We start from the raw sequence: 144179 nt of genomic DNA on the forward strand, positions 1-144179 counted from the left end.
TTTTTGGGTAGGCTAACACATTCTAACTTGGAAGTTCGGTCTATAGCGTATCCATTAGTTAGTGGATTCTAAAGAAACTTCCAGATAATTTCTACGCAAGAATGTAGGTACTGATATCTGCAAAAGATGGCAAGCTACTGATGATAATGGCTGTATAGTGACCTCTCTCCCTTCCTGTCCATGGCACCTGGTTAATGTGTTGCCCTCACTTTGACCTAATGGTCCTGCACCCAGCATACATCAGGCTTCAGCATGAATTGTATGTTAGGACAAAACTGAAGCAGAAGTTGAGTGAACAGTCAGAGTTATGCACTTATGAGTTGTTTCAATAGCCCAGATCCTGGAAAGAGAGAACTCGTAGAGTTCTTGGGTGTTTTGAATACAAGCCAGTGCAATGTAATGTCTAAGTAATGCAGAGAGCAAGAACATTCAGTCAGGAAAAAGAGACTAACCAATAAAAAGAGTTAGTCAAAAGAAGAGGACTATATTTCTATGGGGAAATCATCTTCAGTTTTAGTGAAAACAAAAATGGTGAAAATCTGTGATGAAAACTGAAAATATTTAAGTGGAAAACTTGTGTACAAAATCCAGGGTCATGTCACACTGAAAACCTGACTGAAATGTGAAGATATGATTTATCCTTTTTAGAAGTCATATTAAATCGTGCAGTTCGTTCCCATTGCACTTATTTCATTTCAGTACCAGAGGGAAGGAAAATTCTTCCTTATTTTCTGTTCACTCTTTTGTATTTTGGTAATATTTAGTATTTCTTATGCCTGATAAAATATCTTTATGTTTATCTGTATTATCATGGAGATAAAATTTAAAGTTAGCTGAAGTGTGATGACACCAAATATTGTTTTTGATTTTTCCCTACAAGAAGGACATTGAGCTTCTGGAACATGTCCAGTGATGGACAGTGAAGTTGGTGAGGGATCTGGAGCACAAGCCTTATGAGGAGCAGCTGAGGGAACTGGGATGGTTTAGCCTGGAGATGAGGAGGCTGAGGGTAGATCTTATCACTCGCTACAACTACCTCAAATGAGGTTGTAGCGAGGTGAGTGTTAGTCTCTTCTTCCAAGTAACTTGCTATATTAAGACCTGAAATGGACTTAAACTGCATCAGGGGAGGTTTAGATTGGATATTATGAAAAATTTCTTTTCCGAAAGAGTGGTGAAGCGTTAGAACAAGCTGCCCAGGGAAGTGGTGGAGTCACCAACCCTAGAAATGTTAAAAAAACCATGTAGAGTTGGCACTTCAGGATGTGTTTTAGTAGGCACGGTGGTGTTGAACTGGCAGTTGGACTTGATGATCTTTTCCAACCTTAATGATTTTATAATTCTGTTCCTGGCAATAGTAGAGTAGTAGGGAAGGATGGGAAAGTCCTGAAAGACCAGAACATTGCCAAGAATACTAGCTTAAAATGTCCTTGAGATCCATCATTTTGATGTGTGTATATCTAACATAAACCTTACTAATTCTGTATAAACTTAAATTTTGCTCATTCTGTTCAGTAACACTAAAGCCTGTCTTCCATGAGTCACCAATGTTACTGATTTTATCCATCCAGATGTACATTTTAATAAAGATAGCAAGTTATTCCGATGAGACTTAATTTATATGAAATTAGCTTTGAAGATCATCAGGCTGTTCAAGTATCTGTGTGTTAGCTTGAATGCTCTGCTTTCCAAGGTTCTCCTAAAAAGTAACTAGCCAAAGAGACCCAGCAGACTCTACATCATTAGTGAACTTCTATTTATGCTGTCATTATGCTCCCAGAAAGTGTTTGTGGGGCAGTTGGCGAAAAATGTCTGAAATTCTGTAATGGTTACACTATGCTAAATTCATAATTAATGTAAAAATGCCTATCTGGCAACCTTTGACTTTTCTGGTAGTTAGCAAGTGTGTATCCCAGAAGGTATAACATATCCTCCATTATTTTGCATGAAAAATATAGGTAGCTGGTTGTGAATTTTGTCACCTCATGTGAACTTTATTTTTGTTAATTGTCTTTTGAGTGGAGATTATAATACTCATAGAATGCTTTGAGTTTGAAAAGACCTTTATAGCTCATCTAGTCCAATTCACATAGCAGTGAGCAGCAACACCTTCAACTAGACCAGGTTGTTCAGATAGCTCAATTATCACCACATTTCTTGCTGAGTGCCTGAGGTAATATTCCTGTTTTTACTGCAGGAATAGACAAACAAAGTATTTATCTTCTAGTGGTCACTCAGTTACAGTACTATACTTCGCTATGTCTAGTAGAAAAAGTATTCTATCTCAAATCATTCCATTTTCTGTGCCTATGCACTGAAATGAAACAAAATTAAGGGGGAACTTCCAAAAATAGCCAAAGAGACTGTTGATTATTACAATGCTTTCTCCATTCAAATGAGAACGTAGAAGGAATTTTTTTCTTCTGTAGGCCATATAGGAGGGACTATATGTAGTATGTTAGCCGAAAATGCTTTGGAAGAGTCTAAAAGGATGCCAGATAACCACTTTAACCTCTTCAGAAACTTAGAAGTAGTATTCAAATACAGTATTCTGTAACTGAGATATCATAACTGACCCAGGAAATTCTGACCCAGGAAAGATGAAACAACAGCTGGTCAATGACTGCTCAGAACCACTGTGACAGAAGCTGCAGGCATCTGCTACAGTGGGCAATTCCAACATAAATTTTCTTCATAGACCGATTGTTTACCTTTTCAAGACAAATCCATTTTTGCCATCTCTCTATATTTGGAAGACTGCCTCAGAAAGCAATGTCTATGCTCTTTAGAATCTTTCTCTTAATTTTAGTACATACATATGCAACGACAATTTGTACCTGTTTGCATTTATATGGATAAAAAGTTGTTATTTTTCCTGCCATGGTCAGCAGCTGATCAAAATAATTATTTTTATGCTGTTAGTGGTAGCTCAGTGAGTGATCTTCCTATTAGAGAGAGTGAAGACTTGAAATTCTTCGTGGAATGACTTTGGGAGGTGGGAGAAAGGAAGGGGAAAGGGACAGAAAGTTTTCCCAAGTCAAATAGTGACACTTAAGTAAGAGGAACACAAAGTACTGTCCAAAGTACAGGCTAAGGTAATTTATTCTAGATTCATTACTGAATGTACGTGCTAAATCTTCTCTTCCAAAGACCTTCTTGAAAAATACAATCTAACATTTTTCATATGTGTCTCTTCTGGGTCTGTTCATGGGAGTAGCATGGGTCTGGAAGAAAAACTGGTCCTGCTGCTTTACAAAAGGTGGCTGTTTACAGTGGGTTTAAGAGATATAAAAGGACTCTTTTTTTTAATTCTACTGTTAGCTATTAACCTTAGCAAAAATCTATGTGAAATTTGATACCTCTGGTGTTTCTTCAGGTTTTCTTCTGGTTTCTAGAAAGTATCAAAGTGAATAGATGTTCTAATGATTACTCTAGTAATTAAAATAGATATCACTTGTATGTGAACTGAATATTTTCCTTCTACAGCCAACAAAAAATTCTTTTTTAATGACTCCTGTATGTGTTATCATAAAGCATGCATTATATTTAAAAATAGCATAAATAAAAAATGGCAACTGTCGTTACTGGGCAAGTCTAAGGACAACCTCATAAAACCCACTAAGAACTGTTGGTAATATCTTTGTCTTATGGATGTAATTTGCACTGCTCTGCTTATGCAGGGCTGGGCTGGGCTGCCCTTGGCCTGAAAAAGTATATACAGGGCACCAAGGTATACCAGGTGCCCTGTGGCCAAGTGTCTGTCGCCCGGCCTGTCTGAGTCCCAGCTCTGTGAGTGCCACCTAAAGGGCTGACAGCCCCAGGCAGCCCCTGCTGGACAAACTGCCCGGGGATACTGGAGTCTGTGGGGCAGATTTTACCCCTTCCCTAGAAGCAGGAGGGAGGGAGCAGGACGGCAAAGGAACATCCATCACCAACATTAATCTCCTGAGAAGAATTTGGGGTTCTGATGTCACCCTGCATTGTTCTGCTTTTGCAAAACTGTCAGCATTGACCCTAGCAGCCAGAGTAAAGGTGAGCATAAAAAATTAGAGATAAGTCTTCCTGTGCAACTGCTGGAAGGATATTATTGTCAATGATTTTTTTCTTTACTAGTTTGAGCTATGGCCATTTTGTAACTGGATTAACTACTGCTTCATTTTCATTAGACTTTTAAAATTTTATTAGGCAAACAATAAATTCTATGTACAAGGTGTCATCCATTCCACCTATAACAAGATTTTTAACAGTGTACACTGTCATTCATACTGAAGCTGTTCACAGAGCAATAAGCAAACAAATATTAACAAATCAACTTTCAAGTCACACCAAACTCTGAGGCAAAATCAAGGTGCAGCATAAGATATGTGGCCCTCCTCTGCACCTGTTCCAACAGTTCCGTATTCTTCTTATGTTGAGAATTCCAGAACTGGACACAATACTCCAGGTGTGTCCTCATGAGACAGAGTGAGAGAATCATCTCACTCGATCTGCTGGCCACGCTTCTTTTGATGCAGCCCAGGATACAATAGGTCTTCTAGGCTGCCATCACACATTGCTGGCTCATGTTGGGCTTTTCATCAACCAGTACACCCAAGTCCTTCTCTGCAGGGCTGCTCTCAATCACGTCACCCCCCATCCTGTATTGAAACCATGGATTGCCACAGCCCAGGTGTAGAAACTTGCACTTGGCCTTGCTGAACTTTGTGAAACTTGTTCACACAGGCCCACTTCTCCAGCCTGTCCAGGTCCCTTTGGGGGACATCCCGTCCTTCTGGCATGATAACTGTACCACTCAACTTGATGTTGTCTGCAAACTTGCTGAGGTTACACTCTAACTCACTGTCTATATCATCAATGAAATATTAAACAGCACTGATCCCAGTATGGACCCCTGAAGGACACCATTTGTTATGGATCTCCATCTAGATATCAAGACATCAGCCATTACACGCTGAATGCAATCAACCAACCAATTTCTTATCCATTGAACAGTCCACCCATTAAATCCATACCTCTGCAATTTAGAGAGGAGGATATCGTCTTTACAGAAGTCCAGGCAGATTACATCCATTGCTTTTCTACTGAAATAGTCACCCCATCATAGAAAGCCACTAGATTGGTCAGGCAGGACTTGCTCTTAATGGAGCCATACTCACTGTCTTGAATCACTTCCCTGTCCTCCATGTGCTTTAGCATAGCTTCTGGGGGGATCTGTTCCATGATCTTCTCAGGCACAGAGGCGAGGCTGAGGGGTCAGTCGTTCTGAGGGTCATCCTTTCTGCCCATTTTAAAAATGACCAAAAATGTTGCCCTTCTTCAAGTCACCAGGGACTTCTCCTGACTGCCATGACTTTTCAAATTTCATGGAGAGTGCATTGGCAACCCCATCGTCCAATTCCCTCAGGACTCTGGGATGCATCTCATCAGTTCTCATGGAGTTATATGTGTTTAGATTCCTCAGGGGGTCATGAACCTGATCTTCCCCTACAGTGGGAGGGGCTTTACTCTCTCACACCCCATCTTGTTGACCATTGATCCAGGATGGGTGATGAGAGCAGTTCTCACTGAGGACTGAGGCAAAAATGTTGTTGTACGTCAGCCTCTCCTTCTCTATTGATGCAAGGTCACCATTTTCATTGATCAGTGAAGGTACGTTTTCTTTAACATTTCTTTTCTGATTAACATACCTGCAGAAGCCCTTTTTGTTACTTTGCTTCTCTCGGCAAGTTGAGTTCCAGCTGCACCTTGGCCTTCCCTGACCCCATTCCTACACAACTGGGTGGTTTCCCTATATTCTTTGCAGGTTTTCTGTCCCTGCTTGCACTGCCTGTGCATTTCCCTCTTGCTCTTCAGTTTGACCAGCAGGTCTCGACTCAGCCACGCTGGTCTCTTGCCTTCCATGCCCAATTTTCTACATCCAGGGATAGAGCGCTCTTGCGTTTTATGGCAGGCGTTCTTAAATATTTGCCAGCTCTCTTCTGCTCCCTTGTTCCTGAGGACCATATCCACGATGGTCCTACTGACTAACTCCTTGAAGAGCTGGAAGCTTGCTTTCCTGAAATTTGGGGTCCTGACTATACTCCTTTCCTGTCCCATATTCCTCGTGACCTTGAAATCCTCCGGTGCGCTATCACTGCAGTCCACACTGTCTCTGATCTCGATGTCGCTGATAAGCTCACTTGTATTGGTGACTCTCAGGTCAAGTATTACATCTCCTCGGGTAGGGGTGCCCATTACCTGGGTGAAGAAGTCATCTTTGATGCACTCTAGAAGTCTCCTGGATTGCCTACATCTTGCCATACTACTTTTCCAGTAGATGTCAGGGTGGTTGACGTCCCCCAGTAGGATGAGAGCTTGCAAGCGTGAAACCTCTTGTAGCTCAAGGAAGAAGGCTTCATCAGTAGATCTCCTTGATCAGGTGGCCTGTTGTTGACATGACCAACAAGATTCCTTTTGTTGCCTTCATCTTTATTCTGATTCATAAGCTCTTGGCCTGTTTGTGGCTATTCTTCAGCGACAGCTTTTTACGCTCTATCCATTTCCTGATACAGAGGTCACACCTCCACCCTTCTTACCTGGTCTATCCCTTCAGAACAGCCTGTAGCCTTCAATAGCCTCATTCTAGTCATAGGATTCATCCCACCAACTTTCAGTGATGGCAACCAGATCATAGCTTTCTAGCAGCAAAGTAACTTCCAACTCCTCTTTGTTGTCCAAGCTGCTTGCATTTGTGTAGAGGTACGTCATCTGGGCTGTTGGCCTTATCACCTTCTTAGTGGAACACCCCTTTATTTCCCTTAAGTTGATCCATGGAAGTTTCCTTGTTGGCTCCTGCTCTGTCAGGAGCCTCCAGTTCATCTCTGCAAGATTCAACAGTGCTTCAGCATCCCCAGAATGCACTGGGGCAATGGGTAGAGGGCCTATATTAGCACCCAAATCATAGTATGTCCTTCCTCTGCTGATCATAGGCAAGCTTGATGTTGTCCCCCTTCTCCTTCATGTCTAGTTTGAAGCTCTGTTAATGAGCCCTGCAAGGTCCTGAGCAAAGGTCCTCCTTCCCCTTTGAGGAAGGTGTCTCTCATTTGATGCCTGTAAGCCTGGTGCCGTGTGGACCATCCCATTGTCAAAAAAATCTGTTGTTCCAGTAACAACAGACACGGAGCCGTGTATTATTAGACTGGTTCTGTCTGTTCCTTCCAATGTCACTACCCACAACTGGAAGGAGGGAGGAAAAACCATCACCTGGGCACCAGATTCCCTCACTAGCTGTCCCAAGTCCCTGAAATCTCTTTTAAGCACTCTTGGGCTACATACTGCAGCTTTGCCACCTCCCGTGTGGAAGAGTGATAACAGGTAGTAGTCTGAGGGCCATACCAGACTGGGGAGTTTCCTATTGGTATTCCTAACCTGGGCTCCTGGGAGGCAGCAGAGTTCGGTACGAGTAGGGTCTGCTTGACATCTTGGACCCTCTGTTCCTTTCAGCAGAGGAGTTTCCTTTTCTTATGTACTAGTTAATCTCTCTTCATGGCTTCTGATTGTGGTCCAACATTATGAAAACACATGAACTGAAAAAAAATTTTGGAAAAATAAGAGTGGAATTTGTTGTAAAGCTAAAAAATCAGTGAATTTAGAAAAGGCAGTGGTCTTATTAGAATTGAGAATGGGGATGTAGATGATATAGAAATATACTTTATTGTTAAAATATAGTTTATTGTCTATTTTTGTGTAGCTCAAACTGAGATCTATTATTTCTATCAAAGTTACATAGACTGAATATAGTTAAAATTAGGGCAAAACTGTAAATTGTAGGGGAATTCCCAAAAAGCATACATGGGTAAAGGATTGCTGCCTACCCATTGGTTGATTAACTACATCCAGAACATAACCTACTGTGGGAATGTTTCTGTGACATTTCCCTATTCCGAGCTGTGGGAACAATACTAGGGAACAATAGTAAAGGTGCTCTTTTCAGAGTTGCACCCTGAAATCAAGGTTTATTATGCTTGTCCTTTCTTCCCTTCCAAACACGAGAGATTGGTAAAGAGCAGCACTGCCCTCCGGTGGCCACATTAATCCTTCACAGAGGTGAGGCTTAGTTTTTCCTTCTACACTTGGAAAAAGTTTATTTGAAAAGCAGTGCCCAGAATTGTACTGGCAGCAAAACATACGTGCATGGGGTAGACATTTTCAAGTTAGGACTTGAAGATGAATAATGAAAACCTTTCTTGTTGTAATTGTTGGGGTTATTTTTACAGAGAGCTGCAAAGTACTTCTATGCAAGATTAGAAAGCACTGCAAAATGAAAGAGGAGTAAAATTTGTCTTTGGTAAGCTATAAACAGTCTAACAGTGCCCTTTTGCAGTTATGTAGCACTTGTATTTTAAGATTCCTTTAGAGAAGCATTTTGGGGGTTTTTTTTAAGTACTTTAAGAAAAATTTCCTCAGTTCCAGTTAGCTGAGAACATCTAGTCAAACCAAACTATTCTCTAAGATTTTTATTCCCCTTACGCTTCAGGCTGAAGTCTTGACCCACTCTTGTTAGTATTCACTCCTTTATCAACATAAGCAAGGCTGAAATTTCTAATAAAGGAGTGATATTTACTCCTTTGCTCTTTTTCTTAGCACTTCTTGCCTTACAAGTGTATTTTCCAAGATCTAAAGTAATTTTTAACCTTGTATAATCTCCCTGGCCCAACAGAAATTCCTCAGGGGCAGGATTTTTTACTCCCCTTATTCTTCACTCAAATACTGATTTGACTTTACCAGGGCTATGCCAGTAGGAAGATGGATGTCATGCCCACTTGCAACATGAACTTGTGTTTCTTCCTCATCTAAACGCCATCTGTTTTACACTAAGAAAAAACAAACACATAACATACGATACTCATTTTCAGATGATTGTCTGCCATTATCATATCACTGTCTCCTAACACCTTAGTTTTTTCTACAATTTCCATTTCCCCCTGCCTAACTTTTAAAAATACATAAACTCATACTTGAAATATTATGCTGCGGCATTCCTTTTCTTAGCATGTTCTCTATTTTAATTTACTCATTCATGTTGGCTGCACATTACAGACAGGACTAAGCAATGTATGATTGAATGTGCTTAGTTTTAAGTATATGCTTCCATGCTTTACTGAATCAAAGCTAGAATTATGAATCAAGCTTAATTTTCTCTTGATGATTTTTCGAATGATGTTGCAATGTTTCCCTCAACTATTAATTTTATTTTTCATGAGCATGCGAAATATTTTAAAACTATTCTCAAGCTGGTCACCAGCTCATCCCACCTAAATACTTTTTAGAACATGGGACTAAAATTCACTGTTTTTTTAAGTGGACTGATCAGTCAGAATAATATAGAGATTTTTAATAAGGTATAGCTTTTTGAATATTAGTGGGAATTCAAAGTAAGCTGATACTTTTATAAATACAGTAACTGAAAAATATGCATTACAGTTCGTAATTAGCAAATTAATTTTAGCTATATTTTCTTAATTAAATACATACATATAAGAAGTTGTATTTAGATATAGATTTAAAGTACCAGTGAAATGTGGGATAGTCACAGTGAATTTAGATTTTAATTAACCTCTATTAATAAGTAATGCCGCAAGATTCAAATGCAAGTATGATATTTATTTTTTTTTAAAAAAAAATACTACTACTATTCTGTGATCTCATAAGGTTTCCTTCACAACCAGCTGACATCATTGATAGCAGCAATGGTGATGTCAGTGAGTCTCCCCATCCGAGTGGGCTTTGGATTAGGCCTATTAACAACGGTTTCCCACTACGAACAACTGGATTTATGAGAGTTAGTTGACATAATTCTTAAAAAATCAGTGGGCCTCTCCTAAAGAAACAAATGCCATGCATCCTTAAGCATAGATTGATCTTTACTTTATAGTTCTAACTATAGAACAGTTAACCAAATTATATATATGTGTTGATTTTAGGTGATAAAAGGGACGTATCTCCTTGCTATCTAAATGCCAGTATACAAAAAAAAAAAAAAAAAAAAAAAAAAAATCTAATGAAGATGAACCCACATCTCCAGGACAGAACATTTTAGTTCTACTATTCTGCTAAATTGCAAGAGGATTGATACAGCCTGGGGGAGATTGTAAAATGAATTATCCTGAGCTGCACTTTCCCTTATGGCTTGATTCCAAAGCAGAGCACTTTCCTTTCATTCCTTATAAATATCTTTTCCTGTCATCCCCTGGTTTATTTTACCTTAGGGACACGATCAGCTTTTATCTGCTTTTAAAGATCCATTTCTGATAGCAGGTAACAGCATTTGGAACCTTTTGCTTTCACTATCACTTCAGACTTTTGTGTGTCATGAAATTGGTCCTTTTTTTGACTTCCAACTTTGCACGCGGTGAAAGGTGATGCATCAGCCTCCTTGATGTTTCCCACTGGGCATCAGGAAATGACCAGGCAAAAAGGCATCTCTGTATGTATGTGTATCAACACAGACATAAAGAAAAAAAATCATCAATGTTGTCCTTTCCTCAAATTTTCATTTAGATAGAATTTTATACTGACTCTAAAAAGCAGAAGAGATTGACTCTCCACAAAACCACTTCATTCAACAGCTGAAAGCTGAAGTCTTCTTTTACTATGGATGAAAGACACACTTTATAAATAGTTTAGTCACTTTGCATACTGTGATATCTAAGTTCAAGGGAGCAATGAATGATCTGGGGTGCTTGTAGGGCTGTCAGACTCTAGTTCCTTATACAGCCCACTGAATTGATCTTGAATATAGGTCCTGAATTTGTCTCCTTTATCCGTGCTACTTAACCTGTATGTCTGTTTGTCAGGACCAGAATCCCCTGGTTCATCTGCCTGGACACACTTCAATGTTGGTAGGCAGCATAAGGAGCCCATGAGTTATGTTCTGTGAGCAATTCAGAGGTATGGAGTGAAGGATTAATGCTCTCTGACCCCTCTTCAGTCGTATCTGGCTTAACTGAGCCAGTGCAAGGAGCACAGATTTAATCTGATACAGCCCAATGGTAAAAAAAAAAAATAAATACCTTCTTTAGAGAACCCACAAAGCACTGAGAAACCATAAAGCATTGTGTGACTCAGAGAAACATGTCTGGGGTGCAATTAGAATCATAGAATCATTAAAGCTGGAAAAGAGCTCTAGTATCATCAGGTTCAATCGTCAGCCTAACACCACCATGCCTACTAAACCATGTCCCAAAATGCCATCACTACACAATTTTTAACACCTCCAGGGATGATGACTCCACCACTTCCATGGGCAGCCTATTTCACTGCTTCACCTCTCTTTCAGTAAAGATTTTTCCTAATATCTAACCTAAACATCCCCTGGCACAATTTGAGGCCATTTCCTCTCATCCTATTACTTTTAACTTGGGAGAAGAAACCAGTGCTTACCTCACTACAACCTCCTTTGACGTACTTTTAATGAGCAATAAGGTCTCCCCTATCCTTCTCTTCTCCGGACTAAACAATCCCAATTCCCTCAGCTGCTTCTCGTAAGGCTTGTGCTCCAGACCCTTCATTGACCTTCTCTGGACACATTCCAGAAGCTCAATGTCCTTGTGCTGAGGGCCCAAAAACTGAACATAGTATTTGAGGTCTAGTCTCAACTGTGCTGAGCACAACCACTTCCTACTCCTGCTGGCCACATCATTTCTGATACAAGCCAGGATGCTATTGGTCATCTTAGGGTCACCTAAGCACGCTGGTGGCTCATGTTCAGCCAGCCATCAACCAGCACACACAGTTCCTTTTCCAGCAGGCAGCTTTCCAGACACTCTTCCCCGAGCCTGAAGCATTGCATGGGATTGTTGTGACTGAAGTGCAGGAACTGCCACTTGGCCTTGTAAATGTCATACAGTTTACACTAGTCCATCAATCCAGCCTGTCCAGACTGGTACACATGAGCTTTACTTAAATCTGCCCTTAACTTTTATGAGTACTAGAAAGATGTCCTGTATGGACTTAGTATGGCTGTTTCCCACTTACATTGGAAGACAGCCTACTATTCTATCACATATCATCTATGAGCACTGCTTATGTTATAGGATGAAAAATTATGCTAAGAACGTGGTAAAAGTGACAAGAAACGTTGGATTGAATCAATTAATAATTTCTTGGAGAATAAAATGAAATAAGGGACAATTTTTCCTTAACATTTAATTTTATGTTCATAGTTCTGTATTTATTAAAGATTTTTTAAAAGGGCATGTGTATTTAAACTATAATTGCCATTATATAGAGACTGTACTATGAAAAATATATGCATTGATTGAAAATTGATATTTTTTTTAAATTTCTAATTCTGAGTTGGTGTTAAAAACAAAAGCATAATGTTAGTGCAGTAACTGTGTGTGATTATTCATTAGATTGAAGTAACTGAAGAAATAATAGAAAATTATAAAATAAAATTTGCATACAGAAAATTTGAGAAATCATTTGAAGCTTTCTGTTGTGTATTTTTCTAGGAAAATTCTCTTCATTTTTAATATACATAATAATGAAAAGAAATTTTGAAAAGTTCTTGGACAAGCTCCTTTGACTTACCAGGAATCTAAAATCTGTATAGATTAACCAGTGCTTATAAAAATGAGCTTTTAGAAAAATATATCTTAAGTTGTCTGAAAGTAGAGTGCTGACAGGGAAGTCTCAAAATTGTCACAACTGAAATGGTGCTTACTAAGCTGCTACAGTCAAGTGTCTGATTACAATTTTAGTATCAGCTTCACTTCACAGTGAAACATCACTATGAAAGTTAAATGGAAGATATGGTTAGTGTAACTACTTTACTACAATGCAGAAATCCTAGTGATTCACACAGTGTTATTAAACCTCATCAGTGACAATCAAAAATCTTGATTTCTAATCATGGAAGAACAAGACTATGTTTTATTTTTCTGAGTTAAATAGAAATAATGTGAAAAGAACATGATTTATCATATTTGCTGCGATTGCAAAATAAAAGTGTTTTTAGTTAGCTAGAAGTATTGAATCCTCTTTTGGACCTGTGGTAATGAGCAGAAGGAAATATACAAGACGGAATGAGCAAATAGTTCTCTTTTCCAGAACAAGGGCGAAAAATAAAGGGTTTGGTGCAATTTCCTGAGAAATAAAATTTAACTCAGTCTTTTAACAAATTATGAGTAATATCTGACATATGTTAGCCTTAACACCTTGGATTTTAGTGCCTTAGCACATACCAGTTAAATTACATTTTTTTCTATGAAGTCGTGTGAAGGGCTATGCATAAAGCTGGAAGTTGTATCACAGTGAGTGCAGTGCAGCATATAGGTATTGTATATATATCTAACTCAGCCTATGGGGCAGAGAAAGGAAGCATGGGGTGAACACAGATGAAAAAGTTTTGGTTACAATCCTAAATATTCCATGTATTGCCGTATTCAATATGTACAAGTCCTGTATTCTCTGCTCTTACATCCTTTGCCAGTCATTGCAAAAATTGCCTTTTCCTAATTAGTTACTAAGAAATATGATTGAGAAAAAAATACTTTATCTTAATGAATGTTCCTGTAATATAGTCTCGTACATTTGAAATTAATACACACTGGTACTTTACTGTTTCTGCTGAATAAGTAACACATAATTTCCATTTATATATTACTTTTCATCATAAGAATTTGTCTCAGTTTATGCCACTCCCTGGCCAGGTCAATAGCTAAAACTGGGCAGCCCTCTATCTCTATTCCCTACACACAGGAAAGTGAAAAGGTAAACAAGAAGGACAGAAACTTCCGGGTTGGAAACTAACAGTAAAACAGCTTTAATGCAATAATAATAATAAAAGGAAGATACCAATAGTAATACGAAAATAATAAAATATGTACAAGCATACAAAAACCCAATTCAGACTCCCCTGTCAACCATACGCCACTGCTGATGCTGCAGGGCAGGCATGTTGAAGGCCCCAGCCTGGACTCAGCGGCAGGTCGGAACTTTCCAGTATTTAAAGAGGGCCTTCAGGAAAGAAGTGGAGAGGCTCTATATCAGGGACTGCAGTGATAAGACAAGGGGTACTAATTTTAAACTGAAATAAAATAAATGTAGATCAGGCTTTTATTTTAATCTAAATTCTAAATTTCCATATACAAATGTTATCTGCCTACGGGAAAAGTACATTTTCCTCCTGGTTTTCAAAGGCTGAAGAAATGTCTTCATTATTAAAGAAAATGGTGCTTGCATCATCATATTGGCTGTGGGACCATCCACTCTTTTCTGAGAACATTTGTAAGAATACCACCTGTGATGTTTATCAGAGGGGGAGCCTAGCTGCCTCTCCCAACATGCATTCAGAGATGAACCAATAACCTCTAACACATCAAATAGGATTGACTACACCCTCAGCCAGTTTGCTGATGAGACCAAGTTGTGTGGCACAGTTAACACGCCAGAGGGAAAAGATGTCATCTAGAGGGACCTGTACAGGCTTGAGAGGTGGGCCTGTGCAAAATTCATGAAATTCAACAAGGCCAAGTACAAGATCCCGCACCTGGGTCAGGGCAATTGCAATTGTAGAAAAAATAGGAGTTTTGTGGTTTGTACTAACAGTTTGAGCTATAGGATATTTACTTATATTAGAAATCTATAATAAACTAACGCATTATTATTTACAGGCTTTCAAAATGCTTAAGAGAAATACCTATTTTCCCACATAAGTTTAAGAAAAAATAAACAGTACAATTTTAACAGGGTGCAAAACTCACTCATCTCTGTATGCTGCTGCTGACTCATAAAATTGGCTTTCCAATATATTGTGCAGAACTACAATAGCCCATTATACAAGAAAGATGGCATATAACTTGCATTTTTTATTAGGTTTGCTCCATAGTAGTACAGTAAAATGCCTCAGTGCTCTTGTATTCATTAGCCAAGTTAAAACTAACTTTGCAAGTGCTTTACTTACTAAAATTTGGTGATAGGCTTTGTTCTTGTGCATTACTCATATCCTTTGCTTGAAACATTTTAAAAGAGACAATGTACAACATGAAGCCTATATGACCTTTTTGTTATATCTGTCTCTGTTTCTTACTATTGATTGACTTCTCTCCTTTGACTGATGATAGCAAAATCAGTCTTAAGTAAGTGGGGACATTTCACTCATGCAATAGTTCGTGTTTATTCTTCACCTTTGCCTCGCATTTTTCTTCTTCCTATAGACAATAATATCATTTTCAGCACAAGCTCTGAACTGTGCTGTAACATGTATGAAGATCTGAACCACCTTGATTTTTTTTCTCCTATTTTATCTGGGTTTAGTGGTAAATTTTGTAATTCTATTTTTCTGAGGGATCTATTTTTCCTTCCTCTTATTTCTCACTAAAGTTATTATCATTCATATTCAGAAGTGTTCATACTCCCCATGTGTTGCATAACCTGAAAAAAATACTCGAAAGAATAAACATTTGGTACTGAGATCAGTCACTATTTTGAAGGTGCAGAAGACTTCCACATTTGTTTTTTTGCTTAGAAAATTACATTCTGGAAGATGAAAGTTAGATTGTAGCTAAGCAATTGCTACCCATTGTCTGAAATCAGTGTTGTCTTCTTTTATTATGGTAATGTCTAGAGACCTTATGAGTGAGGTGCTATCTTGCAATGAGCTTTGTCTGTTGTGATGTCCAAGTTCGCAAAATTACTTCTATTCAGCTTTTTGTTTCAGTGTCGGTGAGGCTTAAGGACATATTTACAGATATGTGTGAGCTTATATGGTGTTCTAAATTAAGGTCTTGGACTTTCCTTCAGCAATCAGATCTATGTGGGTGTACTGTGTAACTGCCGTGGTCATGCAGCTCTCTGCTCATGGCAAATGGGATTAAATGCTGAAGTTTTTGCTGAAAAATTATACTGAAGGTAGAATTTGCACATCTTTAGACAGGTTACTGTTGTTCTTAATTCACTAGAAATTGAATGTATATGCTCAAAAAAGAGAGATATATCTCTGCAGCCATAATTAATAGTGAGTAACCTTTTGGTACATACTGGCTTGCTCAGTAAAAAAAAAATATATTTCGAGGGACTTTTAAAGGATACTTTTAACATACACTTTTTTCATTCTTTTTTGTATATACAATTTTATTTATTTATTTATTTGTATATGTTATGTGTATGTATATAAATATTCCCACACCATCTTAGTGAAGTGTTTTACTACTCAATTGTTGAACTGTTAAGAAGTTTCTCATTAACCAAAGTGAGCCCTTTCCTACAATGGATGGCACAGGAATTTTTCAGGAAAACTAAGGGAGCAGTAGCCTTCTCTGCTCTCTCATTCCTGTATACACTTAGAGTCAGAAAGCTCTAGTGGTTTTTCATTCTGTGTTCATTGAGTAATTTTTTCTTGGTTGTGGTTAGTCACCCAAAGGTAGCTGCAACTTTACATACTCTAAGTTTACATTATGACATTAAGTGCTTATATCAAGACAATCTCAGGTACTGAAGAGAAATTGAAAATTAATTTATCCGAGATTAATTTAAATCCACTTTAATAAATAGATGTTCTTCTCACAGCTGATTAAAGATGATTATTGCCTAGGGAAGGAAGCAAACAAATCCAGGTAACTAAAAAGAGAGTCAATGGGTTAAGCAAAGCAAAACCTAAGAAAAAGATTGCTGAAACTGTGGTCTTAGCATTATGTGTTTATTCTGCCCATAATGATAGACAGTGACTTAATCACATTACTGCCTGAAGTTAAATGCATAAAGGGATGTGGAAAAAAATTCAACTAATTTAAACTTTGTAAAAAAAGTCCACAATGAATAAAATTGCAAGAAAAAAACCTATGCTCGCTGCTCTATTAACTATGATGATCTCATTTTCTCCTGGAAGATTGCAGTAGAATAAAAAAATTCCTTTCTATGCCAAAAAAAGGAATCTAGTGAAAGAATATGCCACATGAGCAGGAGCTTTCAAATAGTACAGCAATTCTTGCAACTTTTAATTTTGGTTTAATAAGATATGGGATATGATTATTCCTTGAGTGCAGTAATGGGAATACAAGCCTAAATTCAGAGTTTGTAATAGTCGTGTTTTTTATTTTCAGATGGAACAAGAACTCCCAAGGTCCCTTGATGAAAGAAAGAGTACTGAAAGCCACAGATTTGGGAAGGAATTCTTAACGAGAAGCACCCATTTAAGGAAGCAGCAACGTGGTATCCTCTCAGCCCTCCCAGAGAAGCCAGGCTGAGTAGCTCATCATAGTTATTTTCCATAGTCTACTTTCTTCAGGCCTGATCCCGAATAAAGGTTGTTTCCAAAAGACCATCTAAATAGCACAACAAACAGAAGTTCCTAGTCTTAAGAACTGCAGCTGTAAAAATGCTATTAACTATTAGGCTCTACCTCCATTGTATTCAGATGCTCGCTGCTGCTACCACCATGTTAACAGAGAGCTATGAAATTGCTTTTTAGTCTTCACAAGCTGTGCTAATGTAAAAATACTTCTAGTTGCAAATACTTCTCTTGTCTACCTAAAGCTATCTTCACCTGTGTCACTCTCTCAGTAGTTCATACCGGCCTGTGTGAAAGATTTCTAACTAACGCCCCTCTGGTTTTTGTTTGAGCATTTTGCTGTAAGGTTGTGAGAGCTTGGTTGGTTGGCTTTAATTTGGACTTGACAGTGAAATCAATATTTTAGCCTCTGACTTCCCAGATAATAGATTTTTAGCTTGGTGACTACAATAACTTCAGGCATGTAGATTTTATATTAATAAAAGTGAACACGAAGTCCTACTGACACATGCAAACAAGAAGAAGAGGAAATATTTGGCTGCACTCTATTATGACATGTTTACAAGACTAGAGTTAATATATTTTTTAATCAGTTTTCTACACTCTGCTTTGCTGAGTACCTCCTGGATTATGTGACCTTCTATTTGAGTTTATTTTTCTTCAGAGACTGAAACTGGTTTTTGCGTTATATCATGTGAAGAGACAGCCTGTAAGCCCTTGCTTACGGCCTGTAAACCTCCTAACAGTCTGTCATAGCATAGAAAGTGAAGTTAAATGCAACCTGTTATAAACCAATTACTACCCAAAACTGTGAGCAAGACCTGAAAAACCTGCTTTACTCTGCTGAACAGTAGTTCAGCAGAATGTCTTTTACTCTCAGGGAAAATGCAGTGTCTGATCATTACATAACATCGTATGTTGAACATATAGTATGTTAATCTCCATTGTAGCAGTGTGTCGATTGATGCAGTTTCTTTATCCAGCTGAAACGGTACACATGTTGTGACCTGTACTAATAAAATTCCTTTCAGAATTTTTAAAAATACATGTCCACACACAGCCACAGAAATTTTCATTTATATCAAATTTCTGAATTCTTGTATAGGACAGGAAGTAAATAGATATATCTTTCATGCACAATATTAATATTCACAGATTTCAGACCTTTTCCTCTCACAGAAGGAAAGCAATTGGACTTAAGAAGAAATCCCTTGAAAATAAATGAATATTCTGCTGTTAAAGAAATCTAGGATCAGAGCAAGCGTGATTAATAACTGTTTTTTTTCTGAACACTGTGATTTATATTGTATTAATTTAAGCCCTAATATCTAAGTCAAAATTAATTTGTCTAAGTAAATATTTGAAGGGACTATACTCTTCTGTTTCACTCGGGAGATACAGACTTAAGACTACAGAAATGAGAGATCTCTTGGAGAATAAATTTGATCTATAGAGTTGTACACCTTTTTAATTTTTTTCTTGCTTTCTTTTTATATTTTAATGAAATATTTAACTTCTGTAGTCTTTGGCATATTCAAGTTTTAAAATCATACAACCCTCTACTGTCTTTATTAAGAGTATTTATTCTTAGATTATTTATTAACAAAAGCAGTGCTTCAAATACTAAGCAAAACAGTTAAAGTTAGACTATGAATACAAGAATATGCTGTTATTCTTTCTAAACAGTGAAAAAAATTAATAAATTTAAATTTAGGAAAGTATTATTTTGGTAATTCGATATTTCTCTTTCCAACATCCTGCCTACTGTCAGCTGTGGCAGAAGGCAAATAGGAAAAGAAGGACACAAGAAGAAAGCTTAGAGACAAAGAAAAAAGGAAAGCGTCTGTCCTGGTTTTGGGTGGGATACGGTTAGTTTTCTTCAGCTCCTCATACTGGCCTGCCAACAAGAAGGAAGGGAGTGCACAAGAAGCTGGGAAGGAACACAGCCAGGGCAGCTGATCCAAATAAGCTGAAGGAATATTCCGTTGCATATGACATCATGATCTCTATATAAATTGGAGGAGTTGGCTGGGAGGTGGTGGTTGCATTGCTCAGGAACGGGCTGGGCATCATTTATGTGTGGTAAGAAATTGCATTGTACATTACTCGCTTTGTACACTCTTTTATTATTATTATTATTTTCATTATCTTTCTCTTTCTTTGCTGTCCTATTAAACTGTCTTTATTCCAACCCATGACTTCTCCTTTTTTGTTTCCAATTCTCCTAATCCCATCCAGGGGAAGAAGTGAGTGAGCACCCACTTGGTACTTAGTTGCCAGATGAGGCTAAACCATGACAGTGGCGCTGGTAACATGCTTCAGAAACAAGTATTTTTCAATAGAGGGTGTTAAAAATACTTTTTAAAAAATCAGAGCTTTTTGAAGGTGAAATAAATTCAAGTATCATGAACATATATTTTCACAAAACTTCAAATCTCGCGGTGTCTACAAATCAAGAAGCAGATGTACTCATTAAATTGAAAACCTTTTTCAGATGTAGAATATCTGAAGCACTTCAACCATCTGTTTTTCAGAAGTTACTAATATTTAGTAATGTTTGGTTATTTTGTCTATGTTACCTTTTGTTGCACATCATAGAACTGATTTAGAACTTACACACAATAAGACATATGGAAACATTAATTGCACTGAAATCTTATTTCATTTTTCAGACAAAGTCATACCCAATACTCTGAAAATAAGAAAATACATGGGTTTATATTGACCCTGATATGGGTCTGGCCCATCACTTCTACCTGCAGGCCTAATAGACAAAAAAAAATGTAGAAAACTCTATGATGCAATCATTTTTATGCAGTGGATGACTATATTCTTCAAACCTTATCATTGTTATTCTACGCTCTTTGTTATCATACGCAAAATACTGTAAAACAGAAGAAATAAATAGATTAATAGTAGCTTAGCACATATAAGCACCACAACATTAAGTACACAACAGCTATTTTGTGCCAGCGCAACTTTAGCACAACTTCTTTGCCTCAGTCTTTCCCCTTCAGTAAGGGAAGTTGTTCCCCCTATGTACAACCCCAGGAGTTAGAGGAGCAGAATGTGGCTCCCATGATCCAAGAGGAGGTGGTTAGAGACTTGCTTACCCAGCTGACACCCACAAGTCTATGGGGCCGGATGGGATCCACCCAAGAGTATTGAAGGGGCTGGCGGATGTGCTTTCCAAAGCCCTTTCCATCATCTTCCAGCGGTCCTGGCTGACTGCGGAAGTTCCACTGGGCTGGAGGCTGGCTGATGTTGTGCCCATCTACAAGAAGGGTAGCAGGGAGGATCCAGGGAACCTCAGTGCTGGGGAAAGTCATGGAACAGGTGATCTTAAGTGCTATCATGAAGCACATGCAAGAGAACCGGGTGATCAGGCCCAGTCAACACAGGTTCACAAAAGGCAGGTCTTGCCAAACTAAGCTGATCGCCTTCTATGACAAAGTGACACTACTACTGGATGGGGGAAAGGCTGTGGATGTAGTCTTCTTGGACTTCAGTAGAGCCTTTGACACAGTTTCTCACAGCATTCTTCTGCAGAAACTGTCAGCCTCTGGCCTGGACAGGCGCACACTCTCCTGGGTTGAAAACTGGTTGGATGGCCGGGCCCAGAGAGTGATGGTCAGTGGAGTTAACTCCAGCTGGAGGCCAGTTACAAGTGGAGTCCCTCAGGGCTCAGTATTGGGTCCAGCCCTGTTCAATGTCTTTATCAATGACCTGGATGAAGGCATTGAGTGCACCCTCAGCAAGTTTGCAGATGACACTAAGCTGTATGGAAGTGTCGATCTGCTGGAGAGTAGGGAGGCTCTGCAAAGGGATCTGAACAGTCTGGACTGCTGGGCCAAGGCCAATGGCATGAGGTTTAACAAGGCCAAATGCCGGGTCCTGCACTTGGGACATAACAACTCTATGCAGTGCTACAGACTAGGAGAAGTCTGGCTAGAAAGCTGCCTAGAGGAGAAGGACCTGGGGGTGTTGGTTGACAACCGACTGAACATGAGCCAGCAGTGTGCCCAGGTGGCCAAGAAGGCTAATGGCATCTTGGCTTGTATCAGAAATGGCATGACCAGCAGTTCCAGAGAGGTTATTCTCACGCTGTACTCGGCACTGGTGAGACCGCATCTTGAGTACTGTGTTCAGTTCTGGGTCCCTCACCACAAGAAGGATGTTGAGGCTCTGGAGCGTGTCCAGAGAAGAGCAACGAAGCTGGTGAGGGGGCTGGAGAACAAGACTTATGAGGAGCGGCTGAGAGAGCTGGGATTGTTTAGCCTGGAGAAGAGGAGGCTGAGGGGAGACCTTATTGCTCTCTACAACTACCTGAAAGGAGGTTGTGGAGAGGAGGGAGCTGTCCTCTTCTCCCAAGTGTGGGGGGATAGGACGTGGGGGAATGGCCTCAAGCTCCACCAGGGAGGTTTAGGCTTGACATCAGGAAAAAATTTTTCACGGAAAGGGTCATTGGGCGCTGGAACAGGCTGCCCAGGGAGGTGGTTGAGTCACCTTCCCTGGAGGTGTTTAGGGGACAGGTGGACGAGGTGCTGAGGGGTATGGTTTAGGGATTGTTAGGAATGGTTGGACTCCATGACCCAGTGGGTCCCCTCCAACCTAGCAATTCTATGATTTTATGATTAGGTTATGCTAATTGGAAGCAAGATGACCAGGAAATAATACAGATACCAGAAAGAGGTGGATTGGAACTCTCCATGGGCAAAAAGATCAGAATAAATAGCCTAACAGCAAAGTCAATCATAATTTACAGCATATAAACTTATGTAGCTCTCTATATAGTCATAGGTAGTTTTATATTAGTGCTTAAGATGGTAAAAGAAGATCATGACCAGTGTTTGGTCTGATGGTCTGATTCATTAATGTATAGGTTCATATCTTCTGGAAACTTTCAGAACTGAGATATTAGTCAAGAGTTTCCTCCCTAGGAGGTTAAAATTCCCTGCTACCTAAGCAGAGTTAATTGTTAAAATAATCCCTTTTATCTTCTTTTTCCCTTGTCATTTAGTACCCACACTGTCACCGCCTGTCACCAATATGTCTAATTCATATCATTGTATTAGATGTCATGGTTATCATATCTACTACATTGTTATTTATTTACTCAGTACATTACAACATTAGATTAAGTAATATTCTTTTTATCTATTGTACTAGGTCCAGCTAGGTAGAGCTAATTTTCTTCATAACAGCCTGTGTGGATCTGTGTTTTACACTTGTGGTTAAAAAAAGTGTTTCTAACTTACTAATACTTTAGCTATTGCTGAACAGTGCTTGCAGTTTCCCATTCTGACCTTGCAGTGAGTAGGATGGGCAAAAAATTAATCATGAACAGAGCAGGTCATCTCATAGAAATTGACCAAAGAGATATTCCATACCATATAATACCATGCTTAGCAATAAAAAATACTATAAATATTTGTAATTTATCTTACTAGGAAGATATACTTGAATATTTGTAATTCTTTGCTACTGTTTGGAAATTAAGTTGTCAACAAAGAGTGATGGCAGGGCCATCACCATCATTGGATGTGAATGTGTTTGTTCGCACCCAATTGCACTGCTGAGACAGCATTCATTTCAAGGAAGTCACACTCAGGGAAGGAAATTTGGAGCACCTTTTCCTAAGCAGATCCCTCCTGAGCAAAGAAGGAACCAGATCAGTGGAATCAGGTTCAAGCATTGTGGGTAACTGTAGTGCTCTCTTATGCTTAGTAGTAGTATTAAACTTTCTGTTCAAAAGTTGAGAGGTGAACATTTTTCTCATTCTTCACTAAATCAGATTAATCCAAATTCTGTTGAAGGCTCAGTAAGCATGTAAACTTGTGATCATCACTGGTCTTGTATTTAAAGAATAAAGAAACACGATATATGTACGTAAAGTAGGCTTTTATAAAACACAAGGCATGAATAACTTTGTCAGTCCAATGGTCTGCCTTGCATTTACCTACATTGAAGGTCACGTTCCACCTTTTTTACTCATTAACTCAGGTATGAGAGATCCTCTAGAGTTCCTTGTCCTTAGTATACCTGACTTAACATCGGCAGCAAACTTGGAGATATCACTGATTCCTCCTTTCTTTAGCACAATGATGAAGCAGCTGGCTGAAAACCAACAGTACTTGCAGGACTCCATTATAGACTCTTCTCTACCCTGAGAAGTGAGAATTAAACTCTCTTTTTTGCTTTCTGTGTATAAACCATCTTTATAGATCCCTATTAAGGGACATATCCACCAGTTCTGTGGAAACAATTTATTTAATAATACTTTATATGCAATCTTCTTAAAATATTTTGAAAACTGAGATATTCCACCACATTCCCATATGTAAATTCCTATTAACACCCTCGGAGCACATATTTCCAAAATACTACCTTAAATATTTTACACAACTGTTTCAAAGTTACGCACACATCTTGTTCATCCAAGAATATAGACATTCTAAAGCATTGAGGGTAACCGTTTAAATACTCTCCCTCTTACATAGCAAGATCTAAATCAAAATTCATGTATTTTTATCCTTGAGCTTATCTACCACAATATGACCTTATGCTCACAGATTCTTTCAACACAGATTCTTTCAATACAGTTCCTTTCAACACAGCTTATTTTAAAAATTGTTTTTACCAAATATTTTTTTCATTCCTATATGCAAAACTTCACATTACCGTAGAGAAGAAGAATCAATAAAGTCCTTTAAGAAAGAAAAAATATAATAAAGAATGCCTAAAATACTTATGGTTTATAGAAAATAATTTTGCACATTGTGTCACTCCTTAGGTGTTGGTGTTTTTCAAGATTCATGAGGCTTCATTTTACCATTTTTTTTTTAAAAAAGCCCAACCTTTTCTAGTATTTCTGGCATTTTTTTACCTTAGTTTGTAGGTCTTTTACCTGGATTTTATTTTTCTTCTAGATTTCCAGAATGAATTTCCAACATGTTTCTTCTTAAATTTTCATCTTAATTAATCTAATTTTTTGACGGAATATGTCTGAATTTTCTGTACTTTTAGTTCTAACTGACGAATGACCTTATCAGAGGAAGTTAATTTTTAGAATTGAGGTGAAAATTCAGGTTTTGTACTTTGTATAACAAATGTGTTTTCTCCAACACCGTAACTTTTGAATGAGGAGATAAATTTTATTGACTTTGCTAAGGGCATTGTAAATGTTATTCACTATCTCATCTTCACTGTTTCAACAGTGTCACATTTTTTGTGCTTATTTATAAAACCTTTTAGACAAAAAATTCAAAAGATTCTGATTATTTTATTTTTTTCACATAATTGCTAGCTAAATAGAACTGATATTATATAATATCAATAAGCACTATTTCTAATTCCATCATCCCTTTATCTCTCAAATTTTTGTAGTTTGTGTAAATATTATTGATTCTATAGTTGTATTATTACACTATTTAACAGGCATTTTATTGGACTACTTTGCCCTGAAAAATTACCCTTTAAATTTGACTATTCATGTGAAGACTTGTAATTGCAGTGAAAATTGTTGTTCTAGGAGACTATGCTTTTTTCAGCCTCCATATGCTCATTTTTTCTGCAAAAACACATGTAATTACACAATTTGACTTTATGATTCATGACCTCCTTTTTCTCCATAATAAACTTGGTCTCAAAGATAAACAAACATGAACAAATATTACAAAGGTGGGGAAGAAAAATGCATAGTGGTACAAACAGGACATTAGTGCCTCAAATGAAACTGTAAGTTTATTGAAGAAAGTCAGATGCAGGAAAATATTTTGTTTACGAAATAAGAGAAAAAAATCAACTAATTTAATAAACCTGATTTGTTTTTCATGCCTATTCTTTTAGGAGTAATCATCTATCGTTATTATTCTCTGTTACTTCTGGACAAAAAAAGTAGAAACCGGGGCTTAATATCAGTTATAAAAGATGTGGAACTCTGCTAATTCAGCACTTCCAGATTCTTAATGCTACATCTGTATTCCTCTGCCACTCTAAATCTCTGAAAAATTGTTAGATCTATGGGTCCTTCTTCCTCCAGAATAGTGTCTTGGAGGCCAGTTTCTAGTACCCTATGCTAAAATCTTTTTGTCCCCAACACAGTAACTCTAACAGTTCCAAATATTGCAGATTACTTTTTTTTTCAGTAATACCTTAACTGTGCTGCCTTAGAATATACTTACAACTCAATCTAATTGCCAAAGTTTAAGGTTATTATTTTGTGACCGAAAATAGTTTAGTTTTCCATTTATAGTTTAAAAGAATTGACAGACGTATGACAGAGGGAATTACACTCATTTTTATAAACAGAATTACCAGTTATATTCTAATTGTTTAATCATCTCACTTCTATATGCAAAGGAAAAAAAAAAAAAGAAAAGAGATCTCAAATCCATTTGCAGGTTTAGTACATAATAAGACAAAATTTTAGAGATAAATTGATTCAAAATGGATTGCTTATGCAAAGTTGGGGAAAACCTAGAGTTTTTATAGGCAGTAGAGTGGTTTTAGAGTTTTGACATTTCTATTGAGATAATTGACAGATCTGTTAGCTGGAAATGCTGAAACTCTCACACGTTTCTATAGCAAAACTACAATAGATGAATACAAGCTAAAATGCTGATATATTTGCAAAATTTAAAATTCCTCCTCGTAGAATTATATTGAAGCATTCCTTTCCCATTCTCTGTCCCTTTCCTCTCATGAAGGAAGGAATGTTGTATAAAAACTGAAGTAATCTTTCTATCTATAGGGATTTTTTTAAGGTCTGATTCTTGGCATCATTGCCATTTAGTCAATTTTTAATTTATTTTTTTTTGTACTTTTACCATGTTTTACACTGACTTAAAAGAGTAACCATTTTTATCTAAGAAAATAAATCTGCCAGAGCTGATTTACATTTGTATGTAAATCCTTTCATGCAGAGTAGTCCCATGTCTCAGTTGTCCAGTTTTCATTGTTTTTTTTAGTGGTAATTCTGATTTTTAAATGAAGACAAACTGAGCCTGAAAGCTTGTAATAGAAAAAAGCTATATAATTTCAAATTTCATTCTTAGTTTCATCTGTTCTGTTATATTTCATATCAGGTATGACTTTCCTATTTTGGATAGATATTAAAATAAAGAAGTTGTCAATGAGTTTAATAACAGAAAGTCATAAAACTTTTTACCATTCAGCATCTTGGGTGGACTCAAGTTGCTTGCAGAGAGACAGACTTATTTTTGCAGCACTTACAATGGCTAAGGAGGAACAATATGAACACAATGACCATAATTTGAACTCCTGTTGAAATAGATGAGTCCAATTATATGAACCTTTGAGAAAGTAATTACATGCTTAGTTGACCTCGTTGTCAAAATCCAATAACATTTTCCTCATCGTTCCGTATTATCTGCCAGCTCCTGCCAAAATAATTACCGTGAAAAAAATAAAAATAAGAAACCCATTATACATTCTTTATTTTATTTCTCTATCAACTTGTCAAATGTCCAATATGAAAAGTTAATTTGGTGTAAGAAGCTAAATAGATTATCACAGAGGTCTAACCTACATGCTTTTCCATATGTATTTAAAAGAATATAAGTTGTCTTTAGTTCAATAGTCATTTTGTGGGTCAAGTACAGAGGACAAGAAAATAAAAGTGATCAAATCATTTAGTAATCTACTTTTTTATCTGTGTTATCTTTTTGGGGGGATCTTAAAAGACGGAGTACAATAGTTTACTTATCATCCCTTTCCTCCAAAACAAATAAATAATTGTTGTCCTACTGTTACATTAGGTGTAAAGTGGGATTTTTCAAAGGATACTGCACTGATATAATTCTTCTTCTACAAGTCAGGTTCAGATTCTGTTGAATGTTTTACCACAGATTTCAAAGGGAAAGAAGCAAGACTGAGACCAAATGGTTTTGGAAAGATATGCAGATTATTTTTAATATCAAAAAATGTCATGCTGTCAAAATGTTTTGTAATATGTCTATGTAGATAGAGCAAGCTTATTTTTACATTTGGCACATTGAGGTAAATATCTTATCAGTACTTTTTTTTGAGTTTATTTGGCCTCAGTTTTCTCCTCATTTTGTGTGCTATTTACACCAAAGATTTCAGATTTACCTCTTCTTATCTTCTCCTTTAAATTGACTATTCTGTGTCTGAAATGTGTATCTGATTTTCCTTTGCTCTGGCTGACGTGGTCAACCAGAAATAACCCCTATGAGGTGCTAACAAGATGTCATCACAACTATAATAATAATTATGGCTAGAGTTTTCCAGGACTGTAATTATAGAAATCAGTTCTAAATAGGAGTTTGATGACTTGGAGATTGGGATTTTTAATGCTCTTAAATTTCAGAGAAACAGGTGCTATTCCCATTTTTTATAGTCAAAACTTAATGACTTTGTAAATACCTTCAGCTAACTGCTCTGCAGAACAGGGAGTGGTAATGCTTATCAGCTTCCAAGATCTACAAGTCAACAGTACTCAGGGGTTGAAATAACACTCATGAAATACAGTTCTTAATGCCATAATTCGTATTTGAACATGAGATTTCCCATTTTTCTTATTTTTTGGAAACACAAATTTTTGAATATGTGTTAAGAATAATAGTTTGCTAACTAGCGTGGACAACCTTGAGAAATGTTGCTGGAGACTATGCAAAAAGACACAAATGCATTCTAATGAAATGGTTTACATAGGATGGAAAGAGTTTAAATGAGCTTATATCTGTGTCTTGGTTTCAGACTTTTTTCTTTTCTGTATTTTGTGGCCCCTTTAACATACAAACAGATATGAAGGTTTTACTCCAAATCATCTTTAGAAACAAATATATACTGACAAAAGAAACTGTATCTAGTATAGACAAAATAGTTTGCATTTATTCTATCATTCTGAATAAAAGCTAAGGAAAACAGAGGAGAAATATTCCCCTGCATTTTAATTTTCTTTTCAATGCTTCCATATCGTCCTATAAGGCATGAATCTATATGCTCAGATAAGTTACTGTAATTGCTTTCAATTACAGAAACCATTGCATAGTGGTAAAGTTATGTCTGTTTTCAGCTACTGCTCCACATTGGCTACTACATTAATTCAATCAGAGCAGCAATAATGTTGCTACATCCTCTTGACCTTTGTCTTTTACCTGCTTATTTTGCCATTCAGTGTTATCAGTTGAGTTAAGACTCTGATTCTTTCTCATTTGTGCCATATCTGTTCCTGCCTTATCCTGTTTACTTGCCACATAGAACTTTGCATTGGTATATTCATTACTGAGATGGTTCACGATATTTTCCATTTTCTTCTGTCATCAATTTCCACTACCTAGTATTCTATTGATTGATTGCTCTTATATTCACTTTGTTCTGATGATCCACACCTTTTTCTTCTAACAATATGGGAGACTATAAGGAACTGCGTGCATCTAGAGGTACAAATTATCTAACTATTTCAACATGACTAATCAACTTATTTTCAGAAATGGAAGACATCACGTTAGCTTACCTAATTTAAACTACCTGAAAAATTAGACATTCATGTTAAAATACTTATTTATTATATTTCTTTAGTCAATAAAGGACTGACTGCGTCCTGAAGAAAATTCTCCTCACTCTTAGATTTCTAACGTCAGGTGAAAATCTTCCTTTACTCTCAGTGCTAGCCACCAGCTTTGTGATCACTTCTGCTGAAGTAAATTCTATTCCTCACAGATTTCCTTTCTAGATAATCTTAGTCTGCCTCACTTTTTATTATAATCAAAGAGCAACACATTTCTCTGATTTTGACATAAAATAATGTTCTCTAATCTTATGTCAGGAACTGGTGTAAAAGTGAGTGAATGTAAAGTTGCATTTACCCAAAGTCAGACAACGTATGGATTGATCTGGAAAGGAACCTCAATGTAGTCCTCTGCAATCTTTCTTGATGTTCTTAAACAAGAGAAGTTATGAGTCTGTCTTTTTGTTGGGTTATGTTGTTGTTGTTTTTTAAATAAAAACGTTCTTCTCCAAATAGTGGGAAAGTTAATATATTGTACTTTTGTTTTCAGTGCAGTTTGGGTTTTTTTTCCACCAAGCCAGTCTTAAATATTAACACTGCTAATGACTGCAGTACATTTTTAATTTCTTTCCTGATATGGATCAATTAAAATGGAGATAAATGAGTTCCCAGCAATCCATTTGGGTCATTCATTGAAGAGTTAATTTAATCCATATTTCTCAACCCTTTTCAAGAGTTGTATAAAATCCCTGAGGATTTTATGTGTTTTTCCCTCCCTGTTTTTCTTACAGTCTTATTGGAAGTCAAAATGTAATTAAACTGTGAATGCACAAAACAGCACAGATATTAGCTCATGTGATAGGAATCTAAAACTTCCTAGAATCAGTTTCAGAATTAGTTTCAGTATGGTCTTCCATGTAAAATAAAACTATTAGTTATTTCATTGCATTCAGTAACCCATTGCTGTATTATCTGGTACATTTTACACACCACCTATTTAGTGAATACCCCTAGGAAACTTATTTCTTGTCAGGTGTGTATATGAAAATTCTTGGATAGTGTCTTAGAGCAAACACTCTTCTCAGATGACTCCACGAGCAGATCTTCCCACTATTAGTAAATCTTCCAATGCGATGAGACCTACCAGACATCAATTCGGAGATTTCAACAATTACTTCTTCAATATATATTTAGACCTGCAATTTGGGGAACGTTTAGGGACTGAAGGCAAATACCACTGTCCCGTTACATTCTCTATCTTCCCACCTTCAACATACTTTAGCCTAATGGAGACCAATATTACTTAGGCCTCTGAGCAGTTATACTTGTTGCCAGACCTTGAAACTAGACTGGTTATTTGGTTAGTTGTTAGGTTAGTTAGTCGGTAGGTTAGTTGTTGTTATTTTTAATCAGCTGAATTGGTATTAGCTAATTTCAGGGGGGAAATGGAGACATTGTTCCTTCATACCTTTCACTTGATTAAACTACAGATCTCTCCAAATAGGCTCAACATTTTTGTGCTCTATAGCATAGTTTTTTCATCATCTCCAGTCCAATTTAATGAAAAGAAAATTATTATTACATACATATTTACTACTGTATGCACTTTATGATGTTGTCTAAGAACCTCAGGATAAGAAATAACTTCCCAGAAAACTGAAGATTCCACAAGTTGTCCAAGTTGGATTATCCTGGAAAGAGGTGAAAATAGGGTATGTGCAAAGACTATGTAGTCCTCTGCTAAGTCATGACTCCTCTGCCAAGTCATGTCTCTCTGGGTCAAGTATGCATAACAAATATACATGAAAAGATGTTTGAAGAGAGAATAGCACATTAGTGATGTATTATTATGCAACTCAGTCAAGTAATTAAATAATGTATTACACAAGAATCATATATTTTTAACTGCTAAAAAATCTGAGAACTTATTTAGTAAATGAGGTCCAAGTTTTACAATTCATGTAGTTTGACTTCTGCCTGACCATGAGCACTTGTCTTTCTCACCCTTAACACATGCAGTTGGAAGAGTTAAATGTAAAAAATATGCAAGTTTTTGAGTTTTTAAATATGGCATTACTGAGAAGTTGTTCTTCCATATGAGCTCCCTTGTAAACTCTTCTTTATTATCAAATAGCAAAACCAAGCTTATAGTCTGTTTCTGCACTTTCACTGCAGATCCACTGATTTGGTTTTCTGCCTTCCATTATGGAAGTCTGCATAGCAAAGGGAATAAATCACTTGAACATCTGAAAACAGCTACCATAAGAAAGCTGATTTTCATTTCGTTTTGATAAGGGAGGGCAAGTTTCTGTGCATAGCCAAAGCATTTTCCCCCAGATAGCTAGCTATTAATGGAATGTCAGGCCTTAGGTATATTTGTGATAGACTAGGTATTAGAGCAATTTTCTGAAAAACAGCATCCCCTCCTTCCTATGTCAGCAGTCTTTTCACCCTGTGCCTGGGACTAATTGAACAAGAAAATAAAAGCAACCCTATAAGTCTATAAAACCAGTGGAGCTGCAGATATGGATGCAATATAAATGAACTACATTGTGAATCTGTTAGGCTTCTATTACAGCAATGACCTGTTTCTTTAAAAATTACCTAAATTCGTATTTCACTAGTATGACTACAGTAATAATTTAAAACCCCTATCAATTATCAATAATTAAATATGTTGCCATGCTTCTCTAGTTTTGAACACATTGATAGAGTATTTGCCTTTGTACTATTTACCCTATTTTTAAATCATGGTATAATTGTTTTATCATACAGTTCATGAGTGGCATCATAATATTAGAAAATAACATGCAACTGATTTCATTAGTTTCCTGTCTGTAAATTATTTGGCAATAGAATCGAATATTCTAGTTTATTATTTTCAGTTTTATGTTATTTTCTCCAGTGAAAGATTTCTCCAGCTGCAAGCTGATAGTAACCTGTGAATCCTCACAACTTGCAGTAGATGCAGATTCTCACTACTTTGGTAGTAAGATCAATTAATGCTCACTTTTTGTCCTGAATGAATCACAATTTCAATAGTTTAATCATGTAGCACATCAACCGAATACAACTTTCAAGAGTCCTATCATTCTATAGGATAACATAGAGAGAATGGAAGTGAAAAATAAACTCTAGAACTATAATCAAAAGACAAAATACGGAGTTAAGGCTGCAGAAGGAGAATGAACAGCAGAAAGACAAGTAACTAAATGAGGTATGAAAGAGTAGAATCAAGTGAAAGCAGTTGCTAGAGGGATGCTTGCAGTTACAGGATGTACTTGTCATTAACAGACATAGACATGGCCTGACAGAAACCTCATAAAGTTCCAGCAAGTTCCACAACGGCAAAGTCCTGAATCTTTGACAGAATAATCCATGGTACTGGTTGGGGGCTGACGAACTGGTAGGGCTGTCTAATTACTGTTTTTAGCTATGTAAGGGATGATTGCACAGAAGCTGGACGCAGGCACTTCTCAGAATTGCATGAAGAAAACCCAGGAGGCAATAAACAGAAATTGCAGAAAATGAAATTCCAGTGGGACATAAGGAAAAAAAAAATTACTATACAAGTAGTCCATGCCAGCACAGGTGGTTTTTCAAGCGAGATTTGGGTTTCTTCCACCTTGGAGGTATTCAGATCTTGCCCAGACTTGGCCCTGAACAGGCTGATCTAATTTCAGTTACCCTTAGCTGCGTAAGCTAACATTGGCTCAAAGTTGAAGTCTGCCCCATTCATGTCGTATTTTTACAATGAATATATGAAATCATGGGCACTTATATTTTTTTTTTAATAAGCTCATAGTAGTACAAATTATAATACGTTACCAACAAATTAATTAAAGACTTACTGTCAGCTCAGTGTCCACAGCTTGCCTAGTAATTACTGCTACCTTGAACTTCTTACCAGTTAGAATTATTTACCAAATTAGTTTATTTGTAGGAGACACAACTACAATTGGAGACTACTTGTGCCAAGTTATTTCCTTGGCCAGATTGTAATTGATGTATAAGAGCAGACATACAACTTGAATATCACATGCGAGGCGATAGCAAAAGAATTTAACTGTAAATGCCCACAGCTTTTACTTCTCCTCTGGTTAATCACCTCACCATCAGGGCATGAATTCAGAATTTAAAAAGCACTGACATCTTTGCGTAACGGTATTTAACTTTTTTTAGTGATATAAAATGTCGTTGAAAAAATGGTTCAATTATGCAAAATACGACAGAGGAATCCAAAGTCTATCTGCAGAGAACTCCTCAGATTTGTGATAGAAAATCTCTTACTAGGAGTAAGACAGGAATAAACTAGTACTCTTTCATGCAGGACGGACAATAGCAGTGAGTTAGCCTTGGCTGGCTGGCAGATGCTCACCCACCTGCTTCCTTACTCCCCGTCTTCAGCAGGATGGGAGGAGAAAATATGAAAGGAAAGCTCATGAGTCGTGATAAGACAGGGAGATCACTCAACAATTGCCTTTACAGGAAAAGCAGATTTAGCTTGGGAAAAAAGAATTTAATGTATTGCCATCACCAATTCACTCAGATGGATGGGAACTGGGGGGTTGTTAGGGTTAGGATTTAGGGTAAGGGTTAAGGTTTAGGGTTAGGGTCAGTGTTATGCATTAGGATTAGGGTTACATTTAGGGTTTAGTGTTTAGGTTTAGGGTTCATAATAGGGTTAGGGTGAAGATTAGGGTTAGGTTCCATAATAGGATTAGCTTTTAGGGCTAGGGTCCGCGATAGGGCTAGGGTTACGGTTTAGGGTTAGGGTTACGGTTTAGGGTTAGGGTTACGGTTTAGGGTTAGAGTTAGGGTTTAGGGTCAGGGTTAGGTTTAGTATTAGTGTTTAGGGTTAGGGTTAAGTTCCATAATAAGTTTAAGATAAGTTAGGGTTATGTTCAATAATAGGGTTAGGGTTAGGTTTTATGGTTAGTGTTAGGGTTAGGTTTTATGGTTAGTGTTAGGGTTAGGTTTTATGGTTAGGGTTAGGCTTAGACTTAGGGTCCATGGCAGGGTTAAGGTCCATAATAGGGTTAGTTTAAGGGTTAGGGTCCATAATAGGATTAGGGTTAGGGGTAGGGTTAGGGTCCATAATGAGTTTAGGTTTACGTTTATGGTTAGGGTTAGTGTTAGGGTAAAGATCAGGTTTAGGGCTTAGGGTTTAGGATAGGCTTAGGGTTATGGTTAGGTTTAGGGTTAGGTTTTAATTTTAAGTATAGGGTTAATTTTAGGGTTTACGTTTAGGATTCAGTTTAGGGTTCATGTCAGGGTCAGAGTCCATAATAGCTCCTCTCTGCCTCTCGTTCTTCCACACGTTCTTCCCCTGCTCCATCCTTGATCCTTCCCATAGGTGGTAGTTCTTCAGTATAAACTTGCTCCCCCTGGGCTCTCCACAGGCTGCAGTTCCTTTACAAAGCATCTACCTGCTCCAATTTGAGATTGTCCATGGCTGCATGGATACTTCTGCCACCACAGTCACTCCAGGGCCTGCAGGGGATTCCTGCTGGTGTTCCTGGAGCATCTCATCCCGTTCTCCTTTCCCCTCAGTGCTCACAGGGCTGTTTCTCACACTTTTCCCCTCATCCCTCATCGTCAGTCAGCGTTTTGTCCTTCCTTACACAGATTCTGCCCGAGATGCTGCTGTCGTGGCTACAGGGCTCAGACGTGTCCTGTGGTGGAGTCATTGGAGCCAGCTGGGACTGACTGTGTCAGGCATGGGAAGCCCCGGCTATTGTTAGTTATGGGAAATATTACTGTATTTCTTTCATTGTGTTACGATAACACACTAAATAAAGGATACTACTGTAAGGCCAATATTTTTATTGTGAGGTAAAGTACTTGAAATCTGATCAGTTGTGTAGCAGGTGATTTCAAATATCCCAGTTCTCAAAGACTGTGCAGAAAACTGTTAAGTCATCCAAGAGTCTTATTTCAAGCCTATCTAAATTTTTCCCCATTTTTGTCACCTGCATTTTTGTCCGTTAACAGGTAGCAAGATCCTCTCTCTTCCAGAGATTGACTAAAACAGGTTTCCTTTTCATTTTACGGGCAAGAATATAGCTGGTTTGCTCAGATTCTCCAGTTCTGTTAGGAGAGCTAAGGAATGTCATACCATAAACCAGAATTTAGGATCTCAGACCAAGAGTCAAAACCGGTAACTCACAGGACATGAAAAATAAAATCAACATGACTTTAGTCTTCTGGAGCTGATGTACTCAAAAGTTTTGATAGGTCAAATTTGTAACAAAAATTTTGGACTGGAAGATACAGTAGTGGTTTAATTTACTCTTGCTTTATTAAGGTTGCATTGCAGGCCATATATAGTGCTTTAACTTTATCAAAGACTTGCATCCCATGGTACGTTTATGCCTGGCAAGAAAGTATAAAACAAACATACATTTCATAATGTCTTCTTTGGTTAGTTCTCCACATATGTGGTCAAAGAACCACATCTGATGCAGGTTAAACTTGTACTATTCAATTACCATTAGCTGCTGAACTACAGCACAGTACTAAAAATTCCTTTTCCAGCATTTCCTATATATAAAATAATCACTTTTAAAGAAACTTTTAAAGCAGGATGAGGAAAAACATGGCTTTCACTGTTGTCCTCATAACTGCACTCATGAAATATTACCAAAAAATCCTGTATAAGCAGTAGATCTGACAGCAGTATTTTATATTATTTTTCACTTTAAAATATCAAATGACAAGTTTTTGGTTTTGCTTAGTCTTCATCTGAGACATGATATTAAAAAGCTTCCTTCCTGAAAAGATTTCTTTTCCTCGTATCTACATATCTTGTGTGTGAATATTACTGTTCAAAAAAGTTGTAAAAACCTATGTCAATCAAGTTTTATGGTGTAATTAATTTACAAGCATCTCCTATAAATATCTGTTCAAGGAGATTATTACTTGCCTTTTCAGGTCATGTCATTTGCCAGTCCTTAATTCATACAAGAATTCAAGACAGAAATGAAGCAGAAAAAATCATCTGATAAGAACTATGTCCCTCTTAGTTACTATGAAATTTCATTTGCTTCTCTGCTTGCAGTTTTTGTGTGTGTTTGTGTTGGTTTGATTGTGCTTTCATGGTTATCAATCCAGGAGTTAAAACAAGGTAAGTAGCCAGCTTCTTTTCAGGAGTTCTTCAGTAGATGTTCGGACTTTGAAGCCAATGGTCTTGTAATTGTAGTTATATTTCATATTTCATTCTATACTTTTAATGCTGGGGGATGGGTATGTTTTCCTGCTCTTTAACCCTGGAAGTTGATGTGAACAGAACAGGCAAAAACACAAGTACTTGAAGCATGTGCTTAAGCCACAGAAAAGAATATTCATGGCTTAGACTTTGGAAGAGGTCCTTGGGATGCAATCTAAGCTATAAAGTTTTGGTTATTCAATTGTGTTTATCAGCTAGAGAAGGTAACGTGGTAAATTGTGAAATTTTGGTTTTTCTCCATGTATGATGATTGACTTAGAAAGACACTAATAATCTACTGAAGTTTGTGGGAGAGTTAGATTTTCTGCATCTCTTGGATTTTTATTCTTTTCATTTTTGTTAAAAAAATATTTTAAAGTTATTTATGGGTGTGAGAAAGATTCTGCATTAGACAGTCAGCTCCTAGCCTTATGTAAAGTTAAGGTAAATTCATTCTTAATATTTACACAATGCTCAGAGTGTGAGAGAATCAAGATGCTGGTACTCAAACTAAATCAAAAAAATCCACATAGGATGATTTTCAAATGGTACTGAAATTTTAGCCTAATGGTCTTGTAGATATATGCTAATTGTGCTCTGGTGTTGATGCACCTGGAGTACTGTGTCCAGTTCTTGGCTCCTCAGTGCATGACATACATGGAGCAACTGGGAAAATTTCAGTGAAGGATTAATGAGATTATGGAGTCTCCTTCCTTGGAGATATTCAAAAGCTGTCTGGATGTGGGCCAGGCCAAACGGCTGCAGGTGACCCTGCCTGAGCAGTGGGATTGGAACAACTGACCTCCAGACCTCTCTTCCAAACTCAGCCCTTCTACGATCTAGATTTTTGATTGGAAGGAAGTGTATTTAAGCCTGTGGAGACCTCACAGCTAATGGAAAAAAGATGTTTTGAAATGGAGTGGAGGAAACAGGTTAAGCAAAAGAGTAAAGAAGTATATTTTTTCATACTAGTGGGTTTTGTAGCTGAAAAAAAATAATTCTGATACCTTGAAGTTTTTGGTGCCTTCATTAAACAAGGGTCCATACTATTTCATATGAAGCACATGAAGACTAAACTAGCTGTAAACCATATTTAAAAAAATAAATGTTTTGTCAGAATATTGATGTTTATCCCTTTAGTTGCTATTGTTTTTCATTCCAGATTTTAAAACTTGCTCTCCCTACTGACTTAATTCCCCTCTTGTGACATCACAGTAAAATAAAATAGGCTTAAAGGTAATGATGGTGTATTATTGTATGTAGTTAGAGACAGGCTTTAAATTAAATACTTTGGTTTAAGAAGATGAATAGGTGAGCATTTAATCATGTACAAATAATTATGAAATATTTTCTTAAATTATATTTGACATGAATAAAAAAGGGCAACTTTAGAAATATTAGTTTACAAGGATTTGCCATTATTTTAAGGATAAATAGTATAGTATAGTATAGTATAGTATAGGATAGGATAGGATAGGATAGGATAGGATAGGATAGGATAGGATAGGATACGATAGGATAGGATAGGATAGGATTGTTATCTGATTTTGTGTTAAAACACATTTTGAATGTTAGCGCTTTCAAACACGACTTAAAGAAACCACTGGTACTGCAACTGGTAAGTAAAAGGCATCTTCTATCAATCAGCTACATACATTCAGGTCTTATCTGAAAATTTCCAGTGTGTTACTCGGTGAGGAAATGTTTCTAATGTATAATCAACTGCTTTATACATACCTCATATGCTGTAATATATTGAGAATCAAGATTAAATTTACAGTAAGGACCAGTTATCTAGTTTCCTCATAAATCCTCCCAGCGATTAATGCATTAATTGATAAGAATGGTCAGGTCAAAAAAATAGTCTATCTAGTCTGACACTAGTGTTTCCAGTGTTGTCTTCAAAACCAGCATAAATTCATATAAAAAATGCACAGCATTTGATATAGAAAATGTGACGTAGTAATACTTAATATTTTTAATCCAGAACACACAAAACCATCATAGTTCACTATCATTCTTCCCATGTGTCTTTGTCCCTTGTGTTAATCTTAACTGGATATACCATTGTCCCCTGTATCTATTCACAGTGCTAATGGAAAACAGCATTTATAACAGAATTGAAGGTAATGAGAATCAAAGACAAATAGTATTCATAAAAGTAGGTTTACAGTTGTAACTATTGTAAACATTGAAAAATGTCTATCACTTTTTTAAAACAAGCTCTAGGCAAAACTTCTCTGATTACAAAGCAATATTGAAATCTAAAAGTTATTGTATTGACAATCTGTGTGGAATAAAACCTAATGTAACGTTTTTAATTTATTTCTATATAATTCAAAACATTGATTTTTATTTTTAATTATCTAGTTGAAGTAGATGTGAAGACTCATGGCTACATGGGAACATTTATAATACTCTCTGGGGTATCATTCACTCCGTCTTTACTAAACAGATCATCAGCTGATTTCAAAGTCCTTGCCTTTGATGTTGAACAACTGGTAAGAACCTATTGGTTTCTGATTAATTTAAGAGTATGTGCTAGAGGCATTAATTCCCTAACGTGATCTGCTGTTAATGGTTATCTTCTCTCTCCAAAATGAGATAATTCAGGTCCTAAGCCTTGTGAGAACTCAAGATATTCCTTATTTGTGAAAATAAGTGAAATAGCGAAGAAGAAGTGTGTTTCTGTAGTCTAGATTCATGAAGGGAAAATTTGTTATTGTTAAAATCATGAATGCAGTGTGCTACTGGGTGTACTTTTAATTACTGTATTTCTTCAAGATATCTCTTTCCCATACAGATACAAGAAGTCTTTCATGCAAGTGATCTAAAAACTGATTTTGAAAGATGTGAAATTTCCCGGTTCAAGTAGGTACAGTTCAGTTAAACTTTGTAAATAAACATCAAAGGTCCTCACTTAGCTGTTTCTCTCAGGAGTGCTTACTAATACGTTACTTTCAAAAGATCCTTGGGAACACCTTATATTATTTTTTTCACATCTCATGTCTTCCAAGTGCTGCTGTTGAAAGTTTGGCATCAATGTGTTTCCTTGAGCAAACTTCCTCCTCAAACTCCTATATGTCCATGCTGTGACCAAACCAGTAAGGCTGAGATGTAAGACCAACTCACAAAGCTTACGTATGTTAAAGAAGTTCTAACATTTTTCTTCTTACACTTTTTTCCCCAAGGTTTATTGGTTGTTCTGTGTTTGCAAGGTTGCTAGCCTTTACATGTAGAAGAAAGTTGAGGTTAAATACCGCTGATATAAACTGAGAAGAATAGAACACTCATATGTACCTATGGACATGGATCTACTTAACTCATATTCCTTAGAGTGTTAGCAAGTGAGGCTGTCATTTGATACTTGGTAAAGCTGCACTATATATGTCCTAAAGAGTACAGAAAATAAGCACAGTAAGACGTCTTTCATTTATTCTAGCTCGTTGACCTGACTTTTCAATATCCTATTATGTTGGTTGTATGACTGAAGGCAACCTGATAAAAAAATTCCAGTATCTGCAGTGAGATCTGTAGTGTTAATTCCATTTGCACTTTTCTTAATAAGGTTCTGATTCAGCAAATCACATACAAAACTCTCTCCCAGCTTCAGAACACAGTTCTATGCTTTCCATGACATTATTACTAAAGGTCAATCATATGCTTTTGAGTTGTACTTTGTTTTATTGTTTGGTTTTTTTCCTGCAGGAAATCTGAAAACAGCTATGAAAGATTCAAGAAGTCAGAGACCGGGTAATTGCATATCACAAAGTTTACTGAAATACAGGGGAGGGACAATGATACTATTAATTTAGAAAATTCTCCTGCAGACAGTGAATAGATGAAAAAATACAACTTCAGAAATTGGATAAGGTCCTCTGAAGACCATGTGAAACTTGAAGACTTACCTTTCCTCCAAAAATATCCTTTAAGACTGGAAGAAAAATAAAAAGCAATAATGCTTGGCACTGTCAATTTAGAAAGACGAATGAGAAAGATAAGCACAGTGAAATAAGTAGGAAACTAGCTAGAAAGGAAAAGACATCAGTTTGTGTTGAGCTTGCTTATGGAAAGCTGCTTAGACTTGGGGACAGATCTCACATTATCATTAGTAACAATGATTTAAAGAAAGGTCTGACGACAGGCTACGATAGGCAGGAATAAAGCAGAGGAAAAAATCATTAAGGCTGGAAAAACTAGAAGATCATGAGAAATTAATTATTTAACTGATTGTCTCCTAGGTGAGACGACTAAATTAAAAACGGCACATTATATGACAACAGATGATGTAATTCTGTGATACCAGCAGTTCTTGTGCTATGAATATTTTCTGTAAATACATATAGTGGATAAATGTCAGAGGAAAGATATAAGTTGAATGATCATACTTGCAAAAGAAAAATGGATATTAGACAGCTGTAAATACATGTATGTTGAAAATGGGAATCAGATTTGAATTAGAACAATCTTGTTCGTGATAGTAAGGGCTTAAGCCTCATTAGCTTGAAAGGTGGAGTATGATCATTTTATGAAGGATTTTGTAACATCAAGGGAATGGAGTACATAGGAATAGGAGAAGGTCATTGCAGTTTTTGTCTTTGTGAAGGCAAATCCAATCAGCACAATTTGGTTTCTGCACATAGAATGGGACTATTCTCACCAAATTAGGACATCAAAGATAGAGGTACCTTGAAGCTACTTGCTCAGAATTCTAATTGTAATTGATGGGGTTTTAGAGTTTTTTTCAACTGGTCTATATAGATGCCTTTTTAAGAGGAGATCAATTATGCCAAAGAACAGCTTATTTGTTCCCATCGACTACAACAGAAATCTAGACATCTGCAATGTAAACATATATATTTGATAAAACAAATTCCACCCTTGTATCTTGACACAAACACCGCAGAAATGGGAGAAAATATGATGTCAATGAATATTGGCTTTTACAACATTAGTAAGGATCTGTCTTCATTTCTGCTTTGAACCATTCTAAATAATACTTGAAATGTTACCTTTCTCAGAAATTACTTTCTAGTGGGCTCTTTTAATTTAAAAAGTGTTTACCCCTTTGGGCAATCTCCTTGTTATTTCACCCTTGAAACTCTGTTGAGTCACAAGGATGGCAATAAAAGCTTTTGTTTGCTCAGCATGGCCTAGAGGTTATCAGAAACATGTAAGAAATAAAGAGGAGAGTTTTTCCATATATTGCAAACCATAAACTATGCTCAGCAAAATGACAGGATTAATCACACTTATCAAAAAGCACTGCTGAGTCAGTTGCAACTGGGAAGCAAAATGCTTAAAGAATAAAAAAAAGTTTGCATCTAAATTTAAGTAAACGGAAAAAAAAACCCTTTATCTTTAGCAAGCATTGTACCTTGGCACTACCTAAATCTAGCTACAAAAGTGAAACTTAATATTATCATCTAAAAGTGTGAGAGAGAATACATACAACACACTAAGTAAAATTCAGACCCCTAGAAGTTAAGCTTAGTTTAACCACAAATTTCAAATTATTTGTGCTTCCAACAACTACTGTTTCCTTGTGAGAATCCAGTCCATCACAAAGAAGATCCTCACACATGCAGAATCCACAAATTATGTTTGCTTTATAGAAATGATCACTTTGTATTATATTTTTGTCACACAAATATGCTATGTAATTTTCTTAACACTTCGGAGTTCACCATCAATATTTTAGGGCTTAAACTAGAGGACCTGTTGAATAATAATAAACTACTTCCTTTAGTTTATTCAAATTCAGCTCCATTGCAGCAATTGATATGAATGTTTGGGTTTTTCCACAGTGAAAATAACAGTAGATTAAAAAAAAAAAAAATTGTTTCTCCAAGGTCCAAACCTACCTGATAATTAAGAGGTACCTTAATTAAGTGTCATCTTTGCCAGCCAATTAAGTGACAATTAAGTGTCATCTTTGCCAGCTAGCATTTAAAGATACTCTGATTTTGCAAATGAAGCCTGTGTTGGAATGAAATATTGTCTAGATGATAAGTCATATAGCAAATTTATTTCATTAGCTTGCATTACTAATCATCTTCTCTGTTTTGTGTTGCTAGTGTTATTGTGATCTTCAGTCTTTATTTCACCCATATGATAACAGCTGAGAAAGTAAAAGATGAGCTGGTTTGGGGTATCAAAGCAAATAAAAATAGTCTTACCCAGACTTTGAAAATCGATGTGGACAGCATACAAGTCACAGGTAATGCTAGTAAATTTTTTATATATATATATAGAATCCTTAACAATTACAGGTAACATGAATGAAATCTTTGGCTCCTTAACAGCAAATGGATTGTTACTTATGCTCCTGGGTGCCCTCTTTCCTCATTACAAAGCTTTCAGTAGCAGCTGAAAGAACCATTTACAACCTTGTCAATTAGAAAGTATGAGTCAGCATTGTGTATGTTCACTACGGAGGGAGTAAAGGACAAAGTAGTGATTTCCAAGTGAAAACCATTCAATTTAATATCTTTTCTGTAGTAAAACATTTGTAATTTCTTTATACCTCAAATTAAAGCAATTAAGCCCCACTGTGTTATTTCATAAGTAAATGCAATTATTGTTTTATTTTGCTAAAGAACAAACAAAAGGGCTCAGCCTCACAGTGAGTGAAGACTCATTTATTGAAAAGGTGTCAGTAAGAACAACAAACTGAAAACACAGAGTGGCTTCTGGAAAAGTACACCAGAGTAACTGATTTCATATTCCTCCAAAGCTTAGGTGAAGTGTAAATGGGGGGGGGGAAGAATATTGTTTTAAAGACTAGATAGTTTAAAATTCTGCAAATATACAAATAGAGTGATTTTATGTAGGTACTAGAAATTTTATCTTAGCCAAATTGGAAGCTAAACAAGATCAGTAGGAAATCTTGGGTTTACCTCAATAATGTTTAAAAAAGACCTTAACTGAGGATGAGGATAGAAAGTAGTTTGAATCCTTTGAAGTGGAGTTGATAAGCTGACATTTAAAGACCTGCTGGAGATATTACTGAGTAACAACTGATTGCTTTAAGAGGAGTGGGACATCTGGTGTGCAATGTCTTGAACTCTGTTCTAGAAGGTGTATGTTTTGCTAAGTACTTCAATTATTCAATGCTAAATTCAGTCTTGATATCTTTATCTCTCTTTACTAGTTGCACTGCATATAAGAAGCTGTTCTAAATAACTGCACATCACTGTGAAAGTGATTGCTTATTATACTTCAAAAACGCCACCAAAGAGAGTAATGAAGAGATATTGTACATCTATTAATGAACTATGACATAGTCAAAATTTTCTTGCTGTATATCATTAAAATTCCTCTTTTCACATGAGATATCATCTGTTCATTTCTTCAGGAGGGCTTCAATAAAATAACAACTGCAAGTAATTGGCAATCATAATAACTCATATGAGTTTTTCTAGTAGTTTTTCTTCTCAATGTATTCTGTAAAAGAAGTTTTATTCCTATTTCAGAGGGAGGGAACTACAACATAGGTGTGGCTTCCTTGGAATCACAGTTTTCACAGTGATGAAAAGTAACTTTCCTTTCTTGAAAATTATCACAGGTTAATTTAAACTCATTTATCTAATCTAAATACTGTTCTGTAAGGCATAGGTGCTCTGAAAATCTCCACAGTACAAAAAATGTTAAGACAGAGATCTCCCAGATGAAGACATTTTATATGAAAGACAAAGTGTAAGGACCGAGGACTGAAAGGGATTAATATAGACTTTTTATCCTTAGGAAGGTCATAGAGATTGTAAAATGACTGGAAACAGGGTGAAGATGGTCAAAAGGAGGAAAGCAGGACACTGCTAGTGACTCAAAGCAAAATAGTAATTGGTGATTTTTTTTAATGTTTCTTTCTTTGAGCTATGTAAAACTAGATACTGTGCTATAAAAGGAGCTGTAATGAACTTGCTTTCTTTCAGTAGCTGCTGAAAATCTGACTACAATGATGCCTTTAACTTCATCAGGTCAGTATCTTTCATAAAACAGAAACTTTTTTGTTGTTGTTGTTACCAATACAATATGCAGAAACACAAGACTTGCTGTTCAGCTGGTGTAACTTAGTAAAGCTGCTTCACCTGTAGCTAGAGACTGAGAGCTAGGGTCCATTCAGTGGTAGTTAGCCTCCCTTCATCGTTTTTGACCATTTGAGAAACCAGTGATCTGAAGTCTGTACAAAAGCTTTAAGAGCATTATTAGTGGACCAAAACAAAGGTTGAATCTCCATCAATCAGCTAAGCCAAGCGCTGAAATTTCACAGATCTAGGCAGGTAGATGAGGCTGGGGATTCCTGCTCTCATTCTGTGATTATCAATATACTGAGCAATGTATATTGATAGACTCTCCTTCCACTGTCACTATAAGTCTTATGAAAATAGACTATAAAGCAAACACAACTCCTTGGTCTCACAAATTTAGTGAGTACAAACCTGACAAAAATCAGTCAGGCAGCTGAATAATATGATAGGTGCTGCTTTGTAGCTTTAGATGTGGGTAGACTTGTTGTGTACAAACTGTGTACAAATTATTACGCACAAATTCTCCAGAGCAAGCAACTTCGAGCAATTTATGTAAACTAAAGAAATGCACTTATGACCATAGGAGACAAGAATTTACTGATAGCCTAATTACCGCCATTACAACGAAAGAGTTACTATTAGTCTAGTTACAGGCCTACTAATGTTTATAGTCCAAAGTGTACAACTACTACAGCTTATTCCCAATGATACAGTTAAAACTGCTAACATAGAAATTTCTCCTATCTGTCCTTTCCTCCAGTATGCTGTCTCAATCCCTCCCTGAGTTCTAAGTTCAATTTTGCTAGCCATCCTCAAGAAGAAATCAGAAGGTGTGGGAGAGGTGCCAGAGGAACAGAGCTGGAGTTGTGAGCACCTCAGGATGGAATAGGAATAAAGTTTCTGGTGTGGATTCCTTCCCCCTTGGTCTTATGTCTGCTTGGGGTCATTTTCATATGTTTGCTAACAGTATCTGCTTCCTTGTTCTTTCTGCTTCAGTCCAAATCCCATGATATATCCAAGTTTTACCACGTGTAGTATGTTTGCATCCACCCGATGCTTGGGTTTCGGCTTTGTTGACCCTAAAACCATCCTTATGCATCCACATATTACTTAGTGAGATCACACAATAACAGACCACTGTGATTTGTGCTTACACTTCTGATGCCTCTGTCATTGTCCTCTGCTTTTCCTTTCATGGCTTTTATTATCAACTTGTGCATACACTTTTGGGAGTACCTGAAACAATCTTAACTTTTTCAACAGTTTTCCAGATGAAGCTTCCTGATATTTGCTTTATTATATATACTTGTTCATGCATATATCCTTGTTTTCAGTCTTTGAATGTTACATTCCTCACAAAATAGTCATCCTTTAGAAAATATATAGACAGATATGTAGGTAGATACATATGTATATAACACTTCGGAAGCTACTGTGAAGCTATGAGTGAAACTTCCTTCTCTGAATGTAGCTGTATGTAGAACGGTCCATCTAGCTGCACCCTCCCTGCACCTTCTGCTGGGCTCTCCTCTTTGCCAGAAGAACTGTGTCCTTAAGTCTGCTGGCATAGAATGCTCTGTAATCCATTTAGTACAAAATGTCTCAGCTTAGTTTAACAGTGTGTGCTAAATCAAAATAGTTAGGAAGTATTCATGAAAATTTGTGTACTTGTAGGTGCATATATGTACACCTGTATGTAAATCTACAAATATTAGATAACTTTGAGGATCTTCTCCTCACACTGAGGTAACTGTTTCGTTGAGCAATGTCATTTATAACAAAATGCACTTAAACATTTTAGTGCTAATATTAAAGTTGTTTGTAACCTGTCTTGTTTCTACAGATACGATAAGTCTGACTACAAACTCTCTGACACCAACTTCAGGTCAGAACTTTTGCATACTAGGGGAGGGCACGAAAACATTGCTTTTATTTCAATGAGAAAAAAAAAAACCCAAACGAGAAAAATAAAAACCACAAACAGAAGTGTTTTGAAGTTATTGAAAAGCATGTGACTAGACCTAAAAGAATAAGATTTAAAATACACTTGGGTTCCATGTTATTTTTCTCATGTTTGTTATGACATTTTAGCTTCAGGATCAAATCACTCAAGCTGGTGTTACCATATCATTACCTAAGTTGGGGTTTGGGGAGTCCATAAATAAAGCTGATACAAAAACAGACCAGGTGCTGCTGAGCTCTTGTCAAGCAACTGCAGAGGTGTACCTAGAGAGCAAGAATTAGTATTCTAACCTTGTGTTGTGTTTGCCCAGGTCCAGGACAGCTCACCACAAGCAAGTCCTCAATAACTGCAGGTGGGTAATTACATATGGGGAAAAGCAGGGAGGTTATATGAAACAGTCTGAGATCTTCAAATTACATTGTTTGTATGCAGTCTCTTCTCGCATCATTTAGTCCTCACGTTACATTCCTAACAAATACACCATAAAAGGGTTTACCTTTGGTTTGTCTAAGGACACCTCTTCAAAGAGAAGGGACATCTTAGACTGTACATTCTACAGAAGTGATATGTGTTATGTATATTAATATATTAACACTCATACTGACAGCTCCTTTTTGCTTCCTACTATTTCTTGGGGATTTTTGAAAGAAAAAATATAACAAAAAAAAATCAAAAAAAATCAAACAACAAAACCCTAACCAAACCAAACAAGAAACAGCAACAACAAACTTGTTAGCAAAGTCTCACAAAGTCCTCCAAAGGACAGAAACCCAAAACTGTCTCAATCCTTGAAATCCTCCCCTAGACTTATTAAATGGTAAAATATATTTGACATTTATAAGCATTTTCAAATTGGTATAATGTATTTAGTACATTGCAATTTAGGGTAATTTGCTGTTAAAAAAAAAAAAAATAAAAAGACAAAATATTTTAGTAGAAAATGTTAATTTCTTTCTATCCAGTAGGTGGCAATGCTGGTTAGTTTTCTAAATTCGAGACTAAAACTAGACTTGATCATGTCATACGTAAACAACGTTTTCTTGCACCTTGGGCTTGTGCGTGTTCCTAGGCTATTGGCTGGGGTTATGTTCTGGGTCTAGAATGCAATCTCATCTCTGCTTATCTGTGGCAATTCATTCATTGGCACTGTATCGATTCCAACACTTGACTGAGGTATCATTCGTGCAAAACAGCAGCTCTTTTGCTTTATGCTGTCTGCTTTGCTAACATTAAAATGTTCTGCAAAGCACTTTGAGATGCTACAGTACATCCAGACCAATTTCAGTCTTTGTCACTTATGCTGATATCGTAGAATACAATATCATACAAACATTTAAACTTCAGCTGATTACAGAACTAAGTTTTATGAAAAAATAAATCAGGCAATAATGGTTAGAGGATGAGAGATGAGCTTTACAAATTAATATTTTCCCCTCTTGCATAAGAAATATTGACCTTTTCCAGTAAGCATTTACTGAAGTAAAGAAAAGAACTATGTGAACGGTGCTGGTTGAATAGTTTCCATAGAATTTAATGAAATTTTCAATAATTTTGAAATTAGTAGTTATCCAAAGCTTATTTTAGCTGTATGCTTTTGTACACTTTAATAAGGCCTACTTCAACTCTATGGATGTCTAAGACTAAAACCCTCTAAATACTAAAGCATGTTTGCAGTGGATGAAAAATTGTGCTCTAGGAAAATACTGAGATTCCACTCTTTTAAGGATGTTTCCATTTATACTTTTTGCAGAAGTTTGCTCTTCGTTTATAAATTTTATTTGAAAATCTGAAAAGAATAAGGTTTGTGATGTTCCTGGTATTTTGAAATCCAGAAATCCAGGATGGCTTTAATTTTCAAGTTTTCTTGTTAAAAAATGAGATCCTTTAGCAGGATGAAGTGAAGTCAATTTTCCTTTGTAGTGAATCTGTATTACAGCTGTGCTGTTATTGCTACTGTCCTTATTATTTCAGGCGAGTGTTTGCCACCTGCTGAACTTTGTGATGATGGTATAACCTGCATTAGAAAAGATTTATTTTGTGATGGATTCTTGGACTGTCCGGATGGTTCAGATGAATCTGAAAAAATATGTGGTAAGAATGTAAACCCCTGTAAATTAGTCTTTTAAAACACATTTGAACTTGTTGATAGTTTGTAAATAGTTTATAGGCATAAACTGCACAGTGAAGTCCAAATCAATCCTATTAAACATATCTTTATGCTGTAAATAGAAATTTTCTATAAAACTCTCATTCAATAAAGAATAAATAATGAAATATTGCAATCTATATTAATAGAAAATAATATAGGAATCATTTATCACTATATAAATACTAATAATATAAATGTATTGTAAACTATAAAATAAAATAGACGTAGAAGTTGTGTACCAGTAATATCAAGTAATATTTTTTACAAATAAATTAAAATTGTGACTCTGCACTGACATCAAGTGACATTACCAAATAACAGAAACCACTTAATGGTGTATTTGGAGTCAGAAGAGAGGTTTCTCTTTTGATTCCAGCAGTAAGAATATCATCATACAAAACAGCACAAAAAGCTTTTCCCAAGTTGGACCAGATGACCTCTAGAGGTCCCTTCTAACCTCAGCCCTTCTGTAATCCTGTGAAAATCCTACAAACCTGAAAACTGATAATTTTTTAACAGAAACCATTTATAACCTTCAGCACCAGTGAGTTTGTTTGCATTTATCTGATTGCTTAGTCTCCCTGAGCATCTTTTTGTTCAGAGCAGCCACTGCTCTGTGTAGCAGTGAACGCTGTGAAATTGTACCAAGGAGTCTGACTATGTTCACTGCTTGCCAAAGTTTTTCGGTGGTGAGGCATGCGTGTTGTCTGCATTGCTCTTCACAGTCTCAGCTCTTGGTTAAAGGTTTTCTTGCAAGGAGAACTTCGCAAAAGTTTTAGGAGAAGTTTGAGAAATCAACTCTCTGAGCGTTTTGTTTGTTTTAAATGTCGAATTTTGTTCTGGAAGTATGGAAAGCTTATTTCCCTCCAGCTGTAAGAGCAGCCTTCTGAGCTTTTCTGAGAAGAACTGTTGGGGCAGTCTTGTCTGAGCTTATAGAAACATGTAAAATGGTGGCCTTTGGCTTAAAAACAAAAAAGAAAGTAAAACATTATTTTTCTAAAAAAAAGAATCTGCAAGCCTGATTCTGAAGGCTGATGACATGATGACCCCCTGCTGCCAGGAGCGGAATTTTCTTTGGGGAAAAAAAGTGAATTGCAGACATGCCTCTTACATGTAATTTTCTAAGTGCAGCCAATTCAGAAGGGACACTTAGCTGAACTTCTTGGGAAAATATCCGTCAAAATACTTCAGCAGAATATCCACTGAAGCACATCCAAATTTCTGTTTAGCATAACAGATACATCCATCTAGATCATAACAATGACAGACTCTGAGGAGATCCCTTTGCTGTTAGAAATCAGGTCATAAAGTAGCCTCAGACAGACCTTTGTTCCACTGCAAGCACCAAGGTAGCACAACCTCAAAGAGTCGTTCAGTCATTTATTTCTACCATCATTATGCTGGTTTGAGCCATGGATATTCTTTGGAGTATTTACTTATTATTTTATTTTATTTTATTTTATTTTATCTCAGACATAGCTAAAATAGTTAAAAAAGTAGCATTATGCATCTTATCAAAATTAATGATTTTGAATTACTATAAGTGATTAGATCTGAGTTTACAAGTTTTGCTCACATTTTATTAAAGATATAGTCAGACCTGTTATATAGGACAGAATGTGTTCATATATCAGTAGATACTGACAAAAATAAGCCCACTTTCTTCTAGAGAAGAGGAGGCTGAGGGTAGACCTTATCACTCTCTATAACTACCTAAAAGGAGGTTGTAGCGCATTGGGTGTTTGTCTCTTTTCCCAAGTTATAGGTGATCAGACAAGAAAGAATGGCCTCAAGCTGCATCAGGAGAATTTTAGATTGGACATTAGGAAAAATTTCTTCACAGAAACGGTTATCAAGCACTGGAACAGGCTGCCCAAGGAGGTGGTTGAGTCACTATCCCTGACGCATAGCCTCTTACGCAAATGGCTTTTGTATTTGATTTGCGTCTCTCCCTGAATCTCTACCAAACAAGAGTTGTGAATGCCCTGCTCCTTTATAAATAAGGTTATTGTTTCAGTGTTTTAACAGTCACTAGCATATGCATATGAGCTGAAAATTTCAGAAATGTCCATAGAAGTGAAAATAGACAGAATGTCATGAAGAAACTAGCTATAGTTACAGTCTACTTCAAGGAGCTGGATGATTTGTCCCTGTTCATCTTCACTGGTGCCTGATTGTTCCAAGGATTTCACTCAGTTACTCTCAGTTTAGCAGTTTCCACTCATAACCTTACAGAAATACAATTCTGGCTGGAGGACAAATTGCTTCTCTGTGACTATTATGATCCATTTTCCACCCAAAAACTCAGAGCTTTTCTAAATTTATATATTTAGGTTTCTTATCAGACTTTGCAGAAGCAATGGAATGAATGGCAATAAGCTGTATCCACACTTCAGGTACCTGGCAAGTTTTCCACCTCTTTGATTTTACACATATGTCCCATCTCTAGAGTAACTTAATACAGTCATATAAAGATAAAATTGTCTAGGTTTTCAGAAGTGCTTCAGAGTTACATGAGATTTACAGCCAATTCATAATTCATGATACAAGTACTCTTGCACACAATGGTTTTGTTGTCCTTTAAACAACTTGGTTTGCTTTTTTCATCTTGATTATTATTCCCTCTAGTGCTTCTGATTTTAGAACATAATAGTGGTTTTAAAATATAAGATACAAGCATGAATTTTAATATTCTCTTCCTGCGTTAGACAGAATTCAGTAAAATCTCAGATTCTCAGATGAGATTCGGGCAACTGAACACCTTCAGGTTTTTTGGTTTTATTGATTAAAATTATCTTAAAAGGTTTCTTTCTAGCTCTGCAGTACAGTAACAAAAGGCATTGCAAAAGTGCAGTTAGCAATTTCAGTGAAAGAGTCTCTAGAGAAATGCGAAAGTCTGAATAGCATCTATTAATAATGGTCAGGATTGTTGAATAGCAGCCTTGTAGCACATAAGTGTAAGGAAATGGAGACTAGAGGCTGATTCTAGGAGGTATTTCTCTCTGAAGACTCTCTTTACAGTTATTACATGTCTAGGCTAATGTTTTGTGAGTACTTACCTCACAGCATCACTACAGTACTAAGAGAGATTTATTTTATGTAATCCAGGACATAATGTACCGTCCTTGGAAGGGAAAGGTCCTGTCAAGTGAAATATGTGGGCTTGATCCGACCAGTTTGGGGAGCTTCTCCCTGCAGTTCAACAATAACAGGATTAAGCCCCTCCCTAATGTGCCCTGTGTTCAACACGAGTAAATAAAAAGAGGCAGCATGATGCCTGCTGGAAAAGAAGTGAAAGTGATTTTTACGAAATATATCTCCTATATGATTAGGAGAACAACTGAGGCTTTTTTGAGGGCTCTGGGAGGAGGTAGAAATGTAATGACTTCTGTGAATCTTCACCGGAATCTTCACCGCCTTTGACCACAGCTGCCTCCTCCCTGCAAAAAGGAAACACTGGATGGTTCTTAAGGGAAATAACACCAGTCACAGCAATCTTCCTGCTCATTCCTGAGATAATAAGCATTGACTATTGCTAGTCTGTGGATGACAGGACATGACAAATGGATTGAAAAAGTACAGCTATACCAATACTCAACTCTAAGCTGTAGCCTATTCTGATAAAAAGATTATTGATTATTTATAGTAACTCTCACCTTCATGGACTTTTTTTGCTCTATTTATTTAAAATCTTATGTGTTCTGTTTTTCTCAAAGACCATGAAGATTCTGAAAGAGTATATGTTTCTATTCCAGCTCATTATCGTTAGTGTTCATTCTATAGACTCTTTATTAAAAGTGCATGTCTACACCTGAATGAAACAAATTTTTATACTGTTTGCTACAGTGGTAGACAGAAACAATTTTACACTTATAAAATGAACAGACAAGGAGACCTGATTTATCATTTTGTACATCATTTCCCAGAGGAGGACTATGGTCAATAAAATTTCCATCTAATTTTCAATGTCATTGATTATTCATAATTTGGATAGTCATTGTAGGTAGGATTTCATTTTTTATGTTAATGAAAAGCTCTATCTAATTACCAATTATCTACCTCAAATTGATGAACTTGTCCTTACCTCTCTAGATAATCATGTATGGTACAGACTTTTTCCTTATTTGAAAACTCTATGATGCTTTCTGAAAAACTGATGAAAAACCATCATCAGACAAATTCCTAACATAAAGTTCAAGAGATGCAGCTGAAGCTTCAGCAGTGCTTCAGTGTATGCTGAAATAAAATAACTATACGTGGATTAATATTTCCAATCTTTGAGTCATAAAAACACATCTAAAAAAAAATATTTTTTAAACTGAAGATCTTGTGTAGAATGAAATAGCAGCACCAAGGAAACAAAACTAATAAAAGCTTTTTGAAAAAATATATGATGATGTATGACATGTATCTCAGATGAATGAATTTGATATGTGGCAGGAAACTTGGGATGTCCGCTTATCTCTTTCAATGCTTAATAATATATCTAAGATGAGAGACCAGGAAGCTCATAAAAGTAGAGATAGTAACAGTCAACCATAAACCTTCTTGCTTTTATTCACATGATATCAAATTATTGCTGGTAGTGCAGGCACTTTCCTGATTTAAAGTAGCTGTAGATGAGAACTGTTAAGGCAAGATCCTGTTTCCTTACAAATGTATAAAATAAAATTAAAGAAAGAGAGTTGGATTAGTTGAATTCAACTGTTGGATTTGAATTATTTGGATTGGCTTGGACTAGTTTTGATTAGTTGGATTGTCTCTAGTTTAAAAGTGAATTATTTCTTCTGGTTTTCTTCCCGTATAGTACTTTAATATAAAGTAGTCATAGGAATTAGAAATGGGATTAAGTTGGCAATGTGTTTTACTTTGTCTTTCCACTGTTTCTTACAAAGCATTTCCAAGGTAATCTATGTATACCAATAGCTAAGGTTGCCCTCATTTTGGCTCTGATTCTGTTTTTCAAATGATACTTTGACATATGTTTTGACATCATGTCTTTACAGCTTCAGTTTGCGATGGAAAATTTATGTTGACAGATTCCTTTGGGTTCTTTCATTCTATGAATTATCCAAAACCATATAATGCGAACATAGTTTGCCAATGGATTATACTGTAAGTAATTTTCCAATAATTTTCTACTTAACATTTTTTTTTACTATGAGGTGATACTGTTTCCTACACATCAATCTGAAACTATTTGTTTGTACAGCAAAATACCCTAGCATGGAAAGAGTGTAATAGCATTTTCTCCTTTGTATTTATGTTGTTTTCCATTTAAAACTTGTATGACTAAAACCCATAACTAAATGAATAATTTTCCCACTTTTAAAAATTCTTAGGTATGATTTTGAGAAATCTTGTATATTATAGGCATGCACAGAAACATATTTGTAAGCTCAAAATAAAATAAATGCAAGATATTTGTTTCAATATATTACAATAAATACTGGTCTTTAAGTAATAGTTTTAAATTATATAACTGTCATTAATAGGTGGAATTTTCAAGAAATCCCATTTACAGGTACACATTTCATGTGGGAGTTAACGAGACTTATGCTTCTAAGTCATTAAGGAATATACTTTAAAGGGCAAAAAAATCATTTGACATATTAGCACCAAACACCTTCTAAGCCCTTAGGCGCAAGAAGTGAAATTTATTTAATTAAGGATATAATCCAACAGTGATTGACAACTATTTGACTTCGACACTTTAATAATTAATAGGCCAGGGAGAAAAAAATTTAGCCATAGTACGTGATAAATATAATCCTAAAGTACGCATCTAAAATAAATTAGATGATTCTAAGTTAGAAGCTTCTAAAAATCCCCACAGTGACTGCCAATTCAGAAGTTAATTCTTTGAAAGGCAGTAACTCTTATTAGAGAAACATGGACTCGTAGAATGATTTGAGTTGGAAGGGACCTTAAAGATCATCTAGTTCCAACCCATCGACATCCCAAACCATCAACAGGGACACCTTTCACCAGGTCAGGTTGCTCAAAGCCTCATCCAATCTGGTCTTGAACAATTCCAGACGTGGGGCATCCACGACCTCTCTGGGCAACCTGTGCCAGTACTCACCACTCTCACTGCAAAAAATATCTTCCTACTGTCCAAATATCCCCTCTTTCAGCTTAAAACCGTTACCCCTCATCCTATCACTGCACTCTGTGATAAAGAGCCCCTCCACAGCTTTCTGGTAGGTCTTCTTTATACACTGGAAGGCTGCTATAAGGTCTTTCCATAAAAGACATCTTTTTCCTGAAAGATTACTTTTCAGCTAGCTATATGTTTACCCTGTTCAAACTAAGAATATTTTTCTCCTATGGAAAAAAAATATATATTTTTTTTAAAAAAGTGAATGGAAATATTCAAATATTTACTTCACACTTCTGTATTAATCTGTATGGATAAGCATGGGTAGGCTGGTGTTTAAAAGCAATAATTAGGTCTCTAAATCATACAGCTAGAAGTGGTATAGGAAACAAAGCTGATTGTGATAAAAGGTAGTCCAAATTCTAAAACTCTACTATGTTTAGTGGAAAGGCAATGTGAGAACTACTTAAATAGAGATTACTGAAAGAATATAACTGCAGCAAAACAAAACTTAGAATTTGTTACACTTTAGTTAAAATGACTTTTGTTATTAAACCTGCTGGATGGTGGCTAGGTTTGATAACAGGTTCCAAAACAGTGGGTTTGAGATCCTCAGGTCTTAAGACATTATTTTGGACCTTTAGGAGACAGATTATGATATCTTCCTATTCATATTGATACCATGATACCATTCCTCTGACTTTGGGAAGTCTAACTGAACAGCAAGATGATATCTGTTAGTAACGTGGTTTTAAAAAGTAATTGTAAATTAATGAGATGAAAGAGGAAGAAAAACATGACACAGAAAACTGTTCAGCTGAATACCACATTCTACATTTTAGAAGATTCAGGTCCTAAAATATACTTAACTCCAGTGACTAAAGGGTTACTCGTATTGTTACAAGAGATTTATGCCCTATTCCTTTGGTAATTTTATAAATCAGAATTGAAGCAAATATGTAATCTTGATCAATAATCTTGACTAATATAATTTTACTTTGTTTCTGAACTCCACATTATTCAAACACAATTAATTTACTACAGTTAAAAAATATTACTAAAACATGACCTTCAGTTTTGAGATTTATTCTTCTCTTGTTATCTTAGAGTGCCTCAAGGGTTATCCATTAAACTGAACTTCACTTCTTTCGATACACAAAAGTATGCAGACTACTTAAATATTTTTGAAGGTATAGGACAAAAAAAGACTTTAAGAGGTAAGGTTATTTTTCAGCTAATATTACTTTTTCCTTAATAAAAATTAAGTGATGAAATAAGCATTTTGGAGTGAAAAAAATTGCAAGCGTATTTTTGAGAGGAAGAATGCATCTGTCTAAAGTTTTCCCTGTTAGAAAATTGATCTCAACATACTTATCCAGTCTTATGAAGTGACTAGATAAATGCTTCCTTAATATATTGAGAAATCTCTACTTTATTTTAAGCTCTTATTTGAACAATCTTGATAATTTGACCAAAGCCATGGTCTTGTGACTCCATGTTTCACCAGAAATATGTTCTCAGAAGATCTTGTAACATCACATACAGTGACTTAAAATGAAAACATCTAAACTAAAGCTGTTGGTAGAAGTACGATGGTACTCCTTGAAAGTCATTACAAGCATGGCATTGCTTTTGTCATACCTTGGAATATTGATGATATCTTATCTTTGTATCTATATTCTGTCTGGAAAACTTGATTCTGACCATTTTTCACAAGTCTTACTCTATCCAGCTGAATTCCATCAAAGGTGGAATATGTATGCTTGAAGATAAACATACAGTGATAGGTCAGGTAACAAAGAATAATAAAGAATGGAGAAATTCTGCTCTTTCAGTACAGCTTTGAATTTACACCCCCTTTGAAATTTCAATTTATGTGTGAGAGATTGCTTGATAATATTCTCTGCATCAAACATTAAGTTGCATGGTTTTAAGGACTGCCGTGGGGATGACCAGTGACACCACAAAGACATAAAGACAGTGTTAAAGTCTGTACTTCAGTGGATTGTCCATAACTTTGCAATTTGAGAGATAGATATCTAGGTATTGGAAATACTAAATGTAGAGGAAAGTAGGACCACAAGACATTTCTAGATTAAGACTTTCATGTTAAGTAAGAAAAGCAAGGAGGGGGAAAGCCTTAGGGAGGAGGGAAAATAATGCAAGTATGATTAAAAGTGTTAAAGATGATGAGTATTGTCTTTCCTTAATGATTCGATACTATTTCAAACACACAGTATTACAAGTAGGTAAATAGCTGCTCCTCAGAAAAGCAAAGCCTCTCTGTGCAAAATTGGGCAAGGACTTCAGAAGAGAAAGAGTGGAGGCAAAAACTTTCACAGAACAGTGAGGAATTCAGGATTTTCTTTAGCCTCAATGCAATCACTAATCTATCTATTGTTGCCTGGCATCACATCAGCTTCAGATGGAGGAGCAACTATTTTACTGTATGATGATCACATCGACCCTTTCATTTCATGCATATGGAATACATATGAGTGAATTTAAATTAATTGATAGCATAAAGTCAAAGTTTAGATTTTGTGTTACAGCATCATAGAGCTGCCCAGATTGGAAGGTACCTTAAAAGATTCTCTGATCCCGTATTTCATGGAAAAGGGAGTCTAGATGAGATTATCTAGCACCCTATCCAGTTGCTTCTCAGAATATTGCAATGTTCCTATGCTGTATGCCTTCATGGATACATCATAGCTTTTTTACTCTCTGAATGTCTGTAAGTATACGTGCAAATTATTAAACTGTGAGAGTAAGTTTATATAACAAAAATATGTAGTTAATTCTAGTGATTCTAAAATTTCGGAGTACATATCTGTAAATTCTGAGAACATTCAAACATCATAAGCATGGACATGAAAGTTATAGTGTTGAATATGTGTACAATAGGATACGTTTCTCCACTAGCTCTTGTCCATATTGATGGATATGAGAGATGGGATGAGGAGAGCACTTACATGGTAGCCAAACAGCTAAATACCTTTAGAGTTTGGAAGCTATTTTAAGCAGGATCACACTACAGGAGGGAAAGCATCCTTTAAGACTCAAAACACTTACCCACTGTATTTTTGTGACAGCATTGGGGATTTTAATGTGAATCAGATTGTTTCCTCTCTGACTATGTTATTCTGTATTTGTTCTCAGATTCTCTGTCAGGGTCTAATCCTGAGACAATTTACATTTTTTCTCACGAGGCTACAGTGCAGTTTATATCTGATTATTCTGAAAATCACAATGGCTTTAATGCAACCTACACTACATTGAATGCAAGTGAACTGAACAGTAAGTGTTCTTTTTTGTGTGTTTATTTGCTTGTTATCCCAAAAGTTTGGTTAAACTATATTTTCAGTCTGACAAAACGGAGATGAAAAGGGAAGCAGTATTTTCCTGCCTCAGCTCAGTAACCACAACCATTTTGAAAACTTTCATGCTAATTTAAAGATAAAATCATAGATTTCAACAGAACTGTCTACAGGCTTACAGGCCAGTATCTAAAGGTAAGGTGATGCCTTACAAAGTTAATCTGTTAAAAGAGTAAAACTCTGGCCATGTCTCCATCAGACTCCTCTCAGCCAGTTTCTTCACTAATGACCACTGTTGAATCACTGACACTAATCATTAGTGATCAATCTGCTCTCTGGAGTTTCTGATGTCCTAACTCTAACGCTGCCACAGTAGTAGTACCAAACAGTAAAACTAATATCCAGGAAAATACCTGCTTCTGTAAATAGACATTAGAAAAAATCCCAATAGAGTAAATCTGCAGTTACAGTGAAATCAGCAGTACAACTGCATTGTTCTTTAGTAGCCGGGAATAAGTAAGATGCAGACTGGGCAACTGAAGGCTTCTTCAGCTGCTGAATTTTGAGCAGGATATGAAAAGGGATTGTGACTGGGAAGGGATATGCTTCAAGAAGAATCCAGAGTGCCAGCAAACTCTTGTCATGTGAAAGCCGTTGCTGGGACTGACCTGCACTTTAGGTGACCATGAAAAGACAAAACAAAATACTATGCAATGAAAAGTCATGAAGATGTTGCAGCAAATATATGTGAGGAAAGAAAGAGCAAAGGACAAGGACAAGGAAAGAGGTATCCCTGATGCATGAAGGACTGCACTTATCTTCTGACCATTCAGCTGTGGTGGTAAGCCCTTTCGGCTGGAGCATTCCTTGGCAAATTGAAGGAGCAGGCTTATCCATAAGTGTTAGCTGTGCAAGGGGGGCTCTCATTCCCCCACCACATTGCTGGTAAAGAATCAAAACATAAGGTTGATGAATGAGTGCAAAAAAAATACATGTAGGGTCACCTTCAGTGACAGTGCTTTGTTAACAAGTGCAAATGACACATTTATTTGAGTAATTATGTTTCATTGCATAGAAGAGGAAATTGTGCCACCATAGGCTTCAATTTTCAAACATATTTAAAAGTTTACATTGTTCTTCTTTCATTCTTCTGTAATTCTGATAAAATACTTAATGTATTTGTCATTTTTATTTACTAGACATTCCTATTCACAGATTATGAGAAAGTCAATTGCACTTTTGAAGACGGCTTTTGTTGCTGGATACAAGATTTAGATGATGATTCAGAATGGAAGAGAGTCCAAGGCCCTGCCTTTCCCTTTTTGAGTGGTCCTGATTTTGATCATACATTTGGCAATGAGTCAGGTAAGATCAAATGCAAGTTGCTTGCGAATTAAAGGTAAAACTTGGTTTAGCTTATGTTATACCACTGTACAATAGACTCTTCATGGTGGTATTGCTGGTGTGTAATTTTATTTTGCCATGAAAATAAACCATGACTACCAGACAAAATGGTTTATGACACTGATAGTCATCTTGTGGAAATATATAGCAAAATTAAAAGAAGAAGCCAGCCTCTGGCCTGGACAGGCGCACACTCTCCTGGGTTGAAAACTGGTTGGATGGCCGGGCCCAGAGAGTGGTGGTCAATGGAGTTAACTCCAGCTGGAGGCCAGTCACAAGTGGAGTTCCTCAGGGCTCAGTGCTGGGTCCAGCTCTGTTCAATGTCTTTATCAATGACCTGGATGAAGGCATTGAGTGCACCCTCAGCAAGATTGCAGATGACACTAAGCTGGGAGGAAGTGTCGATCTGCTGGAGGGTAGGGAGGCTCTGTAAAGGGATCTGAACAGGCTGGACTGCTGGGCCAAGGCCAATGGGATGAGGTTTAACAAGGCCAAATGCCGGGTCCTGCACTTGGGGCACAACAACCCTATGCAGCGCTACAGACTGGGGGAAGAATGGCTGGAGAGCTGCACGGAAGAGAAGGACCTGGGGGTTCTGGTTGACAGCCAACTGAACATGAGCCAGCAGTGTGCCCAGGTGGCCAAGAAGGCCAACAGCATCTTGGCTTGTATCAGAAATGGGGTCACCAGCAGGTCCAGGGAGGTTATTCTCCCTCTGTACTCAGCACTGGTGAGACCGCACCTTGAATACTGTGTTCAGTTCTGGGCCCCTCACCACAAGAAGGATGTTGAGGCTCTGGAGCGTGTCCAGAGAAGAGCAACAAAGCTGGTGAGGGGGCTGGAGAACAAGTCTTACGAGGAGCGGCTGAGAGAGCTGGGGTTGTTTAGCCTGGAGAAGAGGAGGCTGAGGGGAGACCTTATTACTCTCTACAACTACCTGAAAGGAGGTTGTGGAGAGGAGGGAGCTGGCTTCTTCTCCCTAGTGACAGGGGACAGGACAAGAGGGAATGGCCTGAAGCTCCGTCAGGGGAGGTTCAGGTTGGATATCAGAAAAAAATTCTTCACAGTAAGAGTCATTGGGTACTGGAACAGACTGCCCAGGGAGGTGGTCGAGTCGCCTTCCCTGGAGGTGTTTAAGGAACGGGTGGATGAAGTGCTTAGGGACATGGTTTAGGGAGTGTTAGGAATGGTTGGACTCGATGATCCAATGGGTCCTTTCCAACCTTGTGATTCTGTGATTCTGTGAAATAATCACAGAATCGTTTTGGTTGGAAAAGACCTTTAAGATCATTCAGTCCAACCATAAATCTAACATTGCCAGGTCCACCACTAAACCGTGTCCCTAAGTGCCACTTCTTGGATGTATGTAAAAGACACATCTTTTACATACCTCCAGCAACCGTGACTTAACCACTTCCATAGACAGCCCGTTCCAGTGTTCGACAACCCTTCCAGTGAGGTATTATTTCCTACATATAAAATTATTAAAGTGCGAGGAATTGAAAATTTCAATGCTATCTCATCTAGATTTTATACTTCATCTGGAAGTATAAATAGCAGAATACAGTATATATAATTTAGATTATATTATTTTATTTATATTTATTTGTAGTTTGTGAATATATTTGCATACATGTCTGCTAGATAGCAGAAAGAAAGAATAAAAACTAAGATTACAGCCATGACTTCAATAAAGTAAGAGTTTATATAGGACATTTAATTCTGCCTAATTTTGCTTTCCTTGAAACAAATCACAATGCTTCTGTAGCCTGGCCTAACATTATATTTTCATATGGCAGCAAGGAGTCCAAATTCCCAGCTGCAAGGAATTGACTCCAAGAAAGGCACAACCTCAATTTCTCCAAATAATGTGTTTTTCTTGTTTATAGTAAAGAACAGATCTTCCAATGACTTCAATAGGGTTTGTTTCCCATTTCTTGTCTACTTCTGGGGAGTGTCCAATAAGATTAAGAGGTCATTTTAATATAATTTTGACTGATGAATATAACATGGTAAAATAATTTGCATTTATTGTGTCAGGAAACTTCTAAGTCATGCAACTCTATCTGTATTTGATCTTATTTATACTATTTTTAATGTAAAACCTCTCATTTAAAAAAAAATAAAAATCAGTAATTCTGTACCGACTAAAATGTGGTAATTATCTTGCAGGATTTTATATTTCAACATTCACTGGACTTCGGTTTGGCCAAGAGAAAGTCCGGATTCTGAGTTTACCTTTGGTGTCTTCAGATCCATCTTGCTTAAGCTTTTGGTATTCTTACATAATTCCTAAACATATACTTTGCTCAAGAACAAAATGGAGCATATTATTATTATGGAGCATATTATATATATCATATATAATATTAATCCAAGTCAATGTGCCAGAATACAAGCCTGCTTCTATTTGGATTTCCATGATCACTCCCAACTCCAGGCTTGAAATTTGGACTTCTGTACAGGTTTAAGACTTACAGTTAGCTTTAACGTATTTTCTTTGTCATACTGTGTCCAATATTCATTTCTATGCAGAATTTATAATAAGAATCCCTGAAATAGTTTTATGTCATTAAGCTTACCCAGAATTCTGCAGAAAATATGGTAAAGTACCAACTAAAACTTCAAGGTGTAATCTAAATATAGGATTCATTTTATTTTTGTGTTCACTGCAAATTAGTCCTAATTCCAAAACCCATTTGTAAAATAAAAAAACTTGACATTTTGTCATGAATTTTCACTTTGTTCTAATAATGACAAAATTTTTCTTCACCTTCTAGGTATTTCACGTACAGTACTAATGCTTATCGTTTAAGAGTTAGCATAAGTAATGTGTATGGTTTGGAAAAGATAGTTTTTGAGAAAGAAGGAAACTATGGAAACAACTGGAATTATGGACAAGTAACTTTAAATGAAACATCTAATTTTAAGGTTTGTTAAGCTGCTAGTTCTTTTTAAAAATTATTTTAGGTAAACTGATAGCAGTTTTCTGCCAAATGAACCTAATGACTGACAGCTCCAAAAATAATATCTACTACTATTTACTCAGGCATGCCATCAAATAAATATTAGCATGCAAAAGGCTGGAGTCCCCATTTGAATTGTTATCTTCAGTCTTCTGTGCTCTGGAATTTAAAGTAGTATTACCATAAAAACCAAAATCTTAACATTGTGATGGGACAACCAAGGTTATCACAAACAAGAGCTTTCCACAACCCAAGAGTGTTCAAAGTCTATCAAAACCTGACGTGAAGTTTAAAATCTCAACAGTGAGTGTGATATGAATTGCTTAGAAAATTTAAATTAAATAATTTTGATTCTGAAGCAGTATTTTCAATAATGAATTACACAATAATTCTGTAGAAGTGTGGTCCACACTCAGGAATGTATTTGGTGCCTCATGGTTAAAGACTGACCTGACTTATCTATTATCAGAGAGAGAAGATTTATTGTAGAAAATTCCTTCAGCAACTCTTTATTGAAAACAATGTTTTTTAATAGGTATTTGGAATAGCTCCTCCTTTATGGTAGTATTGAATGATGCAAAAGAGCTGCCAGAAAGACACATTTGCCATCTGTGACTTGGCTGCATCAAATTTGCAGCAAATGTATGTTCTATGATCTCAGGAAGAGTATTACACCTAGCTATATTTCTCCAACATAAACTCCCTGGTTGCAGGACTACTTTAAATATGTGGCTATTAAAGCGCAGTAACAAACAAATGTGACTAATTTAGTTTTTCCATGGAGATATATCATTAGATCAGGAGAAGTTTAACCTGATGAGATGAGTGATACTGAATTTGTGTATCAAAAATTACATGTATTTATATATAAAAAGTAAAGATAGTTTTAAATTGTATTCATCATTTGTATAAAGAAGTTCCTGCATTCCTTGGAATGATCCTTTAGAAACTGCTTTGTTTTGTGTGGAATCCTGTTTCAACTTCAGTGCCCTGGTCTTGAGTGTAGCATCAGAGTAGGTTACAGTGGAAATAAGAGCATTGAAAAAAGAAGACAGAATGGTTTGCACAGAAAGACGAAAAATGTTGCATTACATTATAAATTCTATTTTTTTTAATGAATTTCAGGTAATATTTGATGCCTTTAAAAGGCGTGGTTCTAGTGATATTGCCTTGGATGATATAGGTCTGACAAAAGGAGAGTGTAATGAGAGTATTTACATAGACCCAACTGCAATTCCGCCTGTTACTACTACCCCTCCAGTTCCCAGTAAGTAAATACTAAATTACAGCTGATTGTCATTTCCTCTTATTGTATTTGTGTATGTGTGATTCAGAATTGTTAACCTTCACTTTTAAAAAAATCTGTTATCTGCATTATAAAATTGCCTTCAGGATAACATACTAGGGATCCGATTCCCTCCACATGGTTTCATTGACAGCAATAGTACCGTAGATTCACAGTTTAAACTGTCAGTACACCATCTTCCAAAACTTGAAGAGTGGAAAATAATGTAAGAATTCAGAATTTGTCTCCAAAAGCTTTAATTAGTAAAGTTTCTAAGAAGCCACTGAAAGGGAAGGAAGAAGAAAGAGTAGGTAGGTTATAACCTCTATATTTGAAATTACAGGCAATGTGGCAAGGGCACACAAGAATGAATGTAGTCACATAGTAATAACACTAGAGGTCTCAATAGCAACAATTCACCAGGCTCTGAGAACACATACACAGTGTAGAGACCCATGTTTAGGGGAATGAATTTGTAACAGTAGCAGAATGGTTTAATAATAGAGTACAATCTATATAAGCATCTAATATTCAAAATGGAGGTATTAGCAGAAACAAGACTTACAATGAATGAGCTCTTTCCAATATGCATTTGGCTTTACTGCTAGTCCTACTATAATCTGATTAAATTAAAAAAAAAAAAAGAGAAATATTTGCTCGGAAAAAAAAAATTAGATAAGGAAACAGCAAGAAAAGAAGGACAGTCCTTCTGGATTTGGAAGAAATGAATGGACCAAAAAAGCAATCAAGAGGTTCTTTCCACTCCCAGATCTAATAAGAGGTTTCAGTACTTGCATAAATTAAGGAATGTGTCAAGCTAACTTTACTCCTTGTTGTAAGGAGTGATGAATAGGTGCTTGCTTTAGTAGTAATGGATGGGTCTTTTTTCCTGCTTGATGTGTCTTCATGTCATATCGTCTCACTATCTTCTTGGAGCATCTTCTGAGTCCTAGGTTCAGTGGGAAACTAGCGGAGGGTTAGTTTCATTTGCACACTTTTGCCATCCTCTCCAAGTAGAGTAGAAGTTAATGAAACATGAAATGTCCCTACCTATAGTGCATATGTACTTCTCCAGACAGGTTATACAGCTTGATCCAGACACATCACATTGCAGAGTCTTTTAGATGAAAGCACAGAGATTTAAGCTTCCTCAAAACATTCCAGTTTCGTGGAGATAGTTGGAAGAATCTCATTGAGAAAAATATGGATAAATACTTGTAGCCATCATTACAAATCTAGAAAATCCATATAAAAGAATGAAGAAAGATTGCATATGATGTTATCTAGGTCCGTGAATATTCAAAGCAAAAACTAGTACAAATGTTAATAGAGCATGTGGAAAAAAATCATTAAAATATCTAGTAGGTCTTTGTAATTTATTGTGAAAGAAGTATGAACTTCTTGGAAATAAGAGCTTTCTACAGAAGATCTATTCACACAAAGCCTCAAAACATTAAACAGTGAGTAAGCTCCAAAACTGCCTCTATTAGATTTACCGTCAAATACAAAGCACAGCTAGTCGCTCTCTTACCAGCATACAGTAAACGAAAAGGGTCAAAAATTAAAATAATAGAAAGAGTCTGTTTGCATTGCATTAATGTTGAAGCATTTAGTACTAATGTTGTCATTCAATCAAATCTATCACATCAGATCTACTGCACCAGGACAGATAGGGAAACTAAACCCTGTGGTAAATAGTAGCTAAGTACTGCTGTGAAAACACAAACACAGGACATTCAAGTGATAGATCTCTACCTAAAATAAGATTTTAATATTGAAAAAAATGAAGTGGTCATGTGGTGTATAGCTCCTTGTGAAAGAGGTTAGAGAGGAACCATACAAATGACAGCTGTACAATTAATTCCACATAAATTTGTGTTTAAAGCTCACTGGAAGTTTTCAAAACATTTTTCCCACTCATGAGTAAAATCAATTACTTCATCATTTTTCCATGCAAGGGAAAGATCATTACTAATGCACCTTACATGTAGTCAACACCAGATCAGATTTCTTTATAAGTTGCCCTTTTTCTGCTATTAAGCACGATCATCATCAGATGATACTGGCTAAGAATCATAGATTCTTCTTGTAGCTTTACAATAGTTGTGTGTTTGTTTGGATGTGTAGTAGTGCTCCATAAAAACAAGCCAATGTAATCCTTATTTATTGTTAATGGTATTTACAGAAAGTAGTACTCATTGTGAGCCATACAGCTGAAACGTAATATGCTTGTTAGTCTATGTGCTAATGTTAAAAGTTCCTTTTTCTATCAAAGGGTTCACTGTTTCTCGCCAGAATTGATTTTGTGAAATAGAAAGTCCTATAAGGCTGCTGTGAGAAAGTCCAAATCTTTCTTGCATTAATGGATTTTCCTTCCAATGGGATTCAATGGCTATACTCAGAGGGATACAAATAGATTACATCATCCCCAATGAAGTGGCTCAGGGTATGCAATACAGACAGACATAATTAAAGGTGAAATTCAAGCCATAAAGGGGAAGGGGGGAATTGTTAAAGTTTAGCCAAAACCTCAATTTTCATTCAAGGGATGCGACAACCACAAAAAAAACCCAAAATGGTAGATTTCTTGTGCCTTAAATTCTGTTTCCTGAAGCAATTGTAGGAGCACTGTTTATTTTTGACTAAAGTAATTATGAACAACAGATGTGGGAAAACACTGAAGTTTGTTCTGATGGTACAGCTGAAATTATTAAAAAATATTTCCCAATATGAAATAAAATTCTGGAACAAGTTGGTGAAGGATCTGGAGCACAAGTCTTATGAGGAGCAGTTGAAGGAACTGGGGCTGTTTAGTCTGGAGAAAAGGAGGCTGAGGGGAGACCTTATCACCCTCTACAACTAGTTGAAAGGAGGTTATAGCAAGGTGGGTGTTGGTCTTTTCTCCCAAGAGGACAGGACAAGTGATAGGAAAAGAGGAAATGGGCTCAAGTTGCATCAGGAGAGGTTTAGACTGGATATTAGAAAAAAATTCTTTACTGAGAGAGTGGTGAGGCATTGGAAGAGGCTGTCCAGGGAAGTGGTGGAGTCATCATCCCTGGAGGTGTTAAAAAATATGGCACTTTAGGACATAGTTTAGTAGGCATGGTTGTGATGGGCTGACAGTTGGACTTGATGATCTTATAGGTCTTTTCCAAACTTAATGATTCTATGTTTCAGTGATTCCAGTTTTTGGATGTAGAACACCATCTGAATCATATATTGAAAGCATATATTGAATCTACAAATACAGTCAGCTATGTCAAGGTGTATGAGTGCATGTACGTGTGTATATACATATCTACAATATTTCCTTTTAAATAGATTTTATTCAGTTTTATTCAGTCATGTAAATGCATACACATTTATGATAAAGACCTTCCTTGCTGGAGCACCTGTTCCAAGGAAAAAGCAAATGGCTACTTTTATCATTCACGAGGTTTAACTGCAAATTTTTTTTAGAGTCCTGGTGAAATCAAAAAAATAGTATAAGAGGTTTTTTTGCTATGAAGTTTATTTAGTACATGACAGAACAGGCTTTATACTTGAGTGTCTCTGCTAATGCTGCAAGAAGACCAGATAATAAGCAGGGTATATATGCTAAGTGCATAAACAGGTTATATTGGGACGGGGAGGCTTTCCTCTCTTTCATTGACAGTTTCTAGTTTTCATATTAATGTACTAGTAGATTATACAGTTGACTGTACCACATACTTTTCTTCATATTTTGTGTCATGTGCACAGCTTGCAGAATAATAATCACCAAATGAAGTATAGACTGTGTTTTTCCCTGAACTGCGTGGGGAAGACTTCTCATAGCATCATCATGAATACAGTTGTGCACCTGGGCACTAGAAGTTCACAAATAGCAATACACGAACTATAGCTGTAGTTAACACTATGGCATTGATTGTATATGTCAGCAGGTCTGACTTAGATACTGTGACTAATAAGGACAGTGAATTTTTTACACACCTTGCTTCCTCAATGTTGTGTCCTTACTGGAGAGTTGGCTTATCACAACTCATTCTTCAAGCTTTATACTAATGGCACCATTACTGAACCCTTACAGAGATTAAGTTAGTTTGAATATCCTCTTCATAACTTTTTTTCCAAATTATCTTTGTTACAACAGTTTGCAAAAGGAAGAAAAAAGAATAATCATGTTTTAAAATATTTTCTTTTTCAGCCGACTGTGGAGGGCCAGTTGAACTATGGGAGCCAAACAGTACATTCAGCTCTGAAAACTTTCCCGACTTCTACCCTAATCGAGCTTTTTGTAAGTCATTCTTCTCCAAGTCTTCAGGAAAGAAGGGATACTAAATCTGCTTTCCCAAGTCAGATGCTGTGAAGTAAAAAAAAAAATCTCAGCAGTGTACAGTGAGATCTTTTAACTGAAGTCTATATGGCACTTAGCAGAAGTTAAAAAATCATGTGCCGGTTGATTAAAGAGTGATGAAAATAAGCATAATGCCTTGGGATGGGTTCAGACAGGCTGATTCCACCATGCCTATTATGTCAAATATTTTCATGCCACTGCAACAACAGACAAGATGCCGAAAGTCCCCATTTTACCATTACAGTTCAGTGTATTTGCCAGATGAATATTATCGTCTCTTGCATCAGATAGTTAACCTTTTCTAGGGGCGAAGAATGTGTTGGGTTTTTAATCACAAGAGTCATCATTTTGTGTTTTCATGCCACATGAGATATGGCTCTCATTTCCAGGTTTAATTTCACAAGTTCCTAAATGAGATCCCTATCAGTGAAAAAATGTCTTTCATTCTACGAGCAGATTGAAAAAATGGTTAGGTTTTTTTTACCTTCTTTACAAGATTTCCATAGTTATCCACATTTACGTAGATTAACTATGATAAAGCACAGGCTAAGCAGAAGCAAATTCTTCTCTAAAAGGGCATCCAACTTGAAAGACAGGCTTATGTGATTTTTCTCTGTATATTATTACCTTCTAGGTGTGTGGTACTTAAACGCTGAAAAGGGAAAAAACATTCAACTTCATTTTCAGGTTTTTGATCTGGAAAATATTAATGATGTTGTTGAAATCAGAGATGGCAGAGGATCAAACTCCTTACTACTGGGCAAGTAACAGCACTGGGTACTGAAATGAATATGATCAGACAGCCGGAGCAAACAGATGGATTTAACATAAAGGAAATTAATTGTCTTTAATTTCATTCTATATTTCTTCACATATTGGGGTCTCAGAAATTAGGAGGAAAGCTTGAGAACATGTATTATATCTGACAACATTTCCCAAATGTTTGCATACACTCAACTTTCCATGCAATCCAAATGAAACTGATTTCTCGATAAATAAGTCTACACTTGTATGTGGACAAACAGAAGCATAATCTATTAGTAGAATCTCATGTTTCTACACTGATGTGTCAGATTTGGGGTTCAGGCTTGATCATTGCAGTCTGATAGCAGAATGACTGTATGGAGGAATAAATGTATTCACGGGATAGCAGTATTTTCTTTTGAACAGAAAATACCTTGAAATACATAAGAACAAAATAAATGTACTTATGTTCTTCTGGAGAATAGCTGTCTATACAGGACAAGACCCATTGCCAGATGTCTTCTCTACAACAAATGAGATGACAGTAATACTCATAACGAACAAGTCCATAACAAAGAAAGGTTTTCTTGCAAACTTTACTACTGGCTATCATCTAGGTAAGTATACGAACCCTTGTATTTAAGAGGTTTTATCACTGGCCAAATACTTTTGAGAAAAAGTGCAGAGTGGAGGGTGACTGTCAGCCCTGGATGAACAGAAATACAAAAAAGTTAAAGAGAAAAAGCCTAGTGGTTACCTACCTGTACTTTATGTTTTCTACAAAGAAAAGTGATGTTGTTGCTTTAGTGTAACTGGACCAATTTCTGTAACACCTGGAACTCTGTATGATGTTATGTGAAAAATTGACTCAGTCTTTTGACCAAAACTTGTTTGAATATTAAGAGGGGAAACACAAAGTATTCCCTATACAAGCACCAGAAAAGAACATCATTGGGTGACTCATTTGGGGGTTTCATTTATGCATGGGTATAAACTGGAGAGGGGCAGATTTAGACTAGACATTAGGAAGAATTTCTTCACCATGAGAACAGTGAGACACTGGAACAGGTTGCGCAGGGAGGTTGTGGATGCCCCATCCCTGGAGGTGTTCAAGGCCAGGTTGGATGAGGCCTTGGGCAGCCTGATCTAGTGGGATGTCCCTGTCCATGGCAGCGGGGTTGGAACTAGATGATCTTTAAGGTCCCTTCCAACCCAAACTATTCTGTCATCCTATGATTCTATCTTTAAATGTGTTTGTAAAATATTCATTCTCGATCATATCAACTAGAAAAGGAAAACATATACAGTAACTCTGATTAATGTTTGCAATACGGTCCTTCTTGTATCTTTAAAAATTCTGTCCTTACCATGTGAAGAATATGGGAAGAGTTGGTCTTTTAAACATTTATACAGAAGTACTTCTGATTGCAGTCAGTTTCTTTCTGAAAGTTTCCTGGTTTTGTTGGGGACTGCAATTAGACTTGTCACTCATGTAAGTAATTCAGCAATCAGCTCTCCAAAAACATGTGAAATGGAGCCAAATGCAAAAGTATATGGAACATCAATATGCTTACCAGGACAAATGCTTACACTAACTCTAGGCCAAATCTTGATTAAATTAATTAGAAGCTTTGTGTTACTTCAGTGGAAGTCTGACAGAAGAAAAAGAGAAAGAAAAAGCAGTATGTATTCAGACATGTGAAGTTCCATTCATTTGCATTCATTTGAACAGAAAGCCAACAAGAATTTACAGTCTTTTTCTTCAAATGTAATAAAAGGCAAGTGTCTCCCAGTATGTTTAGCTAGCTGCAGCTTTTTAATAGATTAATAGTAAATGTAATAGCATTAACTTTCTTCATCTTTAAAAAAATCTTAACTATAGATTACCTTCGTAAAATCAACTTTGTTTAGTTCCCTTGTGCAAGACTGAGACGTAAGTTTATATGGACATATGTCCATTTTGTTGCTTCTTATTCTGCCTCCCCTATCACATTTATTCAGTTCAACACTACGCCTTTTATTTAGCTGGTTCAGCATCTTTGCTGAGCCTACTTTGCTCATATTTTGCTCTAAAATAAAAATTGATCTTAACAAGGCAGAGTTCTCAAAGTGGCCATTGCCAATTCTGGTTAAATACATTAAAAAGGTTCCATTTGCAAAAGAATTATGCTTATTCATGATCTTTGCAGCCAAACGACTGAGACTAAATCTGGGCATGCAAGCCCAAGGATAAAAGGATTGTCAGTAAATAAATATTTTACAAGAAAAGCAGGTTTCTCTTTGCATTTTATTATTCCATGAAATATCAAATTTTTAAAAATAAATACTTTTTGGTGGTATTCAATATAATAAAAAAAAACCAACCTTACCTAAATGAAAACTGAATTCTATGGAAAATCTGGCATCAGTTATGGCCACTGAATGTGTGAAAATCTGATACATGGCTTTTGTAAACCATGTTCCTTTGTTTCTGTATTGCACAATAGGCAATACTGACAGATGAGTGAATCATTTAAAATTAATATTAAAAATTCAGAAGAAAAGAAAATTACCTTGTCTTAAATAAGACTTCTAGGTAATTAAATGTTTCAATCAATAAATCCAGGAAGGTAAAATAAAGAGAATAAACAATTATTCAACAGAATTTAAGTTCATGACTATTATTTCCTGAAGGAAAGGAAAGGAAAGGAAAGGAAAGGAAAGGAAAGGAAAGGAAAGGAAAGGAAAGGAAAGGAAAGGAAAGGAAAGGAAAGGAAAGGAAAGGAAAGGAAAGGAAAGGAAAGGAAAGGGGAAAGGTTCTGCATATGATCCACTCAATTTTTATTTCAGGTGAACTATATGATCTCATTGTCGTTACGGATTCTTCTTGTTTTCCTTCAGGAGCTTGTGCAATTGATGAGCATCAGTGTGGCAGCGGGGAGTGCATACCATTGCACAACTTTTGTGACAGTCTACCTCAGTGTGAAGATGGCTCTGATGAAGCAAAGTGCGGTAAGTTTTCCTTCATACAAAGAGAAGGAATGTATGCATATTTGGTAGGAATTTCCTAGGAAAAAAGGCACAACAGCACAGTTAGTAGACACTACTGCATCTCCACGCAGATCATGCCAACTTACACAGCAGTATCTCATTGAGTTTGTCAGGGTCAAAAAAACTAAGTTATTTTTCTGACATAGTATACGTTTACTGGCAAACATGTCTGGTAAAAGCAGGGAGTTCCTCTGTGCTTAAAACTATGGCTTCTTATTATGACCTCAAAATTGAATAAAAATTCATTATATGCTTTCCTTCTGTATCCATTTCATATTCTCTTAAATTCCATCACTTTTTACTGTAATTAATTTTTGTTGCACAGCAGTATAAATTCTGCAGCATAAGGTAGAGAGTAAGTGTGGTTGATAGAAATTCCCAGCTAATTTCTCAGGTGTGAAGCCAAACAGCAAAATGTGGTACCCTCCAGCCTGCCTGGGCTTCATCTTGTGGATGCATTGCCATAGGCTGGAGGGATGGCACAGCTGCAAAAGCAGCATCCTTTAATGACAGTGGATGTGCACTTCATACAACAAGGAGACCAACAGTTGCTACTGCTTATTCCTCTAGTAAAATTGTTCTTTCCAAAATGTAGGTGTACAGTATATGGCTTCATTTCACATAACAAGGAAATAGCATTCTTTAAACAATATTTTAAATGTACAACTGATGTTAAAATCATGTTGGGCCTAGAACAGAAATTAAATTGCTGTTTCTGACAAAGTGCTGTTCTGACAACCTATTGTGGAACACTAATGGAAGAGTTAAAAGTGGCCTTTAAGCTTAGTACATCATTATCTTCCTTTACTTGCTGCTTGGGATCAGAATGTACTTGTATGTGTGCTAACGGTTCTAATTGGGTTCAATACCTTTTACATGCATATATATATAGTCATATGGATGGTATATATAAATATATGTATACATATATACATGTCTGAAGGCACAGTTCAATATCTTTTACGTGCATATATATATAGTCATATGGATGGTATATATAAATATATGTATACATATATACATGTCTGAAGGCACAATTCACTCTTTGCAATAGTGCAAGCAGCTATTTTGTTGCAAAAATGTTCTTCCTTTAAGATGCATAGAAAAAACTAACTTCAGCTTCTTATGAAGCAAAGAGGACTTGAATGCTTTTTTTCTAGTCATTGCTAAAGAAGATCTGAATAAGGTAACCATCACCTACATTAATATGGCATACATTTTCCCAAAGATTTATTTTGCCATATATTGTCTATTACTTCATAACAAATTGCCTCACATTAACAACTGGGAGAATTGTTTCCAAAATACATTTACTCCAAACACTGAATCAATCTAAGCCTTAAAATAAAATGAACTTCAATTAGACATATTCACATCGAGTCTTTTCTGTGTCCAAAAGTCTTTCTCATTTTCTTGAAACCAATTTCAATTTCTTATCAGAAGTGGCAATTTGAACTAGACAAACTGTAATTTTTAAATGCTTCAACTTCTGAAATTTCCCAGGTAGCGCTAAGGAAAAGTGTGGGATATCTCTTCCTTTGCAGAGTTCTAAAATATATGATATTTGAATTAAGTAGTTATTGAGTGCTCAATGACTCTCTTATTCCTTACAAACAATGTATTTGTAGAAGAACATGGATCTTACGAAAAGTAAGGAAAAGGAATTACAGTTCAAATAAAAGAGTAGAGAGGTGTCAAAAGTAACTTGGAGAAATCTCACAATGCAAAAAATTCTGAGTTTTTTTCAAGATTGCTTGATAATTTTTCATAACTGAGGCTTACTATTAAATCATTACTGTATCTAATTTATTTCATTCACACACTCTGTCAAAGAGGCATTCCTATTTTCTCTTTTTTTTTTTGAAAAAAGACTTCTGGATAGCTAAGAGTTTACAAAACAACTATTTTGTCAACCAATAAATTTTAAATGCACTTTATGTTTTTCCCTACTTCATGATGGCAATAACTGTTGTCTCCTTGAAACACCTTTGTAGCTCCTGAGACGTGTATGGGATTATGTTAACCTTCTTAAAACTTACATCCAGCTTCCTTAGTCACTCTGCTGATAGGAGAATTGCAGAACCACAGAATGGTAGTGGTTGGAAGGGACCTCTGGAAATCTAGAACAACCACTTTGCTAAAACAGGTTCATCTAGAGTGTATTGCATATGAATGTGTCCAGGCAGGTCTTGAATATCTCCAAAGGAGACTCCACAAGCTCTCTGGGTAGCCTGTTCCAGTGCTCTGTCATCCTCAAAGTAAAGAAGTTTTTCCTTATGTTCAGATGGAACTTCCTGTGTTCTAGTTTTTGCCTGTTGTCCTTTGTTCTGTTGCTGGTCACTGTTAGAAATAGTCTGTCCTCATCCACCTGACACCTACCTATTAGATATTTGTAAGCATTGATAATATCCCCCTACAGTCTTCTCTTCTCCAGGCTAAATGCACTCAGGTCTCTCAGCCTTTCCTTGCGAGAGAGGTGCTCCAGTCCACTAGCTATTTTTGCAGCTCTCTACTTGACGGTCTCCGGCAGTTGTTTTTCTTGAGCTGGGGACCTCAGAATTGGACACTGTACTCCAGATGTGGCCTCACTAAGGGTCTAGAGAAGGAGGACAACATGGACAAGATCCCTTGACTGCTGGCCACGCTCTTATTCATGTACCCTAGGACACCATTGGCATTCTTGGCCACGAGGGCACATTGCTGACTCATGCTTAACTTCTTGTTCCTAGGACTTCCAGGTCCTTCTCTGCAGAGCTGTTTTCCAACAGGTCAACCCCTAACATGTGCATGGGGTTATTCCTGCCTAGGGGCAGGACTCTACTCTTGGGAAAAGTTTTAGTAAAAAGTCTGGTTTTCAGGGAGTTTTTATTTTTGTACATTTGATCTATCTTAAGCTGCAATGAAAGCAGTGAAAATTCTTATAGCAATTTGACCTGGAAAATCCAATTTTTCTGTCACATCTGTTTTTAACTTATTTTCAATCAGTGTTACTGAGCTCTCTATAGCTAAAACTTAACACCATATCTGGAAAATGCATAATGCTGGCTAAGATTAGTCAGAGTTGATGGAAAATGTGCTGTTTATTGTCTATTTCTGACACATTTACAAAACAGAGGGTATAGAAGTCTCCTGTGGCAGAAATATAGAAGGAGATAGCAATAACATCTCCTTCCTGTGGGAGCACAACATCCTGGAGATGCTGCGTTTATTACCACTGTAATGTATTTTAACTTTTTTTGTTTGTTGCTGGCAAGAATATTTGTATTACATTTCTGTTTGCTTGGGGTAGGGGGGATTTCGGTTTAACACCTATCTGATATTATTCTGCCCATTTTGGTCTACAGTGAGATTGCTTAATGGTTCTCCAAGCACTGAAGGCCTAGTAGAGGCCAGGATTGGAAAGACATGGCACCTGGCATGTGCAGATGATTGGGATGAAGAGATTTCAGACAGTGTTTGCCAGCTGCTGGGCTTAACGTGAGTGAAACATATCCATTGTCCTTGTAACTTGTTTGCAGGTTTGTTGAGTCTGTATATTGGTGGTTTTCTCATTATTTTACTGATGTCTTTCCCAGCCAAAACAGGGAAAAATATATTTTTCTGTAGCCAGTGAAATCCTTAGTGTGCCAACAAGTTTGTAAGTGTTACAAAAATCTGTTTTGATGGCATTTATTACAGGATTGATGACTCTGAATATAGCGTGTTAGGCATGAGAGTACATATTGGAGAACAATGGGAGACTGACTTGGATGTATTAGTCTTTTATCAATTTATGTCATCATTTATATCTTCACTTTTATGAAGATGGCTCAAGAGTAAAGCTGGAGAAAAGAGCAGCCTTGGCTGCTCTGCTATTATACTAATGTTCATTTCAAGTAAATTCAAGATAATCACTTGGGGTCCCCATAAGTTTCACACCCTTCATTAGACCTGAGCTGTGAGAGAGGAAATTGTATTTCTCTTGAGGTATACCTAGACGAGGGAGGGAGGAGGGATGTATGTGACTGAGAAAATAGATTTGGCTTTAGTCACTATTCAGCAGAATTTCCAGGCAAGAAGTGGGGAGGGTTGAGTATAAAAATGTTGCAGTTTTTGGTCTATTGTAAAACCTATGTCCTAAGTCCTGGCCTTCTTGCACTATATGCAACTCCACTGCCATCCACTGAATGATAAATAGTCTTCCCTACAGTGCTAAGGTTTTTAGGGAATGTCACTCATCCAAGTAATAATCAAATTAAATTCTAAGCTTTCAATTCATTATGTTGGTTTCCTACCAAAGTAGGATGCCTGCAAATGCACTTCTGATAAATTAATTGTAGAAAACACTTAGAAAATTATTTGTAGCAAGGCTTACCAAAGTATCCAAGTGTTACTTGCAAATATTTTTAATGATTGGATGAATGTGTGCTGGTCTGATTTTTCACTTTTTCCCTTTGTGTAGGTACTGCATTTACATAAATGTCAGATACCTGCATGCCCAAATCCTGTTTGTTATTGATCTCATTTGCTCATGCATATAAGAACATACAAACTATGACCAAATTTTCTTCTAGTGAAATTGTCCTTTTCTGTGGCTAGTAGCCTTGTTCCTCTAATTTCTTCTCCTTCTCCCTTGCCTCCTTTCCCTCTATATCTTCTGGACACTAATAATTTTGTGGTCTATCGGTTTCATTTGCATTTCTATATCTGAACTTTATAGTACACATTATCTTCCACAGTATTTTCTATTACTTTTTAAAACTTGCTTATGCTTTTGTCTCCATAACATGTGGCAACGTTTCAGTTTGTCTTTATAAACTAGGCAGACATACTTGTTTGAAACATATTAAGTTTCCTAGTTAGTTCTTTTGAATTTAATTTTTTAGTTTATTGCATTTTCCTATTGTCAATAAATACATTTTAAACCTAAATTTCATTAATTTTTCATATCCTGGGTGCTACTGCTGTTACTGATCCTACAGAATAGGATGAAATCATCATATATACACATGTACATAAATCCTGTAAGCATCATGCTATTTCTGCCTTTCATTAATCCGCGTGTAGCAGCATATTTATTAATAAGCAGCAACATATATGTAATTAAATTGACGTTTGTAACAAGGCTATTGCTTATGATCCTATACTGAATAATTGCCTAGAATCACACTTCATCAGGGAAAGAGGCTAAGGTTCGTCTAGGACAATTTACATTTGCCCTTAATTGCTTATACATTTGCTAGTTTCATTTACTGTTTAACTTATGAAAAGGACTGCAATTATACAAGTCATAGAATCATAGAATGGAAGTACTCCAGTTCTCTGATCATCTTCATAGTCTTCCTTTGGACCTGTTTCAACAGTTCCATATCCTTCTTATGTTGGGGATTCCAGAACTGGACACAATACTCCGGGTGAGGTTTCATGAGAGCAGAGTAGAGGCGGGGTCCCGATTATTTCTGTAGCTGGGCTAGCAATTGCAATGTTCCACACAGATTCTAGTAAATCACATATGTAAATCCTTTTGTCTCCATTTTTCAAATATGGAACACCTACACGTTCATCTACAAAATATAGCTTAGGCAAGTAATTTCCAAATATTCTTTATGAGTCTGGAGTCCAAGGCGCACAGATTGATGCTCTTGAGAAACCTGATCAAGATCCTTTGTTCAGCTTGCATTTGTAACTGTGTGCATCTGACACTGTTAAAACCTGACCATAGGTAGCATCACTTTTGCTTGAACCAACAATATCATACTCCAAGCTTTTCATGATTGTAGTGGTCTGATGTGTCCTGGTATAATGTAACTGAAAATGTAAGCCAGTAATATTCATAAATGTACTTAGTCTAAGCTCTTTCTGGTAGCATATCCAATTTTTACATTGTTAAAAGCTCCTGCTCAGTAACTTCCTCAAGAAACAACTTAGTGCCTTTCACATATATTTTAGCACTTACTACAGACTGGTATCAGTGAAGTTCCTCATCATAGAATTTGACTCTACCTACCTGGGTTGGCACTTTGCTACTTTCCCAGACTATGTAAAAGGTCAGCTCGGAGTTCTGGAGGAATCTCTGAGGTATATATTAGTATACTAGTGATTTATATTGGAAAAAGTCTGTACACTGGGCTGTGCATGTTCCTAGAGAGAATTGTCATTTTGAGGCTATGAAAGGCTGCAGCAATGACTTTTTCAGTAGAGTGGGCCATACAAATCCCTTAGTGGTGAAGCAGGGTTATTGAACACTTCCTTTGTCATATGCCTAGCCTTACTCTCCAAATAGAAGATTTGAAAGCAGATTCTGGACTTCATACTTCCCAGGAGAATGATTTTTACTGCACTTGAAGAGAAGAGATGGTACTTCCTTGCTATACAGATGTTTTCTGTGTATTAAATCTTCTCTTCTTGCTCTGGCTAAAGGGTTAGACAGAAGTACGCTGTCACCCCCCAGAAAATTATGTAATCTGAACACAGCTATCTTTTTCCCTATGGTTCCTCAAGAGAAAGCAAACGTATTCCTTAGGTCTATGTTCCAAGTTGGTCATATGCAGTAACACAAAGTATATGATGAGGAAAGGCTATAAAGTAAATCTGGATATGGGCTGTAAGATCAAGACTATTTATCTCACTACTAGTACACAGAATTCTTGTTGTTCAAAAGGCTGTTGTTACAAAAAAAAAGTGAGTTGAGGAGTACACCCCACTTCAGATGAGCTATCTTGTTTATAGCAAACATGGCACCTTTGAGTTATTCCACAAACAGCTATTTTAATTTCAACAGATCTACAAGGTGAAACTTAACTTCTGAGAAGGTAGCATTAATTCCATTATATTCTTCATGATAAAAAACAGTTTCATTTCTTCTCTAGGCACAGAAATATATCATCAATCTAATTATGACCCCCACCCCCCCCAAAAAGCAAAACTCTGATATTCCAAGGTTCATCTATTACTGTTCCATTTTGCATACTAAGTTTTAGCTCCATACATTTAAGAACTGGTACTGCAAACCCTTCAATGTGTCACAGAAAAGCAGAAGTTGATACTTTGCTGCTATTAAAATAATTAATATCTCTTTCAATGTTACTGTGGCATTAGAAATCTTGGTATAAGTGTGAAAGTAGGCAAGTGACATTTTAATACATGTCTTTAAAAATCTCCTGATAAATGGTCATTATTTAGGAAAAAAAATGATGCTGTTTTCCATCATCAGAGTCCTGTCCCAAATATTCCCCCACTGGCAGAAGTAGATAAATATCTAAAAATATCCATGTGTGTCTTTTTTCCAGGGATGCAAATATGTCATCAACTATTTTATTCACTGGAGATGGCCCATTTGTCAATATCACCAAAGCAGCTAACCACAGCCTAATATTTACAAAAAGGTGGGTAGAGTGAGCTTTCTTTCACATACAAAGGCTAACTTAAGGCATGGTGGTGATCATTTCTACTCTAATTTCCAGCTGAAGTTTATCTGGGAGATAACATGGTTCTGTATGAGATCTGGATGATAAACACAAACATATTTTATTCTTTGTCTACTGCTGAATTTTGTGTAACATTGGGCAACTCACTCTTACTCCCTCCATTCCTGTCCATCTACTATAAATTTAAGAAGAGAGAAAAGTTTGCTGTATTCTTAGATAGCATTCAATACAGTCTTAAGTGACGTCTATACATTTACTGTGGAAACAATAAATACTGCTATTTTTATGGAAAAAAAAATATCTAGAAATCTTTAAATTATGAATATATAATACAGTAGGAGAATTAAAATTGAATATATTTCACCCATGGCAATATAGAAGTTATCACACTAGGTTCTCTTGGTAACAGAGAAATATAAACACCACAAATTGTGATCCATCAAGGCATCTCTTGAAACATAATGAGTTGCACTCTATAATCCATCAACTTTACTGATAGATTTAGGATTAAGAGTGGATTGCTAAAGTAGGCAATCCACAGACAAGTATCTATATTTAGACAAATTATCCCTTCTCAACAATGACTTCTGTTTTTTTTGTCCACATCTAGAAGTGAATAATTAGATGAGATGATTCTCAGAATTCATTCAAGTATACTCTAATCTTTCTCAGTGCAAATAACAGCTAAAGTGATTCTGAAGGGTCCTACACACTGGTAGAATTTCTTGTAGATTAAATGAAAATGTAATGTTAGCACACGATTATACTCTCAAGAAATTCTGGGATTTACAGTACATGTCTAAAAGGAGAAAGGCTTGTCATCGTCAAATAAAATATATGTATCTATATAAAGACTTCAATTACTGTCTGTCTGCTTATAGGAGGGCTTATTATACACATTTTTCTGGAATCCTACCAAAAGCACTGAGGCAGAAAATTACTGCCTACTTTCTAAAATGCTATAACCATGTTGAGGATGGGAAAAGTCCATGGTCTTTCAGGTTTCCTTTTTAAACATATCACATAGTAACAAAGCAGGAAAGACTTCTTCATTTGCCGACCATAGAAGGAAAAAAAAATACATTATATGTTCTAATTATATGCAAACATTTATCACTCTCACTGGTGATGAAAGTATCTTAAATTAATGGAATATCATTGCAAGCTATTTTTCTTTTTTTCTTGAGTGTATGTCTAAATCAGCATTGCCACAAGCGATCTTAAAGAGCAGTAATGACTTAAAGATGTTTTCTGTTAATATCTGTTAAACACTAAAAAGTGATTAATGTGGGAAGAAATGGAATAAGATCATTCATCCTAGTTGTAAATCTGTTGCAGAAATAGGTATCTTCTACAATTTTTCATCTGGACAGCTGACAGGAATCAATGTATAGGGTGACACCATTACAGAGTCGCATACTTTTTTTTTTACATATAATGAATGGTAGAAAGATTACACAGATTTGATAATTAAAAAAACCCATTAACTACTAATCAAATTATAAAATTTCTTACATTGTCTTTGTCTTTATTCAATCATAACTACCACTGAAGCAAAAGACGGCACATAAAATAGGACTTGAAAGCTGTGGTGGCAGAGACAGCAAAACTGTTCTCTGATGCACGTAGGTAATGTATTTCTTGGCAGGATAGCTTTGTAATGGGCAAAATCCTGCCCTGAAGATTCCAGAGGCACAATTGCTTTTGCTAGTCCTCAGTAAAGATCATACATATGTCCCACCTACTCCAGATTTCTGCCCAGCATGCTGCTTCAAAGATGACACTCAGAGGCACATAAGGTGGGTATTCAACATATGTCTTTTAGATTCTCCTATGGTGACCAAGAGTCAGCTGAGGGCTGGTGAGTGGAAGTACAGGCAAAGAAGTGGTTTTCATATTGGGAGATAGCTTCAGAAAGAAGAAAAAGTAGATGCCTATGAATAGCCCCACTAAAGCAATCAGTAGGCACTAGTGCTGAGACAAAGAACCTTGTTAGATGCAACTCCCTGCTGAATTTTAAAAGAAGAGGGACAAATCTGACATATTAGTTTGGGTTGTTTATGCATCTATCTAAAAGAAAACATAGAACCAGATAAAGGAGCTAATGTACAGTACCAGCGACCACCATTTTAAAGCCTATGGAGTAAGCTTGGTCAAGAGTTTTAGTTGCTATGAAGTTTATGCAGAAGTTAGTATTGTTTTCCTGTGGATTTATGCACTTCTGATTGTTCTCCTTGATGTCTGCCACACTGCCAAGGGATGCCTTTATGAAGTCAATACAGATTTGAATACAAATTACAGAATTTGGTTTCCACTTTTTAAATTACAGCTTTAACATTATGCATCTTTTTCTAAGTAGAAAATGGCTATGTGAGACTTTTCAGGGCTGGAGGCGTAGCTCATTCTTACCTGCTCTGTGGTGCAGATTTAGCTGGGGAGGTGGGGGTTGGTTATAACTCCCACTTGCCCTTCTTGTCCCATTATGCCATTGTGAAAATGCTGCGTCATGTCATACACTACTTCCTTCCCAAGAGTTATGAAATTTTGGAGCAAATACAGTGAGGGTTACATAATACTCATCATGTTTAAAGTATCCTTCCCTTTTTCTATTTAAGAATTACACAGAAATGAATACTGTAAACTAGTCATTGGCAAACATTTTTTTTTAATCTGTTTCTGTGTGTATCAGATTTAAATTGCTAGCACACACTGTCTCAGGTGTTCAGATTCATTAGAAGCTACGAAGATAATCTTAAAACCTCTCAGCATCAGAAATGTTTGAGTATTTTTCACATGAGGTCTTGTGCTCTTCATACTCTGGCTAAATATATCTGCTAAATAATTTCTAACCCTGTATATATAGCTATATATTTTACAGTGCATTATAATCTTAGTAAAAAAGATAAGAATGATATTAAACTAACCTTTTAAATTCTTTGGTCACACTGATCTCTAGTGGTCAGGTATTGAAAACATCTCAAAAGGTAGAAAAAATACTACATGCAGATACAATTTTACTAAGAATCTGTCACAGACAGATTGCTCATTTCCCTAAATCATAAAGGAAGTCTACTTTTCTTTTATAACTTACTCCAATTAAGTGTCCATTGAAGAATACATATGCTTAACATATATAATATAATGTTGTCTATTTATAATTAGAACATGTAAGACAAAATATTATATTTGACATTTTGATACTGATAAACTAATGTACATATATATATACACCTATATTTATATACATTTTTAAATATATGTGTGCGTGTACATGTATTTGACAGTCATTTAGTGTTACCTGATATGCAGATACCTGTGGTTTAATTGCACTTTCTTTCTAGAGAACACTGTTCAAAGAACCTGGTGGTTCATCTGCAATGTAACATTGAACGTAAGTGAACATACTCTGGGAATATTTCACACAGAAATTGAATTGTTCAGTCCATAAAGCCTAATATTTATAATCTGAATTGAAAGGTTAGGGAATGGACTATAAAAACTATACTAATAAAGATATAAACACAGGAAAATTTACAGTCCTTACTTGTTTTCAGAGTTAAGTATATGCTAGAGATAGGTCTATACTGAAAATTCATATATGAAAAATCCAGAAAGTGTGAAGAAAGAACACATCTAAATTCAAGTTGTAAAGTGTCATTATTATTTCAGCTATACAACACTGAAATTTTTCCACAGTTACAGGGTTTTTGAATAGCAGTTCAGATACTACAGAGCCTACTTTTCAAAAATATTAGGTAGTCTAATAAAACATACTATATCACCCTAAAATCTACAAATCTTAAGTTTTCAATTTTTTTTTATTATTGTTTTAGCTTGTGGAAAACAGCTGGTAACTCAGACCAATGGAGCAAGGATTGCAGGTGGAAATGATGCCAGAAGAATGGCTTGGCCTTGGATAATTTCACTCCATTTTAATTCCAAACCTCTTTGCGGAGCTTCCCTCATCAGTCATGAATGGCTGGTGACAGCAGCACACTGTGTATATGGGTAATAGTCATTGCACTCAGAAGCTATCACATTCTGATACTCCCAGAACATGCAAGTGTCCAAATGGTGGATAGTCATCAGTAAAGTGGAGTTATAGTATGACCTGAGCCATTGATCAATCCTGTATAGAGCAAAAAACACCTTCAAAAGATCACACTGAAATCACCGATGAGTGGCACTTTTTAGAGGGTGTCTAAATGTTTGATTTGGAATGAAATTAGTACAAATTCACTAGTGCCTCTTTCTACCAACTCCAAGGCATCTTTCCAACTAGCTGAGGTAGCCATATGACATCCATACCATCTCTTTTCTTTTTGATTTTAATAATGATGTAACGTTGGTTTTATGTGCAGATCCATTAACAGATTATGAATAATTTGTGACACTGATATAAAAAATTAACCACTAGCTCACTGTTTAATTACTGTGTTTTGAAACAATTGCTGGCTCAGCCAAAGACCCCCTTACTTTCTAGTAAATCCTCAATTTTACTTTAAAGCAGAGAATCATGGAAACTAAGCAGCATTTTGAGAAAAATGGAGAATTCCATTTAAATATATATTAATACTGAGCATCTGCACTCAAACCATAATTAATGTGGGCCTCCATTAATTAGTTGAATCTCTGCCAGTGGTGTAAAGGATGACGTCATACCTCATAAAGGTAAACCTAGTGTTACCTGTTCCTCTTGTATATTACATAGACTGATCAAAATTTACTGTGCATCATTGGAATGAATCTTGATTTATGAGCATGGATTAGGCAATATTGGATATCCTCTACATGGTGTTATGGGTACCAATCAAAGAAGTGATGCATATTTAAATATTTTCTAGGGTTTGTTTCCATAACATAAAAACAAGTGCTGTAGAAGACACCTAGAAATTAGAATGGCAAAAAAAGAAATTACAGCAGACCTTTCATTATAAATAGCTAAGTAGTAAGGCAGTGGAGACTATGCCAATATATTAATTCTGTTCTTTAGATTTTCCATAGTAATTTTCTAACTTGGACCTAGACTAATTGCCTTGTGGGCAGTCAGCAGTATGCTTTACAGTGTTTAAAAAGCCACAGTAATGTAGTTAATGTATTTTTGTTCTCTGCACTACTGTCTGATTAATTCTTTTTAAATAATACATTATAACCTAACAGTAAAAAAAGAAACACATATTTCTACACTGTGGATGTTTAAGACAGTATTACTATCACAAAATCGTAAGAACATCTATTATCTGTAAGCTGCATTCTAATTATTTTGACAAAAGGCGTAAGTGCTATGAATTATCATGAGGTTAAAGATTAGCATTTTACCTAACCTATTTTTCAAATGTGTCATTAATTATTCATAATTGTGAATATTCCTTGCAACTTCTAGGAGGCAATTAAAACCATCCCAATGGAAAGCAGTTCTTGGCTTGTATGACCAATCAGATACAACAGAGCCTTCAATAGTGGTTCAAATCATCGATCAAATAATTATAAATCCTCATTACATGAAGACTACAAAAGATAGTGAAATTGCTCTCATGCACCTTCAGAACAAAGTTCAATATACAGGTACATTTTTATTTTCCCATGAAGCAAATTTACTTTATCATGAAAAACGCTAACTGTGCTAAGTATGTGAGGATCAGTCCAGTACTTCCTGGATATCTTCCCCCAAAAGTGGGTTTGAATTAATAAACATTTTGTTATGTGACTTCATAAAAACCTGAATACAGAGAAAAGGTTGACATTGCTTGTTTCTCTTTCACAGATTACATACAGCCTATCTGCTTACCAGAAAAAAATCAGCAGTTTTTACCAGGAATTCACTGCTCTATTGCTGGCTGGGGTGGAATTACGAATGGAGGTGGGTCATCGGCTTGGAAAACTGTGGCAGGCATGAAGCCATGAGGGAGATCTTGCTCTTGATTCCAAAGAGGTTACTAAGGTCAAATAGTTCAGATAGTTGCTCCTCCCTGTGAAAATATGGGAACTAATCCACACTACTCTTCCTTCCCTAAAGCAGAGCAGTGGAGTTATAATTATCAAAAAAATCTAAGATCATTAAATTAAGAAAAAACTTATTGCATCGCCTTACAAGTTATAATGACTACTTTTCTCAGTATGAAATATGTACTTCTTATTTCCAGATATTGAGTGGAGGAGGAAGATTAGTCTTTTTGAAAATTTTCCCCAGCAGTCAAGAATACTGACTGCAGTGTGAAACATATATTCTGTTCGTATATGACATGCTTCAGATTTGGAGTCTCTGTGAGATAGTACACATGCTATTTCACTTCCATAGTTCCTTGCACATATTTGCTAACACATTTTCAGAATAAAATTGAGTTTCAAATTTTGGGTAGGAACACAAATCTTTATAAAAACTTGAAAGACTCAATCAAAGTTACACAATGAATACTGAGGAAACACTGGACAATCCAAGCTCCTAGGATCATAATTCTCCCTTAGATATCACCATGGTGAGTTCATAGTCATTGATTTTAGTAATCTTGATTTAATTGTAACCAAATTTAGTTCCATTACACAAATGAAAGATAAGATTCAGTTAGTGAGCCTCATTTAACCAGTGACTGTGTTACAGGGGTATAAGGCTTAATATAGGCAGAGCTTCCTGCTGCTCAGCAGCATAAAGGGCATGCTGGAATAGGAACAAAACCATCAGTGTTCCAAGTGGAATGTACATATTTATTACAGTGGGTAAACATACTTCATGTTTTCATCAGATTGCAGTTCAAATATATTGCAAGAAGCAGAGGTACCTCTCATTTCAAATGAAAAATGCCAACAATGGATGCCAGAATACAGTATTACTGAGAATATGATCTGTGCAGGATACGAGATGGGAGGAGTAGATTCCTGTAAGGTAAATACAAGTGACTCATTTCCACTAACAGCATACACCACATATAATTACTGAATAAAATTCTCCCTGATGTTCCAATTATTAAAACAAGGACAATCACTATCCATTAATGTAATTTCTACTCGTAGTATTTTGACCATTTAATACTGTATCAGGATACAAGTTGAAAACATAAAAATCTGCTTTGTACCATCTTGACATAAACAGCCATGGAACTAACCTTTGAATCAATACTACTGAGTAATTTCATGAAGAGAGGAGGAACATGCTTAGGGAAGAGTACAGAGAAGTAAATGCCAGATAGACTGACATCTCAGAAATGCTTCATGGAGGAAAAAGAGAGCAATGATGCTCTTCCCCAGGATACGTAGACTCTGGAGAGTGGGTGCCACAGTATGTTGGAGAGGCTGCTTTTCTGCATTGGTCTCATATGCTGCTTCCTGGGGACTTTTATCCAGTCCAGCTCTGCTTGTAAAACACTGTGTCTCTTGGAGGACATAATTGACTGTGACAGATTTTTCCTTCTGGACATATGAAGTCTATGGCATAAAGACTGGCTGATTCTCCTGAAATCTGATGAGGAGCACTCACATAATTGCTGTTCCCTTGCCCTCATAACCTAAGCCTTCATGGTGTGCAATGACTTTGGCTAGTTGAGTCTAGAAGAAGTGTATGCAAGCCTAATTTCACTTGCTATCCCTTCCGCCTCTGTCATTTTCCTCTTTCCTTTTTGCCTTCTGAACCTCATATTGGAAAAAAAGCAGTGTAACACCATAGGCCGATATAGAGTACAAGTGACCAGAGTTGTGATCAATGACCATTCAACCATGAGCAAAGACAAATAAGCGAGTCCTCATAGTGCTTCAGCCTTTAGGCTGCTGTCACAGTCTGAACTTTTGCAGATGCCCTAGAGTTATGAGCAGAAGTATTTTAATGTCCTTGTAGAATTTTCCTGTAAAGCTCCATCCACAGGACTGTGAGAAGACAAAAATAATACTGATTCAACTAACTCAATAGACAATGAAAAACAGTCACTATTTCCTTTCTTACCAAACCAAGACACTTACGGTTGACTCATCTCCCACTCAGGCTGTGGGATGAATCAAATTTGGTCTGTCACACTCTATTGTAATCCTGCTAAACTGTTGAGAAGGAGGTGTGGTAAAGGGACATTTCCTCTTCTGGCAATCTTGCCATCTTTTTCTCTAAATCTGAAATTGCAGGCACTCTGAGGTGACTGAAAAACATTTTGGCTGAATAGATTCAACTAAAAAATAATCCTACACATTTTCCCAGGCTTTGTGAAAGATTAAGGACTAAATGTAAAAGTAATAGGAAAAAAAATATTTGAAACCCAGTCCTGTATTAAAAGATTAATACGATAATAAAAAAAAACCAAACCAAAAAAACCCGAAGTGGATTATTTTAAGGATTTTTACACACAGAAGAAATCATATTGATCTCACTTCTAATGCCCAAGATATATAGGGATATCACATCTACAATTATGGATCAACATGAACAAAAGATCATAAACAGGCTCTGCTTCAGAGTTGATATTGTTCACTTTTAACTTTGAATTTAATATTGCAGGGAGATTCAGGTGGTCCTCTGACATATGAAGATGGTAACAAGTGGGTTTTGGTTGGTGTAACATCATTTGGCTCTCCGTGTGCACTTCCCAAACGTCCAGGAGTGTATGTTCGAGTCTCCATGTTTGTGGACTGGATCAAAAATATCATCTATTAGCTTGATACTTTTCAATGGTAAAAACAGAATTTTAAGATTGAAAGTAAGCTATTGTATAATGGTGTAAACCAGACTAGCATTCCAATCTCACCATTAGAGAAACTGAATAAATGTTAAAAGTATTAAAAACTGAGAACTTCATTATAAGTTGAGAGCAATATTTCAAAACAGATGCTGTGATTTTGTTAATAAATAGAGCTATGATTTTACTTTTTCTTTTATATGAGACTATGGTGAAACAGTTTCTTTGAACGCCAGTGCACTAAATGTGTAGTAGAGGGCTTTACAAAGCATGGGCAGTAAAAAAAAAGAAAAAAAGTTTGCAACCTGCATATGCTTTATTGAAAAATGTCCTAAGTTGTTAATCTCAGGCCAAATTTTACCTGGTTTTATGTTTTTACAGTGTGTTTTTCAATATGTATTTTAATTTCAATGTATAGTCAACTCTTCTCAGTAATCTTACCACATATCAAATTGGAAGAATATGTTCTCTGTTTAACCAGGACTTGTGGGAGTTTTTCTATCTTGTCTGTGACGTAAAGCTCTGGAATGAGATTTATGTACTGTGCATAAAGGCTAATCATATACCATGCTGCTTTCAAATTAATAAACGGAATGTAAGCCAAAATTTCTATCTGGTGTAATTCATTTGGAATTAATAGAATTAAATAAGGACTGAGTACAACTTTTTAGATTTCTTTCTAGGCAAGTGTTTTGGCAATTGTGTACTCCCAAGCAGTCTCACAATACCACAATACTACAACTTCCTCTCAAATTCATGTTTGTTAAAAACATCTGACAATTATGAGCATCAGCTGTTCCCAGTGAATAGAAACTAATAGGGTTCCTTTGATACATCACATGCTTTGCCTGTACTGGTGACTTTCAATACTGATTTTTTTGCTTTGTATAAAAATTATCATGACAGCCCATTACAGCATTCTAAAGAGGAAAGAATATGAATTAATAAAAAGGTTTTATCTTCTTGAGTTCTTTTCTGAATAGGTTTCAAATAAAATAGAGTTATCTACTTGAAATGGTTTAAATTCAGTGGCCTCAGTATGATATGATGTATTTCTTTATTTCTGTTTTCAGCATAGTGTAGGAATTTAATATATTTTTAATGAAAATTACTGCATGAAAATATGAATTCTAAAAATGAATTCTAACTTACAGTGAATCTACACATATACACATAGATGTATGATTTTGGTAAGGAGCTCCCACACTTGCCACTTACAAGGCTAAATGTAGATATGAAGTGCCCAAAATACAAGGCTAGCTTACAAACACAGGATGGCAGTCACTGATAAAAACTATCAAGTCCCAAACTGCTTTCAGGCCTTCATAAGCGTTAGAGGATTAGGTCCAGACCAAACATTTAGCTTTATTAATAGATATGTGACCACAAGGAACATAGACAGATGTAATTAAGCCAGAGAGAAAAGGAAAGGAGCTTTAGATATTTTTTTTAGTATAAACCACAGTTTTTAATGTTGAAATGTTCCTGTCTGATAGTGGACCACTGTTTCTGCTGCTAGGCTCTTTTACTACTAAACAGCCACTGAAAAGAAAGTGCATTCCGCTATCAGTGTAAATTGATTTGGATGAAGTAATTACATTAAAATGTTTAATTAAAATGTGACATGATTTTTGCATTATTTACCATACATCACTATTGTAAATTGTGTTTTGGTCTCTTAATGAAATACAAGAGACAACTCAAAGCAGATTCAGTGACTAGAAAACGTGCTTCCCAGAAACACGGTGATGTACTTCTATTTATGTGCATTTTTTGCTTTCCAAAATGGAAAGCACAGATCTATTTTGAGGTATACATTAATAAATCATCCACTCAGACTAAAAATTTACCTGTTATAAAGTCTGATATATACATGTATACTCTAATATGTTACATATATGTAATATATGAGAGTATAATTAAAAATAAATATTCTTTTTCAATATTTTATATCTAGAGAAAACTAACATAACCTTAGTTGACTACATTCTAGCCTTCATTCAGCACCTATTACTTCATTTGACTGCACATTAACCTGTGGAGAAGCAGTCATTACTATGTTAAAACATGTGGGCAGAACAAATTATTTTCAATTGAATCACAGGTCCAAGATCATAGAATCACAGATCATAAAATCATAGAATGGTTTGGGTTGGAAGAGATCTTAAAGATCATCTTTCCAACTGCCCCACCATGAGCAGGGACACCTCCAACTAAGACCAGCTTAAGCTTTGAAATAGACAGTGGAAGCTTGATGCTGACTTACACTTGCTTGCATCGAAAAAAGTTTATTAGATTAAAGAAGGAAATGAGCGTTCTCTCTCAGGTGCTTCTTCCTTCCAAAAGGCCAATATCATCATGGAGAAAAAAGATTTTTCCTTGGTGAAAATAAGGATGGTGGGAATATAATGTTTAATAAAATGCCAGACTGAAGTCATGACATCCATCTGAAGACTAGGTAAGTTTCACTGTTCATCCTTCAGTTCCTTGCCTAACCTACTGCTGCCATTTGGAAGAGATTTAGAGAGGCAGTGAGTAGAAGAGAATGTGGTCACTACGAGGAGATCCCATAGCTGTACATAAAAGCCAACTAGTTTATTCAAAGTGACTCTAGTGGATGGAATCTGTCATCTGAAATTGAATATTGTTTTCCTTTCTCTGTTCGGTAGAGTTTAATGGGAATATGACAACAGAGAGGTTTGGGTTTTTTTGTTGGGAATTTTTTGTTGTTTTTCTTTTTAGCAGTTCTGTTGCCACTAATGGACCATGCCCTGGAAATACCTCTTGTTTTTCTGGAAGCCTCAATAAAATTTGGGAAGCCCCAGAGGAAATACCAGCATGAAGTCTAATTTTTAGGTATTGTCTCTGCAAGTGTGAAATGCTTATCTTTTCCCTCTTTCCTCCGTTCCTCTTTTACCCTTTTTCCCCTTTATTTTCCTTTTGTGTGTGGAAATAAGGGAAATAAAGATGAAAGAATTTCTGTATGTAAGAGGTTGGTATGTTTTAGCATGTAACAGAATCACCTACTTAACGGTGGAAGTCATAAGCCTATAAGTTTGATCTATGCTCTATTTGTAGTCCTCTCCAGAGAATTCTTAGGATAGTTTAGATTTTACCTGGTATCTAGAAACAACATCCTAAGCAAAGAAAATACATGGAAGGGAACTATTTGATTCCGCTTTGCAAGTGATATGACATGGAAATATTTTACCCCAATAATCAGTAGATCTTATTCACATACAGAATGCAAGTTCATCATGCTAAAAGCATTGTGTGCCACTTTCCATTCTTCCTTCACACAGTGTTTAAGACTGCCCAGCAATTGCCTTTACCCTGCAAGTAAGACATCTGAAGGTATTTGCGTCCTACTAATTGTGACTTGGAAATTACTTCTGTCACTTCTGCTGCATTAATCAGAAAATTGATTGCTACACCTTTACATGTTTTCTGGAAGCACTAAGTATCAAGAAATAGTTTTATTGTAAATGTTCACTCTCCTTCCCTATTTTATTTAGGGAGTTAATCTTTCAAGACTATAAAAAACCCAATTTTTTTTACTGCAGCTCTTTCCCAGAAAGAGGAATCTTGCTCTCAGTTGAGTTAAGTAGTATTTAAATAAGGAGAAAAATAGTTTTGGTCTTGGTGATCATGCAGGATCATAGCGTTACCTCTCTATTTGCAATCGCGGCAAAGTAAACTGAAGTAAGGGACTGAGCAAAGAAAGAACTTGTGACCGACTGGAAAAACAACAGAATATTGTAAGTAGGAATAGCAATACTTAACCTGAACTAAAGAAGTTGTCTTCTTCAAAGAGGAAGCAAAAACGGGGCAGAGTAGCAACTTTAAGATTTTTCCAAAAGTGCTTTGTCAATAGCATTGCACAAGTTGTATCAGTGGTAATGAATTTTAATAAATGCTTTTTTTCCCCTCTTTACTCAGAAAAATTCATACACATTTGTTTTTGAAGTACAAAGTTGTGGTCAGCATCAACTAGCACAGTGTGGGCAAACCAAAAAATAATATGCTGCTGCTTCTGTCCAGCTCTCCCCAACTTTCACCCAGCAGTAGTTTTGCATCTGTGTTAATGGAAAGCCATCTAGCTTGAATTCATGCTCTTGAACTCTTTCTGCAGCTGCAGCACAATCTCATATCTACCACAGCATCAGACTGTCACCAACTAATTAGTCAGACTGCTATTGCTACCACCCCAAGATCCATTCCTAATGACTGGTAAAAACATTCTTATGGCACAGAAAGCTCTTAAGGAACCAAAGGGAATGGATTTTAATGATGTTAATAATAACTCTAAAAGAAGAATTTAAATGCCTCAAGCTTACCTCTAAATCTGTCTATCAATTAATATTATTAATGCTTTTCTAGCTAACAGCCTGAGTGATGCTGGGATCAATCTATTACTTCCACCTCCAAGAAAAGCCATTTGTCTTTTCTTTGATTCAACTTTACATTTTTCCTAACGATCTATTAGCTATATTTAAATAATATTTAATGTCTTTTTACAGAGATTTACTGAAACAAGTAATTTTAATCTTATGTTGCCCATTGTGATATTACTTTTTTGGTCAGAAAAAGTAAAAATATTTTACTTAAGTAACAACTAATAGCTGCCTTAAAAGGACATCTCATTAATGAGATATCACTTGCCAAGTGTTGACTAATATGTTAAAAAGTTACGGTCTTTTCCTGGCAACGTGGATTAATTATATGACATCAAATATCTTTTATGAATCCTGGAATTTTGCCACATCAGATCTCTGTCACAATATGGTGCCTATCTCTGCTAGTAACCATGTTAATACATAATAAAATAATTTTTTGTGTCTGAGGATCAAAAACTGTGTTGCGTGCAAATAAATACTAAACAAATATTTTGTATCAAACATTTATGCAAAGATAAATAATCGTTACACTGTAAAATTGTCAGTTCCATTTACAGTACATCAACTACATTACAATGCATGAGAGAGTAAAGGAAACAAAGAGAGCTTGTTTCACTACAAACAACCTTAAAACTGATATACACTGTGGCTATTTCCCCATAAAAATTCCAAATGCTTTGTTCATTTCATTGCTCACAACTAGCTAACTTGCATCTCTTAGCAAAATAAACACATACCCTTTATTTTGCATGGCATATTTTGTTGCTGAATTAGTAATCAAGTATTATATAAAAATTACTGAACATTTGCCTCAAGGGGGAGCTTACAGTTCATTCTTGTGGATCCTTTGCATTTCAAGCCATTCCAAGCTAACAGTCTTTGACGACATAATACAGCCTGACTGCAAAAAGTTATTTTTGCTTCGTTTTCAGTCAGTAAATCATTATACCTCCATGCTACTGTCCTTCCTAGGCGTCTTTGAAATCCATAGTGTGGACTGGTTTGGACTGGTTTTTGTTCTTCCTTTACTGAAAAATAAACATATAAACTATTTTCAGTGCATGTGTAGTCTTAATTCAAGTTTACAATCACACTTGGGTATTTCATCCCCTATTTGAAGGTCATCTTTGTTGCTTTCATAGCATAGGTTGCCCATAAACGAAAGGGTTGTGCTCATGCTGCACCAAGCATGGCACCCTCAGCAGTGGGTCAAGGTAAACCTCTGTTACCAAAGTTAGCAGACCACCCTGCTTAGCAGCACTCCTCCCAAGAAATGAACTGACTGTTTTTCCAGTTACCACTCAAGCACACCTACTCATACAGGGTGTTCTTTTCAGAGATGGGTGTGGACAGTGATCGACCAGGGTGGTGGTAGGTTGGGCACTTCCGTTGTCTAGGGGGGTATACGAAGGATGGGAGTACAAATGCCCCAAGCCCATGTACAAAGTGCTCAGGGTGCAGCCCACCCATCCCAGGGAGGCTACCACAACCCTGCCCACATGCATCCTGGAGCTGCATCCCTGTGACCATGGTATGCTAATGGGTGCCAGTGTGTACTGGTATGCCAGAAAGCCTCTTCCCTTTAGGGCTTGACCTAACTTCTAATGAAGTAATGGCATATGAATCAGAGTCCTAGCAATGAATGACTAGTAGAAAGCTTTCTTGAGCCTAGTTTTCATTGAAAACTGCGGATAGTTTTTGTGTTGGGAGGTTTTTAATAAAAAAGATAAAACTGGTTCCAAAAGTACTTGCTTTGCAGCACTGTGAAACTGTTCACTCTAATCTTTACAGGGACCCCTGAGGTACCCTGTAAGTTGATGCCAGTCTTTCCACATGGCTAGCAATTCTGCTACAACTGCCACAACACACCACCTTCCCTCACTTCGATGTCAGATTAAAGTGCACTGCGGTCTACTGCAAAGGCACTTCATGAGACACTGCAGATGCATTTCAATCAAAATGTTTTAGTCTCTGGACTGAATATGTCACAGTGCTATTTTTTTCCAACTGAGTAAAAATTGGAGGAGGAGAAGTAGCCCTGCATAATTCTGTCAGATGGAAACGTGAGAGTCAAGATCCCAACAGTCCTATACAGTCAGTTTTACTCCTTTCCTGGTGTGTAAATGTAAGCAAATCTGAGGTGATTTAAAATGTACTTTGAGGGAGCTGGATGGTAACAGTACATTTTAGCCCCTCCAGACTTACCTCTGAAGTCCTACAAAGTAATGCATTATGCACCTGAACCCATTGGAGTAATTGGCAAGACTCCCATTGGTTTCAGTGGACTTTAGATCAGGCCACAATGCTCTAAATAAAGCAATTGCAATGAAACAAGTAGTTTCAGCAGATTTTTCTTTAAGAAACTGATTCACTACTTCGTTCCAGATTAATATAGTGAAATGAGGTATATTTTGCAAATTAATGATGAAATGTTTTGAATGGAGAGTCCTTGCCACTCAGCAGGAACAATTTCTAAATACCTTGGATCAGAAAATTAGTGGTACAAAATGAGCTTATCTTCAGTGAAACTCTGCTGATTTGCAAGAGCTATACATTTGGTTCACAAAATAGGCTTTAGTAAGAAAGGCAAAGAAGATGCAATAAATAGCTTTTACACATCACTGTTTTGACCGTCAAATACAATCATAGAAACTGAGAAATATACCAAGTTGGAATTTAAACTTTCTGCAAGGCATTCAGATGATAATGGAGATGGGTCTTTGAAGCAGTTTCTCCTTGCTTCCCTGGAAGAAATGAAAGGGAGAGCATCTAAGCATGAATGAGCTGATCATTCCTACTAGCTACAGGGAAGATGTTTTGCTTTGCCTTATTGCTACCCTTTAAGAGCCCAACGCCAGGCAAAATTTGTCATGACCTTTCAAGCTAGGCACGTCCTGGCTGGCCATGGATTGTGGCTTTCAGAGGAAAGGTCACCATGTTGTGGAAGCCTAAAAAAGAACGAGAAAGGTTCATTTGGAAAGTTGGGGATTTCTCCTTCCCAGGCAGGACAGAATCCCTTCCCTAAAGTGCTACAGTGTCCAGATGATCAGTTCAAGTGGTTGCCTCTTTTTTTCTCATTTCCTTTTTATCTAAGAACTGCATATTTGTGATGAAATAAGATGGTTCGCAAAATAGGCCTTATGTAGAAATATAACTGATTATAGAAGGGGAAGTATTTTTTAAAAACAAAGTTCTGTTTCAACAGATGAAGAAAATGCATCATTTTTGGTGATACCAGAATATCCAATTTTGACTTAAATTAATTTCAAAGAAAATTTGAGTTTTTTTCTTTTCTTGTTTTCTGAATAAAAAAAAAATCTGCTTTTATTCAAACCCATTTTCTCCCTGGTATTTGTATCATTTATTCTACTAAACTATTCAGCTAACAGAAAAAATATAATCTTCCAAGCTGAATTTCCAATATCTTTTAATGCTTGGAAGTTCAGGTGGATTAGTTCTGGATTAACTGCTATTGCATCAAAGGCCTGATTAAAGCCCACTGAAGTCAACACTACTATTTCTATTGATTTCAGTGGGCCATGAATCTCTCATTGTTTTCCCAGGAGTATTTGAGAGCTGAACCTTTTCTGGTGAAAGAAAAAGCTGTATTTCATACTTACCAAGAAATCCAGGTCCATTATAATATGGGTTCCACAGTTAGATTACCTATATAATTGCTATTGTTATACATATGATTCCTTTATTACTCTCTTTCCTTTGAGTTTCCAACCTCCTACAGCCCCAGTGTTAAGGACTGGATGCAACCTTTCACAACAATTAATTTCTCTGCCATAAGACAGGAGGGGAAGTGCATATTTTCTTCTTCTTTATAAGAAAATGCATAACAAAGACAATCCAGTTTATGATGCAGACCTCATAATATCTTTTCTTTTTGTTTGCTTCTTTCAATCAGACTCATCCCTATGGACTGCTGTGAACATCGGTATACAATAACTCATACAGACACAAGCAGACTTGACATTTGGAGTGTTTCTTGCTTGAAAAAAAGAAGGTATTTCAGCTATTTGCAGAAAACGCTAAGTAAAAAAGACACAGAAATAATAAAGACTAAAAACAAGGAGGAATATTTTTTCAAATTTCCTAAAACAGTGATGTCATATTCCTTACAATTTTTCCTGCTCTTCAAGAGGGATAACAGCCTGTGAATCTGTTTATTACTCATGGTATTATACCAAAATAGTGTTTATACAAAACAAATATTTCAGTTTAAATTTTTCCGGATTACTTCAACTTCAGAATGCTTCCTGAGAAAAACTGCAAAAATGAAAAGTATCTTTGAAAATTTCAGACAGATTAGTTCAGAAATAAAAAAAAATATTAATTATACATTGTCATATCTTAGTATATCACATTTTGAAAAGGATTAAATATCCAAAGAATTTTAAAGCTTGGATTAAAACACATCCTATTTCACAGGCTGAAATGTTTCCTATTTGTACAGTATACATCTGTTTGATACTACACTGATGTACAAATATCTATTTACTTCTTGCACCTTCTCTGACAGGTACATGATGTACAAAGGAGTTGCACTGGCGTGTGGCTCAAAACACATTTTTGAGGCTTTTTTTGTTTGCTTCTTGAGTTTGCCCTGTATCAGTAAGGATGTTATTATTATTTCTGAAAGCCCAGATGCCATATAAGTGGTAATTGTGACAGAAGAGGTGAAGTAGAAGTGCTGACACTAGCTTTGCATTTCAAATGGTCAGCAAAGATATCTTCTTCAGAAACAGGTGAAGTACTAATGGCAATATACTTTGAGAGTTCTGGAACTATTTCAGCGCATCGTGGAAAAAGCCTGGTGGTGAATGTTCAGTTGTAAACTACTTGGACTTTAACAGATGAAAAGATGCTTATTTGCATATTTTGAGACAGATGTAAGCAGTCTTTTGGTATGAATAGCTTGCCAATGGAAACATGAATTCTGCATTATAAGACCACTTTGGACTACTGTATTTTACCTTTTATGAAGCATCTGGAAACAGCAAGTCCCAAAAGCCACCAGTATCAACAGCAGTAGTGGTATAGTGGGTATGACAACATAAATTAGATTTGGAATTATACCTACAAGACAAAAAGTTCTCATTAATGTCTCCCATATAGAAATACTGTTAACCACGTGAGCAAAATTCTGGGCTAAAATATCAGAAATACATAGAACTACACAAAAGAACATTTATACATTCCTTCTGTAGGAAGAGTTTGAAAAAGGTGAATCAGCAAAGAGCACATCTCCAGCAATGTGCAAAATATATCATAAGGACTTAAATTCTGATATAATTATTATGTGCATCAATGTGAGATTTCCAATTTTATAATTGAAAATTCAAATACTTAAAGAGAGTGTATTTCATAGCCTATTGTTTTTACAGTTTGTATAACTTGGCTACTCAGTGGCCCTTACATACTGGATTCCTACCAATGCAGGACCACAAGAGGAACAAGCCCTGCCTTTGTCTCTCCTTCTCCTTAAAAGACAAATGTACACCATCCTTGACTAATGTGGAGAGAGCTAAAAGTGCTCCTGTGCAGGTACCTGTGCAAAAGGAGTGAGAAACGGTACAAGGTGGCACTCTATTATCTGCCTAGAATAGAGGATGAGGTCTACAACTTCCAGAAGGGGTCTAACTGTTCTTCAGGAACTATGTGTCCCTGATTTATAATAGTATACATTTCATGTACAAATTGTGGAGGCTTTCTTATCCATTGTCCCCTTTTGTATGTATTTTCACTAGCAACAATAAATGTGAGTGTTCAGGTCGGGTTTGTTTATGAGTTTCAGATAGAGAGCCTTTGCATGGTTTGTAAAACAGTATAAATTATTTCAAAATACAGTTCATCAGTATAATCCATTCCTCTGGACTTACAAGCAATGAGAACATCAGTTAGGAAAATAGCTCAAATCCAGACAGTAAGTGTGGAAAGGGAGCACCAATCTTCCATAAACCCATGCTATAATTCTGTAAAATCCTCAGAGACGTCCAATTGTCTGAATCCTTGAATTAAGGCATGCTACAACTTCATAGACCACAACACTCCATTCAGGACATAAATTGCTAAATGAAGGAGCTGAGAAGATTACAGCAAGCTCCTAGGAAGTAGGTAGCCATTTTCAAAATACCAAGCATGATCTCTGCTGGCAAACCCAGCAAAGTATTTAACTCCTCTCAGCACATCGTATTCCTTAAAACACAGGGTAACTGGAGGAGCTATGGCACTGTACTCATCGTGCATATAACTGAAAATATCATACCCTGTCTGTTAGGGAAGATTCATTTGCCCCTTTTGTGTGAGTCCCAGGTATCAGATATAAAAGATATGTGCACCATATGTTTATTACACGGGTTGCGGAGGAGGTAAGGAGGAAACAGAGAGGCAGGGCATGGGTTAGCACAGCTTAGAAGGAGCTGCTCCAGAGCTGGGTGAATACCAGTGAAATCTTGCGTCTTGACAGAGACTCACCAGGGTCAGAGACAGGGGTGCAGTTTTCAATGACTGATAAACTGTAGATCTGGATCAAAGTCTGGGGAGACGTGGAAATAATTCATTTCCACAGTTGCAAAGAGGACTGACTACAACTTTTGAAATGTTATTCAAAAGTATACTTTTTTCAGACCACTTCCTGGGGAAATAGACTAGTCCCTCCCATTGACAACAATGGGAATTGCAAAAGATTAATTTAACTGAGTCTACTGTTAGTATTTTTACCAGAACATTCAATGCCTATGAACACATTACCTGTTTCTGTAGCAATTATATGATACTGATCTTCTGGTTTGCTTGTGTCATAAGGATTTCCTGCTGACACTGTTGGAGAAATATCTGAAAAGGGTATCAGACATTTTAAAAAAAGAGTGATTACAAACTGTGGCTGTTGTGTTTTTAAATAAATTAATAGTAATTACATAGTAATTTATACTGGAAAAAATCAACAGTTTCAGGATTGATTAAGCTGCTGGATATAACGATGTAAACAGGATTTTATTGCAAAATTAGGATTACATCTGGAACAAGAATTATTAGCCATGCTATTCTGAACAATAGCCATATATTTGTAGCTATTGCTCTCTAAATGATTCATTTCTTTCAATGTTCCAGTTCTAAACTATGGCTGTTAAACTTGAGTAATTTTAAAGTTCTTTTAAGCTATCATCATAATTACGTATTTACCATTGCAACTCAATTTAACGTTTTGAAATTTCTTACCGTAATCTGGCTTCGTTCTGTCTCCTAGTTCTTTTTCTAAGACATTATCTGTTAAATCAATATTTGAAATCAATTGTTGAAAAATGAAGTGTGTGTAATAGAACAGATGTTTTATTTATTTTGCATAAATACAGAAATGGATACATCCTCCAAAGCAACAATTGTTTAATTCTTCACCACTTCATCTTCTTACCAAACACTATTTGCAAACTAACGTTAAATCACTTTTAGTTCATACTTTTTTGCTCCTTAGAAAAGGGTTACAGTTTATTCTAGTGCCAGTACTTGGTGGCCTTTGCCAGGTTACTGTCTAAATCACTGAACCCCTTATTTTCTTGCACTGATTAAAAATCCTAACGTATTCAAAGTTTCATTTGTGCAGATGTTCCTAAAATAATAGGAAAGAAGGTGTTCTTGAGTAATACCTAAATCTTATTCACATTTTCAAAAAAAATGCTTACAGAGTGTGGGCTATGAAGCACAACAAAGCAGTGCAAGTTTGTGAGGTCAGCTGTCAGCTTCATACAATTTAGCTTTGCAACAGGCGGCCCTGAAATACAAATCATGAGCAGTGGGTTCTAATACATCACATAAGGAAATGAAATTACCGCAAGAGGAATAATAGTACCATATTTCTTGTAATGCATTAGAAACTGGAGAACCACTTCATGGCTTTGAACTGTACTGCAGAGGCTTGCAAGCTTAATTATGGCTATTGTTACAAGTAAGAGTTAACAAAGATTACAGAAGTAATTCCCTCATATTGAAAGGACAGGCATAGGAGTGGAATCTGCATGGCTGTTTGATTACCATGCCTTTATCATAAGGTTATATTAATACTATACTGATAATAGCCTGCAGTTCCAAACGTCCTGATATACACAGCATGCTGGGGAAAATCGAAGGAGCAATAAAGCCTGTTAGAACAAAGGCAATTATTTAACCTACTCTGGTAAAAACTAGCTACATTTGGCCATATATAAAGAAAGGTATCAAAATACCATAAAGAACTGAGTTTCTGTCTCTAGACAGCAGAAGTGGAGATGAGTTTTTAATTTGATTGCATAATCAAACCTACAGGAGCTGGACAGGAAATAAATGTGGTTGCAATTACCAACTTATAATTAAATTTAAGATCACTGAATGATAAATATGATCTAAAGCCAGACTGAACATTACAACAGTAAAAGCTGTCAAGGGAGGTACTATAAAAAGGGCTTAGAAAAATGGAAGTGACTACCAGAAATGCAGTTTCTGCTTGAGTAAGACTGCCTAATGTGCACTGGCCTGAAATGTGCTGCTGATACAATTGCATGCAAATTCATCATGGTCACCTACAGCCTCTGTGTTTTGGCCTGTGACTGGAATCATAGGCCATATACTCAAAATAGAACAAAGCCCCAGTATTCTCAGGTAACAATGAGAAATTCAATACGCATGTAGCACTTTAATACTCCTGGTAAAATGGATTCATTTTGTATTACAAATGGCTGATGTTGAAGCTATTACAGTGATTTGGGGAGAGGGAAAAAGGTCATTTGTAAGTTTCAGTAGGTTTTAGATAGCAATTGTAATTTTCTTACAAACACTGTGGTACTTTCCTCAGGCAGTCAAAGAAATGTCATATACCTATTTATATACATTTATGCATCTACTCTTCTCCATGTGATAGAAAAACACATTTCTAGACAATAGCCTCTTTTCCTGAAGAGCACAATTCCAACTGCTTGAAAAGTAAATAGCTACTATTCAGCAGTACTGTATTTAGCTGCATAACAATGTCAGGCCTAATAATAATCCTCCCATATATTGTTTGCCTTATTATATGCCTCATTATACACTAGTAATCTATTTCTACATAGCGAAAGAAATATAAATTCATTTCCATTGTTATTGTTATCATTTTCTGCCAATCCAAAATACTCAGCATTTCTTCAGATGGTAAAAGCAACAGAAAAAAATCAATTATAACATCACAACTAGAATGGTAAGTAGTTCACCATTACAGAATAATTATTTCACTTAAATTTGTTTGGTTTTAAATATATTTAATATATTTAAAACTGAGCCCTCTTAATCAAACCTGCGATTTCTGCCATACAAATGTTATTTTAACAATTTAAAACATTTTTATTGTATTGTTCTTTCAAAATAATTGTGATACATTGTAAAAGTAATGAAATTGTATACAACACAGTTCCTTGAACAGCCTTTGTGACCAAGATGATCCCTGATTTCTATAAGACAGTGATGGTCACTAATTATTGTATCAGCAGGAACAGATTTGCAGGGTGGAGGTAAAATGTGTTGGTATAAAATGTTTGGGTGTATTAAGCCTTCCAAGTACTGAATATTTGCCTGTAATATTAATTGCTCTTAACTTCGTCATTAAGATATTAGACAGTGAGAAAGCTATCTATCCACCATAACTTAAGGAAGAAAATTGCCTGAATCTCTACAGACAGATAGATCTCTACCAAGGCTGTGACTATTGCTAGATCATGAGCATAGAGAATTCTGCATAAAAGTGCAGAAGTAGGTGGGTCAAATAGTTGCTAAGAGTATGATTTCGAATGCATTCTGACTTTCAGCTTAGTTTCTGAAAGACAGACAACTACAAATTATTTGAAAATATTTTCATGGTCATGCTGAAAAAGTGCGTTCATTTACTGTAAGTACCACCAAAAGCAGAAATTATTACAGGCTCAACTTGAAAGTTTACTTTTTATGTCTTTTTTATGTTTGCACGAAGTTCTAGTTTATAGTTCATGTTTCCTCTACTGACATGCACAGAATATATGTCATATCTGGAAATACAGCCAAACCGCTTAAGATCTGTCTTTCCCTGTCACCATCTGAACTAGCATGCATCTGCTTTTCATATCTATAAATCTACATTTACGAATGAAGAATTTTCTTCCTGCTATTCTAGACTTTTACTTTCTAAGTCAAAAGTTTTAGATATGGCTGTCACACACAAGTTGGTATAAAATGTCAGAGGTCTGAAAGCACAAGGACACTGTAATTTTTTTAGAGTGGGACCAAGAGATATCTTTGTCATCTCACTTGATAGCAAGCAAGGGAATTAATAAATGGCCACTTAAAATACTTTGTGAAAAATAACTAGCAAATGAGTTAAATCAAAGTAAACCTGGGAATGTAAGACAGTGAATCTAGCCTTGAAAACACTCTTATTGGACACAGGGAGGTTTTACTTCAATTACCACTAGATTTGATACATTACATCCCCTGTTAATGTCAGCTCAGCCATTCTCACACCAAAGGAATCCGTACCACAGGCCACAAGACACTTGCAGATTCTGTCACAAAACAAAAGGCAACTGTTTTTCTAACAAAGCATCCCACTTGTGAAACATAACTTCAGTTTCACTCACCTGGACCATACTTGCAGATAAAATTGTGCTTCATGTTACATCTATCATCATTCCATTGATAGAGGTATGGCCCTCCCAGACCAGGGTTTGCAGTTGGCTGATGATACATCACAACACAGGCTTCACTTCCGCAGGAAGGCTCATCAGTATACCAATTTCTAGTGGTACATATAATGACAAACTTTCAGAAGTGGAAGGTAAGGTTCATCAGGACATCAAGGAACAGAGTTTACATCAATCAAAATAGGTCAGCTCCTATAGTTCAATCCTCTGCCAAGATATGCCACATTTCCCACAATTCCTCTGTGAAAGCAGTTTAGGGTCTGAGCTCTGCACCTCTGGATCTTAAAAAAAAATCTGTCCAAAGCACCTCTATGGAAACCAAACCCTGCTGCTCTGCTGCCTGTTTTCCTGCCTGTCTCACTCTTACCCATCCTATGAGCTGCTGCTACTCTGGCCTTTTGCTTAATCGGGAAATTAAAGGCTTTTCATAAGATAGAGTAGAAACAGATTGATTTACACTACGTAATGTGCATCAATTTACCTGGCAGCCGGCTCCCTGATTCAAGGTGGACGGAGTCTTGCAGAATTTATCTGCCTGCTTTCAGACCACATCCTAAATCTCCTAAGTGGGGCAGAAAATCTCCATAAGGCATACAGAGGCAAACTCACAAGATGGGAGCAAAGAAAATCACAGGCTGGAGCTACGCAATGCTATCCTTTAACAGCTTCAAATTAAAAAAAAATGGTTGCCATCTCCCCTTTATCTGGAGAAGTTAAGGAGGGATGTTAGTCACTTCACGGGGCAGTAAGTCTTCAAGCTTCTTTCTGCAAGGCTTCCTGAGCATTTCACTCCCCATTTCTTTCCATGAAACCTTCTCAATAAGCAGTTTTACAGACTTACCTGAATGGTGAAATACTTCCATCGGTCCATTGGTAGAGGTCAGGGCAAGTACTCGAGGTGGCTAGTCCATCATCACTTCTCCACAATCCAATCCAGAAATCACCATCAGAAATTCCAGAGCCTGATTTAGTGAGGTTTTGCAACATGTTTTCTATCAGTTGCTGCTCAGCTTCACTTTCTAGGCTCAGTAAAGCCCCACCATCAATTTCACAAGCTTGGCGGGCTTCCTGAAAGCCCACACGTCTAGATAAGTCCTGGAAATAAGCTAACTTGTAGCAAGAACGCTTGAAGTCACCATAGCACACTTTTTGACCTGAAAAATATAAATATGAGTGTGTTTAGAGTATGCTAATGAATTTCACAACTGAAAATATAAAAGTCTAGCAGAGTACACATACAGTGATAGAAAGGGCCAGTAGGTTTTTTCTTGTGTCCCTCTACGAAAGGGCTCATAGTGATACAGTGACATCGCTGAAAATCCTAGCTGTAACTTAAATTGCAAATATCATTCAATTTATAGGAATCTATGGCTTTCTTCCCAATCCCTGTGAAACTCTTCAAAACACTGAAAACTCCTACTGACTTCCGGAAGCATGTTCTCTACTTTAATGATTGTACCACCAAAACCCTCTGGTAAAGCCAGGATCTCTTTAGAGGGTATTTTCTTAACTATTTCATAGTAATGCACCAACTCCACTTATATCTGGTAATCAAAGCCATCTGATCAGACAAAAAAATGTTTAAAATTCTCGATTTCAGTGGCAAAAGAAGCTAGCACTTTTTTGATTCTATCGAACCTTGAGACTGTATTCACACGGACCTCATAGCTACTCTTTGCTATAATCTAAGTACCACTTCTAAGGGTGCATGGAAGGAGAGTGTCTGCTCCTCTAAGGGTATCTGGCCAATGGCTTTTCCAGTGAAAAAATGGATAAGAAAAAAATGATGAAGCCATAAACAAAACAGAGAAAAATAAACCTGACAGGAAAACTTCATGGGGAAAAAACCCCAAACAAAGCAAACCCCCCAAAACAAAGAAAAGTAACTCTCCTCAGACATATTAATCTGTGGGCTATCAAAAAACATGAGGGAGTAATCTTAGTCAGTCTTGTGCAACAAGACAAAAGCTGGTTACAGAATATATTTCCCACTTACTTCCATATGGATAATTTTTCCCTGAAATTGCTTGAATATTCTATTACTTTCCAAGGTCTAATTTTAATGTTATTATGAAACTTCACAACAGTCAAAGCTCTTGCCAGTTTGGAGCTGGCTCCAGCTCTCTGCTTGACCTCGCATTTGAGATAGGAAGAAACTCCAAATTGAGGCCATTACTGAAGAACAGACATCTGCTCAGCACAGATCATACGGAACACAAGATGTTATCATCCTCAAAGAATGAACAGTGTCTGGAAAAACACTGTGTAAAAGAAAACATGCTACCAGAGAAAGAAAACATGCTATCAGAGGGACATTCTGTCTAACTTTAAAAAAAACGCTATTACTGAGATGAAACTTTACTTTAGCTTAAAGCAAAATATTCCACTTTTTGTAATAGTAACTACTTCTTGTCTCACCTATGTTTATGTTGTTATGTGGGTCCTGTTAAAGGCAGCAACTTGCCTGCGGTAATCTGTGTGATGGCTGTGTCATTGCTCTGTCTGTGTGGCACTTGGATACCTGCTTAGCTTCGCTACGTGTCAAACCAGCAAAGTGGAAAGTGGCAGCCACATCCCGCAGATGAGAGAGGCCCTGGGTACTGCAGAAGGCACCAGCAGCCAGGTGTTAAGACACACGCTTAACATCCCTTAGTACAGCCAACAGGAACTCTAGATATTAGCAGATATCACAATACTATCCAGATACCATGAAGAACACCCGTGATGCTTTCAGAAAGCACTATATCTACTGCATTCACACTGCTTTTTCCTTGCCCTTCAGAGATATGTCTGTGGAAAGAATCAAAAGCCAGATGACAAAATAATTTTATTTTTTTTCCCTTCCAGTTCTTCAGCTGAGAAATGTCTTTCTCCTACAAAGGAAAAATAATCATCATATTCAACTACTGAGATTCTCTTGAGTGTATTCAACATACACAAGACGTGGAATGAATGAACTCACCAGTTGTAACTGAGTTCCAGTATGTTTTCTGGGGGGACTATCTCTTAAGTGATCAAGTATTCTTCACTATGGAAATTTATCATTGGAGAAGAAAAGTAAAAGAGTTTATTTTGCTAAGAATCACCAAAGGATACCAAAGTAATATGAATTACCAGGCATTATCTAGAATTTTATCATTTTACTGGAAAATTTTGCAGGGACAGTATTTTTTGTACCATGCTAGTTTTGCATTTGAAAATCTTGTATTAACTCCCACAATTAAGCAAACTCAGACACTCAACTCATGTAAATAAATAAACCTTTGGCTTTATATTTGAACAGGTTTTGTCCTGTTTTACCTTAAAAAAGAATTTGCCACTGGGAAACAGAAATATCACCCTATAACTTAAGCGGTACTTAAGATGTTAAGGCAGTGTTTTTCTATACACAGAGAATAGAGGTAGAAGTGAACGAAGATGCCTAAAAGATACAATAAAATTAATTCTTCTTGCTTTAGTATTACTTTGGGTTTATATCTAACAACAGAACACAATACTTCCCATAGCAGACTGCATACAGAACAAGAGCTGACTGAAAAATCCTCTATATTTGCACAGCGCAGTTTCAAGAATTTTCAAAGCACAAGCTGACTGGATAAAAGTTGCATGAATGTAGGAATGTAAAAACAGGATCACCTCATGGTTTTTAGCTAAATCTGAAAGTAACTCTTATTTTAGGGAACTTTTTTATTGTGAGAAGTTATATAAATCATAGGGACAACAGGGATAAACTATGTTTAGCTTTCAAGTGTTTTCTACGATCCTTGTAACCTTTCTCAAAAAAAAAAAATCTCTGAAACCTTTTCTTTATGACACCTTATTAAAGTCATCTAGGAGAAAGCCAGAGAAGAGAAGAATTTTTGTATGCTCATTCTTATTTAGGCTTGGCAAATATAATTCTGAAAAGCCACTTGTTTATCAGCAATTAATCTGTCAAGATAATACAGGAATAACAATAACCTAACATAAAGACAAGCTTGAGCCACAGATATCCATGGAAAAAGCCAGGCTCTGAGATTAGGAAGAAACCACTTATTTGGACTTCCTCTGTTAACGTCCTTACCACGCTGTGTTATGTCTAATTCCTTTCCTGCAATTTCCCTTAATTTATATAGTTTAAGAGCCTTGCTATCAATGAGTACAGTAAGAGACATAGACCTAACTGGGCAATGATCCTGAAGAATCAAGGAGCAGATGCTTTGTTAGCCATACATATAAAATATTGCGCTTCTTCATACGACTTCTTGGAACAAAAACTACCCCTATTAGAGCAAAAAAAGAAATAACTCTAAATGTTCAAAAGCAGAAAGTGCAAGAAGGAAATTTGCAAATGACATCACAGCTCACCCCCTTCATCTGCAACGCTGCAATTCAGATGTTGCAAATATGATCATAACCTTTTTATTTTCCCCAGTAGTTCTGCCTCATTTTTGGGACAGAGCACACAGTGAAGAAGGAGCTCTTCAACATTTTAGTCATCATCACTTGGTGAGTGACTGTGGCTTAATGTCTGAATACAGATGTCTACATAGTAGTTCAAACTTCCAAAGGCTAGCACTGCATTATGTGGGACAGTAGTTATTTACAGGGAAAAGGGACTATACCTCTCCCTGTAATTAAACGTCAGATTTAGAGCATTAATTCTATATATATATACTGATTTATGAGGGGTCCTTTTTTCATTGTCTTGTTCTTTTTATTTCCCAGACAATTTTTAGAAATACAACTTTTATGATTCCTTTCACTCTGTGCCCAGATTCCTCCTTGACACCAAGTAGTAAGTTAGAAGCAAATCCCAGTATCAAAATATCCCTGTCATGATTTCAGTCACGCATGAATGTTCCATCCACCAAGATGAGTGGGCTAGCCACTACCAATCTCAATTCCTACGCTGTGCCTGCCCTACATGAGAAAATAGCTAGCTCCCCACCCACAACACACCTCTGCTCCCCTTCCCTTCATGCACAGTCTCCAATCTTCTGTGACCATTCAGTCAAACTACCTCTCCAACAGGACAGGTGGGCCCTTGGTAGTTAACTGACCAAGCTTCTTCAGTCTATCTATCTTCCCAGTTGGCTCTTGCATGGAAACTCACACTGCCAAATGGTATGTGCTATTTCTAAGCTGCTTTAAGGCTCGTATCTGTAAGTTGTGCTGTATGATGGTCAAATATAGAGGTTGCCTCAGTGTCAAAGCTCAGCTCCATCACCTGCACAAACTAGACAGAATTGTACGGAGCTGGGAGAGGAAGGATAGGAACTTGTGATGCACATCAGCAGAGCTGCTCAATAGGTGCCACTGCAGCCCTCAATACGTGCCCATTTTGTTGAGTTCAGTAGCAGTTTGCCACTGTTGTGCACTTGAAGCAGGAAGCCTCTTGGAGTCATCCAGAACATAGACAAGAAGGTTTAATCTGTACTCAAAGGTAGATAAACCTAATAATAACCTAAAAGGGTTAGTGAGTTAAAATCTTGAAATTTTGTGTGAAGGATTTAATCTTTTCCCTAAACTGAACTGAAGCATTTTTGAGGATACTACTGTTATTGCAGATATTTCTGAAGGGTTAAATAACTCTAAAATCAAGTATTATAAAGTGAAAGACTTAAACAAGTGGAAGTCTGTGTACAACCCAACTCCTAAACTAGGTCTCTTTCATTTGTTGCTCTCTACATCAGTAGCAAAATAAATACTTTCTTCCTCACAGGCTCATAATTTGTGCAAGAATATACCTCCAGAAAAAGCAAAGAAAACGGGAAGAAAGCAATGCATATTTATCATTAAGACCCATCCAGTGTGAATGATGTATGTGACACAGAGTAGCAAGCTTTCTGGAAGAAGCTGTGAATTTTTTTTTGTACCAGTTAATTTAGTCCCTGTGTATAGGCAATGACCTACACTGAATCTTTTCTTTCTTCTTTTGAAGGGGACATTTATCTGCTCTAGCAGAGCTAGTTCAATGTGTTAATGGAAAATTGCAGTTGTGCCTTAATAGCTGGCAAATCAGTTGACGTTTTAGTGCTCTTCCTGGAGCACGCTGAGATGTTAAATTTTTTAGCTTCGTTTTTTCACAGCTTTCACTACTAATTTCTGAACTACAAAGAAGAAATAATTTAGCAGTTAAAAATGACAGAATGGACCACATTGTATAGCAGACAACATAAGTATGGAAACATTAACTACGGGCTATTTTGCCTTCTAACATCTTTGCAGCACGCAAGACTCCATTGTTAATTCTAAAGCAACATTTGCTATTTCAACTGTATAAATTGAATTCCAATTTTTCTGTCTAGAAACTAGATTTGAAAAGCAAGTCTTTTAGAGTGAATACTATGCAACGTGAATAAATATAAGCAAGTTAGGCCTTTACAACCTTTCCACACAAGCATATTATTGTCTTTAGTCCTCCTTTTGAGATGAGACCAAAGACCTAACTAATTCATTTAGTAAGATCTAAGAACTCATTCTTACTGATTTCCTTTACAATCAGACAAGTTGACGTTTCAATCAAACTTATCCAAATATCTGCAGATGTGAAGGTGGAGAGCGTACACCCTTCAGCCCATGGACTGTATCAGTTCCTTAATCCTTGACTCACCTTCCTTCACCCAAGCAGAATAGCCCAGATTCTGGTTAGAAGTAGGCATAGAAATAAATGAAACATGCATTTAGCTTGGTGTCATGAACCCATACACCTTTTCAATAAATGTTTTCTTGTCTGTCAAGGGAAGAGTGCTATGTTGAAGCAACAAGTAACTGACACTTGTTTTTCTCTTTTTTCTCAGCTGCAAAACTATAAGATCAAGTCTCCACATTTTCCTTAGAGGAAATGTTTCCAAGTTTGTTGTTTATACCTCTCCTGTGTACACCATACAACACAGCACTGGCCCTGCTCCCTCAATCTTAGCAGCTCTAGTTGTCTACCGCAGATAACCTGAAGTGGCAGAAATTCCCTTGCACTCAGTTTGCCCCACAACCCCATTAGCTGAAGGAAGGAAGTGTACAGTGGTTACTCTAAGAAGTGCTATCTACCATCTCCGTCCATATTCATCAGTTTTCTCCCTTAGGTGTCACACAGCAGCTCCATTGTAGAATGTTTCAATATCAACCTTAAAATAAAGGTACCTTGTAAATGAGACATTTGATACTTCTTTAAAACATTTCTGCAGATTATTCTTCAGGGAAAAATAAATCTTCAAGAAATGGAGAAACTAGAAAACTCTCAGCTGGTATTTTAATCATTTCTGTCTACATTATGTTTCAACAAAAATGCTTTATTAAACAGAAGAAATTTATTAAACAGAAGAAATAATAGCTTCCTTTAGGTCTATCATGGCAGAAGTTACAGCAAAATGTAGTTTAGAAGGAAAGTTATTGATAAAACAGTCAGCTCAAGGACTGATCTCCCTAAGAGTACTAGGCTCAGTCCTAAATACATTCCCATGGGTCATGAGGAGCACAAAGGTTACCTTGAGTAACAAACATGACTCAGCTGGAGGTTTTGAAGATGTCAGGTAGAAGATAAGCTCCCTGCTGGGAAATCCCATCCCTCTTCCTCTTGAAATTCATAAACTAACCTACAGTCCAAGGTCTGCTACCATTAGCATCCATCTAGATCAGTGGGGAAAAGCAGCTGCCATGTGCATAGCATATGTGAAGAGAGAACAAAGGAATGCACAAAGTCTGCTATGGAAAAGTCCATTATATTTTCATACTGTGAATTTTTTCTTCCCAAGATAATGGATTCAGCAGAAAACATTTGGTATGAAGCAATGTGAAATACTTTACATTAACCAAAGTCCCAAAAGTCAGCATGAGGCTGATGGAGGCTTCCAAAAATAAAGTAACAAAATAAAGACACAAGGACTTAAGTGAAAGTGGTCATGAAATAATAGCAAGACAGAAATCTATGTAAACTAACCAAAATATTCCACCGGCTAGATAATATTTCTCTGCTTGTGTTACGAAGGCCAGTCTTGGTCTTGACCTTGTGTGAGCACACTGACATCAGGGGCTACGTAACTACCATGCAGGACACTGGGCACAATTTGTTTTCATCTCTCCCTGTGTCATAGGGTCCTCCACGCCAAGCCCAAATAACACACTTCAGAATGTGGCCAATAAGAGATTAAAATATATTAAATTTTCCTAATTACATTTTGATTCAAAGCTGATGTATCTTGTCAAATGACCTTTGTATTACCCAGCCAGATTTTGATTGGGTTCAGTTCGTGGTCATGTTTTGATATATGATGTTACTGCTGTTGATGTTTTAGTGCATCATATTTGTGTCCATCTACTGAATTTAATTTGTTTCTTGATGATTCAAATTACTTTTTTAAAAAAATACTACTGTGGAAATAAAAGTAAATTGCCATCTTCTCTCCAAAGTCTATAATAGTGAAGACACATCATTCTCTAGTAGAGTCAGTATTCAAATCACAGATGTTGCTCAGCTCACACTCCTGGGCAGCCTGAGGAATTCCATGTGCTAACAAATTTGCCATTCAGATACAAACTGCTATAGATATGTCAGCCTGCATCTGCATTAATGTCCCCATAGCTAAGTCTTCTCTACCTTAATAGGTACTTTTTCCTCCCATCCTCCAAATAAACAGGTCTACAGTGAGGAGAGACATTCATCATTGATTTATAATTTTTCTGGATTAGGGGTTATGCCTGATTGTTACAATACAGTTTCTCTAAAGTGATTTTTCTTCTGTAAGAACTTTCAAAGTCTCCAAGCCCCTTTCAAGGGCTTATATAAAATAACAGATGGCCATGTCTATTAAGTAGCTGTATTTCAGGTAGATATGTGTATAGGCTGACAGTTTGTATACATCATATCATATAGTCATTAGCATATGGACACTGTCTAAGGTGGTTTAACAGAATCATAGAATCCCTAGGTTGGAAAAGACCTTTGAGATCAAGTCCAACCATACCTGTGCACTAATAAATCACATCCCTAAGCACTTCATGTACCCATCTTTTAAATACCTCCAGTGAAAGTGGCTCAATCACCTCCCTGGGCAGCCTGTGCCAGTGCTTGATAAGCCCTCCTGTGAAGAAGTTTTTCCTAATGTCCAATTCAAACCTCCCCTGGTGCAGCTGGAGGCCTTTCCCTCATCCATTAAGCATGTCACCCTGTCATCAAAGGCGATCAGGTTAGTTTGGCAGGACCTGCCTTTCATAAACCTGTATTGACTGGGCCTGATCACCTGGTTGTCTTCTGTGTGCTGTGTGATAGTACTCAAGATCACCTGTTCCATGACTTTTCCTGGCACTGAGGTCAGACTGACAGGCCTGTAGTTTCCCAGATCCTTCCTCTGACCTTTCTTGTAGATGAGTGTAACATCAGCCAGCCTCCAGTCAAGTGGAACTCGCCCAGTTATCCAGGACTGCTGGAAGATGATGGAAAGGGATTTGGCAAGCACTTCCGCCGGCTCCCTTAATATCCGCAGGTGGATCCTATCTGGCCCCACAGGCTTGTGAATGTCTAATTGGCCAAGCAGGTCTCTATTTCCTCATGGATCATGGGAGCTTCGTTCTGCTCTGCCTCCCTGTCCTCTGGCTCATGAGGCTGAGTACACAGAGAACATCTTACCTTGCTATTAAAAACTGAGGCAAAAAAGTCATTAAGTACCTCAGCTGTATCCTAACAGAGGATAAGAGAGGCTGGCTCCAACCTCTCCCAAACAAAACACATCTATTAGCCAGAACTCCTACAATATTTATCACAATGGAGTCCCTTCCTTGTTAAATCCTTAGGCATTAGCATGTCAAAATATAAATAACATGTATAAAATGCTAGGTAAAGGGCAAATTCTTTTTATTCTCTCTCAAACACTGACCAGATAATATATTTTTAGCCATTAACCATCCCATGTGTTATGAATTATCAGAGATGACAGAGGTCTTCAGACAGCAGCCAAACAGCCATCTCTAGGATTAATGCAACCCTTGCAGGGAGAGAAAGTGGGGGATGGTGGAAGATGTAAGTAAAAAGAAAGTACTGTATTCTAGTATTCATGCACATACATTTAGTAGTTATGTAGAACATAAAGCTACACAAGAAGCATTTGTCCGAGTCCCGTCTCTATCTTATTTTCTCTTTTGCCATATGAAGTGATTTTCAGTTCATTTATTGCTGAAATTGAGTTTTCACCTATATGTCAGCCTTTAGTAGTTATGTTATTGTTTTTCCAAGTACTTTAGGGGACAAGGTATCGACTTAGCTATTTCTGAATAGCAATGGTTCTCAATAGACTCATAATAGCTACATTTTACGAAACTGTGTAATCAGAAAGGAGACAGTCTGATTGTAAAGGAGCATTCGGTTGTGCTGGTTTGAATATTAATGAATATTATTTATCATTAACACCCAGATTTTGCCATTGGGCTGAATACAAATGCAATTAGAACAAAATGTGATAGCTTCCTTGAATATTGCAGTGGGATAGCAGGTTAGACAAACAGGTGGCTACAAAAATACATATTTGAACACATTTTGACAAGTATTGATCTAAACAGCTTATTTTGGGGAGGTTTGTTAAAGCCTCTGAGAACCTGTACTGTTATAGGTCTTGGGAAGATGCAAGCAAGGACTTCTTGTCAACATAGATAAGTTTTTCATTGTGTTGAACAAAGTGCTGGGAGGATTTGCCAGAGCAGACTACAACTTTGTCCGGATTTTCAAAATCAGGGCTGTGGTGTTTCAGAGACCAGCTTGGTTTTGATGCACTGGAAACTGGAATACCTGCCCTCATGAAAGGCTACCATCTTTACCAAGCAGCAATAGGCTTATTCACTCTTTTCACAAAGAAAATAAAGCATACATTTATTTCTTATAGTTAGCTTCTCAGGCATACATGGCAAGGATCTCAAGCTACTAATAATGGAGCTGTAAAGTAGCAGCTTGATGTCTAAATCTCATTTCAAGCTAATCAACACTTCACCATCCATAATTACCCTGCAGGAAAACATACAATTACAATTATGTAAATCAATACAGGGTAAGTGTCTTCAATTGGAAAATAAATATCCATTTTTATGAAACAGTTTTAGCCACTCATTTGAGTGATATGCCACTGCAAAAAAAAAAAAAAAATCTATAAAGTATTTCCCAAGTACCTCTCCCCCTCTACTTGATCTAATCACTAAAGCCCTGACAGTTTTCCTTTCTTCTCAGTGAAATATACCTACTTTTTGGCACCAGCTCTGTTTCAGATATCTAGCACATCATAAATTTAAGCCTGAGATCCATTTAGCTTTTCCTGTAATAATGGTTTTCCTCTCTTCTGATCATATGAGCTTTACGGGTATATCACAGGGCTGATCGTGGCAGACAGCCACTTGCTTCTGTAAGGACCTAGGGGTTCATGCAAAGTGCCAACACAGTTACCAAGACAACCCCCTAAAAACTGCACGTTCCTTTTCCTATGTTAAGAGGGATCTAAGACTGATGTCAGACCTATATTTTTCCCTTGCCTGTCTTTGAGATATCTAGCAAGTTTGTTACTGTGAGTCACGCAGGCTCCTGGTATCACTGAGCATGATGAGAACAACGTACTTAGAGACCCAGCCCTGGCGTCCACAGAGATGATATGCTTGCATTTCAATGTGGCACAATACGCATCTTCTCAACTGGCAATAAGAAAAATGTCACCATAAGCAGAGGATGTGGAGAACATTTTCTTTTGCAATATATACTCGGGACCTCAAGTTTCCCTAACAATTAATTATGTTTGACACAAAATCGCAAAATTTCCTGGAGTATAACACTCTTCATGGGTATAAATAACCCTGTTCACTTCCACAGACACAAGCAGGGAGACCAATGATACCACTCAAATGTCAATGGCATCTATTCAAACCTGTTCAAAATAAAAGGAGATACGATGTTCTAGAAAGATCTACACATCTACAAGCCTGCACCAGCATGTGGATTATTCACCTATGACTTTAAAAAAAAAAAAAAACAAAAAACCCCAAAACCCCCAAAAAACTACTGAAGCTGTTTGCTGCTTTATTGTTTTCATTTTTCTGAAGTCTTACACATACTCACACACACTAACAAAATGAAATTTTTACATGCCACAGCCTAAAGATACACCAAGTGTTCCATCATTTCAGCTGTTTAATTAAAAAAAAAAGTTTTTATAAAATACTGATATAAACACTGACAATACTGTCAAATCAAGTCAGTTCATCAATAGTTTCATATGTAGCTGTGAAGAACAGAACAGACCTCCCAGATACTTTTAGGATAGACAGTAAGTTTAAGACAGCCAGCAAGTGGTTGTTAGCACATTGTGGAATAGACTTGATGAAAACTGTAGACTCTGAATAGCTTAAACATAATGTGTGCCAGCCTAGGGGAGCAGTAAATATTCTCATTCTCCTGTCCCAAACAAGCAGACATTTTAAGAATACCTAATGTATACATCACTAGATTCCCTCAACAGGATTTCTAAGAGGCATAAATTTAAGCCATTCTGAGAGTTTCTACTGATTGCTAATGTCTTCTGAAAGTAGTTCATAAATCTTTAGTCATTACACTCTTCATCAATCTTTATCCAGATAAAGCATCATATATTCTCTTAGTCTTCTTCAGTGAAATCTGAATGCCTTTTTCCAAGCATATTTTCATGGATTTTTTACCAAGATACCTCTATTTGCTACAGATATAAGTGAAATTTTATATAATGTGGTTCATGGACTTCAAGTTTCCTAGGGTGGAACACCTTATATGCATCTCAGTACCAGACCACAGTAGAGTGCCCACCTTTTTGCTGTATTTCCACAATTAAAAGAGAAAGCAACAGGCAAGTGCTTGCTCATTCACAGTCTACTGAAAGAAAAAAATTGGAAGAGACAGCCCATATGGGATCTTAGCATTCTTAAGGCAAAAATAGAAGAGATATTTCAGGGGAGGAGAAATAGTTAAAATATTTTTCCCTTGGGGTAAATTATCATTTATAATAAAGCCAAATAGAAGTAAAGCACATTTGGTTAATTCACATCATATGTATACAAGCCTGTATGGGAAGAAACTGTTGAGATATATAATAGGATTCGTCTCACCAAAATTTAGTAATTTACAGTATACTTGTCCATATCTGAGCTGTTTCACCGACCTTATTGAAAGAAATGGGTATTTTTAAAGTGTATCTGCAGTATTTGAGATCTATGTTAAAATAAATTGCTTAGAGTGATCAGCTTTATACTGCAGCTACTTTTAGACTTAGTTCGAACCATGCCAAGTGTTTTGTTAGGTCTCAATATTTCTTAAGATCACCTGGAACCGACAGTCCCACTGTCTGTCAGTGTTGGGAGTGGGGAACACTTCAGCAAGAGACTCAAATAATTTTCAGATAGTTAGTGATAGGTATGAGTATGAGATTACAGTGAAGAAACTACTACCCGCTCATCACTTCATCTTACTTATTTCATGTTAGCACTATGCAGTCTTTTCTGATCCATAAGAGATTTGCAAAGAGATTTGCTTTCAGAATTAGTTTAAAAACAGTGCTGCATAGAGCACTTTATGAACCAGAGCATGTTCCCTGCAAACATCAAGAAGTCTGATCTACATAGGATCACACCTGAACTACAGAGAAGACAAGTCAAGGTACAGAACATGACTTCTACAATACAGGAATTTTTGCACATAGCTGCTGCACTGGGACAGCACACCAGCCTTGTCTCACCAGGATCAAGAAAAGCCACGTGAAAGACAAGCTGGCCATCCATACCTTCCCATGTGTTGTTTATCATAAGTCCCTCCTGAGCAGATGTTTTCTCTTGGGCCCATTAGGCAACTGGGGCTTAGCAATCATGAGTTGGAAAATTACAATGCCTTCCTCTATCTTTGAACAAGACATCAAGAAGGAGAAGTTGTATTTCTGGAAAAGTAGCATGCTCCCCTGAAACAAAATGCTAGAGTTTTTCATCACACTTTCCTTAGCCCCTGAACAGAGACCTAGGCTGGCCACCAGCATAGCTTCCTCTCTTAGGCAAGGTAAGCTTTACAGGGTTGACAAAGGGGTACCACTTCTAATCTAGAAGTCTGATTCCTGAAACTGATTTAAGTACTTTGGTATTTCTATCCTATAGAAGGATTCATCCGCCATCACACCAGGTTATCGAAACTGCATTCTCACCTACGAGTCACAACAGTTTACCTAATATAAAACGTCTTTCTAGTGGGTATTACGCAATTTCTTGGTTAGGAACAGGGCGTGTTTAGTAGAAACATGCATTATATCCAAGAGTCATCACTTCACTTCACTTTAAGAACGTAGATCATTGATTTGTCCCCAAGAAGGCACTGAAAAGAATAGGTGCATAAGGACATAAGGACCAGAATTAAAAAAGGAGTGTAAGAGAGTTAACTGCTCAACCTCCCTTGAAGTTCTCAGAGTCTCAGCTTCCATGATTACCAAGACCTATAACTGAACAAAAAGATCTTGTACCATGTAGGCATGCGTGTCCAGTACAAGTTTTTCTAGTATGGAACTGGATGCTGGGTATTCACAACAAAATGTTGTGTTCAATATGCAACTGCTGCATACATATCCCGGAGATGACACTGGCAGTGCTTTTTGCAAATCATACATTCTCAAATTCCGAGCATCAAATCTAGCTTAAAATTAACAATCCATGCCCAAAAAAATCAAGCAGTAGAAGGTTTCATCTACAGAAAATAGTTAAAAGTTTGACACACAAGATAGACAGGCCAAGAGACTGAACTAAATTACATTGTGTCTTTAGAGAAAGGGTTTGTTTTCTCTGTTCATTCCATTACCCATGAAGATACCTACTTAATTATCTTACTTTACAATATTTTATGACCAATACAAATTTGATCATAACATCCACAAATGCATGTATCCACATCCTTAAAGGCATCTGAAGCAAACAAGTCTATAGATTGGAAGCAACTCTTGTTTCATGACATACCAAATGTTTTCTTCATTTAATGTTTTATATATCCAAATGCTTTTGCACCAAAAAAAGATACATAGTGCTTAAAAATACTGGATATCAGTATTTAATCTACTATTGATACATAGTGTTGGCAAACAGAAAAATTTAGAAAGCCATGAAAATACAAAAAGACAGCAACAGCAGTCATTAAAGTATAACGTTTATGATTAATACACGGGCTGTTAAATGATTAGCAACAAGACTAGCTTGCATCTTTCCTGCCCAATAGATACTTAAAGTAATTGCATCTTTGCAAACTGCATTATCATCACTTCATGTACTTCATGATGTCATGGGGCAGCAAGGCATACTCAGCAGTTTCTCCTGAGCCTGCTTTGATTTTTTTCTTTAAGAATCAATTCTCTGGCAACACTAGATATTCTGATATGGAGGCTGTGAGCACTGCTGACAAAACATCCTTCTAACTACATTAAAAATTACAAAGCATTTGTATCTCTTTTCTTTAACAATTCCCAGATTAAAGATAACAAAGAAGTAACGACTAAATTTGAATAGTTTGATGCAAATAATTGGTTTTATTATATTCTGGGAAAATTAACATACTTGGACAAAGGAAGAGAAGCCCTTTACCTAAGGAAATGGCACTTTGAAAAGTCAGATCCTTCCTTCTTTTTACTCTAGACACTGAAATCAAAATCGTTGCGATTTTGCAATTATTGCTAGGTCTGATCCAAACTTACTGCAGTAAATGGGAATTTTTCCACAAGGTCCAACTAGCACTCAAGCCAGTTTCAGGAACAGTTGCTATGTAAGTGATAAGAATTAATTTGTATTTAATTTATTTGGAATGAGGCCAGTGAGGTTCCCATTTATTCCAGGTTATCATGATTAAAGAATACATTAACAATGAAAAAAGGTCTGTAGATGTAGATGTAGACTTATAATTTTAGATGAAAGCCTCTTCAAGGCTACAGAAGCGTAGGTCCTGACATACATTTAAGGTATATGGAAGTAAGTTGGAGGACAGCACACGTGGACCAATAATTCCATAGTATTATTTCTTGTTTAGAAAGTGCAAACTGCTACTAATACTAGACCTAGCTACATGCATGTGGCAGAGAGAGGTGTGGTCCCTGTGACAAATAAAGAGTTCTCCTACCATTATTTCAGAATATTCTGGCACGTGCGTACTAAATATCTTTGGCTGTTATTGCCTAGTATGGACCTCCTTTAACTAATGAATACAACTTCAGTTAAAATACCTGATAATACACAAATGGTTCCTTCTGTAAGTGGTTTCAAATCCTCTCCTGTATTCTACCAGGCAAGTGCTAGCCATGTAATACAGTGACATGAGACTCATCACATGCTTTGAAATGCTTCAGTGAAATAAGGGGTAGAGCCTGTACTCTTGCAAAGCATCAAAGCTTCATATGCATCTAGGAATAGTCTGGCTAAGCAGTATACACATATTACACACTGTTTAAAAAGCTGGACGTCTACTCAGTTGGCTACATATTTCACTTAAATGAAGAAGCCTCATCTAGAAGTTTAAGGCACTGGGTTTTCCTCAGCCACAGAGGGACTCCTCCACTGAGACTACTAATGCAAAATGCATCTTGTAGATGACTAATCTTCACTATTCCTTAAAATATAGAAGTGTTACAGAGTACTCATATAAACTGTTAAACTAAGAGCTTTCCTGTATCATAATGTGAATTGTACAGTCATGCATAACAGAAATTGATGAAATATTTCAGGATACAGTACAAGGCAAGTTTCTTCAAAATACTGGAAGTACTGCCACTTCACTATTGTTTCCTGGAAGACAGCTTCACAGAAAGCCCAACAGCACATCTCAGTTCTGCACGTGAACTTGCTTCAAATAAGACATCACCAAATGGTTTAGTGACTACACTCCATCGGTAACTATGAAAATTAGCAGAATTCAGGAACCAAATGTTTGCAACAAAAAACTGCAAAAAAGTTTTCTTCATATACTGCCATTACAGCCCCTGAAAGAACCGACTACAAATAATTTGCATTGTTCTGGAATCAGTTTGTAAAGAGACACATTGTTACTTGCACATAGAGACTTACACACAACTTGTTAATGAGTGCAGTCAAGTGTGTAAATCTTTGTCTCACAACAAATGTATGGATGTGCTTGCACACACCTCCAAGAGCTCTTCAGCTTTACCTTGCAGGATTTGACCCAAAGTGCAATTAAAAATAGCCTTTTCATTAAATTTAGCGGCATCTGAGCATACAAAATCATAGAATAGTTTGGGTTGGAAGAGACCTTAAAGACCATCCAGTTCCAACCCCTCTGCCATGGGCAGGGACACCTCCCACTAGATCAGGCTGCCCAAGGCCCCATCCAACCTGGCCTTGAACACCTCCAGGGATGGGGCAACCACAGCTTCCCTGGGTAACCTGTGCCAGTGCCTCACCACTCTCATGGTGAAGAAATTCTTCCTCATGTCCAGTCTAATCTGTTCCTCTCCAGTTTATAGCCATTGCCCCCGGTCCTATCACCACAAGACAGAATCATATGCATCTGTGTGCTGGAAATACACAACGTTGCTTTCTCCTCTTAACTATACTACAAAAAGGATGAAACATTCCCGTATGGATGGTACAAGAACAAGAAAGCATCAAGTACACGCTTCACCTTTTTACACAAATAGAAGAGCTCAACCCCGCACGCACCCGATCGGATCTGCAGACGTGTCTGTACCAGAGCACACGGCACGGGCAGGGACGGGCTCCGGGGGGCAGCGGGAGCCCGACAGCCGAGCTCTGTGCCTCTGAAGACCCAAAATAAAGTTGCCTCCCACTGCGTCGTGTGCGCCCGCCCCGGGACGCGCATCCTCCAGCCGCAGCTTGGCGGGAGCCTCTTCCATCGCTCGCCTCCACCACGCGGGTCGCTTAAGGAGCGGGTATCGCCCGAGTTCTTTCCCCCGGGCTGTCCCGCAAGGCGCTGCCTCCCCCCGCTGCCCGGGACTCACCGCTGAGGACGCGCCCGGCGAGCGCCCCTGCCCCGCACATCGCGGCGGCCGCCAGCACCGCCAGCCCCACCGCGCCTCCGCACCCCATGGGGGCGGCCCCGATGCCCTCCTCCGCGGCGAGAAGCCTTCCTGGGGCTCGGGACAGGCTGCTGCCCGCCGCTGGGGAGAGGACGCCTGCCCGTGCTCCGCGCCGCTGCGCGCCGCCGCCCCTCCGAGCCGCATCCCTGCCTATATCTGCTCCCCTCGCCGAGGGCTGGACCGGGCGGGATGCTGGGACCGCCCCGCACCGCCCCCCCGGCTCCCCCGGCGGGGGATGCACCCTGCTCATCAAGCAGGGGCAGCCCTGGAGCCTGCTGGTGAACAGGGGGCAGCCCCGGACCTTGCTCATGCCCCATTCCCAACCCCAGTTTCAGCTCTGGACACTGCTCATGCCCCATTCCCAACCCCAGTTTCAGCCCTGGACACTGCTCATACCCCATTCCCAACCCCAGTTTCAGCTCTGGACACTGCTCATGCCCCATTCCCAACCCCAGTTTCAGCTCTGGACACTGCTCATGCCCCATTCCCAACCCCAGTTTCAGCCCTGGACACTGCTCATGCCCCATTCCCAACGCTAGTTTCAGCTCTGGACCTTGCTCATGCCCCATTCCCAACCCCAGTTTCAGCTCTGGACACTGCTCATATACCCCATTCCCAACCCCAGTTTCAGCCCTGGACACTGCTCATACCCCATTCCCAACCCCAGTTTCAGCCCTGGACACTGCTCATACCCCATTCCCAGCCCCAGTTTCAGCCCTGGACACTGCTCATACCCCATTCCCAGCCCCAGTTTCAGCGCCAGACCCTGCTCATGACCCAGTCTCAGCCCCAGACCCTGCTCATGCCCCATTCCCAGCCCCATGCTCAGCCCTGGACCAATACATCTCAGATTACTATGGATTTTAAAAGTCGGTGATTTCCTGTGTCAAAGTTACCTGAGACCAGTTTCTTACTAAAAAAATCCTCGAAGTTTATAAGCAGCAACAGAAAATGCTGTGTTTTGCCACCAACTTTTTTTTTATTTAATATAATTATTTATTTGTTTAACTAATACAGATTTTTTACATGTTACCTTCGAAGCCAGTAACAAATTTTTTTCTACGTCTGTAGGTGAGTTGGGCTGCAATGTAAAACTAGTCATACTGAACCATACACTCTGCAGTGGAGAAGTTACCTGAAATCTCCACAACGTCTGAGGTTCAATCTTTTCTTTGTGTAAGACTGATGGTATGCAGAAAGAGAAGAGCATGACCAAAATCTGTAATAAACACAATGAGAATTTTAAAACTTGTTTGGTAATAAAAGCCTTTCAGCTCCATATGTCTATAACCTACTCCTGTGTTACAAATGTGAGGGAGTTCACGTTTGTCTGAATCATAGTGCATCTCAAGTAATGTTCAGCCAAAGGAGGTGGGGAAAACTAGAAAGACGTTGAAAGTTTTCTAGTTTAAAGTCTCCTGCTGTCTCAGAAATGACTTAGGATAGCAAAGGATTAAAACGGATTAAAACCTTCAAATTGGTGGGAATCTCATGTTCAATACTAGCCATAGATACTGAAAAGATCTTCTTTCTTTTTCTTAGGCCCTTGCAAAACTTTGTTAGCTTGCCAGCTCCTAAAGCCATGTTGAAATAAGTCATATGTTTGCACAACTAGAGAAACTCTCAAGCATCTCTTTTCTAGTGGAATTAACAGCATGCAGAGGGAAACAAAACAAATTCTGTCTTTAGTAAATTTTTCAGCGCTTTTCTGACATGCTTTATGCTGGTTAATTAGCCAAAATTGTATACACAGTGACTGTCCCTGGCATTCTGATGATCTTTGCTACACCTCTTATAACACAAGTCTCTTGAGGAAAAAAAAAACAAAAGAAGAAGTGCAGTTGTGTTGAGATCAAACTGTATTTTCGTAATGATCTCCAAAAACTTTCCAGGCTTGTCTTCATCTTACTTGCAGCCACTTGCTGCTTTCTTTCCTGCAGAAAGAAAACACAGTGCCTTGTGATACTGCATCAGGGAGCTTTCCTTACCTGGTCCCAAATCACATCAGCTAAGAAGCTGCCTTTTAATCTGTCTACTTCTCCCTGTCTCCTTCATGGCTGAAGTATATTTCTTTTTTTCAGGAAATGGTGAAACACTTTCTGTTAAAAATATTTGCTTCCCTGACCTGGCAACTGCATAATTTGCAGTTGTTCATCTGGGCCTTCCTAATGATGAAAACAGGACTCACTGCTGGAACTAGGTTTATGGTCTTAATAATGCGTTCATTCTGTTGATATTGTGGTTTCATCGGCAATGTATGAACAAGAGTGGCATTTTGAAGCGACTGAACAACATAGTATTTTAACAAATTATAATAATCATATTACAACTCAAAAACAGAAATGCACAATGTTCTTCAATGTTCTGGTATTCAGAAAACAAGTAACATCAAGTGCATTAAGAGTGTATAATGATTATTGCAAAATCCTAATAGCTTGTATGTTTGTGAAATGACTCTCTGAATGTCTTTTCTCTGGCATTGTTATTTTGCTGCATTGTAAGGTTTTATTTCCAAATCTGAAGAATACAAAATTAGAAAGAGAATAGTTTAGCTGAACATAAAGCTTTCAAAAGATTGCTGTCTTCAAATCAGGGCTAGGTACTTTTCTAGGTTAACTTTTAGTCTAAGACAAATTATTTGCAAAATCACAGAAGAAAATGGGAAAACTTGAATGGTTTGGTTCCATAACATAGGTAAATCAATGGATAACTTAATGGTATTTGACCTCTGGATTTGTGAATAAATGTGATCATTAAATGCTGATATGTTTCTCCTTATTGCTTTTTAAATGCTTTGAAGACCAGATTTGGCCAATCTTAAAATATGGTTACTATTTTGTATCATTAATCAATTTTCAAACAAGGTAAAAAAGTGAAATAAAATTGGAATAGTTGCCCTTTGGGTTGGTTTGAGAGTTCCTCTGTTCTACCATTCACCAAAGTGGAGATGCACTATACTTTGGTTTCTTTAGTTCCTTTTAAAATCTGAGTTACAGGTGTTTTCTCAGTTAATTTCTTTGCAATAATTATTTTCATTTTCCTTTTAGTTTTCCTACTCATATCTAAAATTCATTTGTCATTTGCCCATGATCTTAGATGATGCAGTCTCTGAAGCTGTGCTGGTATACAATTGAAAGCCTGGAGAAGAGGAAGCTGAGGGGAGACCTTATTGCTCTCTACAACTACCTGAAAGGAGGTTGTGGAGAGGAGGGAGCTGGCCTCTTCTCCCAAGTGACAGGGGACAGGACAAGAGGGGATGGCCTCAAGCTCCACCAGGGGAGGTTCAGGCTGGACATCAGGAAAAAAATTTTCATGGAAGGGGTCATTGGGCACTGGAACAGACTGTCCAGGGAGGTGGTTGAGTCACCTTCCCTGGAGGTGTTTTAGGGACGGGTGGATGAGGTGCTGAGGGGCATGGTTTAGGGAGTGTTAGGAATGGTTGGACTGGATGATCCAGCGGATCCTTTCCAACCTAGTGATTCTATGATTCTATGAAAGTAGGAGGAGAAAATAGTTTTTTACATTTACTATGTGCAATGGCTTACACATGGATAATTTATTAAATAACTTGGCTAGAGCTCTATCAATTTTTCTCATCTCATTGGCTTCTAAAAAGTTTTAAGCTACTTAGCTTCTTCTGCCAATTTTCTTGGGACTATAATAGCATTCTATTTTTACTGATTTTTTTATTCTGTAGTTATGGAAAAGAATTCGATACAGATGCTAAACACATTTGACAAGATGTAAGATGTACTAGAGGGAAGAGATTAGAGAAAATCTAAGCGTTCTTCATCCCCCCGTTAGCAGCATCTGCCACCCATAAAGGTAATGCAAGTCAAAAGCAAAAGAGGAGCAGGACAGAGGAGAGAAGAAAGTAAGTTTACTATCGTTCGTTGTTCAAGTGTCTAAGAATATGACACTATATGGTGCCACTTGGAAGTTCCCAAACTACCTATGAGTTAGTGGTGTGCATAGTCAGAGCCAGCAAAGCACTCTGGCTTGAATTGCAATAGCCCAGTTACAATGGCACTGCTCCCACCTTAATCTGTCCAGCTCTGAAGCCAGCTAATTCAGTGCTAACTCAGACATTTCTGCATAGCACTGCATTGCACTGTGCATTATGGCTGTACATGCAATGCAGTGTGACTGACAGTTACTCCAAGTTCTGCCAAGAAGAACCAAAGTAATTTAATTTTCTTCGATTATAATCCATTTAAATGTGACATATAGCAGAAGCAGCTTTAAAAAAATGAAAAATGTTTTAGATAAATAGGGTTTCTTAAAGGCCACATGGTATTTTTTACATTATTAGCACAAAAATTTTAAGTTCACAGAATCGCGAAGCGTTCTTAAACTATGATATCTTGTATCTACTAAAATACCATGTTCCCACCCACCCACCCACTATAAAAGCTAGTACTTCAGCAAAATCTTCATGGCTAAAGACCCAATTTATTAATATTTCTTGAGTTTGGATCGGACTAATCAGTAGAATGAAACTCTGAATACTAATTAACCTTGATTCTCAAACCAGATGTAAAATACTAACTCTAAGTGAGCAGCAGTCCTGTCACAAATGAAGACAGCAACTTATGCTTCAAACTGCCGAGATAAGCATTTTGACATCTTTGAAGCTTTATTATGAAAGCACATTCAAGGCAAAGAGGTAATCAAAAACAACTGTTGTTAGAAAATTAATCTTTCTGAGTAAAAATAGAATTCATAGTTCACCAGAATTCACAGCTGAGTCAAATTCTAGACACTTTTTTCTCTGTCCTCTCAGGGGAAGTCGCAAATGCAGAGCAATATTCTCTTTAAGACGTATGCCTAACTTCAAAATCCAGAGGGCTTCTACTGGAGGAGATTGTTACATCTTTGGATGAGCACAAACATCTGTTTATCCTTGCCTGATGTTTCTGAAGGAGAACTTAAATCCTGGTTGTTTGCATTCGTCAAATATCATGTATGAAATTTGTGAGAGTAGAAATATTAAGATCAATATTATTCTTTCACTGAGTTACCTCATTTTTCCTGTGCTCCAAAGATGATGATAGGACCTCATTTGGATGCTAGGTTCTCTATGTATTACGGATACCAGAAGTAGTTATGTAAGCCTTGCCACTGTACCCCTCAGGAAAGATGCACTGCATATTTCCTTTGTGCTGTTACCTTTGTGATTGTCTAATCTTATTTTGTGCTTATATATTTTATAAAAATCTTTTCAGTCTGGAATTTTTATAGACTTTCTGGACAGCACGTTTGTTCATGAATGTCGTAAAATTCACTCATTAAGTTTTCAGATGTTGGTTTTATTGCTTACTTTTAACTCCTATTGTGACAATTGAGCAGGACAGGTTTGCTAGGAGGGTCGATCAAGCGCATTTGTAAATCAATAACCAAGTGAGAGGGAGTACAGATTTTGCCTTGTACTTCTTTAGTTGAAGTGTTATTTTCTCTGAAAAATTTTGTCTGTTTCTTAAAGTATGACTACTAGGCCAACACACGCATTCTTTCCTTCTCAGCTGCTTTCAGGCATTTAAAACAAAAACATGATTCAAAGAAGATGTGGTAACCAACAAGGTGTTACAGCTGTTAGGTCAGCTAAGCAGTAGAGGTTGCACAGCAGTTCTCAGTATCCTTCCTTTCCCTGTGGAACCTGAGCTGTGGGTTGTGTTTTGCTGTTTCTTACCACTGGAGATCCTTGTACCTACCAACAGAAGGAGTCAGACTAGGTTGTCAGAGACAAAGTGAGCTTCATGTAATATCTTTGGGGATGTAGTTGTGTTCCCTTTTAAGCACTTTCTTGCAATGCGTTTCTCAGTTTTTCTCGACTCTAGCAATGTTTATTTTGTTCTTTTACCCCTTACCCTGTTATTCTAGTTCGATAATTCTGTGGGTGTTACTGCAAGTACTCTGCAATGTTATCCTGTGTCAACCTTCTTCTTTCAGCGCTAGGTTTCTCTAACTTTGCTGATACTGACGCCTTCAGCTCATTCCTGCTGCTCCTGGTAAGTCTGAATCACATCCCAGGAGCCCTGCAAATCAGTGAAAATGACTCTGTAGTGCTACTTACTCCCGATTTCCTCCTGACAGCAGTAATATGGCGACATGCAGAGCCTTCTTTGTTCCCCGCCATGCCTTCCTTTTTCATCTCAATTCACCAAGAAGCCTATTTTCCTTTCACAGATTCTGCTGCTTCCTAATGTTGAGGCATGGGATCTACTTGTCAGCCGAAGAGTTGAGACTATTCAGGCAGCTGTAAGGACTAGGGATGTCTTCTCTCTCTCTTTCCTTCTGGGAAGGACTTGCTGTTTCTTAAGTAGAACAAGGTTTGCTGCCTGTTACTCAATGTTTCCTTTTTTCAATGTCTCAACAAATCAGTGTTCTGGTAGAAGGAAAAAAGAAACCAACAAAACACCTTTCTTTCATAACATTGTTCTGTTTTCTAAAGTATTCTATCAACCCATGCAATCAGTGTTCGGGTAGAAGGAAAAAAAGAAACCAACAAAACACCTTTCTTTCATAACATTGTTCTGTTTTCTAAAGTATTCTATCAACTCATGCAATTTTTTAGGAAGAATTCTCACCAAGCTAACAGCTTTGTGTTGCGAAGTTTGTAGTGCACCTGCTTCTGCCTCTCCCCAGTGGAAGAAGAAAGAGGCAATGTTGATCTTGGCAAGGTTACTTGAACTCTACCTCAAGTAAGTAGCTCTTTGAGTCTGTTCCTCCTGGCCCGAATAGGTCAGTTCATATCTCTTAGTCAGCCTGTGATATTTGCCTGTGATATGGAGGGAGTGAAATAAAGTATCTTGCATGTTGTGTCAAAGTAGACCAAAGGATGCTTAACATCAGGCTAGATACACTCACAGTACAAGACGTAAGTGTGTGTGCAGAGATGATTTCTTGTACCTCTGCTGGCTGTATTGTGTGGACTACAAGTTAATGGAGTCACTACCAATTGAAGAAGAAATGCAGAAATAAAAGGAAAGGGACATCATAAGTAGAGGAGTAAGATTGACTTGTGTTTCTCCAGAGGCTGTTGAACTTGTACATCAGCAGTCTGTTGGGAAATGGTTAAATGAAGAAGGACATGAGGATGTTGAGAAAGGGATTGAGGAATGGCTGGATGAGCAAAGGCATGGGTCAGTGGACTGAACCTTGAGTTTCGAGTACATCATATGGGAACGGTAATGAGCTTTGAGTCCTTGAGTATTAATGAGCCCCAAGTCCTTGAGTTTTAAATACATTCTGTAAAGACAGTAAAACATCAGGATAAGGAACTTTTGAGGGCCAAGCGGATCCTTCACAAGGAAGCAAGATGAAATATTGCGCACAGCTGTAACCGCAAGGCAACTATGAAGAAATAAACAAAGTCTGAAGCTCTAGCATGGCCACAACGAATCAGTATTAGACAAGTGTTTGTACTAACCAATCAAGTTTAGGGAATGACTAAGTAGAATGTAGTGAAAGATATATAAACCGCAACTGTAATCAATAAAGTTGAAGCTTGCTTTATCACTCATATTGAGTCATCCGCTTGCTTCCCTCGCCCATCGCAAGTGGCGCCCGAACAGGGACACCCCAATCCCTGTTTCCACCGGACGGCGAGCTCGGCGAAGCACTGGTAAGCAGCGACCAGGGGGCGGAAGATCGGCAACACTGAATCAGTACTTACGATCCGCGCCTGAACCCGGATACCAAAGGAGGAGGTTCGCCGGCCGAGTAAGGAGACTACCTACTCGTATAAAGGAAAGGCTGCACTACTTGAGGACTGGCTAACGTAAGAGGGTCCGTTAAGCGCGCAATGGAACGAGAGGTAGCATTTGAAATTTTACGCTTTTTAGAAAAGCGGGGAGTAGGTCCAATTAAGGGCTTAATAGACGAGTGGAAAAATTATGGAGATTGTTTGTAAAAGTCTGGAAAAGTGCCAGGATACAGTGACCAGAAGGCGAAGATTAAGAGCTTATGATTTCGTTAGGGATCGTTGCACTCTAGTCCGAACGCCTGAATCGTCAAAAAGGGATCCGCCGCCCGACATCATAAGGCTTTGGAGAGATAAGACAGAACAGGGCTACACGTAAAGACTTTATAAATTTATAAGTGGTTTTTTCTCTGACCAGAAATGGATAAAGAAGTGGCTTATGAAATATTACAAAGCTTCTTAGAGAAGCGAGGACTTGACTCACAATATCTCAAACAACTTGCGGGCCTCATTGCCTTAGGAAAAACTAAGGGATGTTTTAAGGATCCGAATGAGATATTTGAGGAAAGTGAACGGCGCAAATTTGGGAACGTCCCGTGGGAGGCACTTATAGATGATGATAAAACTGCAAAGAGACTAACGAAAGCTTGGAGAGAGATTACAAATTGTATAAAACGTTACAAGGTAGAAAAACAGTTAGATGTTGAAATCCAACACCAGAAAATAATAGCGAGGAATCAGAGGAGGAAGAAGATGCCACGAAAATGCTGTAACAACCAAGGACTGTTACCTGTTAAACAATTGATACAAACCTTATTTTGTGATATATGTGCATGTTTTGAGTGCTGTGTGTGTTCGGTGCCGTGTGTGGTTTAAATATTCATACCATCATGCTGTTCTTATTGACCGGTCGTAAACAATGTTGTATAGGTATATTAATCCAGCTCTCAAAAGAGTGGTTCTGTGTGTGTGTATGCGTGTGTGTGTTTAAAGCGCTTTAAACGTTTGTAAGACTTGCAAATTGGGTTTTGGTTATATTGAGCCTCTGTTTTGATTAATCTTTAAAATGCAACTCTGAAACCTTTCAATCTCAAACGTCCACTAAGCCGGCAAACAGGTAGTTTTACCTGGGACCTTTGAAGTGAAAGGCTGCAGAGGACAAGATTTTTAAAATACATAGAAAAAAAAAATAGAAAAAAGAAAGAAAATATGAAATACAGAAAGAAAAACAGAAAAGGAAACGGAAAAAGAAAAAATAGAAAAATAGAAAAAAAAAAAAAAAACCAAACAAAAAAAAAATGGAAAAAAACCCAGCCCTGTGGCTGTGTGTGTGAGTTCCCCCCCCCCCCCCCCCCCCCCATCGCCCCCCCCTCTTACTCCTGTAAGGTTTTTTGTTTTGTTTCAGCCTGGGAGTTTCTATCTCTCTCTAGGGGAGTAACAGTTTATGAAGAACACTCTGCATTCCAGTGTCCCTTATCAGATCAGCAACTACTGGGTCCTAGTGCAGACAACTGTAAAGGGAATTTTTGCCAAATACTAATGAAGACATGATTTAAGAGTCCAAAAGGAGTATCCTCTGAGAGTAAAAAAACTGCAAAGGAATAGAAAAGTTAATGCATTTGCAGCCTTCAGAATTCCCATATAGGTAAAAACAGACAAAAGAAGCCAGGGGTAAACCGTTAACATTAAAGAACCAAGGAAACCAGCAACCCAGCATGCAGCGGAGACGTGTGACAACAACAAATGCTCCTACTTGGATCTTCTTCACAGCCTCCTCAGTAATAAGAGATTGAAAAGCACACAAGGTTTCGCTCCAAGCTTTTGGTCCTATTGGTAGCGGTTTAAGTGTTTTGGTTAGTAGGTCATTTGAGTGTCACTTTGCAAAGTCTTTTTGTGTAACCTGGTGTTATTAATTCTGATTTTACTGGACAAATACAAGCTATGGTTTATATTCCTTTCCCACCTGTGTATATCACCCAAAGCAGTTGTGTTACTCAATTAATACCATTTCAAAGATTGTATTAGAGAAAATAGGCCTTCAAGTCGCACATGGAAAAAATTCAAACCTGGAAATATTTTAAGTGGAAAATTTTGAATGCTACAATTGAACCCCAGCAAGCCAAATTGCAAATAGTAGTTAAAACAATTTACAAAAGCTAAACCTTATTTGTGTATAACTAATGCAGAACTAAGTCCATTATTTGATCTTCTTAAGGGAGGGCATGGCTTTAACAGCACCTCGAGTGATGCACAACAAACTTTGGGCGAATTGAAAAAGCCATTGCTCAGAAAAAAGCCCATAGATGACTTGATGGTCATCCAATATGTATGTTTTTGTTATTCTGTGTCAGGCATTTGCTGATCATAGACTTAAAGGACTGTTTCTTCACTATTCAGTTACATCCTAATGACACTCAAGGCTTTGCATTCACTTTACCCACAATCAATAGGGAAGGACCTAATTTGCGCTTTGAATGGACAGTATTGCCGCAGGGCATGAAATATAGCCCCACTTTGTGTCGGTTGTTTGTGGATAATGCTTTAAGAGAAATAAGGCGTGCATGGCCACAAACCATGATCTATCACTATATGGACGATATTCTTTTTGCACAGAACCAGCCATTTACCACTCAACAAGAGAAATATTTGGAGACACAATTAACTACACATTATTTGATTATAGCAATGGAAAAAATTCAACGTTCCCCTGTTTGGAAATATCTAGGATGGAACATAACGAATTCTCAAGTACAACCACAAAAATTAACCTTTTGCACTTCGCTTACAACAGTTAATGATGCTCAATGACTTTTAGGAGACCTGCAATGGTTGCGACCTATAGCAGGAATCACCAGTAATGAACTAGATGCTTTGCGTCCTCTTTTAAAAGGAACTGATCCAGCACGGAAAATTACTTTAACAATCGAACAACGACAAATGATACAACGCCTTAGTGAAACTCTTGTCGACCGCACAGTGGACCGTATAGATCCCAACTTGCCTGTGGACCTCACAATTCTCCAAGAGCGATCCCAATTTATCAGAGCCCTTACGCAAATAAAGAAAAAGGGGGAGATTAGAGTACTCGAATGGATCTTTACAATGGATGCATCATGATCTGAATGTAGTAACGGACTCCATGTATGTTGCCAATATAGTGAATCGTGTAGAAGACGCTCGAATAAAAGAAATACACAATCAACGCTTGTTTGATTTAATTCCACAACTACAATCAGCTATCCGACAACGAATGTGCCCTTTTTGCATAGTACATATTAGAAGTCATATGTGGACAGAAGGACTTGGAGAAGGAAATTATAGAGCAGATCAACTTGTATATTTGGCTGCACCACTGAGTGATTTTGTGAAGGCACGAGAAGCACATAATGCCTTTCTCCAAAATGCACGAGGACTACATCGACAATTCAACATTACAATGGAGGAAGCAAAAGGAATTGTCCACGCCTGCCCTACACGCAGTCATCATGGACCTGGTTTAGGGTTAGGTGTAAATCCAAGAGGTCTCAGATCTCAAGAATTATAGCAAATGGACGTGACCCATTTTGCTGCATTCGGCAGATGGAAATATATACGTCACCATAGACACTTATAGCAAATATATATGGGCCTCTGCGCAAACGGGTGAAAAGGCACTCCATGTTATAAGACACTTAACACAATGTTTTGCCATTATGGGAGTGCCTCAGGCGATAAAAACAGATAATGGTCCAGCATATACTAGCATGAGGGTTCAAAGATTTTTACAAATGTGGGGAGTACGGCATACTACTGGTATTCCACTCCCCCACAGGTCAAGCTATTATTGAAAGGGCTCATCAAACCCTAAAGCAATATCTTCAAAAATTTATGGATCTATCTGATGTTCAAGAACAATTAGCAAAAACTCTCTTTGTTTTAAACCATCTATGTATATTTGGAGATCAGAAAGAACCATCAGCATGGATCCATAGTCATGATAGTGATGAGCAAAAGAATCCACCAATGTTTGTTATGTACAGAGATCTAACAACGGGAACCTGGATGGGGCCAGCAGAAGTTAGGTATATGGGAAGGGGTTATATGTGTGTACTTACTCCCACAGGACCAAAATGGATCCCCAGCAAATGGACAAAGGCTGCAATAACACCAGGATCCCATGAACCATCCTTGGAACATTCCGACTGAGAAAGACAAGCAGAGGATTAGAGAAAAGGGCTTGTTGATTATTAAACCTATTCTTGAGGAATTAAGAGGGTTAGAAAAGGGAATTGATAAGATCTTGGATCGTTGTGTTTCTTTTGAAACAATCATAGCAGGAATTGATGAATTATCGGCATTTAAGATACACGGACCTGCAAGGCATAATTGTCTTGATTGTGGGATATCAAATTGTACAGCATGGGTAGCTTTGTTTTGCGGAATGTGTGAAAAAATATTTTGGGTTAAACAAGTATTTTTGAGAACATTGTGGTGTCCCAGCTGTGAATTCAAAAGTGGTTCTTGTAATTGGCAGCGGGAATTACAACGGCAAACTAGGGTATCTACACTTGCCTCTTTAGCATTGTATGAATCATTTGAACAAAAAGTTTTGGCTTATAATCGATTTGAAGCAAAAGCTTGCGTTAAAAGAATACGAGGACAGGCAAAATCAAAGTTATTAGCATTTCTTTGTATTAACAAAGTGCCTTTTTCAAGGCACTCGTTATTTGGCCCTACTAAGGGAGATTTAAAGAAAGAACTATATAAAGCAATAGAGAAGAAGAGCAGGAACGACGTGTAATTATGTCTTTACATAGATATGCTTGGTTATTTAGCATTGTAATAGTCACAGTAACAGGAATAACGTAGTTCAATCAACCAAGAGAAAATCTTTGGGTAACATTTGCCAAGCAGCTCAATCAGTCTTCTCTCTGTCTTAGTTTAGGTGGTGTTACCAATCCTTTTCGAACGTGTTTGATCGGCCTACCTGTGTGGAAATCAGAGGAATTTTGTGGTCTTGTAGATAATGACACACTCTGTAGAAATCTATCCTCAGTAAAGATAGCAGAAGGACCCATAAAGATCAAGGGGACTCCACCACTTGAAGATGCCTATCAGCAGTGTCAGTTAATACTGTCACTTAATACCACCTTGCATTCACCCCCTGAAGAGTTAAACCTCTTTGGAAGTGCGAATGCCAGTTTAAGCAATTCCTCAGGGGGATGGGTCGACTTTGAGCCTATAAGTGACAAGGCGCCCCGACCGTGGTTAAAACACAGGGGCACTTGGGCTACTTTGGACTCTAATTTAGATTGGTTTAGTGTTATGGACCAAACGTTTGATAAATGCAATGCCAGCAAAATCGACACCCCAAAAAGGCTGCCGAGGGGCATCTTCTTGATTTGTGGAGATAGAGCATGGAATGGCATACCGGCGCAACCACAAGGAGGGCCTTGCTATCTTGGCAAACTATCACTGTTTCACCCTAATATATCCTTGATCATGCAGTGGAGCCAAAACACGAGCAGGAAAGAACGGAGCGTACATGAACTTGATTGTAGCTCTTTAGGGCCTATGCGGTTTTGGAGTGAATTTAGACAAGTTGCAACTGCAGTGATACTACCTGGAGCGGCTGCTAGAAAGGCATTACGATTAATCGAACAACTAGGCTGTTGGGCAAAAGATGAGCTAAATACAACTTCACAAATCCTAGATATGCTCACAAGTGATGTGCAGAGTGTAAATCACGCAGTACTGCAAAATAGAGCTGCCATTGATTTCTTACTTTTGGCCCAGGGACATGGATGTGAAGAATTTGAGGGAATGTGTTGCATGAACTTGACCGATCATTCAACGTCTATACATGCAAAATTAAGAAAGTTGCAACAAGGCCTGCATCAGTTAAAGCAAGAAGATGGGCGGGGAATTGATACTTGGCTACAATCGATGTTTGGACCATTATCTCCTTGGCTCCTCTCAGTGATCAAGGAAATCTTGCGTGGGGCAGGCCTGGTATTATTAGTAATAATCGCTTTTAAAATAAGCTATCATTGTATTATGCAAAGCTTGGCTAAGAATCATACTGCTTTGCTTGTTCAAAAAGAAAAAGGGGGAAATGTTGGGAAATGGTTAAATGAAGAAGGACATGAGGATGTTGAGAAAGGGATTGAGGAATGGCTGGATGAGCAAAGGCATGGGTCAGTGGACTGAACCTTGAGTTTCGAGTACATCATATGGGAACGGTAATGAGCTTTGAGTCCTTGAGTATTAATGAGCCCCAAGTCCTTGAGTTTTAAATACATTCTGTAAAGACAGTAAAACATCAGGATAAGGAACTTTTGAGGGCCAAGCGGATCCTTCACAAGGAAGCAAGATGAAATATTGCGCACAGCTGTAACCGCAAGGCAACTATGAAGAAATAAACAAAGTCTGAAGCTCTAGCATGGCCACAACGAATCAGTATTAGACAAGTGTTTGTACTAACCAATCAAGTTTAGGGAATGACTAAGTAGAATGTAGTGAAAGATATATAAACCGCAACTGTAATCAATAAAGTTGAAGCTTGCTTTATCACTCATATTGAGTCATCCGCTTGCTTCCCTCGCCCATCGCAGCAGTCGGTGTTTCAAGTTTTTTTCACTGCCCTTCTGTTCCATTCTTGCCAGCATTAACAATATTACTTGAAAAATCTCAAAATAAAAATATGATTCCTGGGAGAAAATTGTTATCCTTCTCTAAGGGCCACTACAAAATTTCTTAGAAGAAGAGGCCTGACACAAGAAGGTTAGCTTATGCTAGCGCTATGTAGTCAGTACTTGAACTTCTGTCTGGCAAGGTCCTTCTTTTGGGACAGAAACTGAAGTAAGGAATCCTTGAATCTCTGACCTGCATTTCCTTGTTGGCCTTGCAAAGGCTGACACCTTGAAATTTTTATATTGACTCTCAGTTCATGACATCATCATGTGCAAGCACCAAATCTGATCAATTTCCGTCACTTAAATCCAAGTTTCCACTAAAAAAGAGCTCTATTTAGGCCTGGGAGAGGACAACTTGGATGATACTCTAGAGCATGACTTCTGTGACACAGATATAAGGAGAGAGGATAAGTTCTCAGACCTTGCAGACTGTAGTCTAACAGCAGGCTAAAGCCACAGGAAACTGAAGGATGACTAAGGACTTCACATTCTGTGGCTTAAATCTTTAATTCCTTTCATGGAGAAGAAATCATCCCATTTCTCAGCCTTCAATACTAAGGATTAACAATTAGGTGCTGCTGTCCTTACTACCTTTGTCTTCTCCTTCATTCTCACACACAAACACATTTCCTGCACCAAACAGTCCTTCACAGCTCTGGCTTTCTTCCAACCAGGAATCCCACAAATCAGAGGCTCCCAATAGCTGCCTTTGGTGGGAAGCAGAAAGGGTGGTGAGTAGAGATGTTCCTGCAAAATTCCAGATTTCTGGCCTACTGTTTTTCTGGTTCAGCTGCTGACAATTTGATCCCAGGGCAGTTGAATCTCAGCCTTTACCTGAGCAGCCAGTGTTCCAGGCTTGTGTACATTTGTGCTTTTTGTGTATGGATACTGTTTAAAAATAAAAGGTTTCTGCGATGAAGATTGAGTTGTTTGTATAAATACAGCTTGAGAAAGAGAAACAAGTTGGAGTGGAGAAAAACTTGGAGTTCAGCTGGTAGTTGCAAATAAGGCAAAATCTGCAAAAGCATAGAGATGATACTAAAAGCACACCTAGCTTTTAGTATTCCAATTAAGGAAAATAGTATTTGCATAGTAAGATATATGTTTTTCATTCATATCCTATTGCTATACCCGTGTTGTTTCCTGCCTTGTTTACAGGCCTTTTAGCATTTTGTTTGAAGGACTGGACAGTATTGGCTCAGTAACAGGATCTAGTTCTCTGGCTGGAATCAAATGAGACATGATGCTGAAGCTCCAGAAGGAACTAAACCAAATGTCATATTGGCATTCTAACCTAACTTGTAGCACTAAACCAGTGATCTCCATGTATTTGTTTTCTTGAACAAGTGGTGGTGTTTTCCGTATGCAAGGTCTGTTAAGGGTACCTACAGCTTGGGGGATTGCTTCTTTAATAGCGGATAGCTTCATCGTAGATCTCTCTTCCATAAAGAGAACTACCATGTTGTCACAGCTTTCAGTAATGCAGATGGTGGTCACAGGGTGCAAGTGAGTCTTTGCTGTTTCACGATTCTAATTCCTGGAGAGCTAGGATTAATTCACTTGCAGATGTCAATTGTGGCTAATTCAGCTCTGCAGAGATAAGGTGGCTGATTCAGCAAGAAACAGAATTAATTTTCTTCTTGATACATTACTGGTATCTTTTTTCATGAGTTAAGCTATTTGTGATCTTCCCTGCCTTGCAGAAGCAGGAATGCCAGTTATGACTACTGTTCATGCATACCCAATGAGGTCTAATCAATGTTAGGGATTCCAGGAACTCTGAAGGCTTGGCTCTCCTGCTTCTGGCCAAAATAGAGCTTTGGCAACTGATACCGTTTAAACATGTTACTGCCCCTAAATTCTTCTGGTTTCCTCCTTTCTTTCATCTCCTCGCTGCAACTTCCTGAAGTGAATCACTTGGGGAGAGAGGAAGTCCATCCACACACAATGCACCCTGCAGGAGCTAGTTTAAGAGATAACATGCATGAAATACAAAATCATCCTTTCTAGAAAGCGTAAACAGTAGATTTTACTTCACTATTACAGAAAAGGCTAAATAATATTATGAGACTACATCGTTGGATTAAAGCTTCTGTTGTTTCAAGGGCAGAAGGTTTTGTTCATGGAGGAATGAAAGGGAACTGCTGACATTTTCAGCACTAAAACAAATCTGGAAAGTTAAGAAACAAGAATTTCTGTATGAAAAGGTCGATTTGTAAAAGTCTGGGGAAAAAAATTATGGTTTTATAGAAGGAAAGAGGGGACGATTCTGTTCCTACAGAATATTTGGCAAAGGTTATTTTTATTGCAAGACAATATACTACTTAGAATGCTACTTCAAAAAAAAAAATCTGGGGAATTTTGTTTTAGTTAAACCTAAGTAAAACCAAATACAGTCTAAAAATGCTGGTTACACTTGCTACAATAAAAGCTCTATGTAATAAACTTATGCAATACATAGTCTGATTTTAAATATGTGGAATACCTTAAGTATATTTGCTCATTAAAATGATTCTGGTCAAATCCTATATTGCCCAAGCTGACCCCTGGCTTCAAGAATTTTTAAGCTTGCAATGCCTTCAGCTCACTAGAGTTGAGTTTCAAATGACAGGCTGTATCTACGACAGGATGGGATTGAAAATGTTTCATGTCTTCTTGGAAGAAACTCACTGTAGAACACCGATTTGAATATTTACTGCTCCCTTTGAAGTCACTTGACCCTTCTGTATGTGGTGTAAACTCTTCGGTTTAGTTATGTAAACAGACTGTAGAACAACAGATCTATTAGGAAATGTACGTAATGAAACTGTAGAGTTAGTGTTACTGGCAAAGTTTCCACCATATGGCCAGTCTATAGGCAGGATAATTAAGGTTTACTCTTAAACTTTTCAGATCATCTTCCCAAATGTCCACTTAAATTAGTCTCTGAATGTGTTTGGATTCTATTTGTTCCCAAACAAGTACTTGGTGAGTCAAAAAGACTACTTAAACAACAATAAAAGCTAGTTACTTTTCATAGCTCAATGAAATTGAATTAAGTAATAATAAATAATTAAATAATAAATAAATTTATTAAATAAATTATTATCTTTATTATTTATTAAGTAAATAAATAAATAGTATTGTGATAGAACAAAAAAGTATAAAAGGTACATTAGGATCAGTCTTTGGTGTTTATTAGCTTCATGCAAATTAGCAATCGCAAGCATCAGAGTAGAACTGCTCATGAGACTTGGAAGTAAACCTAAAAGCAGCAAAAGAATATCTATTAATTCATCTTTAAACATTTTGGTCAATACTTCTATTATGGACACATTATGGACAATAATTCTATTCTTCTGGAGTTGTTAATTACAGTTGCTTCGATAGGAGAAAAAGATTGAATTTATATTTTTAAAGAAGTTAGTTACAGGAAGACCTAAACTGTGTCAAGAATTAGAGAATACATAATATCGAAACATATATCTGTTTATAATAATATGCTAATATATACTAATGTTTTAGTATATAGTCTATATCTGTCTCAAAACTATGCAAAACCCTTTTAATTTCAGTGTCCTATATAGGCTGCTTCAGACATAAAACTGAAAAAAAGTTATCATTTCATTTGGTGCATGTATCCATCCTTTTGCTAGAATTTCCAGAGTCTTAGAGACATATTTGATTGCCATATCTCCCTGGCGTAACTTTAGCCAAGTGGTAACTGGTAGGTAGTTATGCCGTTTTAAAGTGTTTGGATTTTTTGTTTGATTTGAGTTTTTTGGAAAGCTAAAAACTGAGCACAAAAGTAGCTAATGAAGTTATTGCAAAATCAAGACTATGCCTATTTGGGGTCAAGGGTTGGTGGCAGGAAAGTGCCCTTGTACCTACAAATGCATAGCTACTACTTTCTTATTCTTATCTCTTATTTTTTTTCCCCAAAATATGAATATCAGGCCATTTTCCTCTCCTTTCTTTGTAGATTCTCCTTTTTCTCCTTCCTAAATTTTCGCATGAGAACAGTCTATTCTTCTGTCCTGCTCTGAAGTTGAGCAACCCCATTCCCAACAGAACCATCTGCTTTTATCCAGGTGTTGCGATCTGGCCCCAACCAACCGGCTTGGCAAAATGGTGGGGAGAGGTAGGCTTCTTTTGTATGTTTGCACAGCAGCCCAGCGTGACAACTCACTCCAGGGGTATACTCCACATTCCAATCGTATTTTGAACATAGTCAAAATTACAAACAAATTACAAAATTAACTTGGATACAACTACATTTACCCAAAAGTGCCAAGGAAGAAAAGATGTGGTAGAATAAGAAGAGAGAATAAGGAGAGAATAGGGCAGAGAGAGAAAAAGAGGAGAAGTTGTAGTAAAAAGATAAATATAACATAAAAATAATCTCCTCCTCAATGGAGTCCATCACAGATTTCCTCAGGAAATGTGGTCTACAGGTCAGAGGATGTGCATTTATGCTTCTTGGCATGGATTATTCACAGAGAATCTCCATCCCCTATTAACATATGAGGAGTGGTCTCACTGTGCCTGCATTGTTTTTCTGCATGGAAAGTTCTAGAATTGGGGCATGCGCAGAAGCTCCTTTGGAAAGTTCTTGAACTTGAACTTGGGAGCTCCAGAGGTCACTGGCAGTTCAACGGAATAATTACTGCTTGAACCCTTTGAGTGCACATGTGCCGTCAGGGCTGCTCTTGCCCTTTCAGCGTGTGCCAGTCCATCAGCCACAGCAGCCCAGGACAGATCATTGTACACTAGCAGTCCAGTTGCAGCCAGAGAGGGGCCAGGGGGCAGCACTTGCTCCCACACCTCTCTTTCTTTCCTCCGCTGCTACCAAACTGCACAAAGCCCCAAGCACACACAGTCTTGCACCAAGATGACATTTAACACATACAAACAAAAGTTGATCTTCCTTCCTTCCTTCCTCCCTTCCTTCCTTCCTTCCTTCCTTCCTTCCTTCCTTCCTTCCTTCCTTCCTTCCTTCCTTCCTTCCTTCCTCCCTCCCTCCCTTCCTCCCTCCCTTCCTTCCTCCCTTCCTTCCTTCCTTCCTTCCTTTCTTCCTTCCTTCCTTCCTTCCTTCCTTCCTTCCTTCCTTCCTTCCTTCCTTCTTCCTTCCTTCCTCCTTTCCTCCCTTCCTCCCTTCCTCCCTCCCTCCCTCCCTCCCTCCCTCCCTCCCTCCCTCCCTCCCTCCCTCCTTTCCTCCCTTCCTTCCTTCCTTCCTTCCTTCTTTCCTTCCTTCCTTCCTTCCTTCCTTCCTTCCTTCCTTCCTTCCTTCCTTCCTTCCTTCCTTCCTTCCTTCCTTCCTTCCTTCCTTCCTTCCTTCCCCCTCCCTCCCTTCCTTCCTTCCTTCCTTCCTTCCTTCCTTCCTTCCTTCCCTGCTTTCATATATCTCACTTGAACATTTAGTATTCTTCACATTATGACTAAATTTCTCACTCCTGAAGATAAGTCTGCTGTAATACATCATAATCTCTCACTAGCTGAATCTTTTCGTTTGAGTCCTGCTTTACCCCCCATCACTGTCCCAACTTCTACCCCACCAATGTTTGTTGCCTGTAATTCTCTACACACAGTTTGCTTTCTTCTCTGTAGAAAGAGATTGCTAATAACAGAATCTCCTTTCAGAAATGTACTGACAATATTAGGTTATTTTGCCATAGATAAAAGAAGAAAATCTTCGCATATACAAGGTGCGTGGTTTTGGTCTTTGAGCGGGGAGCAAAGTTGATTAAATCATTAAATGCAAAGCATCTTAGTGTTTGTGTCTGTTCCAGCTGCCTAATATGGAAAACCTGAGAGTGTTTCTCAGTAGGATGGACTAAGGGAACGCAGCCAAGTGGCTGCATGGGAACTGTCCTAGAAGCAGTGGTCGTAGTTGGCAGAATTGGCTTTAGATCAGTTGTGGTTCTGAATTAGCTGAAGAAATAATTGCTTTTGTCTTGTTAAAAGCATCAGAAATAGGTGTGAGTTAAATTACACGTACAATAAGGTACTGTATTCCAAACACTTTTCCTAAGCATATTAATAAAAATAAAAGAATAGCAAAGTATGTTTGAGAACTTGCAAAAGTTTACAAATAGTGTTGTATGAAAATCTGAGTGGAAATTTTTTTCTTGCCTCCCCTTAAATTTTCTTCCCCGATTGTCTTGAAAGCATGGAAAGCACCCTATTTTGATCTCATGTGTGTTGCAGATCTTGCTCTACTTGCCTTAAGGCCCATGAGAAAAGACTTGCTGACTTGAATGACCCAAGACTTGGGAATACTCTTTCTACAAATAACGCAGACTCAGTATCTCTTCAGGACTTTATTAATATCAATTGACATGAGGCCACCGAACTCTTCCTAAATGTCTAAGATACTTTCCCAGGCTGCCCTGAGCTCATGGATCCATATCTGGGATTGTCCTAAGCCACATGATCTGTCAAAAATTGCTGGTAATCTTGCAGGGAAGCCAGGACTTAATTATGTAGTCTGCTTTGATTTGGAGTAGGTATCTGGTAGATGTGAAGTACTGAAAGTCATATTCCACAAATATCTTCACTGGTGCTTGCCCAGCATGAATGCACAATTCGTGTTTGGGTAGCTGAAAACTCCAAGGTCCTAGGGCATAGAACGAAGCCTTCAGGAAAGGAATGGATTCCTTTGCCATGAATGTGAATAAATTTATGGCACCAATTTCATTTAAAAAATAATAATAATTAAAAAGTATTGCTAATTGAAATTGGGCAAAAATGTTGCCTTACTACTGTTTCCTAGAGGGTTCCACATTGCCGTCTTCTGGTGACATGAAAGGAAGAGAACTAAAACAGTGAGAAATGAGCAGTAAGGAGTTTAAATAGATCATACTCTGTTTTTGAAGGCTTATAAAGTTCCTCATTCCCCCCTCAAACCTGCATAAGGTGTTCAGGAAACAAGAGGACTGCTGAACTCCATTTTGCATCTTCTTGACCTCTGACTAACCTGTACACTCATATTTCCGGTAACAGAGTCCTCTTAAAAGTTTTGATCTGACTGTGCGATAAATAACCAAGAGGATCTGCTTGCATCTTCAGGCCCTTAGTAATAAAATATTACTATATTATTAAAAAAATAATAAAATAAAATATAGTCAGAGTTACAATAAAAGATGGCCAAACATTGGAAAATTTCTTAATGTTTTGGTAAAAAACTATTTGAGTTACAAGTTTGAGAGGTTCTGCTTCTGCTTTATAAAAACGATAATTGATTTTATAGAAACATTTCTTTATTAGAAACATAAATCTCTGGAGGAATGTTTGTAGAAATGCCCCACAAGTATATTAAGAGGAAAAGATCACATCAAAATACTCTTTCGGTAAAAAATATTATTGCCTAGTGATTCTAATTGCAGTGAATCTGGAAGCTGATTGCCAGGCTCTCATTTAAAAAAAAAAATACTTAGTTTTTCTCACATATTTCTTCATTCTGTGGTATTGACTTTTCCACATCACTACTTTCACGTTAATACTTTCCACTTTATGAAAAACTAGATATTCCACATTAGAGCCTTCTACAGTCAGAGAGAGTCAAGGCTTCAGAGAATCCTGTCAGCATAAGGAGAAGTTTTCAAAACTATATTTAACTAAAAAAAAGCCAAATCTGCTGTGATAATGTGTCAAAATTAAAGTTTGCAATTTAGCATACTTTCCCCAAGTTACAGACTTATGAGATCATCACATGTGGTTAATATTCCATGATTTAGATTTCATAGTGTTTTCAGATTTCAGATCTACTTGCTTATCCATGAAAATCAATATGATTTCTGTATCCAATTATTAGGTTGTGATGGAAAGGACATGAGTCATCAGTGGCTAACTTTACTTTGTTCAATACGATACAGCATCAGCTTAATAGCCTCTGAAGTTGTTATCACAGTTAGCTATACACCACTACTATGGCAACCACTTCTCTTTTAATAGAGATTTGTATGCCCTAACCCTTCCAATGTTATTAATATTTTTCAGATTTTAATAGCTATATAGTACTTCAGGCGTCCAGCAGGTTTGCTTTCAGACTCAAGGTGTGAAACAAAAGTGGCAAAGGAATTAAGGCAGTGATTTACTTCAAGGCTTTGTTTGTCTGTGTTTGTAACCGAAAAGAAGATTATGTGTATCTTTATCCACCTGTCACCTTGATATAATCTTCAAATATTGGCTTAGTGGAAAAAATATGGAATTACAAGGACAATAACAAGGGCTGTATAAGGATAAGTATGATCACTTGTCTGTATAAGAAATAACAAAGTAAGCAATTGGAGTTTTGTAAGGAGATCTAGAAAAGGGCTTAAGCTCTAGATATGTTTACCTCTGTAAATGACTGAAATGATTCTCTGAACTCATTAAGATCATCTGTTGAGGCACCATCCTAACAAACCATCCTTAGGAATGGTGATGCCACATTCCGAATTTTTGTACCACTTAAGTACCTCACGTACCCTTTTGATTCACTGATAAACTTCAGAAGCTCAGTGAGGTTGTTGAAATACAAAAGACTTCAGTCACCACTGGCTAACTTTTAGGACTTAGAGAAAATTTATAAGAGAAAACTCTTCAGTATTGATCTAAGCAACAAATTTAGCCATCATAAAGAAATTTCAGGTGAGCTAATAAATTCTTTACAAATCTGTTTGAGTTTGTGCATTAACAAGATCCAAGGTTTTCCTCTTTAGTTGAGGGATAGACCAGACGGAAGTGCAGTATTAAAAGTAAACTGAACAAGATGAACAGGAAACCCAAGTTTTACAATCTATAGGTGCAACTATCAAGTTACTTCAGTTGTGGACGCTGAGAACTGTTTACTAAAGAGTAAACAAGCTGCTAAAGAGATCTCTAGATAGATATATTTTCATGTGCCTTTTTAATGAAACTTGGATTATTTGAAGCAAGGGAATTGGACCAAAACTGTCTCAAGTCTTGTGCAAATGACTATGTTGAAGGCCAGACACAACATGTCATGAAGCCAGTAGAAATGATGTTATTCATTTCACTGGGCTGAGATCCATTTGTAGCTCTTTAACCTCATCTGCACTCACTGGCATAATGCTGATACTTGGAGTCAGGGCAGGTGAAATCTGGTCTAATGGGGGAAGAAGAACTGTGCTGTGACAGCCTTACACAGGCCTACATATTGCATCGACTGGCAGTACTAGGTAACTCCTCACCTGCTAACTATCTTGTTCTTTTGCAATACAGAGGATTGTCCCTATAACAGTTGGGATTTATACCACACGTATGGCATCCTTGAAAATTACAACTTAATGAGTATTCTGTTTTTTAAAGCATACTTCCTGAACAGTATTATGTGAACAGTAATTAAT

General features: G+C 37.2%; 3 protein-coding genes across 5 annotated transcripts; 2 read left to right on the forward strand and 1 right to left on the reverse strand.

Moving 5' to 3' along the window:
• The first annotated feature begins 35747 nt into the window (after positions 1-35747).
• Positions 35748-90196, forward strand: TMPRSS15 (transmembrane serine protease 15). The gene is given in 28 exon segments (XM_054061517.1): positions 35748-35892; positions 38344-38474; positions 38777-38844; positions 39682-39726; positions 42051-42193; positions 43908-43952; positions 46277-46318; positions 47938-48057; positions 53122-53230; positions 55323-55432; positions 57375-57512; positions 58748-58897; positions 61109-61211; positions 61717-61867; positions 63028-63169; positions 67374-67463; positions 68158-68283; positions 68753-68884; positions 71148-71258; positions 74642-74774; positions 78566-78661; positions 82045-82094; positions 82537-82711; positions 84087-84268; positions 84468-84563; positions 85444-85583; positions 87177-87349; positions 90097-90196. Coding segments are annotated over 28 exon segments (3246 nt in total).
• CHODL (chondrolectin) lies at positions 88379-120604 on the reverse strand. Of its 3 annotated transcripts, XM_054056148.1 has the most exons (8): positions 120397-120604; positions 103278-103590; positions 102374-102531; positions 98979-99026; positions 98511-98594; positions 96734-96836; positions 94417-94495; positions 88379-92779 (listed from the first exon to the last, which is right to left on the reverse strand). In XM_054056148.1, the coding sequence occupies exons 1-8, from the start codon at positions 120482-120484 to the stop codon at positions 92777-92779; spliced, it is 876 nt and encodes a 291-aa protein (XP_053912123.1). In that variant the 5' UTR covers positions 120485-120604; the 3' UTR covers positions 88379-92776. The 3 variants fall into 3 exon arrangements, with proteins under 3 accessions (XP_053912123.1, XP_053912122.1, XP_053912124.1); XM_054056147.1 differs by lacking the exon at positions 94417-94495 and having other exon boundaries at positions 88383-92779; XM_054056149.1 differs by lacking the exons at positions 88379-92779; positions 94417-94495 and adding an exon at positions 94502-94699.
• Positions 120605-131646: 11042 nt separating this feature from the next.
• LOC128850989 (uncharacterized) lies at positions 131647-134718 on the forward strand. Its single transcript, XM_054056864.1, has 2 exons — positions 131647-131684; positions 132279-134718. Exon 2 carries the CDS (start codon positions 133481-133483, stop codon positions 134363-134365), a length of 885 nt encoding a protein of 294 aa, XP_053912839.1. The 5' UTR covers positions 131647-131684; positions 132279-133480; the 3' UTR covers positions 134366-134718.
• The last annotated feature ends 9461 nt before the right edge of the window (positions 134719-144179 follow it).

The sequence above is a fragment of the Cuculus canorus genome, chromosome 1, assembly GCF_017976375.1.
Source record: "Cuculus canorus isolate bCucCan1 chromosome 1, bCucCan1.pri, whole genome shotgun sequence".
NCBI classification, from domain to species: domain Eukaryota; kingdom Metazoa; phylum Chordata; class Aves; order Cuculiformes; family Cuculidae; genus Cuculus; species Cuculus canorus.

Coding starts and splice junctions, on each gene's coding strand:
- LOC128850989 (XM_054056864.1), top strand. CDS start 133,481: ATGGACCAAACGTTTGATAAATGCAATGCCAGCAAAATCGACACCCCA.
- CHODL (XM_054056147.1), bottom strand. CDS start 120,484: ATGGGGTGCGGAGGCGCGGTGGGGCTGGCGGTGCTGGCGGCCGCCGCG. Junction 103,591..120,396: donor CGCCGGGCGCGTCCTCAGCG/GTGAGTCCCGGG, acceptor TATATTTTTCAG/GTCAAAAAGTGTGCTATGGT. Junction 102,532..103,277: donor GGAAGTATTTCACCATTCAG/GTAAGTCTGTAA, acceptor ATGTACCACTAG/AAATTGGTATACTGATGAGC.